This window comes from Dryas octopetala, chromosome 4 (genome assembly GCF_963921425.1).
Source record: "Dryas octopetala chromosome 4, drDryOcto1.1, whole genome shotgun sequence".
NCBI classification, from domain to species: Eukaryota; Viridiplantae; Streptophyta; class Magnoliopsida; order Rosales; family Rosaceae; genus Dryas; species Dryas octopetala.
The window spans coordinates 5,860,589-5,986,481 of NC_141369.1; the positions used below are offsets into that span (position 1 = coordinate 5,860,589).

Sequence of the window (125,893 nt, forward strand, 5' to 3'; positions counted from 1 at the left end):
CATTTGGTTCCAATGACATTTGTGTTGGCTGGCCTTTCTACAAGAGTCCACACTTGGTTTCTCTCAAATTGGTTCAATTCTTCATGCATTGCACTCACCCATTCCTCATGATTAAGTGCTTCTTTGACATTTTTAGGTTCAACAATGGACACATAGCACACATGAACAAGTTCATTTGCCATTTGTTTTCTAGTCCTAACTGGCTGGTCTATAGAACCTAGAATTACATCTTCACCATGGTTACACCTCAGCCATCTTGGTTTTTCAGGAATGTCACTCAGAATTTTGTCATTTTGATTGCTCTTGGACTTATCAAACTCAACAATTTTTGAGTCATCAATAAGTTCACCACTGCCTGACTTGGACTTCATTTTAACCAAATTATCCTCTTTTGGAACAGTTTGAGGGAACAATTCATCCTTATCCTTAGCCATTTCAATAGATGCATCATGATCATCTATTTTCACATTTATGGACTCCATCATCGAACTAGTTCGCAAATTGAAAACTCTAAAAGCTCTACAGTTTGATGAGTAGCCTAAAAACATACCCTCATCACTTTTAGAATCAAATTTTCCCAAATGTTTTCTATCCCTAAGAATGTAACATGCACTCCCAAATACTCTAAAGTGTGTAACCTTGGGTTTCCCACCCTTCCACAGTTCGTAGGGAGTCTTTTTGGTTCCCGGCCTAAGGTAGACTCTATTTATGATGTAACATGTTGTGTTGACCGCCTCAGCCCAGAAATATTTAGCAAGATTTTTGCTATTCAACATCACTCTTGTCATCTCAATCAAAACCCTATTCTTTCTCTCAACAATTCCATTTTCTTGAGGTGTTATAGGAGCTGAGAATTCATGTTTGATACCCATTTGACAACAAAACTCATCGAATTAAGAGTTTTCAAACTCAGTTCCATGGTCTGATCTAATTCTGGATAGGGTTGACAGACTTGACATACCTTCACTTTTCAGCAGTTTCACAATCTTGACAAAATGATGAAAGGTCTCTGACTTGTTCTTAAGAAATGACGCCCAAGTGTGCCTAGAAAAATCATCTACCATGACTAGAATGTATTTCTTTCCACCTATTGACAAAGTTTGGACAGAACCAACTAAATTCAAGTGAACTAGTTCATCCTAGAGGTGCCTATGTCTTTGACCCTTTTGTGTGGTTCTTTGGTTTGTTTCCCCATTTGACATGAACCACAAATAAAAGTTTCGGGCTTTTCTATCTTTGGTAGACCTCTAACAACCTCATGCTTAGACAACTTGTAAAGGTCATGAACACTAATATGTCCAAGTCTTTGATGCCAAAGAGAGTTAGTGTCATCAATAGCTCTATTGCAAGTATTCTCAATCTTTCCAACATTGTCATCAATTACATAGCAATCATCCCTAGACCTAGGGGCATTCAAGATTTCCCTTCCTTGGGAGTCAACAATTCTACATCCACTTTTGGACATACACACTTCACCACCCCATTCATCACATAGTTGACTAATACTAAGCAAATTAGAATTCAACCCATCAACAAACCTTACATTTTTCAATTCGGGTATACCGGGAATGTGTACAACCCTTTTTCCACTCACATAAGACTTCTCTCCTCCTCCAAAAGTCACACTACCACCATCTTAAGGAGCAAGTGAGGTAAAGACCTCCTTATCTCTCGTCATATGTTTGGAACACCCACTATCTAGGTACCAAATATTCCTCTTAGTGGCTAAAAATGCGGTCAAAGTTACTAGACATTTAGTGGAGCTCTTCACAATCTATCTTTGATGTGGACTTAACTTAGTTTTGGGAAGTGGGGTGACAAGTAAGACAATTTTGGTTACCTCTTTGAGTAAATTGTTCACTTGCTCTTGTAGAGAAATACTTCTTTTTGCTTCATTTGATTTCTTTCATCTAAGTTATTTCTTTCCTCTAAGTTTGTTGCAATTTGGTCTAATGTGACCCTTGACATTACAATGATGACAAACCGGGACAAACCTTGTTTTTCTATGTGAAGTAGAGCAATCAATTTGTGTGACACTTGGTGTAGCTTGACTTGACTTAGAATGAGATGCATTTTGACCAATGTCAATGAAACCTAGACCCTTTTTGACACCATAATCAGATTTTGACTTGACAAAGATGATCTTTGTGTTAGATACACTAGGACTATTTTCACTAAAACTCAAACCGGTCTTGTCCCCATGATGCTTCCCTATCCTAAGCATCCTATCAACCTTTTCAGCCCCAATGGTGAGCTCAACAATACTCTCATTTGCATCATTCACTTCTTTTTCAAGTTTCTCATTCAAAGATTTAAAATAGATGTTGCTCTCATTGAGCACTTTGACTTTACTTTCTAGATTTTGTTTCAAGATAGCCACACTTTCTAATTCACTCTCTAATGACTCAATCTTCTCACTCAATTTCAATTTAGCATTCTTTAGTTTCTGATTTTCTTCCTTTATGCTAAGTGTTTCGGTGAAAAGCAAATCATACTTATCACATAATGCAGTGTAGGACTCATCATTATGAGCAAATTCTGAGTCAGACCCACCATCAACTTGTTCAATCTCCTTGATTGATGCAACAAATGCAACTTCATCACTCTCAATGTCGGATGAAGATTCACAATCATTTGAGTCCTCACTCTCACTATCACTCCAAGTGATCTTCATGGCTTTATTCTTACTTGAAGAATAATTATTTCTATTATTTACACATTCAATTGTTATGTGACCTATTCCACCACAAGTGTAACCAAATCAGTGAATGAGATCTAATCTGAGAAGAAGATCTGATCTGATTGATTCAGTGAAGGAACCAAATCATGTGCTGTGCACATGCATGTTTAGAAAAACAGAAAATGGGCTTTAAGAAGCAAAACCTGAAATGACCCATTGAAGTGTCACTGTCATTTAAGTGTTAACCACTGTACGTGAAGAACATTGTCCTTATGACCAGTGAATGACTAATCAAATAGACACAAAACTGACATTTTCATGAAATGCATGAAATGCAGTATACCTTGGGTCTTTTTGCATTGCATCTTCATTCTTGATTTCTTCAATACCACTTATCTTACCCTTAATTCTAGCCTAGAGCTTGTGAGTGAATAATTAAAAATAAATACAATGATTTTTGACAAGGATAAGCCAATATATCAAATCCTATAAACTAACAGTTTCATATATTTTGACATTATTATTGTAACAAAATGTCATTTATGACTCTTCCTCCTTGGCATGATAAGTCCAAGGCATTACCTTCATAAGCATTTGGACAAATGTACTATCTCGATGCTCCTCAAACAAACCCAACTAACTATTGATTAGTATTTCTCTTCGCAAATCCCTCATTCCCTTCATCAAAACAATTCAAACCGACACATTCCTCTTGGGGCTGGGGTCCTCAAATCTGGATAATTCTTTATTTTGATTAGAGAATATTTGGCTCTGAGAATGGCTTTGATGGGATTTGTTGCTTGAGTTTCAACGATACTATTGTAGGTGCTTCATGTATCCCTTGGCAAACTAGGCAATTATTGGATATTAAATTGCTCTTTAGTGTGTGAGGAGGTCTAAGTTGAGCATATTTTTTGGGAAGCAACTATTGTGGTTTACTAGTTGGCTAATAAGAGGCACTCTTTGGATCATGGCCAAGTTTTGGATTCACAATTTTCTTCCTTACTTAGTGTTATGGTTAAAAATGTCTTGGCCACGAGTAAGGCTGGGATTTGATCCATATCATTGATTAATCTGAGCGTAGGGCGTGCCACTAAGTAAGATCGTACTTGGAACAATTACTAAATGATTGAAAGGATAAAAATAAAATAGAAATAAAATGAAATCAGACGTTTGTGCTTGGTTCTTTTATATGTCTGGGCATTCTAGGACTTTAAGTGCTAAAAACTAACGTGTGTGCTTGTTGGTGATACTAATAAAAGTATTTGATGTAACGGATCCTCAATCAAGAAAATAAATCAAATGAAACTTTGATTTGGTTGATACTCATTGGTAATCTTAACCATAAATCTAGCCGTAAGAGGAAGATAATAAATTCAAATAATAAAGAAAAGTGACTAATAATAAATACTTATGATTGTAAAACAAGTATCTCCTTGATTAATACTCAGATCCCAAAGGAGAATTACATTAATTTTCAAAATAAATGCACGGAAGAGTAAATGAAAGTAGTAAATGAGTAAGGACAAACGCTTGTAATAAAAGAAATTAAACTAAAAAGCAAAGAACAAGCTCTATGAGCAGACAAATCAGAAAAATGACTTAAGCCATTGACAGAGAGAATATGCAATTTGCAAAGTGACAGAACCGCCCCCGAATTACACCCTGAAATCCGGAGTGGTCCTATAAGATCCAATACCAAGGAAAATCTTACTGAAAATTTAGCAGAACCTCTCCTGAAATTGGACTAAGTCATACTTATAAAACCTATATAAAGCACTTCTGTAACCAACAACCACCTCTACCACAACTAAAAGGGTTTCAGACCCACCAAAATACAATCTAGTCGTAGGTTCCAAGTATGGTTATCAGAGCCACTATTACAATTAATTCCTTACAACGAATTATAATTTAACATAACAAGGTGGACATGTCGCCTACAAAGTCTAAAATATGGAAATGAAAATTTTGCCTCGACATGCATGGCTCGACCTGCACCACCGCTACTATCTAGGGGGGGGGAAGATTAACAAACAGAGAAAACGAAAGCTAAACTCAGTGAGGGATAAGTTTTGAAAACGAAAAATAAAATAATTTTACCAAAAAAATAAATAACTCTAAAACCTCATATCGCTCCTTGAAATTCCCCAGTTTTTAAACTATTTTCAAATCTCTTCTTAAATGTCATAGAAACTATTTAAACACAAGATATAAAGGTTTAGCAAGTAAGAAGTCGTTCTTCGAAAACTTTCTGAGTAAAAGTATTCTGTAGCACTTTATATTTAAGAATCAAAATTAAACATAAAAAGAAATTTCCTCTTTAAATTTATGAAATAGAAATCATTGGAAAGAAGAATGAAGTTTCACTGTACTCAAACCCGTAACTGTAGACAATGTCCTGACCACATTCCCGCACACAGGCAGGCTCAAACCCTAGCCACAATCTCGTACAGAGAGGTCACTCTACACGAGCAGGCTCGTATCCTGTCCACAATATCGTACGGAGAGGTCACTCCGCACGAACAGGCTCATATCCTGACCACAATCTCGTACGGATAGGTCATTCCAGACGAGCAGGCTCATATCCTGGCCACAATCTCGTGCATTTTACACAGGCAGGCTGGTCTAATCAGTACGCGCATTTACACACCAGTTTTTAAATACTCTTTAAAACCCGTAATTCAAATTGGAAACCAAGAATCCAACTCACAAACCTTATTTCTGAACCAAAACTCAAGATAACAAATATAAATTAAATCATGAAATCATAAAACACTTGCAAAACAAAAGTCCACTCACAAATTTGGGAAATCTAGTTTCGATCCTCCGCTAGATCGTCACGAGCCACGGTCGTCTTGCCTATAAAATAAACAATAATTACAAATAGTCTTGACTCAAAAATATTTAAAGTGTGCGCGTGAAATAATGAACCTAATTATTGCGCCTATCTCTCTTTCAACCCAAAGGTTAATTACTTAAATCACATTAACCCCATAAGCACTTCTTTCACCTTCGAAAACTCCTTGGCTCAAATGAAACTTCGACCACAACTCCAATACACATCCTAAACTTAAAAAGAAACCAATCTGAGGCTTATTTCGATCGGAAAGTTCGTCCTAAAGTATTATCGGTGTCAACAAGGTCTCAATGCTTAGTCCCAAAATAATTTTAGCTCCTCCAACCACATTCAACATACTCAAGATCAATAACTTACTCAACATTTGCCGAAAATAATCCTACAATCCCAAAATGGCAGTGGGGGTTTGAAATCACCGCCCAAAGTGGCTGCTCCAAATCTAAATTTTAACTAAATATATAAAAATTTCTCAAATCTTCTCAAACTTTCAATTCTAAACATCAACGTGGGTTTCCTAGAGATGAAATTGTCGAAAATCACACTAATAATAACCCCCTACCCAAAAACCCAAGGTAAACCCGAATGGCCCTAAACCCCCCACACTCCAACTTCCACAAAAACTCAAATTAAACAACCAAAAACATAATAGGATTAAAGCCCATCAAGAGGGAAAGAAAACCCACTATAAAAATTCAAAGGTTGGGGGTCGGGCTTAGCCGAAATCAGCAAAGAGAGGGGCGGCATTTCAAGTGGTTTCTGGCATGTTTTAGAGTGCAAGGCGAGCTGCTCGGCGAGGAGGAGGGTTGGGTTGTGTTGGTCGGCCAATAGGGAGGTCGTCGGTGAGCATAGGTGGCCAGAAATTTGGCGAGACCGGGTGTTAGTTTCTAGGATTTTGTATTGGTTGTTCCTTGTCAAAATCATTGTATTTATTTTTTAATTATTCACTCACAAGTTTTAGACTAGAATTAAGGATCAAGATCACTTGTGTTGAAGAAATCAAGTCTAAAGCTAAAAGGAAAAAGGCCCTGAGGTATAAGATACTTCATGCATTTCACGAAAAACAGTTTTGTATCTATTTGACTAGTCACTCACTGATCATAAGGACAATTTTTTTCACGTACAGTTTTAACACTTAAATGATTGTGTCACTTCAGTGGGCTATTTCGTGATTTATTTCTTAAAGCTCATTCCACTTAAAGCTCATTTCATGTTTACTAAACATGCATGTGCACAGCACATGAACTGGTTCCTTCATTGAATCAATTTGATCAGGTCATGTGCTTTATCATTTCACGCACTCACACACACCTCAGCACTATTCATCTTCTTTCTCATTTCTGAATTTTGCAAAATAAAGAAATATTGATTTTACAGCTCCACATTCCTATCATCAGCTGTACTAGAATACTTCTCTAGGACAAAAAGAATATGCCTTTTATTTGTCTCTTATGGACAACCATTGATTGGCTTCCATGTGGCACGGGCAGACATAGTGGATGCGTGTGTGTGTTGTACGGGGTATATGGGTGTAATAGTCTAGCTTTTTCTTTGTGGGTTGATGAGCATTTTTCCTTGGGTATTCTTGCTAAGTGTTTTGCTTGGGTTATTAGTGTGAATGCTCATCTTTTCAAGAAATAAAATGGTTTTTTGAAATTGAAAACTAAATGATTTTCTTAACTTGTTTTTCACCCTCTAAAATTTGAATGTGTTTGAGTATATTCTAAAGCTTTACACAAATTCATAAACACTATCATTTAGATTTTAGATGTACGATTCTCTATTAGTCTTTCATGTCTTTTGCTTGAGAAAGTTGATTTTTAAAAAATCCAAATCAACATATCATATTCATACATTGAAGAATCTGTTGTGCTTGGTATGAATCGATGTCATGGGTTGATGAGCTTGGAGTTTGAGCTGCATTCTTCATGTTGACTGATTGCCTTGCTTTTGGAAGTTGCACAAAGGAGTAAGAAGCTGCCACTTAGTTTAGGACTTAGTGATTGAGCTTGTGTGTTGTATGCTCCTTTTGTATTGAACCTCCTATATAGTGGATTGTCCAGTCAGCTGAAAAAGACCTTCAGTTTTTACCCTTTATGGTTTTTCTGGGTGAACATCTTGTGTGCCTTCGTCTCCATTTTGTGTTGTTATGTTTATTGACTCACTCAACTTTTAAACACAAATCTGCATTGAATTTATATACTTGATATTGCTATATGTCATATGGAACTGTTTAGCTAATCACACACCACTGTAGTTGTGAATAACACTGGGATGCCTACTGTGATGGGTCCTCTGATTATATAGGTTGTCACTTGATCCTTTGGTGTGTTTGATTTGTGTTGCTTAAAAAAGTTATATTTTGATTTACAAGTGTCAATCTGTGTCTTCAAATTTTTGTCACTGTGTCGTCAGAGTTTTGTCTGTTTGATTAGTTCCTAAGTCATCACATAAACAAAAATTGGGGTCCGATTACTGACTGTGGTTTTAATCAAGTTAATTAAGTAAATAAATCACCTAATACAAACTTTCACCGGGGTAAAGGCAATAGGTGGGTTTCTAGCTGGTCTCTGTGCACACGGGGCTGGGCAACCAGGGGTCGCTGCTGGGTGGTTTCTGCGCCAGGGAGGGGAGGTCGCGCAGTGGCCTGGTCGACAAGGGGTGGCCGACGGCGAGGCTTGCAGTTGTAGCTAGTGTGTACGCAGGGGTGGGTGCGGAAGAAGGAAGAGAGGGAAAGAAAAAGAGAGAGAGAGAGAGAGAGAGAGAGAGAGTGAGAGAGTGAGTGAGTGAGTGAGTGGACTGATTTAAATTAAAATGTTTTGGGGTTTTAAAATTACCCAATTGTCCTTTCTAGAAATTTCTCCATATTTCCTTCCCCGAAATTCCGATTTAAAAATCGTTTTCGTTCACATGTTTGAGAATTCAAGTTCTATTTAGCCGTCTCAAAATTATTTGCCAAAGTTCCACCTTTATATCGCCTCTCTCAAATACTAGAATCCCCTTTCCAAGACTTAAATGAAATCTGAAAATTAAAACTTGAAATTTTGAATTCAAATTAAATCTTGGGGTCGGGTCGTTACAAACTCAAAGAAATTTTTAGAAATTTCCAAACATTCATATTTGTCTTCAAATTTATTTAGAAAAACTTTTTTTTTTTTAGTTCCACAACTTAACTTTTCTTTGTCCTTCTTTAGTCCACAACAAATAAATTTTTAAATTTCTAGTGAAATTTGACTCGGGTTGTTACATAGTCTAGAGGTCCTTGATTGTCTCATTTAAGGATGTATTAATACCAGGGGTAGCTCAACAACCCTAGCAAAGTCACCTTTGGGTCAGTGGACACGTGTACGCCCCTGAAGAGGGTTAGGTACCTTAGCTTTTCGAGACGCGTGTCGCTACGGCTCTTTTCTAGGGCTGCTCTTTGGTTTGGTTTTTACCGAACCGACCGACTACCGACCGAATTTTTTTGGTTTAGTATACCGATTTTCACAATTCAAAAATCGGAAATCCGAAACCGAAAATATCCGAAAAAAGTTGTTTTGATTTTGGTAAAAACTGAAAAAAGTTGGTAAACCGACCGATTACCGAAAGAAACCGAATCGATTATTACCGAAAAAACCAAAATATATACCAAAAAAACTGAAACAATTACCGAAATTTAGTTATATATGCTTATATAATACTATTATGTTAGTGGTACAATAAATATTAAACTACTAATATCTTAAACAACTATAAAAAAATATAATTGTATAATGTTATCATATTAATATTATCAAAAGTGTGAGTTAAGATATAGAGTCATTCTAAGAAAGTAAATGTTATTATTTTTAGGAAAATAAAAATCTCATCTTTAGGTAAGTAATGCATATATATATATATACACTCATATTTATCGGTATATATACATACTAAATTAATAGGATATGTACTAATACATATTATTAAACTAATTATACTAGTATATATTATTACTAGGGTAAAATACTAGTACTAGATTAAACTACCAATACTACTCGTGCAAATATATATTCATCAAACATTATATTTTATGCATCATATTTGATTAAATTTTAATTTATATTGGTATATAATAATTAGTATTATTATAATTAAACTGAAAATGAACCGAAGATATATCGAAGTAAACCGAAAATGAACCGAAAATATCCAATACCAAAATTACCGAAATCGAACCGAAAACTGAAATTTACCAAAAATTACCGAACCAAAAAATACCGAAACTGAAAAATACCGAAATCGAAGAATACCGAATTTTTTGGTTTTGGTTTGGTAAGCCCCAATACCGATCCGAACCGACCGATGGGCGGCCCTACTCTTTTCTTTTTCTTCACAAATCTCCTCGGCTTGGAATAGCCGAGAGTTTCATTCGCCAACGTAATTTTGTTCGCCCAAGCTATCCTCCTGTAAAACTTTAATTCTGGGCCTTATACTAATGCCAGCGGCATTTTTGAATTTATGCACAAACACTTGGTTCAACGCCTTGGCTGTCGTCTTCGATCTTCATGGTAGTGTGTTTCTTTTATAAGTAAAAAATAAAAAGGTTCGCCATTGTGGAGGAAATATTGAGCAATATTGTACCATAGTGTAAAAAAGTTAAAACTGAAAAATATTTAATAACACAAGAGTAATTAAAATAATTAATTAGCATAAATTTAAAAAAACAAAACAGTTATTGCCATTATTATGGAGGGGTATGGGTTGTCATTTCTTATATTGGTTAAGGTGTGTCAAAGAAGTAGAAGAAAAAAGCATAAGAAAAAAGCATGAAGAAAGAAGCAGAAAGAAAACAATGGGTTGGGAAAATATGAACTGAGGAAGAAGATGACCAGATCGTGGGTGCTAGAAGGACAAAAGGGTGTCAATATATAAATTGTTTAAGGGCATTCTTGGTATTTAGAAAGTTTTATTAAAGCCTCTGCATGCTTTCTTTGACAGCGATTTTGAGAAACAACCCCTTACCTGCTTCTCAAATATGCGGGTGGGTGACAGCAACCTCTTTTCAAAGCTATTTTTTTAATGTTTACTAAACAGAAAACATATCAGAAGTTGTAAAAAAAAAAGTGCTTTTACCTTCTAAATCACAACCCAAACGGGCACTAAAAATTGAATTCAAGTACAAAGTTAAATTCTTATATATTAGACCTATTTCTAATTAACTTCTTTTTTTTATCACCCTATTTTCTAATTTTTTTTTTTTTTTTGCTAAGACCCTATTTTTCTAATTTGACTATTAGAAAAACCCTAATTTTTAGCACCACAAAGATTATGTTCGATTGTTCACTTATAGTTAACATGCCCGAGATTATCATCGAAATCCCCCAAGATTATATTCTTAAAGAGTTTAATATTTAAAAGCTTAGTTTAAAGGAGCATTAATATCATCAAACTGTAATATATGATTGATGGCTGTGAACCAACTGCGAAAAGAGTGCAACGAAAGCAATAGGTCTTCCCTTTATGTCAATTTTATCACCTCCTCCATCTGATGAAATTAATACTTAAGTAATGTTGGCACAAGAAGATTGGATCATATCTCACCAAATTCACGAGAGGATAACTCAATCCTGCTGGCCTCGGATAATTGGTCATTTTCTCTTTATAGCCAATAGCTTTGCTTGAACTCTAACTGTTTATCATGTGAGTTTTCTTCAATCACCGTTTTCTTAATGAAACTTCCATAAAAGTAATTAATTTTAATGAAGTACTTAAAAAGAGTTTAAATTGTTAATAATTTGGTACATAAACAGTCAAAGGGTTTAAATTGTTATTTTGAAAATGATAATATCACATTGCAGAAGATGATTGAGGTCCAATCATATATAAATGGTCAAGATCGTTGATGACAAGTGGTCAAAATTATAAAACTAGCTAGCTAGGTCTCATTCAATGGTACTACAACTTTATCTAAGATTTGATTTATGTAAAGGGACTTCAAGCTGACCTTTGGGCATATGGACAAACAAACATCAATAGAAGCACAAATCATCATCACGTATATAGTCCGATTACAACTCCTCATAAAAGGAGTTGAGATGGCCAATCATACTTTTCAAATGATGTAACATTTACAAGTTACACGTGACCGGGTAAAGGTCAAAGTAAGAATTAATTAATGATCTTAAATGCCATGGGGAGAGAAACATGATGATGAGAGAGAGCATAGAGAGAAAAGAAAAGGAGGAAACAAAGAAGATGACTGGTTCTCAAATTTATTGTAAAACCATAAGTTAGAATTTTCGATTTTTTATATACACTAAAAAATAGGTTATTTCTATGAAGTAAAATTTCGGATTTCACATAAATTTTAATGAAAATTTTGACGAAAATTTTAATTAAAATTTTGATAAATTTTAAATTTAGATACAAATTAGACAAAAACGAAAAAAATTACTATTAAAATAGAAAAATTTTGAATTAAACTTTATCATACGTATATTTAACATATTATTTACTACATTGATAAAAAATATTGAATAAATCAAATTATATAGTAGGTTCTATGTGATAAAATGAATATAATGCGCACTACAGGCAAATACTGTTAAATAAAATTAGTATAATGAATAAATGAAATTAGTATATTATTTATACTCTATAATATATATAATAAACTCTAATACTGTTTATACTTTATAATCTATATATTAAACCTTATATACTCTATAATTTATAATCTATATTATTTAAGATATGATATAAGATATTAGGATTTAGGCCCTTTAGGGTATTTTAATTTTTATAGAAATATATTAGGGTTTAGGGTTTAAAAACAACTAAACGAAACCCCAAAAGAGTCAAACCAAACCCCAAACCCCTTTTTTTCTTTCCAATTGCCCAAACAACCCTAAACCTTTTTTTTTCTTTCCTTCCTTTTTCTCCCGTGACGACTCTCTCTTCCAGACTTGTCTTCTCTCTTCTAGGCTTGTCTTCCCTATCATTTCTCTCTCCTAGTCCCACTGTCATCTCTTCTCTCTCCTCCCTCTCCCTCCCCGATCTCTTGCTCCTTCCTTGATCTCCCTCTCTTCCTCCTCTACCTCCCAGATCTCTTCTCACTCCTCCCTCCCCAATTGACGACGAGGTCTGCTGGCCTCTTCCTCCCCTTTCTTCCTTTGGTCCCTGCCTCGAGCAGAAAATTTCACCGAAATTTGAACGAAAAGTGTTTGGTTTGGTGTTAAAATTTTCATACCCCAAAAAAACAAAATTTTACTCCTTGGTTATTTCTTTGAAATTATCAATTTTTTTAAAAAAGTAAATTATTCTAAATTTCATTGTACATCCCTTAATGATAAACAAACTCACCTAAAAAGTTGAAATGATTAATATGTCTACTTTGTACAAATAAAGTCTACGTTATGTTATGTTATGTTATGTTCAGTATTTTTATCCCCAAGCACTCGGTGGTTTTTTTTTTTTTTAAAAGGTAAATTGCCACTGTGAATTTATAGGGTGTTTTTGTAATTTAAACTTTTCATGATCGAAGTAAGTTGTAACTGAATAGATAATAAACATGATAGAATGAGATATCTTCACCAAATCTAATTTAGGTAATAAAATGAGTCATTTCTTTTCTTCTTTTAAATAATAAAATGAGTCCAAAATAGGAAAGAATAATGAGATATATGACATAGTTTAAAGGCTTTGACATAATTAAGTCCAATTTTCTTTTTCTTTTTTCAATAATTAAGCCCAACTTTCAAATGATGAAACATTTGCAAGTTAAACGTGACCAGGTAAAGAAGGTAAAAAGAAGAATTAATTAAAGAAGTTGATCTTTTAATGAGATCTTAAAAACAAAGAAAGCCAAAAAAAGAAAATGTCAATCATGTGAGTGTCGGGAATATACATCAAAACATATTTTATGGTTTGAGTCGGCAGAAGAGTCCCAAGTAGGTGCTTCTCATCTGTGCACGCATCCAACTTTAGTAGGGCCCACCGTTTCCTCCATAAATCTTAGGCCACTATGCTTGCCGGACTTCATATCTTGTAACTCTTGTTGTTGTGTTGGATATTTGTACACATGAAAAATAAAAAAATATATATAAATAAAGGAATCGCAGATATACACAGATTACACAACACAACTGATTTTTGTCATTTTCAATAAGAAAAATAACATAATTGTAATTCAATGAACAACGGATATGAAAACACAAGCACACCGGATTTTTGTCATTTTCAAAAATTACATTCTAATTATAATTGGGGAAATTAAGAAAAGAATTTCTAACACATACAACTAGCATCCAAGTTCAAATTCAGGCAAATCTGAATATCTGTTTAGCTTTTGTTTTTGGTTAAAGGCTATTTTGCATATTTACCACTTAGACTTTGAATCATGTGCGCAAATACTACTAATGTAGCACCCACTATTAAATTTCATCCAACTTTTAAGATGGAATATATGTAATAGTATATGCTATATTAGTGCAAAGTCTGGGTGGTAAATGTGCAAAATAGCGTTAGGGAAAGATATCTTTGATCTCTGTACTTTCACAAAATTTTCACTTTGATCATGCTCTGTACTTTCTATACAATAATAATTAAGTTCAAATAGTTTACCTCGTTTAAATTGTTGACGGAAAATTTGTAGTAAAAGCACATGATTTACACATGAGTGGTAGTTTGAACATTTTAGTTCACTTAGATGCCTAATTAAGTTTATGCCCGCCAATGGAACATATTTAATTTGGCGTTGAAACTTCTTATTTTCCAAACTGATTGTGTTTGCGGGTATGGGCTTACATAGGCATACAAATAGAGTAAAATGTCCGAAATATCACTCGTGTGCGAAGCACATTTGATTTTTCATCAACAATTTAAACAAAGTTAATAATTTAGACTTAATTGTTACCGTTTATAAATACATGACTGAAATTGCCAAAATTAAAAAAACATGACCATAGTGAAAATTTCATGTAAATACATGTACCAAAAGTATCATTTGGCCTTTATTTTTATTTGTCTTATTTTTAGGTCTGGTAATTTGTCTCTTTACTTAGTGGAGTAGTGAGATACCTTGTATTTTGACATGATGAATATTAATGTAGTTTTTTCTTTATATATATAGTTTTGGAGAATGATCCATGATATCTTATTTTTTACATAAGTTTTGATACAAGTTTTCAATAGGGCCTACTTCATATAAGATTTCAACGATCTGAACTGTCTATTTTTTAGGACTTCATTAAAGGATTATTCTTGCAAAAAATTAGGTAAATCAAAAATCATTTACCTATAAAGATTAAATGGTCAACAATCCAAATGTTTATTTTGTTGACCATTTAATCGTTGTAGATAAATGGTTTCTGATTTACCTGATTTGTTGCCAGGATGATCTTTTAATGGAGATCTAAAAAATAGACGGTTCAGATCGTTAAAATCTTATATGAAGTAGGCCATATTGAAAACTTGTGTAAAAAATTATGTGAAAAATATATCACAAATTCGCTCCCTATATTTTTTCTCTCTGCAATATGTCCGTTTTTTAGTTAAAGAACAAATGTATATATTTTATGGTTTGTTTTTTCACCTTTTGATCTTATTCTTGGTAGAGTTTAATACTTTTGGCTATAAATCGTCAATCAAGACATATTCTTTGGTTTTAGCCCTCATGATTTTGAGTTCTCGTTTCTTAGTTATATTGTAGGTTTTAACTAAAATATAAAGCTTATACCCTAAAATATTGAACCCTGTAAAAAATGGCATAAAATGGTAAAATATCATAAAAATGCCCATGTCCGTTCTTTAATTAGTTAAATAACACACATCATGTAGAGAGAATTTGTGTATATATATAAATATATACACAAATGTTCTATACCTAACTGGTTAGTAAAATAATATAACACTAACCACTTTTTTTGGCCCACTATACAACATATTCTCATAATCATAACCGTTCATTTTGTAGGTCCCAATTCAAAGATCAATCTTGCAAAAAAAAAAAAAAATCAATCAATCAAGTCGAAAATCATTTAGCCATTTGATTATTATCACAATCAATTGAATGTTTTATAAAAAATAAAGAAAAATTTTCGGTTTATTTGAGCACAATTAGCTTATTAATAGTTAATTCAACGATTTTGGATTTAGTTTATTTTTTGTAAGGATGATATTTGAATGATGATCTAAAAAATGAACTTTTCAAATTATTAGATCACGTTGTGTAATGGGTCAAAAAATGTGGTTAGCATTGTATAATCTTACTAACCGGTTAGATCTAGAGCGCTACCCTAAATATATATATATATATATTTTTTCTAATTTATTTTGTTCAACTATTTTATCCTTATTATTATTATTTGTTGTGGTAAAATACATTTTTAGTCCATGTGTTTTAACCTAAACTCACATTTGGTTCTCGTGGTTTAAATTTACGAATTTAGTCATTATATTTTATATTGTTTGCACTCTTAGGACATTTTGCATCTATCATGAAAGTTTTTTTTTTTTTTTTTTTTCAAATCAAAACTAATAACTTGTTTAAATTCACAAATTTTACTCAATAATTATAGATAAAAGGATAAAAAGATGTGTATGTTCAATGTATATTCAAAAGAAAAATATACTTGACAGAAGTATTAAAGTATCAATTCAATTACATTATTCAGGATGGGGACACATTATGTTCCCTCGCTATTCTTTTTAATAAATCTATAGACACAGTCTTTGACTAAAGTTTGGCCACATTATTAGGGAGAGTGTTATATTATACGCACCAAACACTTGTCAATGTTACAACCCAAGTCACAAGGAACAAAAAAAAAAAGATAAATAATATATATAATATAGATTCCTTCTATTATTAATGTATATTTTAATTTATTTATGTTAAGGTATGACCTTGTTGGGGCCCACATGAGTCGTTTTGTGTCAATCCAAACTTGCGATAATGTATATTTTAATTTATTTATGTTGAGGTATGACCTTGTTGGAGCCCACACGAGTCGTTTTGTGTCAATCCAAACTATTCGTAAGGATCATCTTTATTGATAGATCATCTTTGCAAAAAATTAGTCAGATCAAAAATTATTTGTCTATCTAATTTTGATAAAACAAATAGACGGTTTCATCGAAATATTTAGTTCGTCTATTTATTTGATCAAAATTAGATACGCAAATGATTTTCGATTTAGCTAATTTTTTATAATGATGATCTATTAATAAAGATGTAAAAAATGAACAATTCAAATCGACACAAAACGATTCGTGTGGGACCTAATAGAGTATAACTCAACATAAATAAATTAAAATATACCTAAATAGAAGAATATATACAATATATATCTATATGTTTGGCAAAGTGATAATATATTTAAAATCCTTGTATATACAATAGTCTCAGCAAATGATACAATGATAGAGTGGTAGTACTAAAGTAAAATTGTTGTTGTCTTAAAACAGTCCATACATTAATGAAATCACTAATTGCATGACAATTAGTTCATCTCATGAATTTCAGACTGTTTGTATTAGATCATCATGAAAATGACCTTTTTGTCCACTAGACTATTACATATACATAGCGCCACCAACATACTATTCACACTGATCTACTACAATCAGCCTTACCAAACCCAACTCTACGATTGGCCAGATCAAATTCCACCCATTGATTCCTTTGATGAAAATTTCCAATTATGTTACTCGCGGTACCCATCATGTTGGACCGTCCGATTGCGACGCACCGGATTCTGCCCCCGACGTCGATTAAAATTTGTTCTTTCGGTATCACAATCTCTGCTCCTTTATCAAACTCGAACACCATGTCTCCTATCAACCGTTGGATCTCTGTAGTATCGCCGTCAAAACACATGTCAGCCACTCCCGCGTACACGTAGCCCTTCTTGAGCTTTGGACCCACCAATCTCACAATCTCTTCCCTTACCTTATTATAAGCCTCATCCACAAAGTAAGTGAATTCCGACCCGGAGTCAATCATAGTTTGACCCGACCCGCTTGCATCGGGTCGGAACACCGAGGGTAAAATGGTCAACCTCTTACTGCCGATTCTTATCCCCAGCATTACAACAGTGTGGGCAAGAGGGTCCAAATTGGGCATGCGTTGACTTTGACTAAAAGTCAAAAGGTCAACATATCGAAAGCCGACAGAATTGGGATTATGCCCCAAGTAGAATGTCCCAGTTGGCAAAGGCCCGGTTTGAGTGGGTCGGGTGGGTATGCAATATGAGAACTTTGTGATTTTTGCTTGGGAAGCAAAGGACAAGCGTCCAAGATTCATACCCAAAATGCCCTTGGTATCACTAGGGTCCTTGGCACATCCTAGAATCAAAGGAGGGGTACTTACGGAACGAGAAAAAGAGAATTTTTCTCTGACGAGATTGCCCTCGGCCAGGGTCCCGTCGGCATAAAAGTAGGAGTAGTGGCAGAGACGGTTTTGGTCACAAGTGGTGGGGAGGGTAAAATCGGGAACTCGGGGTTTGCAAATAGGGTGAGTACAGGGCAAAACAGAGAAAGTGGAAGACAAAGAAGGATCAAACGACGCCGTAGGAGGTGGCCTCGGGGTCTGCTTCTTGTTGTGGCACTGAATCCATGAGAGTTGGCTTCCAGTGTCCAACACCATCTGTTGGGTCTGTGGTGGGGTCCCTATGGGAAGAGAAACAATCGGAGCCATTGAATACTTGAATGGAAGCTTGTAGTTGTAGGATGGTGATGATGGGGTTGAGGTTTTTGATGATATGGTTCTTGGCCCTCTTGGGTTTTGCTTGGTTTTTGAAACGAGGGAAGAATGGAGAGTTGCAAATGGTGTGTTTGGAGGGCGAGAAAGTTGGGTAGTGAGAGGGAAAGAGAGAGAAAACTCAGTAGTGTTGGTTTGGTGTTGGTTTGTTGAGAGAGAGAGGGGGATGAGGAAGAAGGAGAAGAAGAAGAAGAAGAAGAGGAACATGGTTTTGTGGGAGAGAGACATAATAATGATGCAATTTTAATTTAAGACACAGAGAGACACACAAAAGGCAGAGAAATTGGGTGGGTTGGGTACAGTGGGTGTTATGAGGAGAAGTGGGGTAGTATTTATAGTAGGATTTCAAAAATGTGGAATAGTGAGTGGGGCGGAAAGAGAGAACTACAAAAAAAGAAGAGGAACAAAGAAACGCCAAAAGGGGGAGTGGGAGAGAAGAGAGAGAAAGAAAAGGCATGCATTAGCGCATTACGCGTTTTCTTTATTGAGCAGTTAAGAGTAGGGGTCGTATATACGCCACTGCAGCACTGCTTATGTCATGTAATGAATTGCACTGGTGACTCAGATCTATCAGAGATTTATAACCAGCTCAGTAATTATGGCTTCTGCAGAATCAAATATCAATCACCAACTGGCCAAAGTTTTCAGGGGTTTACAGGTGTCTCACACTCTCACTGAGTCACTGTTCAGGTCTGCCCGAGTTGGATATGAGTTGGGCTTGTTTAGCTTGACCCTAGGTGGACTGGATTAAGCACGGCTTCGACATTTAGGTCCGGATTGGCCTAAAGGCTTATCCTACTTGCATCTTTTTTGTTTTTTGTTTTTTAATAATTTAAAAATAAGGGATCAAACTTAAGTGCAGGATGGACAATTTCACCGCTATTCCAATTGAAATATCCAACAACTGCATCCCTATTTACATCTTAAATGTATGCATGCACATTCATATATATGTTACCCCAAAAATTCACGACAGAGATCGCCCAAAACTCTAACAAGAACACTGAATTCCTTTAAATATGTTTGCATGCATGTTATTATTTCGGCCAAAACCAAAATAAGGTGTAAACAACATATAATTAAAAAGGAAACTAAATCAAAACCTCACCGGTTTAGCCCAAGTAGTAAAGGTGAATAATGTAATAAATTAAAATTAGATTAGGATCATGATTCAATTCCCTCCAATATATATAACAAAAAAACATTTCCACCCTAAAACTTGGTTCGAACTCAAATGAACTTGTGTTGCAAGTTGGGCCTAAGGTATAAGATGATCAAGCCAGATTGAACCGACATATTATTAACGGATCGAACGTGACACAAAGCAGGACCTAACTCGTCTTAAATGGGTCAAACCATTCCGGGTACACCTCTAATAGGAGAGCTGCAAATAAAGGACTCAGTCACATTTATATCTTGTATTATCTAAATAAATGAGGTACTTTTTAATTAAAAAAAATATATCTTGTATTCCTCGACATGTAAAGCAGACACTATTGAGAGGAGTGAGAGATATAACACAAGTGATTTCAGACTTTTCAGTTGTATTTTTCTTTTGCTTACTTTAATTACTTTTAATTCATGCTATTTTAGTGTTTTAGTGCAAACAGTATATAAAGTTTCTATGAGGCAATTCGAGAAGAAAGTCATTATGCGGAAAAGGGTGTCTATTTAATATATAGCAAAAATAAGGAAAAAAAAATATGTGCTTTGACCAATAGAAAATAAATGAGACGATTGGTAGAATAAAATAATATATATGAGCAATTTTTGAGTAGGGTTGACTAAATACACGTAGGCCATGTTTGTTTCACAGGACTGTCTTGGCATGAACTAGCTATAGGGACTGGCATGGACTAAGCTAGCTAAGAATTGCCTTTATATTTGGTGCAATGTAGGACTAACAAATTGGACAGATCTGAGATTTCCTTTAACTAAAATTTCAAGTGGGTGCTTTAGAGAGAGAAGCAGGAATTAAGGTGAGTGTTTCACTGAGATTTAGAGGGTGGCTGGAGCTGCGGAGGCGATCGACGAGGGTGGTTGGGCAAGTCGTCAGAGAGCTAGAGCTGCGGAGGCGATCGACGAGGGTGGCTGGGCAAGCCGTCGAATAGCTGGAGCTGTGGAGGCGATTGACGAGGGTGGCTGGGTTGCGTGCGGGTGGCTGGGCAAGCCGCTAGAGAGCTGGAGCTGCGAAGGCGACTGGTGGCAGTGCGGCTGGCAGTGGAGGGCATCACAGGGAGGAGGTTCGATGATGATGGTGAGGCAAGCCAAGGAGGTTCTTAGCTAAACCTCCACTTTCTCATGGGTTTCACTAAACCCACTTAAGAAGGTTCATTTAAGTTAGAGAAGATTCACTAAGCCCCACTTTTTTTAATCCCAAACTCACCAAACATGGGCTTAAGGTCTTAACTTAGCCAATCCATGTTAAGAAGGTGAAACAAACGTGGCTGTATAGTACAACCACCCAGTACTACGATGATATATGTACTGTTTATTTGAAGGATTATTCATGGATTTGCCCCCTGAAACTATTTTTTTTTTCACTTTATCCCCTGAAAGTTAAATCCTCCCACTTTGCTCCCCGAACTTTACAAATGACTCTCAATAGCCAAGTTTCGTCAACTTCATTCATTAGTTCAGTTTTTATCTTAACTTTGGCTGGACTTTTAACCCATCAAACCTCCACCAAAATCAGCAATCTTATACTCGTTTTGAAGGTGCATCTCCTCTTTACAACCATATAAAGATCACTCAAAACGGAGTTCTAGAACTCCAGATAATGGATGGATTTGAGGGTGTAGATGAGAGTGTAAAGTTCGAGGACCAAAGTGGGAGGATTTTACTTTCAGGGGGCAAAGTTAAAAAAAAAAAGTTAGTTTCAGGGGGCAATCCATGAATAAGCCTTATTTTAATAAACTGTAAACTTCACTTAAAATAAGCACATATGTTAGTATACAAATAGAAGTCCAACAATACACGTGACAATGATTGCTGTATTAAAGAATCCCTCAAATGTGTATATATCTACTTTTTTTAATGAAAAATTGGAAAGAAATTAAATAGATAAATCAGTTCACTCTACACACCTAATGTTAAATCAACCCACTTAGGGCCAATTTGGTATTGCTATGAGAAAAAAAAGCTGTGAAGTAAAGTCAGCTGTAAAGTAAAGCAGTTGAGTGTTTGGTAAGCTATATTTTCAAAAATGCTGTGAGTGCAAAAAAACAGTATCAAAGTGTTTGGTAAATGTTAATGTAAAAGTGTTGTGGCTGTGTATAATTACTAAAATGAACATGATGCTGAAAGTATCTTTCCCTTATTTGTTTGGTAAAAAAAAAATGTCTTTTTACTTGTTTTTTAAATTTTTGGCTACAAATTTGTATTATCATTAATTTTTCTAAGAATAACATATTAAATAAGTATGCCTATTATATTTTTTAGGTATATTATAATTTTAATATAAATAAAATATCATAATTAATAATTACATTATAAAATATAACTAAAAAAGGACAGATTTTTTAATTTAAAATAAAAAAATAAAAATTATAGGCGTTGAAATAGTTACATGAAAAGTATAATCAACCATTACATGCATTACATACCAAAATGACTAATATGACAAAACGTAAAATAAAATAGGGATAATAGATGTGATTTTCAAAAATCAATGAGGGTATAATGGGTAAAATAAAATATTAATTGTTGCTGTGATTTACTGTAGTTTTCAAAAGAAGGTAAAACTCTGTTTTCTGTTTTTGCTGTGGAGAGTTGAGAATTGTAGGGAAAATCAGTTTTTAATTTTTTTACCAAACACCAAAACTGATGTAGGTGATTGAGAATTGTCATCCACAACAGCTTTTAGGTCCTTCATCGCAATCTCAAACAGGGCCTTAATGTTAGAAATGTTAAAAAGATCCACCCTTTTTAAAAAAAAAAATGATAAAGAAGCTCGTGTTCTAAAAAAGGATGCCTTGATAAATAGGCCGAGTTCTCGGCACGTCTTTGTTTTTATTTTTATTTCCGTAATAGAACGATTGCCACTATAGAATAATAACAATGACATTATTACTATTTGACAATGACAATTAGTAACAACATTGTTAATGTTGAATTATGGTGAATGTGACATCAAAAGTTTGAATTTTGTATTTTATATTGGTTTATTAATTTTTCACATGTTTATCTAACAAAAATACAAATGTATATCTATAAGTATTATTTTTATGCGGTCAATCATTGTCTGACAATGTCAATAGTTAGTGTCTGACAGTGACAATATTAAAAAAAAGACGCCGAACGCTCGACTCATTAAAAGTTGACTGACCTATAGTGTTTTTGCAGGTGGGCCACCCTTTGCTTATAAAAAAAATACTCAAACAAATTTAATATTTTTTTCTAAAGTAAAAAAAAAAAAAAAACAAAAATAGCATGATAAACCAATTTAGGTGTTCAATCGGTGATAACCTCATCCACTTTTTAATGAATCTGATATTGGCGCGCATAGGCGTCGAGCCCTGTATGTCTGAAATTATTCGATAGTTTCAATCCTGCAATAAAAATTGTTTGTCAATTTTTATCGTAAAATTGCATAAAAATGAAACTTATATAAATGTCTTTTGTTTTTTTATTATATATACATGTGAAAAATAAATATATCAACACGAAACACACAAAAGTACAAATCATTTAGAATCATATCAACTCTAATTTTGTGAGTTAATATTAGTTAGTTACAATGTGAAAGTGTGTGACAATTTGCGGCTTTGCAAAAAAAGCACGCCGAGTGCTCTGCAAGGGGACCAATCTCGACTATGAAATATATGACCACTGATATAATAATTTGAGTCTGTTTAACATTTGAAAAAAATTGGCGGGCCATTTTAACACTAAACACATTAGGTGAATTATTTTATAAAGATAATAGTGGATCTACTGATCATTAACTGAAAAACTTATTTATCACGAATATATTATTTTATAGAAATAATTACTCATAACTACATCTTTGCTATGGTTTTTAACTTCTAATACCATTATTGTTAATATATAACAATCAGGTTAATTTTATTAACAATCAGGTCACTTTGAGTTGGTATCATTATTGTACCCGCATTTACACTCTATTCAGACTATAGCTCACACAGACTTGCATTCACACACCCACACTCACATCCAAACTCAACCACAGCCACAGCCACACCCAAACTCATCCATCTTCTTCATCGATCTCCGACGAAGATGATTGAGCGCAAAGTTTAAGGTAGCTGGTTTTCCATACGGTTGTGGTTATAAGCTAGCCGGTTTTCCAATCCGAGAGAAAGAGAAGTCTGAGAAGTCGCGAAGAGAGAGAGAAAAGAGCTCGATATGGACGACGTCGCAAGATCGAGAGCTCAGACTTCCTGATCAGCGAGTCGTGCCTCGGCGACAACCCCTACGTCAGTTTGACGCGCGCCGATTACAACAAGGAGTGCAAGATCTGCACGAGCCCCTTCACCGATTACGGCAAAGAGTGCAAGATCTGCACGAGCCCTTTCGTCGATTTATGTTTAGGTTCTTGATTTTTTTGTTTAGTTCAATTTCTGAAACTGCAGTTTTCTGCAGTTTATGGAACTGCATAAAAAACTGCAGTTTATAGTGAACTGAAACTGCAGTTTCTGGAATTACAAGTGAACTTTCTGCAGTTTGTGAACTGAAACTGCAGTTTCTGGAACTGTAAGTGAACTGAAACTGCAGAAACTGCAATTTATTAGAGTTGAAACTGCAGTTTATTGGAGTTGCGGACTTGCAGTTGCAGTTTCAGAAATTGCAGTTTATTTGAGTTGCAACTGCAGTTTCAGAAACTGCAAATGAACTGAAACTGCAGTTTATTTGAGTTGCAAGCTTGCAGTTGCAGTGTAAGTGAAACTGCAGTTTATTGGAGCTGCAGGCTTGCAGTTGCAATTACTAACTATAAGTGAAACTGCAGTTTCTGAAACTGCAAAGTGAACTGAAAGCAGTTTGTGAACTGAAACTGCAGTTTTTTTGGAGTTGCAAGCTTGCAGTTGCAGAACGATGCTTGTGAGTGAAGATGAACAATTGTCGATTTGGTAAAGTTGAAGAAAGAGATCGATTTGGCAAAGAAAAGAAGAAGATCAGTTTTGAGCTGTTTGTGTAGTTGATTTTGTTGTGATGCGTTTCTTTTGGAAGGTGTCCGCATATTATTTTTTGGGCTGGTAGATAGTGTCCGCAAGTTAATAAAAATAAATTGAGTGGTTTTGGTTAATATTTTATTTTGTTAGTACCTTATAATTAATGGACTTTATTTTATATGTCTATTTCTCTAATCACGTGTTACTTTATGTGTCTGTCTTTGTAACTTTACTAAAAATATATATATATTTATTACATGAATGTTTTATTTTTAAAATAAAATATTAGATCATTATTACCTAAATGCCCCTATATTCAGATTTATCAAAGACACTGAATTAGCACACAAGGACAAAATTTTATCCGTGTTGTCTAGGGAATATCACCATTTCGCTAATTCTTGATTAATTAATTATTGTTGTTTTATGGTACTGTGGCCTTATCATATGACTAACTAATCCACAATTGTAAACACTAGAAAATAAAATCCTGCATGGTAGGTGTTGGATCTCAACATATCTTACTCTTAAAATATATGGTATGATGATTCACGGGTTATGCATACATGCATATGTTATAATTGAAGTGGCAGAATGCTTGTAGTAGTGTCCATCCATTGCCACACTAATTGCATATTTAAAGAGAGAGAGAAATATAAAAAGGTCAGGCCTTGGGTTAATAATGATGCACCTACCTAAAAAAAATGTTGCACCCTCCAAAAATTAATAATAAATAATATTATAGTCACCAAATTTGGCCATCAAATAATATATTAATAATATATATAATAAAAAAAATTGAAAGTCAGCTTTGTATCATTAAAATAGAGAGCTACTATTTGCACACATTTTTTTTTCTTTTTGCACACCCCTATTAAAAAAAAAAAAAAAAACTATACAGCCCCTCCCTTCTTTCCCTCTCTTTTTCCTCTCGTTCACACCCCCTTCCCCTGTTTTTTTTTTCTTCTTCTTCTCCAACCCTCCCCCAGCCAACCCCTCTACCCAACCCACCTAGCCCTTCAGCCCCTGAACCGACCCCCCCAGCCCCTGCACCACCAAAACAGCCACCACCACCACAACACCACCAAAACAGCCACCACTACCACATTCTTCTCTTTCTCTCTCCCTCTATCTATCTATCTATCTATCTATCTATCTATCTATCTATCTATCTATCTATCTCTCTCTCTCTCTCTCTCTCTCTCTCTCTCTCTCTCTCTCTCCTCTCGCCCAAGCAAATAGCAAAAAAAAAAAAGGTGGCAGGTGGTTCGGCAGACCAGTGCCGAACCACCTGCAACCTTTTTTTGTTTTTTTGTCTGCTTGGGCGAGAGATGAGAGGAAATGAGAGAGAGAGAGAGAGAGAAAAGGAGAGAGAGAGAGAGCGAGCGAGCGAGAGAGAGAGAGAGCGAGAAAGAGAGAGAGATAGAGAGAAGAAAAAAGAAGTGGTGGTGGTGGTGGTGGCAGCTGTTTTGGCTCAGGTAGGGGGAAGAAGAAGGTGGTGGTGGTGGTGGCTGTGCGCTATTCAGAGAAGATGAGAGAGAGAGAGAGAGAGAGAGAGAGAGAGAGAGAGAGAGAGGGAGGTGCCGGTTGGTGCTACGGGGTGCAAGGTGGTGGTGCGTGTGTGTTGACAGAGAAAGGGAGAGCTTGTGAGAGATGATGGGGGTGTGTGTGCTAGTGTGTGTTGACAGAGAAGGATAGGGTGTGTAATGAAATGAGGGTATTTTGGTAATGGGTTGGGTGTGTGTTGAGAGGTTTTGAATTAGAGGTAAGTGTGTGGGGTGTGTAAGAGAAAAAAAGAGAAAAAGGGTGTGCAAAAAGAAAAAAAGGGTGTGCAAATAGCAGTCCTCTTAAAATAATGTCATATTATTTGGTGAATAAAATTTGATAAGAAAAACTCTATGTGTAGCAGTATTAAACAAACAAAACAATGGAGTTAGGATAACTCGATTTAGCCCATATCTGTAGGCCAGATTTAAAGCCCTATACATATGTGTATGGTGGTTTTACAAAGTGAGGGGTACGTGGGTCCTATTTATAAGAAATCTGGGATTTGCATTTTCTATATGCTTTATTGCTTTTTATTAAATCTCAATCAAAGAATCAGGATAATGAATCTAAATCTAGTACCTGCACATAAGTCTCCCACGCTTCATTATTGTCAAACTTCAATACATTTTTTCACATCATTTCATGCAAATCTATTTGTGTTTATCATGTCATAAATTACACTGTACTGTTTTTTCCACTTCTTTAACTTTGATTCAATTGTGCGGACTTGCTTTTATGTTAGCACCAAGACAACGAGTATTCAAAACCTTCTCCATTTGGGCCAGAGTACCAAATTTGAAACTACCAGCAGTTTTCACAACGATGGCCTGCAGTCACAAATTCTTCAAGAACTGTAAGCAATGCATCTTCCTCAAATTTGGATCATCACCGCCTAGTGTTTTTCTTCCCTTGCTCAACGTTTTGATTGGTATCACCACTGTCAGTCTTAAAAGAAGCAGGACATATGCATGCATATAAGACCAAAAGCATATAGTACATAATGATAAACCACTTTACATTCCTAAATGAAGCAGCCTATATACATTTGCAAATAAGCTTACTACTAAAAAAAATTAATAAATAGTTAAGTTTGATTGGTGATGTCTCAAATACAAATCACAATCACATAAGCAAATAATCATCATGTTGTAAAAGTATGTGGGAGTAGGGTTTGTAGCAGAGAGAGGCAGAGAGAAATATGATCTGTATATTTCATTCATCTTATAAATATCCTTATATAAAGGTAGGGTTTACTAGGGTTTTGTACATTTACTAGTATGCCTCTACAACTAATTATAGGAATAGCCACACTTAATAAAGTATTTACAACACTCCCCCATGAATATTTAATGTCATTAGTGTTGTCTCTGCTATGCGTTTCTAAGTTGCCTCGTCAAAACTTTTCCAGGTAATAAAAACCCTATGGGAATAAAACAACCCTGGTCGAAGGAGAAAAGAGTACAACGCGCGTGAGTGTGAAGTAGTCGCATCAGAACCTCGAAAGTAGGTGAAGTCATCTCTTCTGGATCATAAGCAAATAATATGTCTATGACAATGGGGTGCATTAAAATTGCTACACCAAAACCTTGCCCGGTAAACCTAATGGGAGAAACCCGTGGTCGAAGGGAAAAGATGAACAAATGCACATATATCAAATCAACACATTTTCAGGATGTAGTATGAGTAGGGTGACCTTGCCAAGATGTGCCTCATTAAAACCTTGCCAGGTAACAAAACTCAGTGAGACAAAATAACCCTGGACGAAGGACAAAAGAGTACACGATGGTCAAGTGAGTATGCTTCGGGATACTCCCCCTGAAGACTATATACTAGGTAAATCAGACAATCTACGCAAACCAATACCTCGAACATGCTTCAAGAATGTGGACTTTAGCAGTGACTTGGTGAAGAGGTCTGCATGGTTGTCTTGAGATCGGATCTGCTTGACTTCAATCATCTGATGCTCTTGTTGATGTTGATTGAAGAAGAACTTCGGTGCAATATGCTTGGTGTTGTCTCCTTTGATGAAACTCATCTTCATTTGCTTGATGCAAGCGGCATTATCCTCGTAGATAATCGTTGGTTCATCGGTGATGGAATGCAGCCTACACGTACTTCGAACATGCTTGGAAACTGCTCTTAGCCATATACATTCACGAACTTCCTCGTGAAAAGATAGAATCTCAGCATAATTCAAAGAGGTAGCAACAAGGGTCTGTTTCGTAGACCTCCAAGATATTGTTGTATTCCCAATGGTAAAAACATAATCAGTTTAGGAACGCACCTTGTGCAGGTCTGATAGATAACCTACATCAGCATATTTAACAAGGTGGGCATCGTTCCGAGGATCGAGGGGGTTCGACCCATCCCTTGATGCGTAGGGATAGAACAAGCCCATATCCATTGTATCTCTAAGGTAGCGGAAAATGTCTTTTTATGTCATTTCAGTGGTGGCGTGTTGGCGTGTTGGCGTGTTGGAGCAAAGCTATATCTAGCTAGCAAGTTCACAGCGAATGAGATGTCTGGTCTAGTACATTGAGCCAAGTATAATAATGCGCCTATTGCACTTAGATATGGGACTTCTAGTGTCAATATCTCTTCGTTATCATCTGCGGGACTAAACGGATCCTTCTTAGGATCTTGATTACGGACGATCATGGGCTTACTCGAAGGCTTCGCTTTATTCTCATTAAAGCGCCTTAACATCTTCTGGATGTAATTCGATTGATGGACCCGAATTCCATCTGTACGGTACTCAAGCTCTAGGCCGAGACAAAATTTGTTATCCCAAGATCTTTCATCTCGAATTCCAACTTCAAGTGTTTAGCGATTTCCTTGATCTCTTCAGAAGTACCAATTAGATTCATGTCATCGACATAACAGCTACAATAGCAAACCCGGAACTTGTTTTTTTAATAAACACGCAAGGGCAGAGATCATTATTCACATATCGCATCCCGATCAAATATTCACTTAGACGGTTATACCACATCCGTCCGGATTGTTTCAATTCATAAAGTAAACGCCTCAAACGAATGGAGAGAGTGTTCCGTGGTCTGGAACTATTTGCATCGGGTATCTTAAGTCCTTCGGGAACTTTTATATATATATATGTATCAAGATCCTCATAGAGATAAGCAGTGACTACATCCATAAGCTGCATACTCAGTTTTTCATAAACTATCAAACTGATAAGGTAGCGGAACGTTATGACGTCTATTACGAGAGTATACGTTTCCTCGTAATCAATCCTAGGGCGTTCAGAAAATTCTTGCCCCATTAGACGAGCCATGTATCTCACAATCTCGTTTTTCTCGTTACGCTTCCTTACAAATACCCATTTAAATCTTACATATTTAACATGGGAAGGTGTAGGAAAGACATGCCCAAACACTTTTCTCTTTGTCAAGGAATCTAATTCGACCTGGATTACTTCTTTCCATTTTGGCCAGTCATCATTACGTTGACATTCATCAACAGAGCGAGGTTCGATGTCACCACTAGTTATGATTTTGATAGCTACCGCGAATACAAATATATCATCGATGATAATCTCGTTTCGATTCCAGAGCTCACTTAAGCATGCATAATTTATAGAGATCTCTCTGTTCTCGGGAGTGGGTTCAGATGTTGGAGCGTCCCCCAACGTCGTCTCTTTCAGGATGGACCCATAATCCAAAACTATCTCGTGAGATGGATCGGTTGAGATCGCGATGTCAAGAGGACTCGTTTGTGCTAAATTTATCTTCTTTCGAGGATAAGAGTCCTTCGAACTTAGTGGTCTATCTCTCTTCTAGGCATGGACATATGACTGGTTAGCCGCTATGGTCGTACCTCGCATGAACGAATATCCTTGTAGGCACGTTTGCAGCAGGTATATGTGAACTCGTCACTTTAGCTAGATCAGAGAAAGCGTCTAGCATATTATGGGCTACATTCTGTAGATCTAGAATTCTCCGCACTTTGCTATCACATTGTGCGGTTCAGGATTGAGATGAGACATAGTAGGGACATTCCACGACAATTCGCGTCGTTCTTCAGGAACGGTGACATTCTTATCTCCCCCTAACGGTGGGAAGGCTGTCTCATCAAAGTGACAATCCGCAAATCTAGCAGTAAAGAGATCGCCTGTCAAGGGCTCTAAAAAGTGTATAATGGATGAAGTTTCATAACCGACATATATGCGCATCCTTCGTTGATGACCCATTTTAGTACGTTGTGGATGCGCAACTAGCACGTAAACTGCACACCCAAATATGCGTAAGTACGAAAATAATATTTTGACCCCGTAAGTCCAAAATAATATCTCTAAGGGGTCAAAATATTATTTTGGACTTCCAAATTATTTTTGAAAATCACTTCTTCTTAAAATAAATTATTAAAATCTCAAATAAAATTTAAAAAATTTACAGGGTCTCACATCGGGGGTGAGGGTGGATTGGCTGGATATATATATTTTTTTTTTCAGATATTCTATAACATGAATTGACAATAGTACCCTTTAAGTTAACAGAAAAATTGACAGAAATGGATGGCAGGTGCCTCATTGGCACATATTAATAACTTCAGGTGGTAAATTGGCAAGAAAAAAAGTTTGGGTGGTACGGGAGCACACCCCCTATAGTCCAGGTGGTATTTGGATAAAAAAGCCTTTATTTAATTCATTTTCAATTAAACAGTTAAACAGCGTTTCGTCTAAAACTACAACTTAAATAAACAACTATTAAAGAAGTTGGGTTACGAGCTTACTTGTAGAAGACGGTGCACGGGCAGAACTTTGGTACAACTAGACTAGCAAAACAACGGAATAAAATAATCTAATTAACAAGAATACAAAATTTAATAGAATTTCAGCGGAGTTTCAACATGGGTTGAAAAGGTTACCGAAGGCTAAAAATGGAAATTTTAATTTATGCAGAACTTCGACTCTAGAAGATGGGGCTCGGCTCTATGAACACATAGGCGAAAACGGCTCGTCAATCGAACCTTTAAAACTCCACTTATGATCAAAATAGAAAAATTTTTATTTGATCTCTAGAGACAGAAAGAGAGCAACTAGAGAGAGAAGCTCTAGAATTCGAGAAATTATTGTGTGTGACCGTAACACCATGTGACATGATGATGTGGTGTTACCAATCCACTCAAATTATAACCCGTGTATAATAATTAATTTCTAAAACCCTAAAATCTAGGGAAAACCTTAAAATCTAGGAAAAAAATTCTTAAAATCGTCCACGTGTTATAATTTGAGTGCATTGATAACACCACGTGGTGTTACGGTCATATACAATAATTTTTCCTAGAATTCTAAGAGATGGTGTGAATGAAAGTGATGGTTTTGAGGGTATTTATAGGTGAGCACTGGTGGATTTAATGGTTAGGATTTATTTGAAGTGTGTGGCTAGGATCAATTGGATCTAGATCTATAATTAAAAATAAAATAAATATTGAAATAATAAAAATCAGAATTCTAAAGAATTCTACAACATCCTAGAAAATGGACTTTAGGCTTTGTGGGATGGACTTTCAAAACTTGAAATAGGCTTTAAAAATTTAGTGGAAAGGTGCAGTCCAAAAGAGAGAGACACAGGCTGAGCTTAGGGTCAAAGCGTGTCGTCCAATCACGGTGCGCTACACCAAATTTCCCATTTTTTATCCCATTTTTAAAAATTCGCCAAAAATAGTTCGGGACTCAGAAAAATTTCTCGAAAAATCCTACGGACTCGTCTAAGTGAGTACTAATTATTTAAAGGGTCAAAACACCAATTTTTCCCTTTAATATTTTCCAGAAAATTTGGGAACTCCAAATTAAATTCTAGAAAATTAAAATATTAAAGACTCTTTGGAAATTCATAAGATAATTTTCCGAATTCTGAAAAATACTAGGTTTGAACCGTTGGTCTTCTAAACACAAACAAAACATTTCCCGTGAAGGCGTGTTACTCATAAGACCTCTTGGTCTTGAAGAAAAATAAATTTCCTTCACAAATAAATTATAGATTAACTCTAGAATTTCTGTAAAGTCTCAGAAAAATTCTCAAAATGCTTTTGAAAATTTTCGGACTTAATAGCTTTAGTTGACTATGGGATTTTAGGAGAGTTTAAGTGACTAATAAAGAGAGAGTTTAAGTGACTAATAAAGAGTTTTGGATCAATTTTATTAAGGGGCGAAGAGGTTTTGAAATAACTAAACCTCTAAATAGGGGGTGATGAATAGTTTACTATTTCTTTTTTTAATTGTAATTGTGTAAGGCGGTTGGATGAATCCAGCTCCAGCAGCCCTTTGTGGAAAATGGGTGCGGAGTTGAGAATTGAGATGCGATGGTTTTTTCTACCTGAGCAAGTTGAGGCACTTGAGTTGTGGTAGACTCACTCACCCCAGGTACTTTCTGGCTTTTATCTTTCATTTTGCTTTGCTTCACAAGAACAGACAATCAAGCTTGCTTGGGCTTTTCTTCTCTCTCTCTTTCTATCTCTCTGGTGTAATGCTTTTCTTTCTTAGAATCTAAGCACTGGTTTCAATTTGGATGGTCTATTTTATTGTTTTGTACAATTTCATTTATTGTGAAAAAAAAAAAAAAAACAAAGTGGAATGATGGAGGGCATCAAAGTTTAGACATTACATGAGAGATGCTTGGATAGATAAATGTCCCTGTGCTATTAGCTATTTAGCTGTGTTTGTTTTTTAGTTCTTGATTTTGAGTAGATAGTTAAGCTAACAGTTTTATCCTCAATGGATATGGGTACTCATCTGTTATGCTCAATTATTTGGTACAAGTCTTGTTTGATGGTTTTAAGCTTCAGGAGAAAAAGATCTTGATGTCTTTTGCTCAAAGTTTTTCTTTTCTGATGTTGGGATTGTTCATTAGGAAAAACCATTCTTGGAAAGCATTCTAGGAATATCTTTGTTTCTTGGTTGAGCCGGATTTTGACACTTTAGGCTTACAGGACAGAGTATTGATGGAGATTAGATACTCTGTATATTTTTCTTTAATCTTTACTGTATTTTTATTTGATGTTTACTTTTTTTTTTTGGGTGTGCTTTTGGTTTCCTTCCTTGTCTAGGTTGAGGCCTCCATAAACAGGCCTTAGCATTAATGTTGAAGGTAGACTGGAATTTTAAGTAGAGCAGAAATTTCCTCTTCGTCTTCCACTTCTCTTCCTTCCTAGCTCTTTTCTTTCTCTTTTATTCTTCTCAATCTGATAAGTTTCATGCATTTTGTTGGGTGCATTTCCAAGAATCAATTGGCCCTGTACAAATGGATGGAGTAATAGGCCATTGGTTGGAAGGTAGGATGCAATCACATGGTTCATGAACCATGGACTCATCCAAGGGTGAGTTTTTGGCTTTGGGCTGTATGTTATTTGGCCTATGGATTAAGGGGGTTCAATGACAAAACCATCGGATGAGAAGTAATGCAAATGGCTGATCAGCTATGGACGATTGATGTAGCATGGTGGTTTTGATAAGTGAGAGTTGTGGTCAGGTGTGTTTCAGTGTGGGAATCAGGGGATCATATCTAAGAAAAATAATCAAGTACAATATAGAAATGGCTGGTTGGCCATGCATGGTTGATTAAAGGTAGTAATAAGGCTTCTTCTTTTATGTACTTGTGGCCTAGGAAAATCACAAAGTACAAAGAGTAGTAATAATGAAGCACAACTGGAGATGATTAATGGGATCAAAAGCCAAGAAGCCTTGTGAAATCAGGAATCATACTGAAGTTCGGAGGTCAAGTATGGAAAGAACAAGGACCAAGACAGTGGAAGACAAGAAAGGAAAACTCTAGGTCTAGTGGGAAATTATGAGCATTACGTTCATGCATAACTTCCATACCAAGGTTAGTGCGGTTAATAATATTAGCCCAAGTGTTATTCCTATTGTGACTGAGCCTAGTTGTGGTTGCCTAAAGGAAGTGCTACTCCTTTGTGGATTTGGAGTTATTGAAGCACATATAAAGGGTAGCATATGAAGGCATTGGACGCGCTCTGATCCATCATCAACAAGCAGACTATCTCAGTTTAGTTCTTATTCAGACCAAAAAAAAAAAATAATAATAATAATAATAGAAAGTTTAATTCTTAGTTGTCATTGTTCTCCAATTGCTCCATATTCATAATTTTAATTTGTTACCAATTTATTAAAAGCTCAAGTTTCCTTTCATTGCCTTGTGTTTAATTTTCTAGTTCCTTAGAATTAGTTTTGGCTACTGTTAAATCCTTAATCCTTTAAGGTAAAATTATACTAGAGGGTTTGTTCCTTAATCTCTAGACTATCGTTTGGTTGGAATTATAGATATGTGCATTCATCTGCACTCAGACTTCACAAGTTGAGTGACCTCATTCGGAGATGCTGATGATGTTGGTTTTTTAGTTTTCTTCAATAACAATAATGCAGATTAAACGTTTGCTATAATCTCTTAGCCAAATTTTATCCTTATATTTCTTTTTATATGTATATTTTGAACTGCTCATGTAATAACTCAACAATGAAGAGTAATGTGTTCCAGTGGTCTGTCATAACCAATATAAGAACCAATTATATCTTTAAGTCTTACAGCCATTATACAACCATGCAATTTTTTATTGGGAACCAATGTCCTCAAAGAATCGGTAATTTCCTCATTTTCTAGAAAGGTGCACTATCATGTTTTGTTAACCCTTTTAAACGGATCCTTATTATTGCTTTCATCATTTTAAATATGTACTGTCTACTTATTGAGAATGTAAAAGGAGGAAAGGAGAAATTGAAAAGGAGGTAAATACATTACAAATTGTTATGATGTGCTGTTTGTTGACAGGTCCGAGAAAACTGCATAGTGCATGCGTAGAACAAATATTCATACTCAGTAGCGTCATTGAAGAATTAGAATCCTGAGGCATGGACTCTGAGATGGTAGTGCATGAAGGTGGGTGCCACTGCAAGAACGTAAGATGGCGAGTGCAAGCGCCTACCAGTGTTTTGGCTTGGAGTTGTGACTGTTCAAATTGCTCTATGAGGGGTAACACCCACTTCATTGTCCCTGCTGAAAGATTTGAACTTTTGGGAAATTCCGAACAGTTTCTTACAACTTACAGCTTTGGTACTCATACAGCAAAGCACACATTTTGTAAGGTTTGTGGGATAACTTCGTTTTATTATCCACGATCAAACCCTGATGGGGTTTCCATCACATTTAGGTGTGTTGATCCTGGAACACTAACCCATGTTGAGGTTAAGTACTATGATGGGAAAAATTGGGAAGCCTCACACAAACAAACAGGCATTGCTTCACTTTCAAAGGTGCAGACTCTGCAAACTGAAGGTTGAAGAAATGATTATGTTGTAACTTTTCAATGTTGATGAGCATCAGAACAATATTAGCAGCAAGTAGAAATAATTTTTGTAGTGTGAAATTTGACGTTTGTCATTGTGTTGTTGTTCCAAAATGTGAGCCAAATACTCTACTATTGGTTTAGTAGTATTTATTTCTAGTTTGTTGAAAGAGGATCTAAATTCGAATCATGTCTATTCCAGATCAAAAGTGTGAACCAAAGAGATCGAGGTTTTACAATCCTCTAGAATGCATGACTTGTATGTAATTGGCTTCTTTTGTTTTTTGTTTTTAACCTTTTGTTTTCTTCTTTTTCTTTTTGGTGACCAATTGCAAATACTTTCTGATAATCAATTGTAAATGAATATTGCCTTTATCCTCGGAAATATTAATTTTAAATCCTTGCATTAAATTTCTATTAGTAGATTGGTAGCTTGTTCACCAGCATTCAAACACTCTCATTTTGAAAAAAAAAAAAAAAAAAAAAAAATTGCAAAATTTGTCTCTCGTTTTGAAAATTTTCTGCAAAATTTAGCTCGCACCCAAGAATTTTTATGGATGTTGATGGATTCATTTTATTTTTTTTCATTATTTAGATTTAATTCTCTACTATTGGCCAAAAAAAATATTTAATTCTCCACTATTAGATGTCTTGGTAGAAAATGATAAATTGTTCTACAAACCAACTCTGAGATCAAAATGGAACCAAATTAGTGCGTAAGTGCCTACGTATGCATTCCTCATTCTATTGTTTGCAAAAGAATTTTAAAAATACAATTTCATTCGTACATCACCCATTCACGCGTTAATAGTTATTATAGTGGGTAAACAATAAAGAAAAAGGCTGTTACCAAAAAGAAAAAAAAAATAAAAATCCACCTTCATGAATCATGAGGCCCATGAGTCCATGACCTTAATCTTTCTCTGTGGGCTCTTACATTTTTTAATTGTTTCTCCATCCATACTGCGCAGGTTAATTACTTGGTGAGTTGCAGTCTACAAATAAATTTTAAAAAGAGAAGGAAAAAAGAAAAAAAAACAAAGTTATATAGATTTTTATGCACAAAAGTATTGACAAATTTGTTATCTTTGTTATTAGAGCATCGTCAACAAATTCTTCTAATAGTTTTGAATGCTTCATTTGTTGTTGTGTTTTACTCTAACAAATTCTTCAAAATAGGGACTCAAAACTAGTCAAATTTAAAGAGTGAATTAGGCTCTTCAAATCAAATTTATTATTAATTTAAAATTTTAATATAATCATAATAAAAATCAAATTTTGTTTAAATTTGAAGAGTTTATTAAAGTGAATAATTTTAACGATTTAAATTGCCACCTAGATCAACAAAATGGGATTTGAAAAATCTCTTGAGATGCTTTTATATAGATTTTTTTTTTTTTCTCATTTTAGAGCCCTATTCTATTGCATAAAACTTATTTAAGTCATTGACTTTTGAATTAAAAATCTTGGAATTTGGCTCTAAATATATGCACAGAGGTACTTTCTTTATTAAATTCTAGGGTGCCTTGGAGGAAAAGTCGCGAAACTGGTATAAAGAGTAAATGAACTGAGGGTACCAAAACCCATCCATATCCACATTTTCACAGCCTACACACACACACACACACACAACAGAGTCGGTGACGGTGAGACTCAACTGAATTCACAACCCCATTTGCTCAATTCACAACCCCATTTGCTCAATTCACATCCTTTCATATCATCCCAGAAGAAAGAGAGGTAGAGAAAATGGGTTCAGTAGTGGAATTGCTGCCCAAAGAGTACGGCTATGTGGTGCTTGTGCTTGTTCTCTACACCTTCTTCAATTTCTGGATGGCCTTCCAAGTTGGCAAGGCCAGAAAAAGGTATATTACATATAATGATGTATATTGTTGTTCTAAAATTTTGTTAATTTTATCTGGGTTGGATCTTTGAAATTTTAATTAATTTAAATTAAATTAAATTAAATGAACAGGTACAAGGTGAACTATCCAACCCTGTATGCTTTAGAATCTGAGAACAAAGATGCGAAAGTGTTCAACTGTGTTCAGAGAGGGCACCAGAACTCTCTGGAACTGATGCCCTTGTTCTTCGTGAATCTGATTTTGGGAGGGATTAAGCATCCTTGCATTTCCACTGGCCTTGGACTGCTCTACGTCTTTGCTCGCTATTTCTACTTCACTGGCTACGCCACTGGTGACCCCCAAAAACGACTTAGCATCGGGTTTGTTCCCCCCCCCCCCCCCCCCCCCCCACTTTCATTTTCACCATTATCACAATTAGCAAAGCAAAACTTCCATTTTTTTTTTTTCCCAAGTTTGAAGTTTTCATAAAAACAAAATTTAAGAATAACTAAAAGTTTGATGCATAGTCAATGACCATTTGGTCTGGGAGTTGGGGGTTTTGGATTGGAAATTTTCACAACTTGAACAAGTTTGAGTATTTCAAAGGCATTTTGCTTATTTTTTTGCTTAGAGTTTTGAATATGTAAGTATGGACCATAGAATTTTGTGTAGTTGTATTTCTCTTGTACTTTATTGAAAGAGGTCCAAGTTCAAAGCCTCTTTCCCTGATAAAAATGTGTAGCCATGTATAGTGGTGCTCAAATTTCTTGTTGAACACTATTGGACGGTTATATTTCTTAGACTCTAAGAAATAACTAATCATTTTTAATCATAGTAGAAATGGGTGAGTTTTCAAGGTTTCTTCTTTGGACACTTGATGATTTTTTGTTTTTCCAACAAAGTTCTATTTCTAAAGAGATGAAAAGGTCAATTTTGTTAGTGTTGATAAAAACTTCATGTTTTACCACCAAACTTTATAGCAGTTTTCTGATTATTAATGCATAATTAATTTTTGATTTACTCTTTTGTTTTATGTAATAATAGGAAATATGGGTTCTTGACTTTGATGGGGCTTATTGGGTGCACAATTTCCTTCGCGGTCACTCTTCTTCGCGGATGAACAAAACCCTCTCACGGGGGGTTTTGCCTGAGCTATCTCTCTCGATCATATGCTGCTACTTTTCTGGTCCTACAGTTCCATTTCTTTTCTTTTATTTTTATTTTATTTTTATTTTATTTTACTTTTGGCTCGAAATAAGAAAATGCAAGAGATGATAGGATGGAATGTGTAGCGTTTGTAGGGCTTTGTTGTTTATGTAAACTTTTGTCTCCTCTAAAAGCATTCAAGGTGTTACTTGATAGTTATGTAATTTTCCTGTTCTTGTATTTGTTTTCCTTTTGTCTTTAATTTGTGTTTGGTTGGCAGAATCGTTACCAACAAAGCATCCTACAGGGTACTAGAAAACATAACATGCTTGGAAAGGCCGCTGCCATATATACTGCATGTTAAATAGTATAAGATTTATTGAAGTACTGCATAACTTAGACCCCTTCACTAAAGCCAATATTAATTAGTATAAGATTTTGAACAACAATGACTAATTCTAATGGCCCTTTTTTCACAAGCCTGGCTTTTCGAAAACATGAAAATTGAAACTTCTACAGTTCTACCCAACTATTTGAATATTGAACTTTTTTTTTTTTTCTTTTGCACTTCTTGGTTTTGTAATGGTTAATTAAGAAACTCCAGACTGTCAAGTCCATCATTCTTTTCTTTTTATGAAGATTAAATTTATTTAGTGAAGTAAACAAATACAAGCCTAAAGGCCAAAACAACCCTAAAGCCAGTCAGCTGGACCAACAAACAAGAAGAGAAAATAAACAAAGCCTCAATGAGAGCAACTAAGAAAGGCAGCCGACTGGCACAAACAGGACAAACACATTCCTGAATTACAGACAAACAGGTGTAAGAAGCCTTAAAGGTTTAAGGAGCACAACCTCATTGTGTTTTTTTTTTTTTTGGAAAATTAGGCTTCACCCCTTGGCGTATATATTTCTTTTTGGTTCTAGCCAGCATATTTTTGTTGTTGGATTTAGCCATTTAACTTGGAGAGATTCTTGTGACGACCTCTATGTAAATTAGGGTCAAACTTGGGTTTTGGTTTTTCTGTTTGAACTTTCAACACCGTTAATTATTGAAGATAGAGGAAATTCAACCGCCCATATTCAGAGATGGAGATATACAACAAATAAATTGAACAATCCCGAATTATACATGCAAACAGTTTACAGAAAAGGCTTTTACAATGCATTACAGTGAAACAAAGCCTAAAACAATTTTTATTGTTAGTGCTTCCAGTGTTCCAGAAGCTCTGGCCAAACAGGGCTTTCAGCCCAATGAAGATGACAGGACAAAACAAGTGAATCTGCAAATTTATTAAAAATAAAAATAAATCCACTGCTCACTTCTTCAACAGCAACGCACTGCATTGTGCCATTATCTTTGATGCCCTGGTGATGGAATCAGTCATATAGAAATTCTCAACAGCAGTCCCAAATGGAGTCGTATCCAATTTCTGAGTGGACTCGGGCTTAATCGAAGCTGAAAATGTAGCTGGCTCTCTCTCATCTATGTTCAAAATGTTTGGTGCCACTGTCCTGATTCGGGACTGGATGGCCCCAGGTGTATCATAGGGCAGCCGCACACCTGCCACCTCGGATAGAGCCCGAATTATCTTCCAGTCATCCCTGGCATCACCGACAGTTGGAACTGCAGGCACTGTTTGCTGAGAGCACCCTTCAGTATTTACGTATGTTCCTTCCTTTTCACTGAATGCTGCTGCGGGAAGGATGACATTAGCACGATACACACTCTGGTCCCCATGATGCCCTTGATAAACCACAAAGGCATCATTCGGAACCTTCTCCAAGTTAATATCATCAGCACCCATCAGGTAAACAAATTTTGCAGACTCAATACTGTTTTCAGATTCTGGCACAAGTCCAAGGTCAAGTGCTGCAGCCTGGGCAGCTTTGAGGAGCAGTACATTGAATCCATTCCAATCAGGCCTTACAACTTCTGCATATTTTGCAATGGTTTCGATAGCAGAGAAAATTGCATCCTTGTCTTTTCTCTCAAAAATCCCAGCCCCAACAATGATGGCAGGGTTTTTGGCATTTAAGAGGGCCTGGGAAAAGGGGTGGCGGCGCTCAGCAATTTCTAGAAGTGTTTGAGGGCCTGTGCCAAGATGCTGGTGTGCATAGTTCAAATCAGCTGCAGGGCCAATGTACCCAACCTTTGCTTGATTAGCTAGCACCGTCTTCCGGATTCTAGCATTTACCATAGCAGCTTCTACCCTTGGCTGGTAATATAATATGAAAGCAATGAGTTCAGCAACAAAACCATACTTAAAACACAAATTATCCACCATCAAAGACCCACTAGGCCACTACCCATTCATCCACACAATACTTCAGCATGTCATACAAGCATATAAGAGACATGTGAACATCACTTATGACTGACTGTACTACAAAAACAATTAAGATTAGATTGCTAGAACAATACCTGGGTACCAACCAATAGAAAAGCATCTGCCTTCTCAAGACCAGCAATGCTACTGTTCATAATATAACCAGATCTGAGATCAGCATCACGGTTCGAACCATTTGCTTCACACCACACATTGTTTGAACCCATTCTATTTAGGAAGTCTTTAAGTGCCATCATGGACTCAGCATCAGACAACTGACCAGCAATCCCAACAATTTCCTTTGGATCAACTTGATGAACCATCTCAGCAACCACAGCAAGGGCATCACGCCAGCTCACAGGTTTAAAGCGCCCATCAGCACCACGAATCATAGGGTCATTCAACCTCTGCCTCTTCAAACCATCATAACAAAATCGAGTCTTGTCTGATATCCATTCTTCATTTATGTCCTGCAAAAGGTGGTAAACATATACATTAAAGAAAGGAAAAAAGATACTGTAAAGAGGTGTGTAATAACACCGGAAAATTTAAACTTCAATGTCTATTAATGTATCGTGTTATTGCATGTACTTAAAAATGATAAGATCCAAATTAGGAAGTCGCACATGCATTAATAATAGGGGGCAACTTGATGACTTAAAGGCACCAAGACTGAAGGCAAAGTCAAGAAAGTTGAGACAGTCGAGATGGAGTCAAAACAACCAAGATAGAGTCAAGAAAGTCGAGACCGGGTTGAACATAGCAAGCTGCAGGAGATCAAGATCTACACTAAGAGACTGAACTAGGATATGAAAATAGATTAGTCCATGCTACCAATTTATCTGCTTTAACATGCTAGAAAGCACACAAGTAAGTTTTCACTTATATTTCTGCAAAACAAAATGCCTTACTGTTGAAAAAGAAGAAAATAATAGACCTACTTTTATTCTAATGTATCAGACAGCAAAGCAGTATTTCATACACATGCTATCCGCAATGCAAGGTTTAGGCACAGTACAATATGTTGTCTACCTTCAGTTCCTGCAATAACATAGTGCCCATGGAAGAAGTAACAGCCCAAATTAATGAGGTTAAATTTTGTGCCAAGTAGATTGCTTTCCCTCTGTATGTCCAAGCAATTTTCAACCCAAATTAAAACATTATTAGCTTTTCATCCTTTATTTTTCACCTTCTCTCTCACCTCTCACAACCTTCTCAACAGCTTCCAAACCTCTAAGGACCTCACATCTAGACACGCCCAATCCTCTTGTAGTAACCGGTGTTTTATGGTCAGGTTTCATGTTGCCAAGTACTCAGTTCTTACTGACGAATAAGGGAACCGAGCGTGGTTTGGCTTGTCAATTGGCAGATAAAAAATGAAGGGCTACTATTCAGATGCATTAGTGTTGAGGTGTCCATGTCCACATGGCTTAGTTTTGTTGGAGAACTGGATATGTAAGACCTATTACACCATACCTAAGTTTGCTCCTACAAATACAAATCTGGGATATTTGTCAATATACAGAAGGATAGACTGGATTTCATTAACTGTAGAGGTCCGTACTTGTTTATCATCATAAATAGTGTGATAATATTTTATTTTTAGAAAAAAAAAAAAAACAATATATGTAAGAAAAAGATTCTTATACTTAAAAAGAACATACGACAACAATTTTTCAGCATATAAGTAAAGGGTTGATATCACTCTTTTTTTATTTGTCAAAAACTGATCTCTTCTAGTGCCAAGGTAGCTGCAAGAAAACAGTTACAGAAAATCCCTAATGAATCATTAATAGTTTCTCTTTATTCCAGCATAGAAGATGTCATGGCATAACTATTAAATTTTGTCACAAAAGACATTGCATGGTCATGATTAAGGATATTAAGAAAAGCATCATATTCGTTTCAACAAAGTTTGATACAAAGCTCAATTCTAACAAGTTATTTTATATCATGATAGACCCTGAAAACCTTACATGAGTATCCATAAATGCAAGACCAACCATCCATGTATTGAATTGGGGGAGAAAATGGTCCTAAGGATAATAAACGTTACCTCATTTAATCGTGGAACAATGCGCAGGACCTCTGGACCTCTGCTATCAATTCTAATGTTCGATCCAACAGCATCAGTAACATCAATTGTCTCTGTTCCCTTTAATTCCCAATTTCGAGCTTTAAATGCAAATGGTTTCGAGGTCAAGGCTCCCACAGGACAGATATCTATCACATTGCCTGAAAGTTCACTTGTCATAACTTTTTCAACATACGTCCCAATTTCCTCTCCACTGCCACGGCCTAACATCCCAAGGTCCTGAACTCCAGCAACCTCTGTTGCAAACCTGACACACCTGTTCAATCAAAAGCGCTTTTTACATCAGAAGCTTTCAGGGCTACAAATAAAATACATCAAAAGAGGAAATGCAGCTGTTTGCTGATATATCATATACTTAATGTCTTACAGCTTCCATTAACAATTGTTCAAAATCCAAGAAAAACATAGTTGAAGCAGTGACCACGCAATAAGAAATTAATAAAACAAACAACTCGAACAAGCCCTAGCAGACTTACAAGAATAACTAAAGACTACAGGAACGACAAACAGAAATAAGGTGTAAGAGAAATTGGTACTATTGACTTGTTAATGCAATAAATCATGGATATGTCTCCAACTTAGCTCAAAAGCTTTCTGAAGAGCAGCAACATGAAAACCCACAAGTTAAATAAAAGAGAATCTGAACCATATAAAGATTCCAGTAATTCGGTACTTCAACACATTCAAAGTTTAAGACAAAGCCTCCCTTCCTGTTTCAAATTCCATCTAAGCACATATAGAATACAAAACGAAAACTCGAATATGCTTAAGGCCAATTAGTTCTTTATAGTTTCTAAAAGAGTTACTGTGGAGAAAAAGCTGGGGATAACTCTCCATTGTTTAGTTAGGAAAAATTAGAAGTTAAATAAATTTTCTTAAATCCAGAAAGTCATCAATGCTAAAAAGCATCCCTTTGTATGCTTCTGAAAAGCTACTTACAAAGAGCAGAAGACACCTCTCAAAAGAAACTCACAGAAATATATTAAACCAAGCTCATCATTCTTGGTGCTTATGCTAAAGAGGGTTAGAAATACTGCCCCCTTACTGCTCAAATTTGCATGAATAGGATTGATATACATTATCAATATTCACAAGTGACAACATATCAGCAAAGCAAAAAATCCCCATCAATACAGCATTATGTAGCTACAAGCATCCATGACCTATGCAAGTAACATAATCATCTTACAAAACATAATGGAAGCAATTTAAAGAAAGAAACTTTGTCACATAGATATAATACTTGATTCCAGATGTGAACAATAGGAAACCAATTCATAGCAAATACATCATAATATTCCTCGATTAGAATATCAGTCATCAAATTTGGGTATGCAACAGACAGCATCATTAGCATAGGACAATTCAATGATTAAATTAATAAGATAATCCCATTGATGCATTCTTTCCAGCTCTAATCAAACAACCAAACCAAGCAATAATTTAAATTAAGCAGGTCGCTAAACTTAAACCCTATAACCCTATGATGTACATGAGATAATTTGCAAACAAATGATACCTAGAAGACAGATCATTGTACTACATGGATTTGGAATGACTGTCATAACTCACTGTAGAATGCAATACACACCAGGGATAGCCTTACAACTTTTAAAAATTACGTTCTTTTATAGTTGTTAATGCCACAAGATTTATCATCGATAACAAGACAAGAAAGAAAGTGATATAAGTAAATTTTTAAGCATCAAAACAAACATGTTAGAAAAAAAAAGTGTACCAAAGCATTATCAATCCTGTATTGCAATTCACTATTACTGTAGTGAATTTATATGTAGTGCATAAGAGGTAATGGTGGATTCTGACCTTGTACATTGAATACACCGAGTCATCACAGTCTTCACCAAAGGACCAAGATTCTTATCCACTACTGATCTCTTCACTTCAGTGAAACGACCACGATCAGATCCAAATGCCATAGACTGATCCTGCAGATCACATTCTCCACCCTGATCGCAAATTGGACAATCCAACGGATGATTCATCAGCAAAAACTCCATCACCCCTTCTCGAGCCTTCTTGGCAATTGGAGTATCAGTCTTAATTTTCATGCCTAAGGAGAAAATTGTCACATACATCAACACTTATGTGAAGAAACTGAACTGTGACCAACAAATGCCAAAGCCAGACCAGCATTGGTCAATTAAGAAAAAAAATACAATAGTAAATGGATGACGGGAGCATAACAAAAAAAAAAAAAAAAAATCAGAGCCGCAAAATATAGTATATAGAAAATCCTGGGCTAAAGTAGAATCATAATTAACAAAAAAAACTTGAACAGAATCTAAGGCCAAGAAGAAAAATTTGTGTACATATACAACATTCCAGTAGCCAAATTATGATTACATCAATGAGATTAGAAAATTGACAAAAAAGAAAAGTCAGATAAATTATGAGCTAAATTCCAAGGAATTTGGATTATACTGAACCGTAGAGCCAAACCCAGAAAGAAAATTAAAAAAAAAAAAAAAGATGAGAATTTTCAAAAACAATAAACAGATAATATAAAACTGGAAATGGGGAAAGGAACCCTAACCAGGCATAGCAGGCATTGCGCAAGAGGCGACGGGCTTCGGCGACTTCTCAACCTCGACGAGACACATCCGGCAATTACCGGCAATGGACAATCGGCTGTGGTAGCAAAACCTAGGGATGTCAACGCCGGCAACCTCACAGGCCTGCAACACACTCATGCCCTTGGGGATTTTGACCGGGTAGCCATCGACGAAGACCTCGATGGCGTCGTCGGGGTTCGGGAAGTGGATTCTGGCACCGCCGACCGAAGTTCTGGGCTGGAGATCGGCGGCGGGATCGGGCTGGGCCTGGGCGGCCGCAGATTGGTCCGGGTTGTTGAGCTCCGGCGTGGTTGAGACGGCTCTTTGGAAGGAGAAGATGGGTCTAGGGTTTTGGGAGCTGAGGAGCCTCGCGGCTGCTGCGGGCCTTATAGCCCTCGAAGCAAGCGATCCCAACCCCATTTCTCTCTATCTCTCTCTCTCTCTCTAATAGTAATGCCTCTCTCTCAAGATGGATTTGATTTCAAGGTCTCCTACGAGAATGTGTGTGAGGAGGTAGGAGAAGATCTATGAGCTCTGTGAGCTACAAAGACTGAAGAGAAATGAAAGATGTGGTTGCGTTTCGATCATTGAATTTGGAAATGCTACTCTTCTCACACACACACGACACACGCCAAGTGACGGATGGATCATGGATCAGTGAAAGGCCCATTTATTCCCCCCATCAGTCAACTACAGCCCAAGTAAGACATCATTGCCATCCAAATTTTTGCTTGATTAAAGAGTTGTTAGGCCTACCACAATGCATATGAAAATGTTACCCAAAAACCCATTTTGGGTAACAAATGGGTAACAGCTCCCCACAATGGGCCGGAATTTGTTACCTATATTTCTTTGTGGCCCAATGTGTTATCTATATTTAGATAACAGTGTAATCCATTTTTTTTGTTATCCAAAATTGTGATGGCCCACCATGTAAAGACTTGCAGGAGGAGAGTAATGTGCTGACACCAAAGCTGTAATGTTGGTTCTTCTGGTTGTTGCCAAAGCCAGCACGTGAAGATCAAGCAAGGGGAATGACTAATTGACATGATTGGGCCTTTTTCGAAATTACTTATTAAATAGGGACCGGTCCTTGAATCCAACGGCCCAGATTACATAGCCGTTGGATATCAAGGGCCTAGATCACTCACATTCTATGTTTTTTTTTAAATATTACTAAATTAATTGTAAAATCCATAAAATACTCGAAAATTTTTAAAAAAAATTCAGAAAAAATTTCTAAAAATCTACCACACCCCCAACGGCTATATTCTCAAAGATTATATATATACTACACAAGATCCATGATTTTTCCATCACAAACATCAATCTTTCATACCACATTTACAAAAAAAAAAAAAAAAAATTCTTTATCATGGCTCCTAGAGGATGTTCTTGGGCACAAGGTGAAGATCAAGCCCTAGTGAAGGCTTGGCTAGAGAAGTCTCCCGACGGTTGTCTTGGTGCAAATATAAGAAAAAATGTGCTTTGGAGTGACATTTACGCAATCTTCAAGAGTATCTTGAGGGGTGAAACCGTGCGTTCGATTGGCGGCGCTAAATCACGATGGGTTGATATAGCACGGGATTGCACCAAGTTTTATGCTTCGTTGATGGAGGCGGAGCGAATGCGCTGAAGCAGTGCAAATGATGCCAACGTGGTAAGTTTTTATTTATTTATTATTGGTATGATATTTAATTTTATGATTGTTTATTTATTAAGGAAATTTATTTAATTTTACGATTGATTATATATCAAGACAATTTATTTAATTTGAAGATTGTTTATTTATCAAGGCAATTTTATTTAATTTTAAGATAATTTATTTATCAATGCAATTTATTTAATTTGAAGATTGCTTATTTATCAAGACAATTTTATTTAATTTTACGATTGTTTATTTATCAAGACAATTTATTTAATTTTATTGTTGTAGTTTGCGAACGCACTTGGGAGTTTTGACGGCAAGACTGGATCCAAGTTTGATTTCTTACATGTTTGGGACCTATTAAAAGAAAGTGCAAAGTATGCCGCGGCGAATACCCCGGCCCAGTTGAGTGAACCAGAGACCCTCGCCTCTGACGATTTCGACACTCCCGAGAGTGACAATAATGTATGTCCGACCATCCGAATTAGTGATGACGAACACCCACCACCATTTCAACCAATCGGTCCTTCGCGGCCAAGGCCACCAGGAAGAAACCATTCAAAACGGGCCAAGGCCGCTGAGCCCGTCCAAGCTCAAATGGTTGAGGAAGTGCATGATTTTAATGAAGATGCAAGAATAGCTATACAAATGAGAATTAATAGAGAGGCTGCAAAGAGTGAAAGAGAAGCGGCAAAGGAAGCAAGAGAGAGGATAAGGATCGCAAGGCAGCTAGAATGGGAGGAACAAAATATTATGGGCCAAGACCTTTCCAGGATGAATGAGGCCCAACGGATGTATTGGGAGCAAAAACAAGCTGAAGTCATAGCAATGAGGTAGATGCGCACTAACCAAAGCTCGGAGTACACTCCATCTGGATACTACCCAGATCTTTCTAACCTCAATCAGTCAAATCCGGGGTACCCCCCTAACAATTAGAATTTGACTTTGAATTATGTTTGATCTTTAATGTTATGTGTCGACTTAGGATTATGTTTGCATTTTAAGTATCCATGAACTAGGTTTGTATTTCACGTATTTCAAGTTTGAATTTTTTGTTATATGGCATGTTTGAGTTGGTCACCCAACATTGTATTCCCTCTATTATTGCATAAGATGAATGATAAGACAATTGATAAGACGAATGCATGATACCAATTGCCCTGACGATTGATAAGACAAATGCATACTACCTTTATTCATACAACAATTGATGGGATGAATGCATGATACCATGACGTTTGCATATGACAAGACTACACCATCATGCGGCTTATTTATAAATACTACTATATTTACCAAGTTCCATTCACTCTATTTTCAGGATAATATCTCTATCCATTAACACAAAGATGAATCCTTTGTACGTGCATTCATCCTCCTCCTCATCTTCGAACTCTGATAGTTCATGAGATAGGGAAGAGGATGAGAGAGAGAGGGTGGGGCAATTGATCATGTCCATGGGTCATAATGTCGTCGCTGGACGTCCAATACATGGTGGTACGTCTTCACATCGTCGTTACACACACCGAAATAGGGAAGATGCGCACGAACGTCTCATGGAGGCCTACTTCATTCCAGCACCAATTGAGGACACCTTGACGTTTCAGAGGCGATACCGCATGCACCAACCCCTATTCAATATGATTCTCGAAGATGTTTGCCGCCATGATGAATATTTTCAAGCAAGACCTAACGCCCTCGGTAGAGTGGGTTGTACGCCTCATCAAAAGATTACTGCGGCTCTGCGAGTGATAGCATATGGCATGCCGTTTGATTTGGTCTCAGAGATGCTGACCGTTAGCCAATCCACCATAGGACAATCATTTTCTAAATTCATAAGAGCCATCTCAGATATCTACGGGCCCGAGTATCTCCGGAGGCCTACTGCTACCTATATGAGAAAACTTTTACGGAAAGGGAGTTGGAGAGGATTTCCAGGTATGATTGATAGCTTTGATTGCATGCATTGGGTATGGCAAAATTGCCCTATGGCCGAGCAAGCTCATTATCGTGGGCATTATCATGTCCCTACTATTATACTTGAAGCCGTTGCATCGTATGACACGTGGATATGGCATGCAAATTTTGGTATACATGGGTCGAATAATGACATCACCGTGCTGGACTGTTCCCATCTCTTTGATGAGGTGATTTCCGGTCGGAACCACAGAGTGAGATTCACTGTGAATGGGGTAGATTACACACTCCCATACTATCTTGCCGACAGGATCTACCCTCAATAGTCAACTCTTATTATTTCATTGCACAGTCCTATTCTTCCCCACCACAAGTTGTTTTCCGCTCGACAAGAGGGATACCGAAAGGATGTGGAAAGAGCATTTGGGATTCTAAAAGCCCGGTGGCAGATAATAAAACGCTCAGCTCGTTATTGGCGTCCGATTGACCTAGGGTATATCATAAAGGCATGCATAATATTACACAATATGATCGTGGAGGATGAGCGCCATGGGGATGACTGTACGGATGACCCAATAGACCCAGAAGTGAGCATTAGAAGGGCAGAACAAGAATATGAAGGTGTAGAACCATGTCCGATTGGTGTCGCTCCATCATCATTACCTGAGATGAATGCTCGTCGAACTTTGCTTAGGCCCCGAAATGTCAACGAATCCCTAAAATCCAATTTGATTACGCATATTTGGATCCAAGAAGGGAACCCACCACTTGCACCAACAAATTGAGATCAGAATCATGGTTCATCAATGTTGTTCTCATTATCGTATGTTAGGTTTATCTTCGTATGTTAGGTTAATCTTTGTTGTTTATCTTCGAAGTTTGTTTCCTGTCTTTGTGTTTGCCGTTTAAGTGTGTATTTGTCGGTTGCAGTTTGTGAAATGAAATAAAGACATTGATTGCTCTTAGCTGACTTGACATGACACAACCATCACATGCTTGCAAAATAATTCACTCAACCAATGACAAGACCATACACTTACTCCAAACACTCCATCCCATGCACAACACTGTTGCTTCACATGTGAGATTCGAGTATCTGTGAATCCATCAGGGAATCCAATGGGCAAGTTATCATGCTTTTTTCCCCTATAAATACCAAGGTTTAACTAGTAGGCCAACACATCCACATAACTATCGTTTAAAAATGGCTTCCTCCTCTAAACAAGGTGTCGGTGAGAGCTCTAAGAAAGGCGTCGATGAGAGCTCTAAGCAAGGCGTCTATGAGAACTCCAAGTAAGGCGCTGGTGAGAACTCCAAAAAACAGTGCAATCAAAGCTTGTGTAAGTGCCTCCCTAACTGTGCTGCTCCATTGTGTGATTATTGTTTAATGATGGAGCGTGCAAAAGAACCAGACTGGAGGTTCTGCAAGTGTTCGGGTGATATTTTGGTCCCTTTGTGTGAATTTTGCATGAGATTGGAGCTCAAGGATTTGGCCAATCACCCAAATCTTCGCCACCAATGGTTGAACCACCTGCCAGAGCCCAAACCACCCGTGTCATGCACCTGCGGGAAAAACCCTCCCGTTCAACCATGTGACGAGTGTGAAACCGAACAGAAGATCTCAGATTGGTATAATTACGTGGGTGTCAATTCTTCGTCATCGGACTCCGAATAAGAACTTCGCTTCATTTTCTGTTATGTTGAATGCAGTTGTTGTTGTTGTTTTTTCTTTTAATTATCATGTTGTTCTTGTTGTTTATGATTGTTGAAGTTCCGATGTTGTATGGTTTATATTGTCTAATTTATGAAGTTTCCTTATTTTAAATATATTCAATATTGACCTTATTTTAAAAATCTCATTAAAATAAGACCAATGGTATAATTTTTATAATTATTTCAGTTTTAAATTATAAATTAAACATTACTTAATCAATATTAGCCATATTTTAAATATGTATAAAATATTGTTACCCAAAATGGGTCACAGCACCATTACTGTGAGAAATGGGTAACAACACTATTTGTGACCCAAAATGGGTTTTGGGTCACAAAATTTGGATATCCCCATTGTGGAAGGCCTTAGGCCTTCTACAGACCCAAATTTTGTGACCCAAAACCCATTTTGGGTGACAAATAGTGTTGTTTCCCATTTTTCATTCTAACAATGTTGTGACCCATTTTTTATCACATTGTTTTATTTCTATTTAAAATATGTCTAATATTGACTAAGTGATGTTTAATTTATAATTTAAAACTTAAATAATTATAAAAATTATATCATTGGTTTTATTTTAATAAGATTTTTAAAATAAAATTAATATTGAATATATTTGAAATGATGACGACAATCTTGATACGAATGACGACAAATATTTAAAGGAAACCACACTAAAACAACTAAGGCATAAATTCAATTTAGACACATAACTATATAAGTTATTTCAACGGGGTCCATGAACTTTAAAATATTTCAAATATACACCCGATCTATTTTCTAAATTGAAAAATGAATTTATGTCCATTGATTCGTTGAGAGATCAGTTAAATGACAGCTTGGCTTTTACTGACCGGGATTACTTGGCGACGTGGCGCTATCTTAGCAAACATTTCCCGCCAAATGAGCGACACGGGCCTACAATTTAATAATAATAGAGAGAGAGAGTTTGTGGGCCCACAAACGCATCATCTTTTTCTCGCTCGTTGAACACAAGTGAGAGATTTATATTCAAATTTGGGGGAAAACGTGATGTTTTTTGGAGACTAAATGGTCAGGAGAGCGTTCGACGAGGGGGAAAGAGGTGATGGGTGTGTGGGCCCGTGTCAAGTGGACATGTGTTGCTCATTTGGCGGGAAATGTATGCTGAGTTGGTGTCACGTCGCCAATTAATCCCCGTTAGCAAAAGCCAAGCTGACATTTAACTTATCTCTCAATAAATTGATGGACGGAATTTCATTTTTCAATTTACATAATAAATCAGGTGTATATTTGAAATATTTGAAAGTTCGTGAATCCCATTGAAATAGCATATATAGTTATGTGTCTAAATTGAATTTATGCCAACAACTAAATACTAAAACGAGTACATAAAATTAACAACAACAACTCTCAATAACAAAGGAATGCATCAACGACAATCTTCAGTGGTTCCCACGAGTGGCCTCGGGCGAATCATGTGGGTTCACATAAATATTCTTATATGGCACAGTAAGATATCTCGTTTGGCCTCACAATCGCCACGTGGTTGAATGCCCTTCCCGCAAGTGCATGGAACCGGCCATGGGTCTTTGAGTATTAGGAGTTTTATGTCCCGTTTGATACAATAGTGGCACAATGGTCATTTTCCTTCACCATCGCACATACAGCATTGCATTATTGGGTCGTTTTGAAACCATGTCGTACATACCTCGCAATTTGGATTGTAATTGTTGGGACTGTTGCACTTACACCTCGGGTCACGCATCGAGTCATCGACCGGTTGCTTGGAAGAAGAAACTATTGTGCAATATTATGCATGCCTTCATGATATACCCGAGTTCAATCGAATCCCAAACACGAGCAAGTCATTTTATAATATGCCACCGGGCTTTTAGAATCTCAAATGCCCTCTCCACATCTTTTCGGTATCCCTCTTGTCACATGGCAAACAACTTGTGGTGGTCTAAAATAGGACTATGCAATGCATAATAAGAGTTTCCCATGGAGGGTTGATCTCGTCTGCAAGATAGTATGAGAGTGTGTAGTCTTTCCTATTAACAGTGGATCTCACCATGTGGTTCGCACCGGAAATCTCTGAATCAATGAGATGCGAACAATCTAGCAAGGTGATGTCATTATTCGACCTAGGAAATCCAAAATTTGCATGTCATATTCACATGTTGTACGAGGCAACGGCTTCAAGGATAACAGTTGGGACATGGTAATACCCACGATAATGAGCTTGCTCAGCCATAGGGCAATTTTTCCATACCCAATGCATGCAATCCAAGATACCAAGCATACTTGGAAATCCTCTCCGATTTCCTTTCTATAAAAGTCTTCTCATGTTGATTGTAATAGACCTCCAGAGATACTCGGCCCCGTAGATATCCGTGATGGTTCTTACGAAATTCTGGAATGATTGTCGTATGGTGATTTGGCTAACAATCAGCATCTTTGAGACCAAATCAAATGGCATGCCATATGCCATCACCTGCCAAGCCTCATTCATCTTTTGATGAGGTGTGCAACCCACTCTACCGAGGACGTTAGGTCTTGCATGAAAATATTCATCATGGAGGCAAACATCTTCGAGAATCCTATTGGATAGGGGTTGGTGCATGCGGTATAGCTTGCGGAAAGTCACGATGTCCTTGATTGGCGCTGGAATGAAGTAGCTTGCCATGAGACGTTCTTCTATATTCCAGTGTGTGTAACGGCGATTTGAAGATGTATAGCTGTGCCTTGGATGTCTGGCAATGACCATATGACCCATGGACATGATCAATTGTCTCACCCTCTCATTCTCATCCTTTTCCCTATCCCGACTACTATTAGAGTCCGAAGACGAGGAGGAGGATAAATACACGTACAAAGAATTCATATTTGTGTTAATGGACTAAGATATTATCCTAAAAATAGAGTGAGTGGAACATGATAAATATAGTAGTATTTATAAATAAGACGCATGCATTCGAGATAAGGATTGAATGGTCCACATTCATTTGTTTTATGATGATGTAGTCTTTTCAAGCAGTATGATTGAAAAGTCTTGTACAACAGTAGGCCAGTTGCACTGTAATGCTATCATCATTAGTCTTATCAACTTTTGTATGAATAAAAGTTCAATATTTGTCTTTGTGCAATAATAGAGGGAATCCAATGTTGTGTGACTAACTCAAACATATGATATAACAAGATTAACAAAAAAAAAAATATAGTTTAACAAAAATTTCAAACTTGAAATACTTGAAATATAAAGGTAGTACAATTTAAATGAAATACTTAAAATACAAACCTAGTTCATGGATACTATACATAATCCTAGATCGTTAAAGAGCAAACATAATTCAAGGTCGAATTCTAATTGTTAGAGGGGTACCTCGGGTTTGACTGATTGAAGTTGGAACGAGCTGGGTAGTATCCAGATGGAGTGTACTATGAGCTTTGGTTAGCGCACATCTGCCTCATTGCTATGATTTCAGCTTGTTTTTGCTCCCAATACATCTGTTGGGCCTTGTTCATCCTGGAGAAGTCTTGGCCCATAATATTATATTCTTCTTATCCTCTCTCTTACTTCGTTTACGGTTTCTCTTTCACGCTTTGTAGTCTCTCTGTTATTTCTCATTTGTATAGCTCTCCTTGTATTTTCATTATAATCATGCACTTTCTCAAATCTCAACCATTTGAGCTTGCACGGGCACAACTGCGTTGGCCCGCTTTGAATGGTTTCTTCCTAGTGGCCTTAGCCGCGAGGGACTGATTGGTTGAAATGGTGGTGGGTTTTCGTCATCGTCAATTCGGATGTCGAACATGCATTGTCACTCTTGGGAGTGTTGAAATCGTCGAAGGCGGGGGTCTCTAGTTCACTCAACTGGGCCAGAGTATTCGCCGCGGCATATTTTGCACTTTCCTTTAATAGGTCCTAAACATATAAGAAACCAAACTTAGATCTAGTCTTGCCTTCAAAACTCCCAAGTGTGTCTGCAAACTACCATAATAATATTAAATAAATTGCCTTGATAAATAAACAGTCATAAAATAAAATAAATTGTCTTCGTAAATAAATAATAATAAAATTAAATAAACATAAATTAAACAATAATAAAATTGAATACCAATAATAAATAAATAAAAATTTACCACGTTGGCATCATTTGCACCGCTTGCGCACATTCACTCTACCTCCATCAACGAACCATAAAACTTGGTGCAATCCCGCGCAATATTTTTCATTTGTGATTTAGCATCGCCAATTGAATGCACAGTTTAACCCCTCAAGTTACGCTTGAAAAGTGTGTAAAAGCACGGCTTGTCTTGTATTTGCTCCAAGACAAACGTTGGGAGACTTCTCTAGCCAAGCCTTCACTAGGGCTTGATCTTTGCCTTACGCCCAAGCATTTCCTTTAGGAGTCATGATAAAAAAATTATTTTTTTTTGGCAAATTTGGTATGAAAGATTTGAAAAAATCATGGATGTTATGTGGTATATATATATTTTTTAAGAATATAGCTGTTGGAGGGTGCGGGGGATTTAAAGAAATTTTTTGGATTTTACAATGATTTTTTATTTATTATTTTTTTAAATCAGGCTGGTGCGATCTGTGACATTAATTATCAACGGTCCTCTGATCTGGGTTGTTCAATTCAAAAGGCCGGTCACAAAAAAAAAAAAAAGAACCAACAATCCTTTAATCCAAACCGTTTATCCACCAACGGTCCTTTAATCAAGGCCATTGGTGGCAGTCACAAGCACCTGGGCAAATTTAGTAAACCAACAGCCGACAAGGGGGCCACACTAACACATGCATCAGCTATGCCGATCCCTTCTCTCTCTTCCCTGTTGTGTCACGTGGGTGGGCCTTGCACAATTTGGGTCTCATATGTTTTTGGGTCATACTGTGTCCCAGATCTGGATCACACATTTTGGCTGAGGGGGTTTTGGGTCACACTTTATGGCCCTTTGTGAGGAGTTGTGACTCATTTGTTCCTCAAAATGAGTTTTTGGGTCACATTTTCAGGTGCATAGTGGAGGGCCTTAGGACTAAATCTTGTATGGGGCATGCCCCATCGAAGAGTCTCTCGGGCCTTAATGTTAATATTATCACGCTCAGGGGACTCGTCCATACTCGAGTCACAATCAACACAAGTATTTTATGTGCAAGATCAACTTGACGATGATTGACATGTTGCTATTAAGATACGACCACGTGATTTGTTTGATATGACTACGGTTGATCTATAAGAAACAAACGCAGACCAACCGACGTTCGATCTTGCGATTGATGGAGATATGGCTAAAAATAGAAACAATGTAGAATCAATTGTTGTTGCTGAACGATTGGAGGACCTACATTGATATGTATGGTTGTATTAGGGTGTTTTTCCACTTCTATTTGACCACATAATTATATTAAAAAAATATGCTTCTTATGTCATTGATGTATTATAAGACTTTTTCATTCGGCCTTTTTTTTAGATAACCTCAACGGTACAAGGGGAATTTATTAAATAACCAAACCAAATCTAACAACGAAGGGACTTGGCCAAAACTACAGAAGAAGAAATAAAAATAGACATGACAATTTTTAATGGACAAATTTGACACGTCACCCTAATATATTATTCAATGGCTTAGTTACAATTTAGTACATCAACTTTACAACGTTTTTCAAGTTCATACTTCAAGTTTCAAAAGTTACAAATACATATCTCAACTTTTATTTTGTGTCAAAGTAGTACCTATGTTACCCAGTCCGTTAGTAAGGCCGTTATCTGCTTACGTGGCCCTCCACGTGTCCTCACGTGTTTGGTTTATGCCCAAAATTGTCATGTCAGCCCTGACCCTCTAATTTCCCTCCAATATTTTCTGCCACATGGATTGACAAATTGCCACCTATTATCAAGAAGTGTAATTTCGATTTCGAGGAAATTTTTGATGGAAATTTCGACGGAAATTTTCACAGAAATTTCAATTAAAATTTTGATTTCCAAAAAATTAGACAAAAACGATGGAAATTACTATCAAAATACCGAAATTTTGAATGAAACTTAATTATATGTTTATTTAACATATTATCTACTACATAGATAAAAAAATATTGAATAAACTAAATTATATAGTAGCTGTCATGTGATATAAAGTGAATATAATGCGCGCTGGAGGCAAATACTGTTAGAAAAATGGGTCACTGATTAATAATTATATAAATAACACCTCATACCAGAATCCCTAAACCATATACCCTCGATATACCATATACCCTGTAAGGCTGTAACCCTCCATATACCCTATACCATGTAAGACTATACCCTTTATATACTCTATACCATGTAAGGCTATACCCTCTATATACCCTATAAGGTTATACTCTCTATATACGCATACCCTATAAGGCTTACCCTATATATATCCTATATTATTAAATTTACTTAACCCTACCTCCTAAACCATAAACCATCAAAATAACCACTCCCTAAACCCTAAATTATGTTAAACTTATATACTTACAAACTTATATAAAATTATAAACGTAAATACTTCATAGTGATATTTAGTTTATAAACTTATATAAAATTACTAAACCTATATTATAATTTTTCTAAAAAAAAAAGCATATTATAGTTTATATTGTTTTAAACTTTTAATTAGGTTTTATTACATTTTTAATACCCTAATGTCTAACAAAAAGTATATATTTAAATATGTAATGTATATAGTTTTAGTACAAAGTTTTTAATTAAACTAGTTAATACCCATAAATTATGTAATTATGTTTTTTTTGGTACAAAAATTATATAATTATGTTTATATAGTTGTTTAGTTTATATTGTTTTTTATTATTAAATTTTTTATACTGGATATTCCTAAAACTCTAAAACTCTAAAAAATTATAAAACCTATTACTTCCACAATTCCACCAATTTGTAATACCCAATATGCTGATGGCCAAAACAAAAAAAAAGTAATACCCAATATGTTAATGGCTTGTTGAGTGTTGAAGTCGAAGTGTGGAGTGTTAAAGCCTTTCAGACCCAAAAAAGAAAAAGCTAAAGCCTTGAATAAGAAACTAGAAAGCATATTATATTATATTCAAGTTGTTAACCAAACCCTAAAGTCCTAAACATATCTTTTCACTTTCTTTCTCGACTTTGTGCTGCCGCTCCTCTCTTTCTCTCTCATCTTTGTTTCTCAGTTCTCTTTTTCCCCTCTCTCTCTCTTGCATCTCCATCACCTCACTCTTTTTCGCCGCTGATCTCTGCTCTGGGGTCATGGGGGGAAGCCAACCGGAGGGGGGGGCCTGGGAAATGCAGAGAAGTCGTTAGGGGGGAGCGTTGGGAAATGCAGAGAAGTCACTGGAAAGGGCTCGGAAATGTTGAAAATGGATGGGTTTATCGAAATTTAGGTGAAATTTTGCCGAAAGTTTACCAAAATACACGTACGAGCAGCTTCGAAATTTCGGTCGAAATTTTGAAAATTTAACTGAAAAATTATCGAAAATTCTTGGATATGTTACAAAATTTCGAGAATCCCAAAAAACGAAAATTTCGACGAAATTTCGTCGAAATTTTCGAAATTTCATTCCTTGCCTGTTATCACTTATAAGTAAAAAAAATTAAAAGAATGTCAAAATGATAAAAACACTTTAAACACATCCTAAATTCAAAAATTAATTTTCAACTTGAATATTCAAATTAAAAACTCAATCTCTTCCATCCCACTTTTACCCACATCGATTGTCCAAACCAGATCTAATCCCTAAACCCAAAAAACTCTAAACCTAGAAAATAAAAAACTCAAACCTTAGATCTATAATCGATCTTTGATCTCGTTAGAATGGGTCGGAAATTTCGCGCCAACGGCGACTATGATATTCCCATTTACGGTAAGAAGCAAATCTCTTCTTATGGTATATGATAATATACATGCTTGTGCAGTCATGAACAAGATATTGTTTAGGATGAGTTATTTATCTGGGAATGAAACCTCAACTTTATCTGGGAATGGAACCTTTTGTTTCCATATTTTCTTTTACAAGATGATGTTTTGGATGGGTTATTTATACGAGTTTGTGAAACTTTTGCTAGGTTGTATGTATGGAAATTAATACAGTATGTGGACTTCTTTATGAATATTTGCTATATTAAAACACTAGTACTTTGTTTGGTAGTGTGATGCTTTATTAAGAAACTTATTGAATATTTGTTAGTGGGATATTAAACTAGTTGTTGAGTGTATGGTGGTCCTAGCACATTTTATGCAATTTTGTTGGTTTTGTGGTCCTACGTGTTCCCTATAAATACAAATAATGAAGTTGTTGAAAATGTAAAGGGTAGTGCTCAATACTAAAGTGCATATTTGTGGAGTCAAAGTAGGAATATATCTCACTATTTCTTTTCAATATTGCTTTGTACAGAAGACATGTCATAACCTTTTATATGTCTTTTTGTATGTATTTTGAATAGACATACCAGAGATATTCTCAATACGTTTGCACCATGGTGGGGAATTAACTAATGAAGACTATAGAGGTGGGAATGTCAAATGGGTTGACCAATGTGATAAAGACATCAAGATGTCTTTACAACAAATTGATAAAATGGCTAATAAATTGGCCAAGGTATGGGGTGTTTGTTCTAGGTATTTAGAAATTGGCTTCTCCTTGCCAAAAACATTGTAATCTTTCAATATTTAAGGTAAAATGCATTTTATGCATCACATTTTTGCATGTTTGATGTGTGTTTAAAATGTCTTCAGTCTTTATTTTCATCATTTAAAATGGCATGTGCTAAGCCCATGAGTTTGTGTGTATTGGATTTTGGGCATGTCATATGGTTAACAATTTCAGCCCATTACGTGTGTTAAATGGTGCTGGTATTGGATTAGTCAAATAGTATTATTATTTTTGTAAGCCCATTATTGTTTTAATAAGTCATGTGCAGTACACATGTCCTTCAGTCACATGTTTTAATACATTCTTGTGTGTATTATTTAATAACCACTGCACTCATTGATTCTGGTGCTGATTTAAATGACATCCAAGAGGGTATGATACCCATAAAATATTTTAGTAAAACAACTGAAACCTTAAGTTTAGCAAATTGTTGTAAAATAGAACTAAACTATGAAATCCCTAAAGTACATGTGTGTCAAAACAATGTTTGCTTTAAAACATCTTTTGTTTTATTAAAAAATTTAACAGATCAAGTTATTTTAGGTCTTTCATTCGATCATTGCGTTGTTATATCATTTCACAACAAAAAATGATGGAATCACTACCTACCCTATGGGTGAAAAAATAAAATTTAAATTTTTATCACAACCTGAAGTCAAAAATTATCAGCTTTTTAAAAACATTATATTTCAAAATCATTTAGTCTAATCAATCAAAAGACTAAACACATAAATTATTTAAAAGAGAAAATCAAATTTAAACGAATTGAAGATCAATTAAATAACCCAATTCTTCAACAAAATATTAATGAGTTTGAAAACATAATCCAAAAAGAAGTTTGTTTTGATCTTCCTACTGCCTTCTGGCATAGAAAGAAACATATAGTAAAACTTTCTTATATTAAATAATTTAATGAGAAAAATATCTCAACAAAAGCTCGGCCTATTCAAATGAGTCAAGAAATCATGGAATTCTATAAAAATAAAATTACTGAATTACTGAGCAGTGGAATAATCAAGAAGAGTAAATATCTTTGGTCGTGTCCTCCTTTTTATGTTCAAAAAAATGCTAAATTAGAAAGAGGCACACCAAGATTAGTCATAAATTATAAATCTCTTAATAATGTCTTAGAATGGATAAGATATCCAATTCCAAATAAAAGAAATCTAATCAACAGATTAAGTTATTCAGTAATTTTTTCAAAATTTGACATGAAAAGTGGATTTTGGCAAATTCAAATTCATGAAGATGATAAATATAAAACTGCTTTTGTCACTCCATTTGGTCACTATGAATGGAACGTCATGCCTTTTGGATTAAAAAATGCCCCTAGTGAATTTCAGAATATCATGAATGAAATACTTAATTCTTTCAGTCACTTCTCCATAGTTTACATAAATGATGTCCTTATCTTTTCTAAATTCATATAAGAATATTGGAAACATTTACATTTGTTTCTACACATAGTCAAACTAATGGACTGGTGGTCTCATCCTCAAAAATCAAATTATTTCAAACCAAAATCAGATTTCTTGGATATAATATTCATGAAACCCAAAATAAGTCCAATTAATCGAGTAATCCAATTTGCAGAAAAATTCTCTGATGAAATTATTGATAAGAATCAACTCCAAAAATTTCTTGGATCACTCAATTACGTTTATGATTTCTATAAAATCTCAAAAAACAATGCAAACCTTTGTTTGATAGACTCCAAAGTAATCATCCTCCATGGACACCCGCTCATACTCTTATAGTCGGAGAAATTAAATGATATGTCAAGACTTTACCTTATCTTGGTATTCTAACAGTTAGTTCATTCAAAATAGTCGAAACTGATGCTTCTGAACTTGGTTATGGAGGTATTCTCAAACAACAAACTACATCTAATGATCTTGAAAAAATTGTTCGTTTCCACTCTGGCGTTTGGACTCAAGCACAAACTAATTATAGTACTATTAAAAAAGAAATTTTATCTATAGTATTATGCATTTCAAAATTTCAAGATGATCTTTTAAACAAATTTTTTTTAATCCATTTCGATTGTAAGAGTGCCAAGCATGTTTTAGAAAAAGATGTTCAAAACATTGCATCTAAACAAATTTTTGCATGATGGCAAGCTATACTTAATATTTTTTATTTTGAAATTGAATATATTCAAGGAAGTCAAAATTGTATCCATGATTTTCTAACCCGAGAATTCCTACAGGGCAAAAATGGCAGCTAGAAGGCCTAATAACCCTTCAGCCTCTAGTCACAACTCAGTTCTTAACACAGTTAAACTTGAACCCATTACTCCTTCAAGTCTAATCTCCTTTAGTCACTCTCCAGTCAATGTTTCCAACAAATTTACTACCATTGGTAGTATTCGTCCTAACTACCAATCCGCCTTAGTATCCCAATATGATCCTTACGAGTCAGCCATCCAACCAGTTTCTCAACCCATTATCCATTACCAAGCAGCCCACTTTTGCCTATATCTCAAAAGTCCCTAGCCATTCATTATTCTACATTGAACCCTGTTTTAATCATCTCAAGTTTCCAACTTTGCTTACAAAGGCATATTTTCCACCAATGCTACATTATGTTCCCAGTCACCCTACCAAGTCATTAAAATATTATAGATATATTTTTTTCACAACTGAGTCAATCATAATTAAACCTATCAAGGATATGAATGATTCGAATAAAATCCTTTATCATTCGCTTTATATTCAAAAAATTCTCAGTCAACTTGATTGGGGTCCTCACCTTCATTTTCTCCGGTTTCTTGATGAAGAAGTCATATTTAGTTACTATGATTACATTGATACTTGGTACAAAAATTTTCCTACATCAAACAGAAGATTTTAGCCATTCTTGGTTCATTAACTTTGATAAGAAATTCAGGAAAAAATTTACCTTGTGGTTTCAAAAATGGTAGTCAACCCATGGACCTATTTTTAGTCTTCTACCTAATACTTTGCAAGATTCTGTAAAGTTTTTCTCAACTGTTTATCCAGTCAATAAATATGAAGCTAAAATCTCAACTCTCCTCCATTTTCTTTCAAAATACAAGGTCCCTTGGATTCTCAAGTGGCACTATGAAATCAATTATGACATAGTCACAAGACATTTTTCAATAAAATGGTGAGATAAGTTCAATCATTATCGCATTATCACCCAAGTTAACACTGAGTTTCCTCCAACAAAAACCCATCAACTGAAACCCACTGTTTCACAGTCATCAATTTCTTCCCTCTTAATTGAAGGAAAGTTCAAATCCGAGTTAAAATAACTTGCTAAACAAATCATGCTCCAAGTCACTCAAATGGGTGGAGAAGAAGATGAAGTCAAAAAAGAAAATAGTTCTCCAACCTTCTCTGAAACCTCAACATCCAATGATGATAATAAGAAAGCTATTAGTCAAAAGAAGAAACACCTTTGGTCAGATCCATACTACCAAGATGCTCAAGACCCTTATGACTTGAACAACGACAAATTTCTGTTCACAGATCATAAGCCTAATAGTAAACAAGCACTTTCAAGACAAGTTACTATCCATTAAATAACAACTTTTTACTATTCATCAGTTAGGCGAATTTGGCTTCTTTCAGTCAGGAATCTACTTTTTAAATCACGAATCTGTTTTCGATGCAGACATGAATAAAGCAGTCCATTAGCATTGTCAATCACAGCACCTTTCAGTCATTCATGTTGGGAATTGAATATTTCTAGCTACCTCCAACTTGCAGCTCTCCTCTATAAATACCAACCTCCTCTGTTGGTCGAGGCAGGCTTAATTCCACCACTTCTGAAATTTCTATTCAAATTAGCAAACACTATTGTAAACCTTCAAGCTTTGAGAGATTGTCCTAGTATACTTGAGATATTGTGATATTCTAATATTCTAGCACTTTCAATCTTTGTAACTATGTTTATTTTATTTTGAAGAAATTCAAGTAATTTCAGTAAGTTTTCATTGCATTACTTTCTTGCATTATTTTCATTATTATGATCAATAGTTATATTCTTGATTTTACTATATTTTTAGTACTTTTATTTCAAGTTTTATTTCGTGATTTATTATCAGTACTCTTATATTATTATAATCAATAATTTATAATTTGTGCTTCCCCTTTCCCTTATATATAGGCTCATTCTATTAAGGTATACATCAACTTATTTATGTTGAGATATACCCTATTAGGGCCCACACGAGTCGTTTTGTGTCAATCCAAAACGTTCATTTTTTACATCTCCATTGATAGATCATCCTTGCAAAAAATTAGCTAAATCGGAAATCATTTGCCTATCTAACTTTGATCAAATAAATGGACGAACCAAATATTTTCGATGAAACCGTCCATTTGTTTTATCAAAGTTAGATAGACAAATGATTTCTGATTTGACTAATTTTTTGCAAGGATAATCTATCAATGAACATGATCCTTGCGAACGGTTCGGATCAACACAAAACGACTCGTGTAGGCCCCAACAAGGTCATATTTCAACATAAATAAGTTGAAGTATATCTTAATAGAAGAAGTCTGTATATATATATATACCTCAACATAAATAAATATATCTCAATAGAATATATATACATATATACATTCGCTTGATTGAATTGTGAGTATGAAAGCAACAATGGTACAAAAAGTTAATGTTGATAGATTGACGGTGGGCTTTTTGTTTTTGGCCATAATTGGGGTTGGGCTTTGATGCTAAAAAAATATAAATAACATGTTTTATAGCTTATTAATTTTTGAAATTAAAGTAAAAAATATATTTGAAATCTTTTGAAATTTGCAAGATAAAGGTGGAAGAATTATTGACTTTAATATAATATAATTAAAATCTATCATTTAATAAATTATATATAACTTAATAACTTTTTAAATACCACATAACTTTTATAAACTCTTTAAAAGTTCTAATGTAGATTGTTTAAAAATCTTAATTGAATAACACGACTAAGTTTTTTCTATCTAGATTGACCACGTGGCAATTTGAGTATCACTTTTTATGCTTATGTCCTTAGTTTTGAGGATCTTCTCATCTTTAATTTTTGATGTGGACCAATAAATTTATAATATGTGTCAATATTTTAAAAAAATAATAACAATTATTGATTATGATTATGAGATAAGTTCATTTAAAATAAATGATACATATTATAAGATTATTGGTATAAATGAGAAGTTCCTTAAAACTGAGGGCTAAAGTATTTCCCTAAAAATAATAAAAAATTATCAAACTTTTAAAATATTAAAGAAGATAAAAATTCACACTATTCCAATTCCAAATGTTAGGACTAGGAGTCCCCTCGGGACCAAGGCAGAGACCGAGAGAGAGAGGTAGGTGGTCAGAGACTCAGGGAAGATATTATTGGTCTGCTTGCATTCGACGATGTTCTTCTAGGGTTTCGGTAAGCAAGAGTTGCAAAAGCACCATGGCCACGAAATTCCTTCAACTGCTTTTGCTACTCAGTTTTCAGCTTCGTCTTTCTTTCTCTGGTGAGCTCTCTTTCCTCCATTTCATCCTCTCTATCTACAATTACTTCAATCTCTTTCTGATTTACGCAAGTGTTTCTGGTTGTGATGAATTTTGAATGTTACTCCGTTTGGTTTCTGAGAAAAGCGCTTATATATTACTATGTTATTTTCCCATTTGACTTATATTCCGTTTGCTGTTTTACTCGTTACGCTGTTGTTTGGTTTCTTAGAAAATTTGTCTCACCATTCACATGAAGCATTTGCTTGCAATTTCATACGATTATCCCATTTTCGTGCTAAGAAGGGCAGTTATGAATATTTTCCCTCCAATTTTCTGCTTAAGATAATATGGGCTAGTAGATCGTACTGCTAGACATGGATAACACCCCCTCTCCTCTGCTTCGTGAAGAAAACATGATCCTTATCTGTCTATGACCTTTTACTGATTAGGTGTAACTACTTGAGTCGAGAGATTTGTCTTCAGGCTGTGTTTTTCCATGTCAATAATATGAGCATTCATGGGACATGTGATGTCTTGTGGTTAACCTGTTTCGTACTCTGAATTGTTGTCCAATTTTGTGCATGAATCTTTATCTCTTTTGGGTACCATCATTTGGAACAAAGTCTTTATTTAGAGGCAAGGATACTACCACAGTTTTTGGATTAGAAACTATATATTACCTAAACCTGTTTCACATTGTGCATGACAAGTAGTTGTCAAGCAGCATTTCAAACTTCTCCTTTGGTCCATTGGTTAAAGATCATGTTTATGGGTGTAAGTTATTTAAGGTCTGGTTTTAGCATAGAAGAAATGTTGATCATCCAACTTGATCATTAGGAAAGACTTCGCATATGACTAATTCATAATTATGCAACTTGTCCTTCTTTGTCCTTTCTTGGAATACCTTTGGACAACGGTTTTTTTTGTTTGTCTTGAATTAAAATTGTGTTTTTCTTTTCAAATTTAGGACAAACAAGTATGATGGAGTCGGTGCCTGATCTTCAGAGTTCAATGTACATGACACTTGATGGATATCCTTGTGTACGACTACTCAATCTTTCTGGGGAAATTGGTTGTTCAAGTAAGCTCTTCTACAGTTTTTTATTTTGTGATCATAGTTCATCTCTTTCATTTTACATGCAATAAAAAATCCTTCTAATGAACCTCTGGTGAATTTTTCTTTGTTGTGGTTTTGTCTCGTCGGAAATTTCTGGAGGAAGCTACAGTTCTGGCCAAGAGCAGTAGGGAGACTGGGCAGTGGGGTAGTTTGTTGTTTTCCTAGTGGGGTACGATTTTGGAAGACAAATAGGACTTGCACAAGACTTTCCTAGTGTGGGAAGGAGTTCTAAAGGGTTTTCCTTGTGTACAAGGGAATAGAATTAGCTAATAGGTAGATTACCTAATTCTATTAGGATTAGGAATCCATATTGTAAGTGGTAAGTCTATGCTCTATAAATAGGCTGCTGCAAGTCTCATAAAAAAAAAAATATATAGCTAGAGACTTCTAGGGAAGAAACTCAAAGGGAGACTCGGGTTAGAGACTCAAGGGTGAGTGACTTCAAAGGAAGGGTTTTTCAAGAGGGAAAAACACAAGAGAGCTATTTGTGCAAGAGAGAAGAGAGCGGCTGCGAGTTGGGTAGTCTAGGGTTTCAATAAGTTCTTGTACTCTTATTCTATACATAGTGCAGCTGTGATTCTCTAAGGATCACACGGGGACGTAGGCAAAGTTAGCTGAACCTCGATAACAAATCTTGGTGTTCTTTGTGTTTACTTTTGCTGCCATATTGTGTGTTGTTTGCTATATCTGTTTTAACTCTAGAATACATCAAGGACAAGATCACAGGGGTGTTAATTCACTACAATTGGTATCAGAGCCAGGTTGGCTAATAGGTGTCCGCGATGTCTAGAGGAGGTCGAAGCATGGACTTAGGGGATTTAAGGCATGCTTTGAAGCCATATGATGGCAAGGATGATTTCACAGATTGGCAACGGATGATGAAGAACGTGCTGGTGCAGCAGGATCTGGATGATGCACTTCTTGGTGAGAAGCCGACAACCACGTCAGAAGGAACATGGAACAAGGTTCTCAAGAAGGCCAAGAGTTCAATAGAGATCCACCTCACAAGATCCGTGAGGTCTCACATCACAGAGGCGATGACAGCAAAAGAAGCATGGGACAAGTTAGAGAGTGTTTATATGGGCAAGACGGTGTCCAATAAACTCTTCTTGAAGGATGAACTCTTCGGGCTTCGACTAGAAGAAGGTGGAGATGTAGCGGATCATGTATGCAAATTTCAGCATTGCATAGCTAATCTCGACAAGGTCGAAGAAATTTACAAGGATGATGATAAGGCTATCATCTTGCTGAGATCCCTGCCATCTTCTTTCAAGCACTTCCGAACAACTTTGATGTTTGGAAAGGAGACTCTAAAGCTTGATGACGTGGTGCAAGCGCTCCAGTCATATGCAAAGTTAGATGATTTAACTGAAGGCACTCAGTCATCACAAGGCCTTTACGCTAAGGGCAAGGAGAAGAGTCGAGGGAAGGAAAGGAGGGGCAGATCTAGCAAAAAGGGGAAGTCCAATGATTCCGATGAAGAAGGTGGTTGCTTCGAGTGTGGTTCACTAGACCACTGGAAAAGGGATTGCCAGATATGGCTGGAGAAGAAGAAGAAAAGGGATGAAAACTCAAGTAACGTCGTGGTCGACGATGGGGAGCTTTTGGTGGTATCTTCAGGTAATTCTACTCCACATGCTTGGTATTTGGACTCCGGATGTAGTTTTCATATGTGTGCAAACAAGGAGTGGTTTCATACATATGAGGAATCTAGTAAGGGCAAAGTTTTGTTGGGGGATAACTCTGTGTGCAAGATTCATGGCGTCGGTACAGTCAAGGTGAAGATGCAAGATGGAATTGTTAGGTTGCTTGGGAATGTGCGATATATTCCTACATTGAAAAGAAATCTTATCTCTCTTGGAACTCTAGAGAAGAATGGGTATGCATTCAAGTCTAGAGCAGGGAAGCTCCAAGTCTCAAAAGGATTAAGTGTGATCCTGAAGGGAGTTGTGCAATCTAATAATCTCTACAAGCTTTCTGGGGTTACAGTGATAGGTGGAGCAGCTGCGTCTACCAAAGAGAGCTTGGATGTTGAGCTCATGGAGCATTGTAACAAGGGAGAGCAAGGGCATCATCTCACAAAGGAAGAGTCTCATCAAATAAGTGCTACGGCTAAGGAAGAAGAAGCAACAAATCATGATTGTTGCTTGGTTAGTTATTCATCAAAGATTGACTTCAAGGATGCAGCAAGGGAAGTCAATAAAGATGAGGAAGGTTTGATTGTTGTTAAGGAAGATGCAACCATAAAGGCAATCAAGGTGGTTATGAAGGTAAATCCAGTTCAAGAGAAGGCCAACTCTGAGCTGGTGGAGCATAACACAAGGGTTGAAGAGTTTGGGCAGCAACAACAATCAACAAAGGTTCAAGAACAGGTGGAGAAAAAGAGCACAAGGCAGTCCAAGCCCAAAAGTACCATCAAGCTAACTCATAAGTTTTGGTGGGAAAAGGACAGAGGTTACTATGGTGTTAGTAAGGGAAATCCGGCTACATTCAAGGGGGCTTGTGAGAGTAAGGAATGGGAACGTCGGAGGTGTGCTAGGTTGTCTCTACAAAAGAACTTCAGTTGGAAGTTAGTTCCTAAATCCAAGGAGAACGTTGGCTATGAATGAGTTTATGGAACAAAAGGCGAAGAGAATCTTGAGGCTGCAATTAAGATTCGAAGGTACAAGCTCGGGTTGAGCTTGCTCAATCTTCAAAGTTAGTTGATTGAGGTGGAGCACCTTCTCACTTAAGGTGCATTGAGGCAATAGGTTTTTTGCCAATGTGAAGGGGTTTTGGAGGTTTGTTCGAGGTTACTTCAAGACTAGAGAATATCTCGAAGGTACAACATTCATGGCTTTGGTTCTGACTCGCCAAGGTGGAGATTGTTGTGGTTTTGTCTCGTCGGAAATTTCTGGAGGAAGCTACAGTTCTGGCCAAGAGCAGTAGGGAGACTGGGCAGTGGGGTAGTTTGTTGTTTTCCTAGTGGGGTACGATTTTGGAAGACAAATAGGACTTGCACAAGACTTTCCTAGTGTGGGAAGGAGTTCTAAAGGGTTTTCCTTGTGTACAAGGGAATAGAATTAGCTAATAGGTAGATTACCTAATTCTATTAGGATTAGGAATCCATATTGTAAGTGGTAAGTCTATGCTCTATAAATAGGCTGCTGCAAGTCTCATAAAAAAAAAGAGTGCCACTATTTGCACACCCTTTTTTTCTTTTTGCACACCATTTTTTTGTTTTTTTTCTTCTACACACCCTTTATTCTTTTCTAAAATATACAATTTCTCTTAACACACCCCTTCAATTACCCTAATACCCCTAATTTATCCATTTCACAAAAAAAAAAAAACACACACCCTCCCCAACCTCCTCCTCCTCCTAACCAAAATCAACAAACACACACACCCCATCCCCGACCACGCTGAGAAGCCCACCACCGTCGAAGCCTGCAAGCTCCGCGAAGCCCACCACCGTGCGCAGCTCTGGGTCTCACCCTTTCTCTGTCTCTGTCCGGCCAACCCAGCCACGCCACCCCACAGCACCACCTCCCTGCCACACTCCCTGTTGCATGCCAAAAGTAAAAAAAAAAATTGCAGACCGTTCGGCAGTCATCCGCCGAAACCGGCGGGTTCGTTCGGCAGCCATCCGTCGAAGTCGTTAGTTTCGTTCGGCAGTCATCTGCCGAAGCCATTAGTTTCGTTCGGTGGCTGTCTACCGAACCAACTGCAGCAACAGAGAAAGGGAGGGAAGAGAGAAGGGAGAGAGGAGAGAGAGAGAGAGAGAGAGAGAGAGAGAGAGAGAGAGAGAGAGAGAGAGAGAGAGAGAGAGAGAGAGAGAGAGAGAGAGAAGTCGAGCAGGGGCTGAAAGGCTGGTTGGGCCATCGGACAAAGACAGAGAAGGTGGTGAGACAGAGAAGGTGGCGCGCGGTGGTGGTGCTGCGAGGAAGGTGGTGCTGCGCGCGGTGGTGGTGCGAGGAAAGTGGTGATCGGGCGAGTGGAAAGGAGAAAGGGGCTGCCGGGCTTGGAAGGAAAAAAAAAAAACAGATGGGGTGTGCGAAGAGGAAGGGGTGTGCAAGGGCTGTATAGTCTTTTTTTTTTTGTTTGTTTTTTTTTTAAATAGGGGTGTGCAAAAAGAAAAAATAGGGTGTGCAAATAGCAGCACCCAAAAAAAATATATAGCTAGAGACTTCTAGGGAAGAAACTCAAAGGGAGACTCGGGTTAGAGACTCAAGGGTGAGTGACTTCAAAGGAAGGGTTTTTCAAGAGGGAAAAACACAAGAGAGCTATTTGTGCAAGAGAGAAGAGAGCGGCTGCGAGTTGGGTAGTCTAGGGTTTCAATAAGTTCTTGTACTCTTATTCTATACATAGTGCAGCTGTGATTCTCTAAGGATCACACGGGGACGTAGGCAAAGTTAGCCGAACCTCGATAACAAATCTTGGTGTTCTTTGTGTTTACTTTTGCTGCCATATTGTGTGTTGTTTGCTATATCTGTTTTAACTCTAGAATACATCAAGGACAAGATCACAGGGGTGTTAATTCACTACATTCTTCTCTTTTTATTTTATATTCACAGATCCTGGAAGAGAGAAGGTTGTCGCTCCGATTGTAAGATTACAAAATGCTAGTGAGCTGTCTCAGTTATCAGCAGTTCTGTTGTCAGTGGATGAAATTCAAAGTTTTCTATCCAGGTATATATCTAACCATTTGAAATTCATCTTACCTACTTTACTTAATTTTAGAATTTCATAAGAACTAAATGAATTTTGTTCAAGACACACTATCAAAATGAAAAATGTATGTTCTTAACACACACACACACACACATTGAATTGAAGAAATGATTCTTATGACTGGTTTTCTCAGTAATAGACTAATAGCTCATACAAACAAAAATGTAGTAAGAACTGAACCCTATGATAATTCCATCTTTTTATTGTCAAAGAAAGTTAGGCCAATGAATTGATGTCCTATTTCTTATTTGTATGCCCCATAAACATCTTTATTTTTCAAATCAGAAAATTGTAAAGGATCAGTAAAATAGAAAGCCTTGTGTACCTTCTAGGCATCTGTACTTTTATTCATATGTTCAGTAATGGAAACATTTAGTCCCCCGCCACTTTAATTAAATAGAGATAAGAGAAATTAGCATATAAAAAATCTTTACATTTTTCTAATAGTATATACATGCATATAGAAATATAGCTAGAACTGGAAAAAATTTCTAAATGCTACAAACAAGTCTTTAACATTGGCTGGGTTAGGGCTCGTTTGATAACCTTTTTGTTTGTTGTTCCTTTTCCTTTACTGAAAATTAAAAATTAATAAAGGAGATGGAGACAAGAAATAGAAGAGATATGACAGAGTGAAGGAAAAAAAGAGGGAGAATACATAGAATTAAAACTAAAGACTAAAAGTCATTTAAAACTGTTTCTAGTTTTATTTTAAAAGCAATTATATGTATTATATCTTTCTCGTTACCAATTCTTTAATTGATCTTCTCTTCTTCATCTTCCTTTCTCCTCTCTTCCCTTAATTAAATAAAATTTAGAAAACAGAAAGCAAAAATATTGCCAAGGGGCCCTTAGCTATTTCATGAAGTCATTTCAATAATTCCAGATTCAAATATTATCTAGGGTCACTAATTTACTAGAACAGATGGAAGTAATTTTATTTTATAAAGAATATATTCATCTGTTTCTGTTTAAGTGGTAAAAGAAGGTAGTAATTTTTTTTTCCTGGTGGGTCTACATCTAAATTAATTGGTCTTTTGCTTATTATACCAGCATTGAGTGGCTTATGATGTAGGCCATGGTTCAATATGCATTGCTCTGTTTTTGGACTTGTGGTTATTAGAGTATAAGATTTCTGTTTTTCTATACTGATGCTTCAGTATATAACCTAGGGCTTGGATGCTCTAGGGGCCTAAGCTTTGATAGTTAACTTGAGGATGATGCTTATAGTAATCAATTCGTTGCTTCTTATGTTATTCTTTGAATTCAAAGTTTTCTTACACAAAAGATATCTGTGCCTGTTTCAGGATATTGAATGATTCGAATTTTGCTAGAAATGTTGTTGGCGTCTTGGTTGAATCAGGCCCTGAGTTCCAAAATAAGTTAAAAGGTACAAATGCAGTTATCTACCAGTCGTTCAACTTTTTTAATGTTTTCAGAAATGTTGTTGGCATTTTGGTTGAATCAGGAGAGTTCCAAAATAGGTTAAAGATGTAAAGTTGCAGTCATCTACTTGTCATCTGTCTGTAGTCTGTTCTTTATTTTATTTGTTAGAAAGCTAAGGTGGTTAACCCTCAGCATTCTTATGGGTGTTGCTGACAGTGGCACTTCTCGCTTGTAGGATTCTCTCCAGCTCAAAAGTTCCCACAATCGGAATATGCTCCTTACAGAAGCATCAACTATGAATGGAACCCAATTGTAAGTTTTTTTTTTTTTTTTTCCTTTATGTATGCTGCTCACTGGTAGAATACCTTCTGTTGGAAATATTTTAATGAGTCTATAATTTGATGAGTGATAATGTCTTGCACTGTAGTGCTTGACCTGATTAAATATGCATAATGCTAGTTGACAATCAATTTCAAAATATAAATATACTGCTTAAAGGAAACCATGCACAAACTAACTCTTTGAACATTTATTTATTTTTGTCTACTCAACTTCCAACATTAGAATTGATAATATTAAGATCGTAGGATGTTCATATTTCAATTTTTTTTTCTCTGACAAATTGTGGCATCAACATTTCAAAATTTGCAGGGATCTGGAATAATGTGGAACCGATATAACTTTCCTGTATTCTTAATCTCTCAGAGTAGCGCATTGACCCTGCAGGAGGTAATGCAAGTTCTTAAAAATTTCCTGTAATATATGTAGCCCTGGCCTAATGTTATAATATTTACTATGATATGGGAGGCGGCATCGCAACAGATACAGGTTTTCTTATGGTGGTAGTTTTAAATAAATCATAAGAGGAAGTGAGAAACTTTTGTTTGACCTAGATAATCTTTTAAACCTCCATTAAATCGTAAGGGGAACTATTTTGACCTAGATACATTATCTTTTAAATCTCTATTTTAAAGTAGTGCTTGATCTACACATTTGAAGACCCTACACGAGTCTTTCACCTTATTGGTGCATTTTTTTGCAAGGAATGGGGGGAGATCGTGGATCATGTATTTCTATATTGCCCTTTAACATTACTAATGAGGGTTTAGTCGAGTTGGTCAGGCCCATGGTTTGCTCCCATGTGGTCTGAGGTTTGATTCCTCAAAGGTATCTATCTAGCTATTTGCTAGAGTTTCCTGCCTCCCAAAGATTTAGGGTTTGGTGGGGGGCCCCAGTTTCAAATCCAGGTGCCTGGGGGATTTCTGGATATCAAAAAAAAAAAAAAAAAAAGTATTGCCCTTTAACATTAAATCTGTGGTGGAGGTTGTTTAAGGAAGCTAATGTAAGTTGGATTATCCCAAGAAGTTGTGTTTCTCTGCTATCAAAGAAGCACAAGTGGTTAGGCAAAGGTAAGAAGGCACAAGTTCTATGGGGTGTATGGTGTTAGCCTTACTTTGGGTTATTTGGATGGAGTGATGTATGGGGATATTGAGCAGTATGAAGGGGTGGGAGTGGAGGAACTTTGGGAGACAGTCAGATTTGGCCGTACCTTTGGGCTTCGGTTGCGGGAGAAGTCAAGGAGCTTTCTCTGCCATTTTTTTTTTATCAGATTGGAGAGCAGCTCATTGTTGATGTTTACAATAATGATAGAAGCTGTGTTTTCTATTTTGGAACTGATGATGTATTTTTAGAGGCTAGTTGCTCTACTGATGTGGACTCGTGGTCCTCTATTTGTATTTAGAAGTTTTTGTTTTATTAAAATTGTGCTTCTTTTTTTAAAGGTCTGAAACTTGTAATTAAAATACCAAGCATAGTTTTCACCAAAAAAAATAAAGAACCCAAGCATAGTAAATATTTGTGCCAAACGGCTATGTGTCTTGTTAATTTTCTTCTTAGATTCTTTCTTAGATTGTTCTTAGATTCTTAGATTCATCTTCATAGATTCTTCTTCATCAAGAATCTAAGACACTGCAGCTGAAGTAACTGAAACCCATAGGGAAGCCCAGACTTGGAGTCTCCCACAAAATTACCAACTCTTCCCAGGATATCACTTAGTCCAGCTGACTCCAGTCCAACATAATCCAGCACAATTCTTAATAATAGTCCAGTCCAACACAGTCCAGCGTAACAAACAAAGCCTATTGGAGTGGCAAAGAAGTTAGAAAATTGATGAGAGATTTTATGTGGGAGGGGTCTGATGAAGGCAAACATGACCATCTTTTAAGCTGGGAAGTAGTGTCCAGATGTAAAGAAAAAGGGGGCCTTGGTATTGGGAACTTGGTGTTGAAGAATAAAGCACTTTTGGGGAAATGGCTATGGAGGTTTCCTACGGAACGGGGGTCTTTGTGGCATTTAGTAGTAAGGAGCAAATATGGATATCATGAGAATGGGTGGGATACCAACTCAACACTTAAAGTTTCTGGTAGAAATCCATGGAAGGAGATCTCTAAAGGGATGGGTGACTTTGTGCAGTGTCGTAAATTAGTGGTAGACAATGGGGAAATGATTAGATTATGGGAGGACGTATGGTTGGGAGACCAAGACCTAGCATCCTGATTCCCTAGGCTTTTTAGGTTATCTAGACACAATAAGTTCGCCATTGCTAGGGTCGCTTCCTTTCCTTTCTCACCAGGGAGTTGGGATTTTGGTTTCAAAAGAAACTTTAAGTGATGTGGAGGCAGAAGAGCTTTCAACCTTGTTAGAGTTGATGGAACATTCGCGCCTGTTTGAAGGGAGATCGGATTCAAGGCGACAGAGTCTAGAGAAGACGGGAGAATTCTCTTGTAATTCTTTTTTCAGATTTCTTATAAACTCTGAGGAGATACCTACCTTTGCTCCTGCAAAGTCAATCTGGGGTTCAAAGGTTCCAACCGAGGTGAAGATTTTGGGCTGGTTAGTGGCTCATAAGAGGGTCTACACGTGTGATAGCCTTCAAAGAAAGAGACCCAACTGTTGTTTTTCTCCAAGCTGGTGCATTATGTGCAAGAACGAAGGGGAGACAGCGGATCATTTGTTTATTCATTGCCCAGTAACTATACAATTGTGGCACAATCTGCTTAAAGAAGCTGGAGTGAGTTGGGTGATTTCAGATGGCTGTTTTGGTTTTCTTAGTGAAAAACATATTGGTTTTGGTAGAGGAAAGAGAGCCAAAGTTTTGTGGGGATGCTGTAGATTGGCTTTACTTTGGGTAGTTTGGACAGAAAGGAATAGAAGAATTTTTGATAATCAAATAGTGGTAGGAGTGGAGGAACTCTGGGAAAGGGTGAGGTTTTTGTCCTCTTGTTGGGCCTCAGTCTCATCAGAGTTCAATGACCTATCCCTTTCGTCCACTTTGCTAAATTGGAAAGCAGCTATTAGTTAATTTCTTATTGGTGTTGCTTAGTTTCAGTTTTTGTATAGTTTGTCTATTTTCTTCTCTCAGTGGTAGTCTTGTCTACTGTTGGTGTACTTTTGCTTGCTGTGATTAATAAATTATCTTTTCAAAAAAAAAAAAAAAAAAAAAAAAACCAGTGTTATTTAATGTAAAGTTAGGTTTACATTAGCATGTTCAATGTTGTCAATGATTACAAATTCAATGAACTAAAGTTTTTTTCACAAGGTATTTCAAGATCATACATGTCATTGGTGTGCACTTTATTCACCATGTAACAGATTTGCCACTTATGCACTATTTTATGAAGTTAATTAGTGTAATGGAAGCATTATTAATTAGTTTATTCCCAAAAGTTTCATTCACATTTTCCATGTTTTTAAGCAAATTTCCCTTGCTTCCATTGATTTTTACCAATATTTACATCAATCTCCCCAAATCTGAAGCACCAATATTCCCACTAACATTGAAATTTTCAATCTTGTTTGCACTTTATATCATTTTTACTTTGATGACTTTAACTGGGTTAGATTGAATTTTTGATTGATTAATATATTGTGATGTCACTTATATCCAGGCTGCCATAAAGAATGAGAAGAACAAGAACTCTTATACTGCTAACGTGGCTGAGTTTGATCTGGTGATGCAGGTATAATCTGTTGTTTCAGCATGATTTTTATCTGCCACATTTTTATGATTTTATCCAGTGAGATTTCATTCACTTAATATCATAAAATGACCTGTAATATGCCTGGCCTATTTCAGACAATGAAAGCTGGGACTCATGATTCAGAATCTTGTCTAAAGGAAAATACTTGCCTTCCCCTAGGCGGATACAGGTGAGTTTTCCTGGGATATATTCTCATAATGCAATTTGACAACTCAAGTTATGAACTTATGATCCAGTTGATTTGAAGTTTATATAGTGTTTTGGCAGTGCAATGCTTATGGTAGTAAATGTTTGTTTCAAATGATTCACCTCCCTTCCACATACACCATTAATGTTTTATATGTGCTCTTTTGGTATATAAACTGGTCAATACTGTTGGTACTACAATCAACTTAACTTTGATTTAAAAGATTTTGCTATAGAATTCATGGACATAGAAAGAAATAGGAATTGAGAGAGAAAGAGAGAGATATTGAGAAGAGAGAAGAGATCAAAGAAGTTTAGGTAGAAGGAGAAGTAGCACAAGGATAGAGAAAATTAGGGTAACCTTTTTTTTTTTATAAGAAACAAACTTTCATTAAACAAAAACAAACAGTACAAACAAACCAAGCAGTGAACAAGATGTCCACTAGCCTACAAGCTGCTACTAAAAATAAAGAAAAGACACGAAAAAAACACATAAAACACCCAAAGCACACTACTACCAGCAGAAACAAACCCACACAACCCCAAAACCACCCTATCCAACTGCAGCTTTCCAATCCAACAAAATTAAAGAAACTGAGGACCATAACGACGCCCAAAATCTAACTTTGTCCCAGGAATACTCCACATTATCCCCCTTAAAATCTTCAAAGATTCTTCTATTTCTCTCCCACCAAATTACCCACACCACTGCCATCACACCACAAGACCACAGGACCTTTGCCTTCCTACCCCTCCTCCCAAACACAACATTTTTTTCACACAACAGCACGGATACTGACTGAGGATTATCCCAGCTAATACCAGCAGCTTCAAACAATTAACCCCATAAGCCCAAAGCAAAAGGACAATACAGAAACAGATGGTTTCCAGATTCAGCTTCCGTTCTACAAAGAGCACACCAATGAGGAGACAAACTAGTACGGGGTCTTCTCTTTTGAAGCATATCGCACGTATTTAACTCCCTGAGCAATAATTCATGCCAGAACACGGACTTTGGGAGAGGCATGCGACTTCCAAATGAATTTTGCAGGCTCAAAAACCGCTGAATATCCCTTTTCACATAGATGCTTAAAAAAAGATTTGCAAGAGAGGGATCCAGAAGCCTCCAACTTCCATCTTCTTCTGTCTAGACCTCCATCAACCACTTGGGCATTAACTACCATAAGAGCAGCAAATTCCTCAACCTCTCTTTCACGAAGATTTCTTCTAAATCCAAGATTCCAGCCTACTCCCGATGAATTAAAAACCACCATATTTGCCACCATACAGTTTAGATTCAAAGCCAGCCTACTCAAGCGAACAAACATGGAACATAAAGGCACTTCCGAGATCCAGAAATCCTTCCAAAATCTTATTCTCTCTCCCCCCCCCCCCCCCCTTCCCTCCCTCCCTAAGCTGACAACACTCTAGGAACTCCTCATAACCTTGATAAATGTCCTTCCACGGACAGCGAGAAGATACCATTACCCCTGACCTCGCATCCCAGCCATTATCTTAAATGCCATATCTGCTTCTAATCACCATGTGCCATAAAGAATTGCCTTCAATGGGGAACCGCCACAACCATTTTGCAAGAAGAGCTCTGTTTCGATGGACCAGATTTCCAACACTTAACCCTCCCTTTTCTCTTGATTGCAAAACTAAACCCCACCTAATCAAATGATCTTTCCTCCCTTCTTCTGAATCACCCCAACGAAAATCCCTCATCAGCTTCTCCATCCTTTTAGCTACCTTAGGGTAAACTAACTGATATCTCTTTACTAGAGAGACCTGTTTATACAGGCAACTTAGTAATAAAGTCCCACAAGGATAGGGAAGTCATAAAGTCCATGAAATAATAAAAATAAAAGTTACAATAAGTCTAATTTGTAATCTTACTCATGCACCAATTTACTTTAATTTGTTCCCATCAAGTATTTTTTAAGGACAACTTTGTTTGCAATCTAGAATCTTTTAATGCAGTCCTCAAATTCTCCCAATCAAAGGGCGAGTAATGTTTATCTTATTGCCTTTAGCTTTAAGTACTGTTATGGAGATCACTAGTGGGTTCAGTCAAAGGCAGAATCATGTTATTGTCTTCCGTTATTGTTATTATTGCCTCTAAGTTCCATTAGCTATTTAGTCCTTTGTATACCTGGTAAAAATGAATCCAAGAACAAACAAAATGAATATTTATATCTTTTTTCTTTAAGTTTCTTGATTTTACGTGAAATGTAATTTTTGCATCTTCATTATGAAGGGCAGTGTTTGGTCATCGCTTCCTCCAATCAATTCTTCATCGTCGGAGCAGTCCAAGCCCATTATACTTACAGTGGCGTCAATGGATTCAGCTTCATTTTTTCGTGATAAAAACCTTGGTGCTGACTCCCCAATATCTGTAAGTTGGCTTTTATTTTGTTATAATGTTTATGCTGCCCTAGATGAATGTACTGAATTATGTTTGGAACAATTTTTAGGGGATGATTTCATTGCTGGCAGCGGTTGATGCACTTTCTCATGTGGATGGTCTGGATGACTTTAATAAACAGGTGTGTTATGAGATTGGTAGTCCTTGCATAGAAAATGTCTGTCAGTTTGCTCATATGGCCATTTTGTTTATGAATGCGTTCCTCCAAAATTTAGTTGCAAGACAATTCTAGTAATTTGTAATACTGGGTTGTATTATGCATTTTTTAATGCAGGGTTGTACATCTGTCCCTATTCATATATTGCTCATTTTTCTTGGTTTCTCTTCATATTTCCCAGGCCATATGTTCCAACCTTGGAGATTGTGTTAACATTTTACGCATTTCAGTTAACAATATACACTATATGTTCTATGCTGATTGTTGAAAGATTCACTATCTGTTTGCTCAAGCTGCTTTTGCCCAAATTTAGATTACATACAACCTCGTACGCAGCCACAGTATGCTTCCCTTGTGAACCTTTTTGTAGTTGTGAAATGGATATAAAACTATCTGCAAAACCTTAGCATTTTGTGAAATTTGAAATTTTGTATCTGCAACAGCTTTCTCCTCTTAAATTACAGTTGCTATACAGCCTTTTCTTTATCAGCCCTCTTGATCTTATTTTAGTTTAGGTTTGTCAGGGTTTCAATGTGGCCCATCTTTATTTCAGCTAGGTCCTGTTCAATTTCTAAAAGGCTCTTCCTGCATTTCTCCTGAAGCTTGCTATAAAATCAGTTCTGGCACACAATTTATTGCTGTAGAGACTCTGTTGACCACTTGACCTTGAGAATAAAATCTAAGTCTTAAATGTTGCTCATGGTTTTTTTTAGGCCTATAGTGCTCCTACATTGGTTTTAGTGTCTTAATAAATCATTAAGGGACCAAATGAGTCTGAGGGTAATCTTATGAACTAACAGCTGATCTATTTGTTTGATATATAACTGTTGCCATAACGTATTACTAAGTGCTAGCTCATACAGTCATATTGCATAGTTTTGGTTGAAAAGTTGTCGCATTTAATACTATTAGCAAATAATCTTAGATCTCATTTTGGTCCCAGAGACATAAGTGAAATAAATTTTTTCTTTAGGTACAGATAAGACAAATCAATTTAGTACTATAAGTTTAATTTTATTTTTGACATTAGACATTTATTAAGCACTATGGCATATTTATTTGACTTTTGTTGTCTTCTCTTGTATGTTACTCATATGGCTTGTCGCCTCTTTTTCATTATATTTTATTTTTTTTGTTTTAATTCATTTAGTTTTTTTTTTTTTTGCTAATAATGGTAGTTACTTATTAACAGTACAGAAGAAAAAAATAAGAACAATGCATGTTTAAAAAACAAAGAACAGTGCAGTTTTTATTTTTTTTGTGCATTTGTTTATCTTAAAAAAATTAGTTTTGTTTGTTTGTTTGTTTGTTTTTTATTTTATTTTGGTGTCCTTGTATTGCTGCTGTGCATGTAGAAATGTATTTTTTCTGATCCTAAATTTTGATACAGCTTGTTTTTACTGTTTTCACCGGGGAGAGCTGGGGCTACCTTGGTAGCAGGAGATTTTTGCTTGAGTTTGATCTGCAGTCTGATGCTGTTAGCGGCCTTAATTACTCATTGATTGAGAGGGTATACTTCTGCTCTTGATATTGTTGAATTCATATACTGTAATCTTGAAGGTTTTGTTATTGTAATATTACCTCAATCAGTTCAAGCAAGACCCTTTCATTTGTTTAATGAAAGTTTTGATTCTCATAAAAAATATTACTCAATCAGTTAAAATGTTCACAAGGAGCCACTCATCTTTTTAAACTCACAAGACCCTCCCAACACATAGAATCGTCAAACCCAGTCTGAAGAAGATTTGAGTTTCACATAACCCTCCCTCCCCCTCCCCCCTTTTCTGTTCAGGTATAAATTCTCCTTTATATGTGTCATGTTAAAGATCTCCCTGGTCGCACTCCCATTTGTGCCAAAAGATGCTGGGAGTCATGTTATGCATGCTTGAGTTTTATGTTAAAGTTATATGGTTAGTTGTCTTGTAATTCACTTGGATCGTTCACATTATATATCAGTAGATCGTTTGAGAAGCTAACTATTGGGTAATTGGATACTTGTGTGTAGGTTGTGGAAATTGGATCTGTTGGGAAGGGCCTCAACCAAGGAGTCAAGGACTTTTTTGTTCATACTGCTGGGGTGAGAAATTTGTTCTCTGAAATTCAAATTTTACGCACATCCTTGTAACTTCTGCAACTGTGCCTTACAATTTGTATTTTGATATTCAGACTTTCTGAGAACTGGTCTAGCCATAATCATGTTAAGTTGCATTTGATATGCCCAAGTGCAGAAGTAAAAAAATTCTTTCCCCAAAATGTGCTTGCTTCTTCCATTGCACAGGTCTTTTGCTATATATACTTCTAAAATTCAGTTTCTCCCTTATGACTCAAGGAAAGTTGAATACTCAGTTGATCAACCCCTAGGTAGCATTTGTCTTGCAGTAATGGGTATGAGATTCCTTCCCCCTGTTGAAAGAGGGCCAAAGTGCTTTGGAGCTGCAGATTATTAGCCATTTTTTGGGTTATTTGGATGGAGAGAAATAAAAGAATGTTTGAAGATTATAAAGGGATAGATGTGGAAGAATTGAGGGAGTTGATTTCTTTTTGGTCATCTTTTTGGGCCTCTGTCTCTAGTGTTTTTAGGGGAGTGTCTTTGTCTTCCATTCTACTTGATTGGAAGGCAGCAATTAGTTAGTTTTGGGCTTGATATGTTTAGTCAAGGGTGTGGTGCGAGAGTTTTTTTTCTGATTTTGTTTTGTACCATAGTCGATGGATTCCTTGTCCATTGCTTGTACAGTTATGTGATCTTTTCAATAGAGTTTCTTTCTTCTCAAAAAAAAAAAAAAAAAAAAAAAAGAAGAGAGATTTCTTCCCCCTGTTTGTTAATAGCAAACATGGAAATGGAAGGTGGGTTTCCCATTCCCATAAGTATCCACAACACACAAAATATGGGTTTTGCATTCCCAAAGGAGAATGTGGGTTTCCCATCCCCATGTTCTAGTTTTAACTTTATAATAAATGATAACACCATTTCCATTCCAAATGTGAATGCTGTAACCCATGGAATGATATTGGGGTATGGGGGATTCCTGGAATCCCATTTCGAGTAACAAATGCTAACTTAGTGTTACTGCATTGTCAGTTTGTCACATAACGAATCCTTCGTGATTGACTTGGTCATTGATGCAAAAAATGTCCAAATACCAAATTCGGCCTCTATGAAACCTATTCAAAGCAGAAGTGCTTGGGAAGATACAGTGAAAAAAGATCTTTGTTACTTGTTATCAATAAAGAGCCTTTGCATTCAGTATGGTTAATTTTTCAAGGCATTATTTTTGTAGGTTTCATCTGCCACAAATGAGACATTGGATGCTTTGAGGCGTGCCCAAGATTCAGTCAAGTCTGAAAACATTACAGTCTTGTCTGCAAATGCTTCAAATCCTGGGATACCTCCATCTTCCTTGATGGCTTTCCTGAGAAAGGTTTGTTACAGTACAGTTGAAATCCTTCCGCTTCACAGTTGATTCCTAGTTTTTTGCCTCCTTTCTTTTGTTTCTTGCTCATGTTAGGGCATAGCATGATACAATATTGTGTGGCTGGGCACAGTTGATAGGCACACCTCTCCACTAAAAAGTAGGTTAAAGTCCCCCTCCCCAAATCCTGTAATTGATTAAAAAATTGATGAAATGACCTTGTAGGATTGGAAAGAATTCGGTGACTCTGGTTGTCTGTCCTTATATGTCATTCTTTTATTCTGGTCCTTTAAAACTTTTCTTGGAGTAATTAATTTGCTACACATGTGGGGGTCCAAACATTTTTCTAATTAGTACAAGTAATTTATAAGTTGAGAAAACGTTATTAAATTTCACAAAACTAAAGTTTATAAAATTAAAACAACAAAAAAAGTTTCAACTATTTAGCCACTTTTGATATGGGTTATGTATGTTGATATTACTTTCATGGATGAGATAGTGAACCCATGAAAAGGAAAGAGTGCGGGGGACTTGAGTGTTGTTTCTGTAGAAGAGAGAAATCTCTCTCTTCTGTTTCATGTGGTAGGGAGGATGGCCAGGAAGTAAGCACTCTTAAGCACAAAGATATTAGTCATGAAATTATTATGTAATATATGAATTCACACATACATCAACAAAGGTTCACACACACATAGCAACAAAGCTTCTCATATCTGGTCAACTGTTTTATTAAAGTGCAGACAAATGACGCTGGTCATCCGATCCATCCAAGGCATACGAGAGTTTCACTCAAAATTATGGGCAGACCTTTGGCGGCATAATATTTTAATAATTTATTATATTCCCCACTTTGCACTCTCTCACGAGTCACGACTTTCTCACTTTTCATTTAAGAATTTATTCTTTCTCTTCTTTATTTCAATTGTATGTTTCATTCTTTCTTCATCACTCTCCTTCCTCTATAACTTTGTTACCTCTACAACTCCCTCACCCATATTAAGAAAAAGAAAGAATTGGATGCACAACATGATAACAAAGGCAATCTTGTTACATAGCATATTGTATCAATGCATTGTTTAGCTTCTTTTTTGGAAGGTTTTAATTTTTGTTTCTTTGGTGTGAGAGATTGGTTTGTGGTGTTGTTGGTCCATCTATCTGGTGGTAGGAGGGCACAAGAGGCCTGGGGTATGAGATGGAAGAGACTAGTGGCCCGGGGTTTGGGGACCAACAGATATAGGAAGGAGAGGTGGGTGTTGTTGTTTCTGTTGTGCTTGAAGTATCTGTTGGTACCTGTAATGATTTAAATGTGAGGCTGAGGGGCTATATCTCTAGGAAAGAGAGAAGGTTGAGGAAAGTGTAAGAGACCTTCATGGATGTCTATGACAGCAAGATTTTTATAGGATGGGGTGGCTCTGATTTTGATTTGCTTGCAAGCAAAACTTGACTGACCTACAACAACAGCCTCCATAGCCAGATTGCTTTGTGATGTATAAGAAAGTGAAAGATAGTGGGTTGATCAAGAAACTACGTACAGGAAATGCTAAAAACTTTTTTGAAATAAAAGAGGCTGCATATATTCCACTAGGAAAATCCTTGATTTACATGATTTTCTAGAGACTAAAAAAAGTGGGAAAAAGAATAAATTATCCAAAGTGAGGAGACGTAAGAGAGTGAAATGTTGGAAACTGAGTAAATTATTAAAAAATGATACTGCCCAAGGTATGCGGTAATGCTTATGTGTCAGTATCCATTTTGAGAGGAACTCTCATATGTGTTGGATGTATAGGATGGTCAGCAGCATTCGTCCGCACTTTTAAGAAAATCTAGTTGACCGGATGTGAGAAGAACATGGTTTTTTTCTCTCTCTCTCTCTCTCTCTCTCTCTCTCTCTCTCTCTCATTGTTTTTTGTTTGTTTTTTTTTTTTTTTTCAAATCCCACTCTTCCATTATCTTCTTGAGAAGTAAGAAAAAATAACAGTCATATTAATGTGAAAAATTTCACCATAAGAGTCCGACTTAATATATATATATATATATATATCTATATAATGTTAATGATTTCTATATTTTATTTCACTTGTTTATGATGTAATGTGTGTGTGTTTATATGTATATATATATCAATTGTAGAAATGTTACCAAAATTTTAATTTTATATAAAGTTTATAATCAAATTAATTAATTTAAGCATGTGAACTAATGAAAATTGTTGATAATTAATATTTTGTATAATTATATTTTTAAAATAATCATAATCCAGTTGGATCATACACTAAACACATTTGTACTGTATAGCTCAGCCAATTGCCTTATTAGATACTACCCCAAACACATGATAGTACTGAGTTCAGTCCAGTCCCCTTGGAATTATTGAATGTCTCATTGCATCGCATGTGTAAGTCTCATATTTTTAAATCCACAGAATTTGCAACTCAGAAAATGACTAACTAAATAAAACAGCATTGAATCTGATGTGTCTGCAGCCAATGGATTGTGTGAAGTCTGAACCATACCCTTTTTCTCATTTAAATTGTTTGTTTTGTTTCTTCTCTTTGGATATTATTTGTACTTAAAAAAAAAAAAAAGAACAAAAAAAAAGAAGAGATTTTCCTTGTTTCCAATAGCACGACCATAAAGGTGGAAATTTTTTCTATAACATGCCTGTTATTTAGGTGTAATATATCTTAACATGAAGAAAAAGTCTAGATGACAATGAGTCGAAGAAGATATCCTAACATGTTCAAGAAAATAAAAGTGGTTTTCATTATTGTTTTATTGGAAATCTAGTCAGTAGCTTTTCTGCTCTTGACAGAACTCTCTAACCTCTGGGGTTGTATTAGAAGATTTTGATACTATCTTCACCAACAAGTTCTACCACAGTCACCTTGATGATTTATGTGAGTTTATTTGTATGCTTTTGTTCTTTCTTGACTAATCATCTTAATCTACACGGTGATCCCGAATCATATTTCATTCGTGTTTTCAATGCAGCAAATATAAACTCTTCAGCCATTGTGGCGGCAGCTTCCCTTGTAGCACGCACCCTTTACATTCTTGCGAGTGACAATAAAAATTTAAGCAGTTCAGCTTTAACGTCTATCAAGGTGAATGTTTCACTTGTTGAAGAACTAATGGGCTGCCTATTAGACTGTGAGCCGGGTCTTTCTTGTGAGCTGGTGAAAAGCTATATATCACCAACCAATACCTGCCCAAGCCATTATGTTGGTGTTATCCTTGATGAACCTTCCTCCACACCTTATACTGGATATGTTAGTGATATTTCAAGGTTCGTTTGGAACTTTCTTGCTGAAAGAACTTCATTTCCAAAAGAGAATGCCAGCTCTGTATGTTCTGAAGATTGCAGCAATGAGGGTGAAGTCTGCATTAGAGCAGAAACAGAAGGAAAGGGAGTCTGTGTTGTCTCCACAACCAGGTACCTCACTGGCTAGTAAATAGAATTTGCAGATCTATTATAGTAAGCATGCTTAATTAAATTGTGTAAGAGATTGGTGTGATACTGGATTTTTTTTTTAAAGGAAACAAGACTTTATTTTATTTTTTTTGGCCAAGGAAGGAAACAAGACTTCATTAATCAAACAGAAAATGTACAAAACTGAGGACAAGAAATAAGCTACAAATGTATCCAAGACAGATACAAAGTGCTCTAATTTATAGCAGCACACCGATATGAGAAAATAACAGAAAATGAGCTTTCCCTAAACCTGTTGACACTGATGGCCAAACAGATGCCTGGAACCAAACCCTCTCCCACAAATAATTCACCTTGTCACCCTTTGCATCCTCAAATATCCATCTATTCGTTTTTAGCCAAACGACCCAATAAAAGCCATTACTCCATTTCTTCCCAGCACCAGACCCTTCTTCTTACCTCCAAAAAACTTATGCTTCTCGTAGAATAATGCCACATGTGTAGCTGGAATCACCCAGCACAAATTTGTCTCTCCCTAAACAACCTTAACTAATGAGTGCTCATTGTCCTAGTTGTGGGGTCTGACCTGCCCTCCTGGTCATATTGTTTGGAAGTTCCATCCAAAGACCCCCCTGCCACTGTGTGTGTGTGATGGATATTTTATTCTGTGTAGTTCAGAGTTTGCCTGCCTAGCAGGCACTTTCTTGTTGGGCCTTTTCAGCAGGAGAGAGCTAGATTGCCAATTCATAATGTACAAATTTTGAATGCTTGTGGTTGATCATACAGATATGTTCCGGCATACTCAACCAGGTTGAAATTTGAATCTGGAACTTGGATTGTGCTGCCTCCAAATAACTCTGATCCCATGGGGATGGTGGACGCTGTTTGGACTGAAAGCAACTGGAATGCGATTGGGCTCCGGGTCTACACAACCCAAAATGCTTCTTTTGATAATCTTGTTTTACTTGGGAGCATTGTCATTACAGTCTTGGCTTACGTTGCAATAGTGATTACAAGGGCCTTTGTGACAAAGGCCTTAAAGCGTGATTGATAAAGTTCAACTTGTGTAAATCCTTGATATATTCTTCATTGAAAATGGTGGGACTATAAGGGTTGTCTGATTTATCTGTTCTTTAGGGCTTTTGAATATTTTCAGGGTTGCATTATTTTGAGCTGCATCCCTGCTTACATTTTATAGGGAATCAATTTAGTCGAAGTTTCTACTATTGTACAAATAGAAAGTTTAGAAATTACTGGAGCAAAATGTAGCAATTTTTAAGGCTTTTTATCCACTTGAACTTTGCACCCTATTTCACATCACGACCTTAATTTGCAAAATTTTGCAATATTAAAAATTAGACCCTAGACCTTGGTTATATGTCGGGCTTGTTTGGGTGTGCTTTTTATAGGAAGTGCTTTTGCTTAGTATTGCTTTTATTAAAAGTGCTTTTGTTAGAAATTTATATATTTTTTTGAAAAAAATTTAAGTGCTTTTTAAAAGCGCTTTCAAGTGCTTTTAGAATTTAAAAGTGTTTTTTATTTTTTTTGCCAAATATATGCAAAAACACTTTTAATTATTTGAAAGTGTTTTTAAGTTTTCTAAAAGTATTGCCAAACGAACTTGGAACGTTACATTTTATGTTAAAAATTAGGGCTTTTTGGTCTTTTTCAGTTAATTTTATATTGTTAGACAAAAAAAAATTGCAGCAATGGCAACCCCTCCTCCTCTTCTTCCTCATCTCTCTCTCTCTCTCTCTCTCTCTCTCTCTCTCTCTCTCTCTCTCTCTCTCTCTCTCTCTCTCTCTCTCTCTCTCTCTCTCTCTCTCTCTCTCTCTTTCAACCTAAGGCACAATAAACCAACATCCTGAGTTTTCTCAATCTTTCCGTCTCACTACCCCCGCCTTCTCGCCCTCCAAACACAACATTTGCATCTTTCCATGCTTTATATCAGACTCCAAGCAAAACCCACGACCCAAATCAACAAAAACCTCAACCCCAACATCATCATCAGCATCATAAAACTACAAGCTTCCATTCAAGTATTCTTAAATAATTCACCAACTATGAATCCAGATTCGAAAAAGGTTTCAAAAATTCCTATGGACTCTTCTCGCCTTGTACTAATTTTCTACTACCTCAACTTCAAAATTTGAGTTCTTGAAATTAATTCAAATGAAATCCAATGTTTCCAATTAATTCTCAACAATTCCAAAAATAGAAAATTAGGATTAAATACTAAATATCAATAGTTTTTCAATAAAGCAGTAAGTCACTAATTTTTTTAGTTTAGGTACTAACCTAGAGTAAGACATTTTGGATTAGGTCACAAATCAGTTTGTTATATAGTTGTGACTGTCGAACAATCACAGTTGTGATTAAACTGTGACTGTTTCAAATTTATAAAAATTTAAAATTTTTAAGAGTTTAATATTTTTGATTTAGACTTGGGGGATAAAGTCATATAACTCAAAGACTAAACAGTAAAGTTTAAGCCTTGCAAATATTGAAAAAACAACAAATCAATAAAAAAGTTATGACTGTTAGACAGTCACAGCTTGATATAACCATATTTTTTAAAATTGGTACATAAACTGAAATTTAGTATCTAAAATAAAATGACATAAATATTTTGGTAGTTAAAATGAAAAAACATTATAATTTGGTACCTAAAATCAACGGACCTTTCCAAAAAATCATTAATGACTTAAATTAATTTATAACAAAATCCTTATAACCTAATTAAATTTCTAGAAATCTCCAAAATTTATAATGTCTCCAAATTAATTTAGAAAGAATGTTTTAGTGTACCACAACTCAACTTTTCTTTGTGCTTCTTAAGTCCACAACGAAATTTTTTTTAATTTTTAGTTAAATTTGGGTTAGGTTGTTACACGTGTTGTGTTCGATCATCAGGTAAAATCTTAACTTGGGTACCCGACGTGCTTGAAAGAATTGCATGACCATGACTACATTTTAAGCGAATATCAACCAATATTATTGATTATGGTTTTGAGGTGAGTCTTTTAACCATTTTTCACTGGCTATATGTAGTAAATAAATGCGTACTATTTTTAAACATAGTTAGGTTCCCCCTCAGGAGAAGCTATGAACATATGTGATGTTAAATCCTTACACAGTCATTGTGCAAATACTCCTATGGTTGACGATCTTGACTTCTAGTGGGCATGGCACTAGTTCCTCGGTTGGCATATGCAAGTCTCTTGTCATTTTGTTGTTTTTGTTGGCCTTCTATTTGCACCCTTATCTTTTGTTATCAGACTCACCGTTTGTAATTATTATTATTTTTTTTTTTTAACATTTATCTTTATGAATTAGGTTGGTACCCTCTATAAAATATTTAATATAACCTTTAAAGGCTTGGTGTTTAGTGAGATTATTTTGTAAACTCTTAACCCTAAGGAGTTTGCTTTTATGTAAATATTAAATTGTATAATGATCCAACCTATATATTATCAAAATGGTTAACTCGTTTTAGGGAGCTTGGGGATATAATAATCAAGGTATGAGTATTATATTTATGGAATTCTTAAGGCGGGTGCCATTGTTGCATACCCAGCTTAGGGTGCGACTCACATGCCCTTCAGATAAGGGCAAAATGAGAAATTCACGCCCAAAGCCTTACTTGGGTCAAACACGGGCAAATGACAACGCCTTTCAGTCAAGGACCACAATTGAGCCAACATAGCCCTAAAATCACAAGTTGCAAAAACATCTTACTTACCCCATATTTGTAACTGGCATCAAATCTCTATTTGTGTATGTCCAAGAGGTCCTCAATTGCTAGGCACTCCACAGTTGCATCACAACCTTGTATGTGAACCATTAGGTGAGTCCATACTCTTTTTCCACTTTGATATTCTTCTTTAATAGAATAATATTCCTTGAATAATCATTGTTTGGGTCACTATTTACAATTCTAGAGGGAAAAGGGTTGATGATTGAGTCGAATTGGAGTTAAGGGCAAAGTTAGGAAAATGGGGGGAATCAGAAGGAAGTGGCATGATTTCAAGAAAGGCGTTGGAATTGGATCGTGTGTTTGGTCACAAAATGGGCTCTAGGTCACGTGTCAAGCTAGGGAACTGCCACATGGCACTAGGGTTTGTGGGCGTGCCACTGCCTTTAGTGGAAAGTGGAACTTGACCGCAATGGATGAAAACGGCCTAACCTGGCAATCAGACAATGCCTCGGCCGAGAACAATGGGTCAATCTCGGTTTGGGTTCTTTTCTTGCCTAGTCAGCGCTAGGACTTCACTCACTTATGTTCAATCTAACTCTATGATTAAATGTAAAAGTGGTGACAACAGGACTTAAGGTGATTTGACTTAAATAAAAGCAAAAGACTTTGATATGAAAAGTAAACACAATGTGATGGGGGTGATGTTGGTAGCTGATAGTGGTTCTCACTACAAATCTTGCCATAACTCAAAAACCCATTTGCACACTCTAAAAAGAAAATAACTTTTCAACACTGATAACTGGACTAAAGATAATAAAGAAAAGATAAGCATATCTAAACCATAAAATAAATGAGCTAACATATAAAGGAGAAGAACTGGGAAACCCTTTCAAGTATCATAAATAAGTCTACACGAAAATGGAAATAACTTAAATAAGCTGACAGTCTAGAAATAAATACAAAAGATTTTTGTTTGTTATACTAAAAACTACCTAGTAACAGTGAATTCAAGAAAGTGGTTGAAGATACAAGATAAAGAAAGAGTTTGAATATTCAGATGCAAAGTGAAAGTCACCTCTTTGGGATTTGGGTTTTTATGGGGGTTGATGATGATGCATTTATTCCTTTGCAGCTTGGTATATATACACCTTTCCAAGGTTAGAGTTTAAGTGATCCCTTTCTGGATAGGTTCCACGTGTATGGCATCTTTTTGATTCACCTAACCTTGTACCTCCTTTACATCCATTGTCTCCTTTTTCTGCCACCTTCGTCCTTTTCCAGTTGTAGTCACCAAATACCTTTTCAGTCTCTGTCCCCTGGGTGACGTCACAAGATTCCCTGTGCTTACTCCGGCCAAAGTTACGACATGGTTTATCATGGCTGGGGTGGTTGTATTGGTCGAGATAGTGTTACCTCGGCCAAGAGTTTGCTGTCTTCTTTGACTTGCTGACTTTCCGTTGTAGCTCTTGTCCACGTGGCAGGGCTGAGGAAATGATACGTGGCATTTGAAAGGCTAGTTCCAACGTCGTGCCTAACCATGTAAAGATGGACATGAATTATCTAATTTCCCCGTCACACGAAGGATATGTAACATTTTTTGGATGAAAGTTTGAAAGAAGCCTATAATATTGATGGACAGACCTATATTGACATATTTTTAAAAGTGGTTATCAAGCCTTTTCTCTCACAATAGCATCATCACAACTTCATTCCTCATGCAAATGCAAAGGAACTTGACACGCTTCAATTAAAGTAGCAAGAGGATAAATGTGCACATTAGTATGCCTCAAAAGAGATGAGGCAGTAGTGGAATTAACCTTCACCTTATGCCAAACTAGATGAAGGCCATGATAAAATCCCCAAAGCTAAGCTGCTAGCGCATCACTTTATACCCAAATTAATAGCAAAACCCTTAAGCCAGTAGCCATTATTAGGAAAAATTTGAGCAAAAGGACTCCAACTTAGGTGTCGGAGTCACATCAGGACTCCCGCTTCAAAAGTGCATCCGTTAAGACTAAAACTTCGCTTAAGCCTCAAATGAGACTATTCCGTCAATTTAATCTAAACGTCTGTTAGTTTTAAGGGTAAAATAGTCACTCCACTCACCATTAAAAAACAATTATAAAAATTATAAAATTAATTGTTAAAAAAAAAAAAAATGCAGACCCCTCTCCCTCCCCTACCCGACCTTCCTCACTACCACCATTTGTCATTGTCACGCCCCAAAACCCGGGTACGTAATAAAGGCACCCATCTTGAGAATACCTGAGACTACAACAACCAATCCCCCGGTGTTATAATCCCAAGTTTTCACAAAATAGGTTAAGCCTTTTGGTTTAGTAAAATGGGTTGGATTAGAGTGCTTGAGTTTGCAGCGGAAAATTAATTCAAAAATAATTAATTCATAATTAAACCAACCCTCGGAGTTACTATTTTTTAGAGTAACTTCAAAGAAACTGTTTATATAGACTCGATAATTCAAAAGTAGACAACCCAAGGACTCAGTGTATATACAGGATATGACCAAGAGTATATAAAGATAGTAAAAGGTCACCAAAGACCTGCCCAAGGAAATATACTGACTAAACAGGAACACAGGAGTTGACAAGCTCGAGACCGCACCACCACCCCCTTAATCGAGGCCGTCAAAGTCCACACGCGCAGCACCTAAGAGGGATAAAAACAACAATGTAGGGGTGAGCATCACATACGTTCATTGCTCCCCATCAGGGAACTCCCTGCTAGGTTTGAAAAATAGTTTGAAATAATTTAAAATCAAATGCACAACACAAACCAGTTATCAAGTTTTGTAAAACTAGTAACATGCTCATACAGTTTTCAAAATACAGTTTTCCGGGTCCAAGTTCAGAATCATACCTGTTGACCAGCCGTTAGGGCTAACTACCCTCTCACAAAAACATAACAAAGTCCTGCAGTCATTTGACCGAGACAGGGTAGCAAAAGTGGCCATTTCATGGTTATACCGCCTAGACTGGCCTCCCAAGAAGGACAATCGACCAGTCCGTCTGTACAACCCCTCATGAGGTTTTGGGGATTGAAACCTAGGGTCTACCGTAAGGGACCTTTCACTCTCAAGTCAAACACAATAATAATCTCACGAGAATATGCATAACAGTCATCATTCTCATTATCATAAAACCAAGCAGATATGCCATTAAAAAACATGCATCTTTATCACACAGTATTTATTATATAGTACATGAGGAAATCCACTAGTCAGAGTGTGTTGTCCCCCTACCTAGCGTCCAAAGCTTTTGCCTGTTCTCGAGTACAAATCACAATTTGCCACGTCGCAACGATCTCTTTTAGGTAACTGGAGTTCCTAGTTTGACAACAACTGGTGTTAAAAACGGTCTTCACGTAAATCGATGACCTTGTCTGTTAAGACCAAGTATAATTCAGAGGTTTGGCACTAGCGTAACTGCTAGGCTTCTCTAAATTCTTAATCCGACATGACCTTGCACCCCGAGGCAAACAGTCATGTCAAACCGTGTGGTTTCTATATCTATTTTAATTTATTGTCGAGGAGGTTGATCAGGTATGAACCTACAACGTGACTAGGTCAGTGCATAGGGAAACTGAGGGAGCTCTGGCTCAGTACCCAATGCCTGTATGTTCATGGACTGACCTTAGTCATCACATTATTTGGTTACCACTGATATGACCTCAATATTTATTAAGTTCATTTGATAACAACAGTTTAAACGACGTTCCGTCTATAACCACAACTTAAATAACAGCAGATTAAATAAGCTGGGTTGAGGGTATACCTGTTGAAGACTTCTTACGGGTAAAGTCTCGGTACTACTAGACTTGCTAAGTAATAAGATTAAAAGAGCCTAATGAACAAGAGATTAATTTAACAAAATTTTAGCAAAAGTTCGACAGGGATCAAGAAATTACATATGGAGCTTAGAAATGATTTTTTTAAAACTTCACCAAAACATAGCCTTCACACTACTAGAATTGAAGAGCTCGTTGCCACGATCGCGTAGGCGAAATCGGATCGTCGATCGAAGCTTCAGAACTCAAGATAAACTCAAAATAAGATTGAAGAAGAGAGAAAAGAGGAGAGAGGAGAGAGAAGATCTCTTGGGAAGCGTGCGGCTGAATTTGTGAGGGATCAGCCGGGAGGTGCGCCACTATTTATAAGGAGAGAGAGTGAGTCAACTCGGTTGACTCATTCGAGTTGACCGGGTTGACTCTAGTCAACCGTCACAACTTGGACCAATGAGAAAGTGACACGTGGCGTGTGCACTGACACTTGGTTGCACATGCAGCCATCAGATCTTGCTGCCATGCAGCGAAGGACGCTCTAGATCGTGCCACGTGGCGCGATCTGGTGATTTCCTATTTTATTTTATTTTTCCTATATTTCTCAACTTCAAAAATTAATTAAAAATAGCTTGGGACTCAGAAAAATACCCCAAAAAATACTACGGAATCGTATTGACTAGTACTAATTAACTATGAGGTCAAATTACCAATTTTCCCTTAGAAAAATTTCGGAAGTTTCAAGCTCCACAAACTAAGATAAAATGCTTTAAAGAAAAAGAAAATTTGATAAATTCATAAAATAATCTCCCGGACTCGGAATAATACGAGACTTGCACCGTTAGGTTTGTGAGTGAAAGCACTACCTTTTAAAGGTCTAACTTGGGTCAAAACCCTAGTCAAAGTTGGTCAAACAATTGAAGCTCAAGGTGAAAAAAATTAGATTTTCTAACAAATAAATTCTATAAAAATTTTAGAAAATAAGAAAAAATCCCAAAATAAATTTGGAAATTTCCGGGTCTCACAGTCGTGCCCTCTGAAAGCTCCCTAAAGCCCCCTTCATTAAAGCCTCAAACCTCCACTCAAAGCCTCCGACCAATCTCATACGTCCGATGGTAACCTTGTCGTCGTATGCGGCATCGTTGAAGCCAAGTTCGTCCTCGACAAGAACCGAAAAAGCCTTAAGACCCAGATCGGAGGTGGCGCCATTCGGTTTGAGATTGGTTGTTGGGTTTGGCGTCGTATGGTCTGAGATTGGTCGTTGGGTCTGGGCGCTGGTTGCAGAGCCTCAAGCCTAGACTAAACTCGTTGGGTCTGACACCATACGCGCTCAACAAGGAAGAGAGAGAGAGAGAGAGAGAGAGACAGAGAGAGAGAGAGATGTAGGGTCGCCACCGATGCGAGCAATGAAATAGGGTGGGGGTGGGGAGGGAAGGTCTTCTCCTCCCTTTTTTTTTTTTTTTTTTTTCTATTAGTTTGTTTTAATTTTTTTTCTTTTATTAGTTTGTTTTTTTTTCTTCTTTTAGTTTTATTTATTTTTATAACTATTTTAATAGTGAAAAATGTCAATTTTTCCCTTAAAAATTGATCACGTGCATGCCACATGATCAATTTTTAACAGAAAAGATAACATATTTGACGAAATTGCTTTATTTGACGCTTAAGTAAAATAGTAAGCCTAACGGATGCACTTTTGAAGCGAAAGTCCTAATCTGGCTTTGATACCTAAGTTAGAGTCCTTTTGCTCAAATTTTCCCCCATTATTATTCCTAAAAACACCCAAGCTCCAGTAACACTCTTAATACCTTTTTGTAGCCATCAATGTTCAGCTTCATCCAACCATCCACCAAACGAAGCTAAACTACAAAATGAAAATTGAACCTAGAGGGCTTGACGCCACCTCTCAAGTTAGCCTTTAGCCACTCACTAGTACGGGAAATTGGCATAAAAAATAAAAATAAATAAAAAAATTGAATAAATTATAATTTACACCCATGAGGTTTGGGGTGTTTTATAACTTACACCCTATCGTTTCAATTTTTTCAATTTAGAACTAAACGTTTTGATTTACTTACAATGGACTACTGTGGTCTATCTGACTATCTAATTAGAAGCTAATTGATGACATGGCAATTGCGAGTCCCACATTTTTATTGACTTGTAAGGCCAAACGACCTCTCAGGCTGCCCCATAAGAAATGCTTCAACTATTTGATATGGATTTTTTTTGTTTTTGAATGACCTGTCAAAATTCATATCAAACTTGATGTACTGAAAATGAACATGCAGAGAGGTCATTCGGCCTTATAGGTTGACAAAAATATGGGATACCAAGTTATCAATTAACGTATAATTTGACAGTCAGAAATATGGTAGTAGTCAATTGTAAGTAAATCAAAACGTTATGTACTAAATTGAAAAAATTGAAACTATATGGTGCAAGTTGTGAATCACCCCAAACTTCAGTGGTGTAAATTATAATTTGCTCAAAAATTATTTTATTCCTCCATTTCTAATTATAAATATAATCATTTTCTATCATTTGATAAAGAAAAAAAAAATGCAACTTTTAGTTATTTTAACCAATAAGAACATACGAGAAAACCATAAAAATTGCTATAAGGAGTATTGTGTCACACCTCAAACTCTGGGTATGTGACAAAGGCATCTATCTTGAATGCCCCAAGAGACTAATGTCACTCAATCAAGCATTACTCCTCCAAGATACCCAAGATAGGTTAAGCCATTTTTATTAATGGGACCGGGTTGGATCAGAGATAATAAATAGCGAAAAACATGTGAAGTAAAAATAAAACTTCTTTATAAAACCAACCTCCAAGGTTACGGTAGTTCATTGCAACCTTGAAGAATTACATAAATTTAAAATACATAGCAAGCATAAAATAAAAGTTTCAAAACTATGCAAACGTATAATCAAAGTAAATAACTTAAAACCATCTCCAAAAAATAGAGGTAAAATCATTCAAGACATATTCGATACGATAAAACAATTAAATGACGTCAACAAATAAATCCAGATTATTGACAAGTCTCAAGATGCTACTCTGCTTGACCCTCGTCAAAATTAGTCTTTTTACCATGCTCGTACCTATAAAAACATCAAATAAACAAGAAACACAAAAACAATGTAGGAGGTAAGCATCTCATACGATCATAACTTCCCTCAAGGGACCCTACTAGATTTGAAAACCACAAAACCTTTCCTAGTGAAAAATATAGTGAAAATCATTTTCCGTCGGATTCTTAAATCGTCTAAAACAAATTCTTCAAACATTTCCTTTGAAATCATTTACAAAACATTTATGACTCGGCTATACATCAATAATGATTATAAACATGCAAATTCACAATAATCATTCATAGTGAGAATACAAAAAGCCCAGCGGCACGGATTTGAGAACTATACCATTTGCCAATTCATCGGTTATAAGTCTTGGCTTCGCACAAGCACACGTCACACGTCACACGTATTAGCTTGGCTAGACACCCCATAACTTTGACTGATCACTTCTAGAAGGTTCAGAGACTTGCATCCAGGGTCATGTGTGAACAACGAAACCACTCACAGATCATAGCATGTTATAATAATTTAAAACAAAAATACACACAAAGTCCATAGTCAGGAATGTAGGATAAATCCGGCCCCCTACCTGGAATCCAATGCTCTTCACATATTCTCTTGCATAGCCTATGCATTCTCATCTGTCTCGAATCTATCGTCTTCTTGTCACGTCACAAAGAAATCTTTCGGTAACTGGTGTTCCTAGTGTCCGACGATATGACAACTTAGTCAAAAGTTAAGTTCAACACAATCTCTTGGCCAAAAAAAAAAAAAGTTCAATACAATCTCGTTATGACCCATCCTTTTAGATCACACATCCCTAAAGACTCTAGTCCTAAGTGGACTAAACTCTACTCTTTAGGGTTTTTAAGTTTTAAGTTAATTTTAAAGTCAAACCACTTGACTAATTGCCTTGGTTTAAAGCAATTTCACAAATTAATTTAGGTTAGAATAAATCAAACTTAAGTATTATCCAAGTATTTAATTAATTAGTATTTCTCCAAAATATTCCACTAATTAATCAAGCTTGAATAATAGCTTAAATCTAATTTAATCTCTACAAGTAAATAACATTTAATTAAAACTCCAAATTAAGGTTACAACTAATCATGCTTAATTAACCAAATAAATTAAGCAATTAAATCTCTAAAATAAATCTAGGCATGCTTAATTAATAAATAAATCCTACTTAATTAATCTAAGCATGCAACCTAATATTAAAGTCTATGAAAAATAAATAAAGTAGAAAAATAAATAAAAGACTTATCAGGTTGTAGACCTCCAAAACTAGACTCCTCCTCCTAGGCAAGCTCTCTAAAAGAAAACTTTTAAACTATGAGAATTTTCTTCCTTTTTGGTATATCTCTTCTTAGAGAGACTCCCAAAGAATCAAGGAGTGAGTATCTCAAACTTCACTTGGTGATGCAAGTGAAAAATGAGGTACAATGGTCTCTATTTATAGGCACAAGGAGGTGGGAAGTTTCTCTAATTCTCTAATGTGGGATAGGATGCTCAAAAGTGTGAAAAAAAACACAAAAAATTCAAACTGGGTCAACACAAAACGGTGGGTGACCCATTTTTAGAGATAAATCGGGTCCAGGCGATCCACTTAGAGACACGCGGGTCAAGACTGACCCAGTGCTATAGTTACCGGCTTTATTAAAATGGACGACTCAGATCTTCTTGGTTTAAGGAGGTGCAATGGCCCAGATTAGATAATGCAAGAACGATCAATTGCAACACGTTGCACGTTGTTCCCGTGAGCTCGCCTGCTACCGCCTAGTCAACGCCGCGTCAGCGTACAGTCAGCTGGTTTGGGCCACTCACAGTGCGCCATCTGTCAGTCCCAGTCAGCAACACAATTGATGTTCCTATTTTTTCCTAATTTCTCCAATTTCGGAAATTCACCAAAAATATCAAGACTCCAAATAATTCCATGAAAAATCCTACGGACTCGTATCGATGAGTACTAATTTCTTATAGCCTCAAAATAATTAAATCACTTCCAAAAAAATTATGAAAAATTTCTCCTCTCATATAAAATGCATGGCTAGAATATTGATTTTTCGACATATTATTTTACGAAGTTTTGCTATAACTGTTGGTATAATATAATATAATATAATATTATTTATTTATATTTAAGATTCAAAACTAATTTATTTGATTTTAAATATTCTGTTAGTTTAATTGAACAGTTACAACTTTTCACTAAAGGTAACTTCTTATGGGCCTAATACAACAGTCATGACTCTTTAAAAGAGGTATGTAGATTTCTATTAATAGAAATCTCATCAGACTGAAGAAAAAACATTCTACACTTATCTTTTATTCTGACTTTCATCAATATATATGGTAAATGATTTCCGATTTACCTAATTTTTTGCAAGGATTTTCTTTTATTTTAATGAAACCAAAAAAAATAAACGATTCAGATCGTTCAAATATTATATGGACTTGATCCTATTGAAAACTTGAGTCGAAACTTATGTCAAAAATAGAATGACATGGATCCTTCTCCAAATATGACATATAGAAGAGTGCTCTAAAGCTAACTAGTTAGCAAGTTAATACGAAGCTAACCATGTTTTTGAGCCCACCACATAACTAATCTCATAATCCGAACCATCAATTATTTAGGCCCTACTTCAAAGATCATTATTTCAAAAAATCAACTAAATAGAAAATCATGTAGTCATCTAATTGAAATTAAATAAATAGACGATCAGTATTTTCGATAAATAGGATGATTCTTTATATACCAACTCAAATGAATAAGGGGGTTATGGCTTTTAGTGTTCCAGTAAGCAATTCCTTTTCTAATCGATTTCTTGTGCTTTTGGTTAAACTCTTTGTTTGGCACAAAACAATATAATACCACCAACCCCTTAATTAAAAACTGAGGATATATTCTATTCAGATGGGGTTAGAACATTCATCATGAATGTAATGGAGGTTGATTATTATTGTTTGTATATAAATTCACATGGATTTAACAACCAATCATGGATCGACACGTGGCTAGTTAGATCCAACTTCAGGCTTTGACTTTTCAATGGTCAAACTCAGACCTCCACGTCACTATATCAGCTCGGCAACATTTTCATTACCAGCTCGGATCGGTTCATCCCGGCGGACCTCCCACGTCCGATTCGACCCGATCTGAAGATCTCCTAAGAATTGAGTGTTCATCTTTTCTTGGTTATCCCAGTTCGGTTCGGCTCGGCTCGGCTCTTGGCGATCATCTTCTCGGACAACGGGCTACAGTCGAGCGACGACTGTCACATCATACGTCGAGCCTATCTGGATCAGTTCACCCATGCCCGATCCGAACGTGGATATGTTTCATACTTGCGTATACATATCTATGATCGGCTCGGCTCGGATCCCACCGCCATTCTAGAAGATTGGAGTCAGGACGAACCGCCTTACCCGAATATCTCTGGCATGACTCTCTGACAGATGGGACATCCTGGCTCACAGCCATAACTATTAGGGCATCCCATTTGATCTTCCATCCTTGCATTCAATGTAGCATTGAATATAAAGGAGGTGGGTAGCTGTGCATGCTACTATTCATGGCCGAACGCGTGACCACCTCTCAACCATTCACTCTCATGCAGGTAACTTACCCTTCACCACTTCCTTTGCCTATATAAGCTAACTTATGCGCACAAAAATGGCAGATCTACATACATAACTTCACCCACAAAAAGCCTATAAAAATACACCACTTGTTGAGAATAAACCCAGAAGATCTTATCGTGTTCTTCCTCATTCTCGTAAGTTCATCACCTGTTCTTCCTTGCTCTTACACAAACATCTCCAAATACACATCACTGACTTCATCATCGGAGCATATTTGGCTGGTACCACACCGGTCTTTCTCCTTTGATCTTGTGTTCGTGCAGGAAGATCTCGAATCAACATCCACTTCATCATCCAGCAGGGCTTCCAATCAGCCAGACCATCCTCTCTAAGTTGTTGCATCTATCTTACGGAAATTTGCATCAACAATTATAAATAGAGAAAATGTGGGATAGTGGATAGATTGGAAGTGGGGTAATGTAATTACCACATATCCTTGACTTTTGAATCTATTAGTAAAATTAAGTAAACTAATGAGGGTAAAGAGGACATTTTTTATATCCAAGTCACAAAGAAGAAGAAAACAAAGCTTGTTTCTTAACTTATCCCAGTTCAACCAGCATATATTCACTTTTTAAGTTTTTATGCCCTAGTACTTAATCTTTTCATCTCTTTCCATCTACCCATCTGTCATTTTATACATAAATAAAAAGTAGAACCCAAATCACAAACCCACTGATTTTTCTTTCAGTACGTTGTTTTGGGTTGTATTTCATCTCTCATCATTGCATTGCTTACATATACATATTCACACATGCATTCCCTCCTCCTCAGTCACAAACATTGTGAGACCCTCCTACCTCTCTTTCTGTCTCTCTCTCTCTGATCTGATGGGTAATTTTGGCATTATCAGCAAAATAGTACTTATGGTGGTCTCTCTTATGCACCATGTACATGGAGATAGTCATGATCCTTATCAGCATTCTAGCAAGGAAGGAAGAGTACTTGGAAGTAGTAAAGGACCACCATCATGTGATGTTTTCCAAGGGAGGTGGGTGTATGATGTATCATATCCTCTCTATTATCATTCATCGTCAGACTGCGACTTCGTAGAGAGAGAGAGTTCGATTGCCTTATGAATGGTCGTCCAGACACATCTCATCTCAAATTTCGATGGCAGCCCAATGAATGCAACTTAACAAGGTACTTAATTACTCTCTTCTATATATTTCAAGTTTCAAAAATAGTGGTCATCACAATTTGTTTTGGTAAAATGTATTATATATATGTCTAGTTCCTCACCACTCAACACCATTTGAGTTAGAGCTTATATATGGACATGGAGGATCTAGTATTTACAATGCCTACTAATGCGACACTTGACATATCACATCATGAGATCAAATTAAATAATTTTTTGTTTAAACATTCTATAATCGTAATATTTCTTATTGCTTAATTTTCTCTTTATTGATGTATGTTTCTTGTATAGTCATCATTACCATTCAGCAATGCTAGATATACCATATTTTTTTGTATCATATCAATACCAACTAAGTCATGTTCTATTTTTAAAAATGATCGACTACCATTATTTGTATCAAAATGGTTAAGATTCAAACTTTTGTTCTGGCAATTAAATGTAATTTAATTAAAAAATATATTAGGAAGGAAGACACATTTAGGGGCCCCAAGTTTTGTTGGGTTCTCACATCCAAGCTGAACTCTTTAACATAGAGATAGGGTTGTCGATGGGTTGCCTTCATTCATACATTTTTTCCTCAAAATTAAAGCTAGCATCTTGATATATGCTCCAATTACAACAAGCAATTAAAAAAGTTTTTCTCAAGTGGTCCTTCATGATATATATGATTGAATCAAGTCTGATGGATGTAGGTTCAACGGTGGAGATTTCTTGGAAAGATTTAGAGGGAAGAGTATCATGTTTGTTGGGGACTCTTTGGGTTTGAACCAATGGCAGTCACTCACTTGCATGCTTCACAAAGCCAAGCCACTGGACCAGTATACACTGACTGGGATTGGAGGGCTATCCATATTCACATTCCCAGTGAGAATCGTCATTATTTAATTTATCTTCAATTAATTTAACCTTCTTAATTTTATTCCCTTCTTTAATTTAATGCATTTTTGGCTGCAGCGCCTAGCCACACACTATGATTATTTTCACAAATTGTTAATAAAGAAAATGAGTGTGATGACATGAAATTAAAAAAATATTCACCTTAAAAACTAAAATGTTGCATATATATGACTCCTTGATGTTGATAGGGTCTTTCCAAGATTTGTACCTAATGATGAGTTTCTTTGAACAACCGAAAATGCATGATGACAATTATGTTTGATAAGTCTACCTGCAGCTCTTTTTTAAAATCAAAGATTAGTTAAGCTTAGTGCAAGTGAATGATGACAATTTTGTTTTAATTATAGGTGTACCAGCTATTTTAAATCAAAGATTAATTATTCAAGCTTGATGCATGTGAATGATGAAAATTATAATTTTAATAGTGTTGTAAAAGTATGTTGAGATTAGGGTTTGTGGAAAAGAGGAGGCAGAGAGAATATATCAGTCACTTTCATTCATGTTATAAGTATCCTTATATAGAGGTAGGGTTTACTAGGTTTTAAATATTTACTAGTATGCCCCTACCACTAATTACAGGAATAGCCACTTAATTATAACAATATATTTACAATACTCCCCCTTGGATATTCCATGTCATTAGTGTTGTCTCTGTTATGCGCTTCTAAGTTGCCTCGTTAAAACCTTGCCAAGTAATAAAAACCCTGTGGGAACAAAAACAACCCTGGTCGAAGGAAAAAGAGTGTAACGCGCGTGAGTGTGGAGTAGTCGCATCAGGACCTCGAAAGTAGGTGAAGTCATATCTTCTGGATCATAAATAGATAGTATGTTTATGGGAGCGGGGTGCATTAGAGTTGCTACACCAAAACCTTGCCCGGTAAACCCAATGGGAAAAACCCGTGGTCGAAGGGAAAAGATGAGCAAATGCATATATATCAGATCAACACATCTTCAGGATGTAGTATGAGTAGGGTGACCATGCCAAGATGTGCCTCATTAAAACCTTGCCAGGTAACAGAACCCAGTGGGACAAAATAACCCTGGACGAAGGACAAAAGAGTACACTATGGTCAAGCGAGTATGCTTCGGGATACTCCCCCTGATGTTGACTCCCCCTGAAGACTACATACTAGGTAAATCAGCCAATCTACGCAAACCAATACCTCGAACATGCATCAAGAACGTGGACTTTGGCAGTGACTTGGTGAAGAGGTCTGCATGGTTGTCTTGAGATCGGATCTGCTTGACTTCAATCATCTAATGCTCTTGTTGCTGTTGATTGAAGAAGAACTTCGGTGCAATATGTTTGGTGTTGTCTCCTTTGATGAAACCTGTCTTCATCTGCTCGATGCAAGCGGCATTATCCTCATAGATAATAGTTGGTTCATCAGTGGTGGAATTCAGCCCACACGTACTTCGAACATGTTTGGAAACTGCTCTCAGCCATATACATTCACGAACTGCTTCGTGAAGGGCTATAATCTCAGCATGATTCGAAGAGGTAGCAACAAGGGTCTGTTTCGTTGACTTCCAAGATATTGCTGTATTCTCAATGGTAAAGACATAACTAGTTTGAGAACGCGCCTTGTGCGGGTCTGATAGATACCCTGCGTCAGCATATTCAACAAGGCGGGCATCGTTCCGAGGATCGAGGGGGTTCGATCCATTCCTTGATGCATAGGGATAGAATAAGTCCATATCCGTCGTACCTCTAAGGTAGCGAAAAATGTCTTTTATGCCATTCCAGTGGCGGCGTGTTGGCGCAGAGCTATATCTAGCTAACAAGTTCACAGCGAATGAGATGTCCGGTCTAGTACATTGAGCCAAGTACAATAATGCGCCTATTGCACTTAGATATGGGACTTCTGGTGCCAATATCTCTTCGTTATCATCTGCGGGACGAAACGGATCCTTCTTAGGATCTAGACTACGGACGATCATGGGCGTGCTAGAAGGCTTCGCTTTATCCTCATTAAAGCGCCTTAACATCTTCTGTATGTAATTCGATTGATGGACCAAAATTCCATCTGCACGGTGCTCGAGCTCCAGGCCGAGACAAAAGTTCGTTATCCCAAGATCTTTCATCTCGAATTCCAACTTCAGGTGTTTAGCGGTTTCCTTGATCTCTTCAGGAGTACCAATTAGATTCATGTTATCGACATAAACAGCTACAATAGCGAAACCAGAATTTGTTTTCTTAATAAACACGCAAGGGCATAGATCATTATTCACATATCTCATCCCGATCAAATACTCACTTAGACGGTTATACCACATCCGTCCGGATTGTTTCAATCTATACAGTGAACGCCTCAAACGAATGGAGAGCGTGTTCCGTGGTCTAGAACTATTTGCATCGGGTATCTTAAGTCCTTTGGGAACTTTCATATATATCTCTGTATCAAGATCCCCATAGAGATAAGCAGTGACCACATCCATAAGCTGCATACTCAGTTTTTCGGAAACTACCAAACTGATAAGGTAGCGAAACGTTATCACGTCCATTACGAGAGAATACGTTTCCTCGTAATCAATCCCAGGGCGTTGAGAAAATCCTTGCGCCACTAGACGAGCCTTGTATCTTACAATCTCGTTTTTCTCATTACGCTTCCTTACAAATACCCATTTAAATTCTACAGGTTTAACATGGGAAGGTGTAGGAACAACAGGCCCAAACACCTTTCTCTTTGTCAAGGAATCTAATTCGACCTGGATTGCTTCTTTCCATTTTGGCCAGTCGTCTCGACGTTGACATTCATCAACGGAGCGAGGTTCGATGTCATCGCTAGTTATGATTTCGGTAGCTACCGCGAATACAAATATATCATCGATGATAATCTCGTTTCGATTCCAGAGCTCACTTAAGCATGCATAAGTTATAGAGATCTCTCTGTTCTCGGGAGTGGGTTCAGATGTTGGAGCGTCTCCCAACACCGTCTCTTCCAGGACGGACCCATAATCCGGAACTATTTCGTGAGATGGATCGGTTGAGATTGCGATGTCAAGAGGACTCGTTTGTGCCAAATTTATCCTCTTTCGGGGAAAAGAGTCCTTCGAACCTAGGGGTCTACCTCGCTTCTGGGCAGGGACATATGACCGGTTAGCCGCTATGGCCGTACCTCGTCCATCTGGGACGACACGTCCTTCGGGGACAGATATCCTTGCAGGCACGTTTGCAGCAGTTATATGTGATCTCGTCACTTTAGCTAGATCAGAGAAAGCGTCTGGCATATTATGAGCTACACTCTGTAGATCTAGAATTCTCCGCACTTCACTATCACATTGTGCGGTTCGGGGATCGAGATGAGACATAGTGGGGACATTCCACGTCAATTCACGTCGTTCTTCAGGAACGGTGACGTTCATATCTCCCCCTAACGGCGAGAAGACTGTCTCATCAAAGTGACAATCCGCAAATCTGACGGTAAAGAGATCGCCTGTCAAGGGCTCTAAAAAACGTATAATAGATAGGGATTCATAACCGACATATATGCCCATCCTTCGTTGAGGACCCATTTTGGTACGTTGTGGCGGCGCAACTGGCACGTAAACTGCACACCCAAATATGCGTAAGTACGAAACGTCAGGTTCGTACCCAGTCACCAACTGTAACGCGGAATAAGGTTGGGTAGCAGTGGGCCTCAACCGGACCAACATGGCTGCATGCAAGATTGCATAGCCCCACGCTGAAATTGGAAGCTTGGTGCGCATAACCAAGGTTCGTGCGATCATTTGTAATCTTTTAATAACGCTTCTGCGAAACCATTCTGGGTGTGAACATGGGGAACTGGATGTTCAACATCAATCCTAAGGGACATGCAATAATCATCGAAAGTTTTCGATGTAAACTCTCCGGCATTATCAAGTCTTATGGACTTTATGGGATAATCCGGGTGGTGAGCCCTCAATTTAATGATCTGGGCGAGGAGTTTAGCAAAGGCAGCATTTCTTGTGGACAATAGTGTAACATGTGACCACCTTGTCGATGCATCAACCAAAACCATGAAATATTTAAATGGTCCGCATGGTGGTTGGATAGATCCACAAATATCCCCTTGTATCCTTTGCAGGAAAAGGGCTGAGTCTTTACTAGTCTTTGCATATGATGGTCTAGTATTCAACTTTCCGAGCGAGCAGGCTTGGCATAGTGTGTCACTAAACACAAGATCCTTATTAGTAAGGGGATGCCCGTGTGATGAATTGAGGATACGGCGCATCATACTTTGACCTGGGTGTCCCAACCAGTCATGTCATAGCAAGAAACTGCTCAAATTGGTTAACTTTTGGTTAACTATGTGATTTGCCTCAATCGATCTAATGGTGGTCATATAGAGACCGCTCGATAGACATTTCAATTTCTCCAATGTACGCTTCTGGCCATACAAATTGGAGGTTATGCAAAGATATTCCACTCCATTTTCCTCAGTGGTTTCAACGTGATAACCATTGGCTCGAATATCCTTAAAACTCAACAACGTTCTTCTGGAACATGGAGAATATAAGGCCTCATTAATGGTAAATTCGGTACCATTGGACAACATAAAATGGGCTTTGCCATGACCCTCTATCAGGTTGGATTGACCTGATATGGTTGTCACAGAGGTATGAGTAGGCAATAAGTTTGAAAAATACTTCTGATCTTGGAGTATGGTGTGCGTAGTAGCACTGTTAGCCAGACAACAAACTTCCCCACAAAACATGCCTATTCATAAATTTAATTCAATGGATCACATGTAAGAAAATAACTTAATTGAATTAAATAATATTCGAGCATAACCAAATTTTTCAAAAAATAAATAATCCAAGTCATAAATCACCAAAATAATCCAAATAAAAAAAACATTATTCAGAAAATAAATACGGCACAAGCGCCGATCATATCCATGTCATTGAGTTTCTAATCCTCGAAGTGTCTAGTAGCAGTCTGGAAATCAGTGACCTCTAAGGTGGTATCCATAGGAAATGATCCATCAACGAGATTGGTCTCTCGAGTTCCGCGACTGGCGTGATACTCATCTACAGCTTGCGCTGATGCACGACAGGTACGAGACCAGTGATCAGTTCCTCCACATCGGTAACAGAGATTATTCTGATTCTGATTCTGATTTTGGTTCTGATTCTGGTGGCGACGGGCCGAACCAGTGTTCCTTTCATTTCGAGTTTTTGGGACCGAGGGACCGCGGTTCCTACCACGTGGGCCTTGGCCACTAGAATTTGAGTTCCGTGGGCCATGACCGCGTGGGTCATGGCCTTGTTGTCCTTGGTCATACAGGCCATTCCTCTGAGAACCTTTCCTTCCATATCTCGGGCGGTCGGACTTTGTGCCTTTCCCATGACCTCGGTATCCTCTTTCGCTATTTGAATCGCGGTGAGCAACAGCGTTTGCTTCAGGCAATGGTGCTGCTTTAGTACCGACAGGTCGGGCTTGATCATTTCTCATTAATAAGTTGTTCTTTTCAGCGAGCAACAGAGTGGTGATCAATGCCGAGAACTTTGTAAAATTCCTCTCCCTGTATTGTTGCTGCAGGACTAAACATGAGGCAGGGAAGGTGGAGAAAGTCTTCTCCAATAGGTCAGCTTCGGTAAGCTCCTCCCCACAAAATTTGAGGAGTGACCGGATCCGGCAGATTTCTGAATTATACTCATTTACAGATTTGAAATCCTGGAAACGGATGTTCTGCCAGTCATGTCTTGCTTCAGGCAAGAAAATGGCCTTCTGATGGTTAAACCGCTCTTCCAGAGCAACCCAAAGAGCTCGTGGATCTTCTTCAGCGAGGTACTCAACTTGGAGTGCTTCTTCCATATGCTTCCTAATGAAGATCATGGCACTTGCCTTAAGGGACTCTGCAACAACATTGTCTGCATTGATTGTCGACCTCATCTTCTTGGCAGTCAAATGAAGCTTAACATCTTGAGTCCACTTTAGATAGTTTCTTCCGGAAACTTCCAAAGCGACGAAATCAAGCTTGTTGAGATTTGACATTCATTAGTTGAAAGGAACAAATAATCATAATTAGTGCTTCGGGCAATAATATCCATAAACAATAAATAAGAACTTCAAGTTCTATAACATGGTATAGACATGTAAAATCTACTGGTTTTATCATCTATGGTGAATTTTATAAAGGAAACTTCAGGTTCTTTATATGGCATTATTGAAGCTACAGGTTCAATATTTATGTATGAACTACTGGTTCATTAATTACCTGCAATTTCTACACATATACTCTAGTGCAAAAATTTAAACAAGTAAAATATTCATATACCCAAGAAGAACACAAAAATATCACAAAATTGTTTGAACAAAATTTGTTTGAATATTTAAATTATTAAAATATTTGTGGGGGTGACGTGGCAGCTTGATGGCTGCCTGCGTGGCAGATAGGTGGCTGCCTGCGTGGCAGCATGGTGGCTGCCTTGGTCGCTGGCTGCGTGGCAGCTAGGTGGCTGCTGCCTGCATGGCAGCAAGGCGGGTGCAAAGCTGCTGCTGGCAGCTTGCGGCGCTACTGCTGGCAGCGAGAGGCTGTGCCGCTGCTGGCAGCGCGTTGGCAACGGCCTGTCGCGCTGCTGCTGGCAGCATGTCGCGCTGCTGCTGGCAGCGGCCTGCGCTGCTGTTGGTAGCGTGTTGGCGCTGCTGCTTGCAGCATGTCGCGCTGCTGCTGGCAGCATGGCAGCGAGTTCTCGCAGCGGCGCGAGGCAGCGAGGCAGTGAGGGTGAGAGGGCTGGCGGCTGCTGGCCACACAAAAAATATTTCTCTTTTTATTTTAATCATTCAATCCAAGAAGACATGTATAAAATATGTAAACCCAAATAAATCAATCACATAAATTTAGGGTTCATGCCTCATGGAGATTTTTTTCAATCAATTAAAGGTTTTAAAACATAAACATAAAATTGTTTTATAAAACCTACTTGGTTGAAGAACAGATTGAAGGATGATCCTCTTTCGTTTAGCGATCCATAATCCAAAGAGCTTCTCGTGCTGATAACGTGTTGTAAAAGTATGTAGAGATTATGGTTTGTGGAAAAGAGGAGGCAGAGAGAATATATCAGTCACTTTCATTCATGTTATAAGTATCCTTATATAGAGGTAGGGTTTACTAGGTTTTAAATATTTACTAGTATGCCCCTACCACTAATTACAGGAATAGCCACTTAATTATAACAATATATTTACAACAAATAGGTCCACATTTAATTAACACTTAATTTAATTAATATGCTCACTAATTGTTTCACAATTAATAATTGGCAGGCATACAATGTTAAGATCATGTTCTATAGGAATGCATTTCTGGTTGATACAATAGCCACAATTGCTGGGAGAGTACGTACTTAAACTTGACTCTATGGAAAGTGGGAAGCTGTGGAAGGAAATGGACCTCTTGATCTTCAACACGTGGCATTGGTGGCTCCACACTGGAAGGAAGCAGCCGTAAGATCTCGACTTTATTGTGTAGTATTAGCTAATTAAGAAAATTGATCAGACCCAAAAAACAAAACAAAAGCAATATCCCATTAATTGGATATTATGAATTATCATATTAATTAAGCATTGTATTTAATGAAGGTAAATGTGTTGCAGTTGGGAACTAATTCAAGACGGGAACATTACCTACAACGGCATGGATCGCTTGGTTGCATATGAGAAAGGGCTCAACACATGGGCTAGATGGGTTGACACCAATTTGGACCCAACAAAAACAAGAGTCATCTTTCAAGGGGTTTCCCCAGATCATAACAAGTAAGACTTCTAGTCCCTTTTATATAAACATTCATCATGAGAATGTGACAAACTTAAAATCTTGATAGATTATGTTCTTAGATTATTAATTTAAATCATTGATCAAGTGAGTTAATAATTTTTGTTTTTGACTAAATTCTTAATTCTTAGCTGAATGTAGAAATTACTTCTTGGACAGAGTAGTCACAATGTGATCCCTTCTTACTGAAAGTGAGGTGTAACACATACTTTTAGATTTTTCTGTAACACATTTTCTCAAATATATGAACCGATTCTATAATGTTCCCTCTCAGTGGAAGTGAATGGGGGGAGGCAACTGCAAAGAACTGTGAGGGCCAAACCCAACCAATGGTTGGGCCTCAGTATCCAGCAGGTTCACACCCGGCAGAGCTGGTTGTACAAAGAGTGCTGCATTCTATTTCAAACCCTGCAGTTTACTTGCTGAATGTCACAGCCCTTTCAGAGCTCAGAAAAGATGCACATCCGTCGGTCTTCGGTCACGGCGGTCACCGGGACATGGACTGCAGCCACTGGTGCCTGGCTGGAGTTCCTGATACTAGGAATGAACTCCTCTATGCAACTCTCATACAAAACTAAACAAAGTAATTTTCTATTTTCCTACAAATTAATTATATGAATTTACAAAAGGACTAAAGAGTGTAATTAATTGCAATTCCTAATTTTCATTAGTTTTACAAAGTGGCTCTTGGGAGCTCCATCATATGGATCATCCAAGTCTTATGCAGATTTTTTTTTTCCCCAATTTAATTAATTAATTTTTTTTGGTTACAAACGGGGCTTAACGCCCAAAGAATCTAAACCACAGCGCGCTCTCGACTAATACCAATCGAATCCTCCCACAAAGGAGACACCACATGATGAGAACCCCATACAATTAATAGTTTAATTTACTTATTGTTATGTCTTTCCTTTACTTCAATTTCCAAGTAGGATTTATCATTGTCACGTGTTGGCTTTTTATTGGTTGTGTTGACTCACTATTAGACTGGTGTATTTGCTATATTAGGCTGTAATCAGAATTGCTGAGTTATGAATGAAAACATTAGTCTATTTTTCTCTGTTTTTCCTCTTTCTTTAGCTTAGGGCCTCATTAAGTGGTATCAGAGCTCCCGATCATGGGGTCGGAGCTACCTGTGCCGCCGGATCTCTCTCCTCTCGAGCTCGCTTTCCGAGCTCATCAAGATCGCACTACATCGGAACTTCAGGAGTTGCGTGAGATCGTCGTCCGTTTGTCTTCCAAACAGGATGAATTCCGTTCAGATTTTCTCGAGGAGCTCCGCCAAGTACATCGCGGTCCCAAATCCCCGATGGATGGGCCACTTCCACTCTTCGGTTCCTTCTCCGGCCCTGTTTCGCCTCATGGGTCTGCTCCTCTGGATCTAGTTCCGCACTCGACCTCAACCCACCATCACCGTCCACTGTCCTTTTCAGCTGTATCGGTGACGACCCTCCCACCTCTCCCCTCGCCCTTGCCGGCTTTTCACAGCCCCACCACAACCCCCACTTACACACCAACCCACCCATACATCCCGTCCCCTTTTCCCTACCCAAATCATGGTCATCTGTACCCATACTCTCCGCCCAACTCTTCTCCCCTCCCACACCCCCCAAATCCGTCTCACTATTCTACTGGGCCCCATCACCATTCACACCCCGACTCTTTCCAACCTTGGATGCGCCATGTGCGTTTGGAATTGGATCGTTTGCTGGGGAGGAACCAATTGATTGGCTAACCCGGGCTGAACAGTTTTTTGACCATTATCAAGTTCCGAATGATCGGAAAGTAGGCATTGCAGTTATGCATTTGGTGGGTGACGCAGCAGCGTGGTGGCGTTGGTATCGACCTCGCTTTCCACATGAATGGCCTCGGTTCTCTGAGATGTTGCTCAAACGGTTTGGGCTTCATGATTCATTGGATTGTCAGGCGCGGTTAACTCGATTATGCCAAGAAGGCACGGTTGCCGAATATCAATCTGAATTCACCAAACTGGCTTGTCGAGCAACCGATATTTCAGACGAGCTTCTGGTTGCTTGTTTTGTGGGTGGTTTGCAAGAAGACATACGTGTTGATGTTCGAGCGCAGCGGCCCCGTTCATTAATGGCTGCCTTTGACCTTGCTCGGGTGTATGAGGAACGACATACCGGTCGGCGTTTACTGTCTCGCGTATCTAATTCTCAGTCACGCCCCACTTTTGCTCCTCCCTCCACTAGATTGACGTTACCTGCACCACCCCTGCATTCCCGACCTCCTCCACTTTACACTCAAAAGGCTCCAACGCCTCCTATTTCAAGTGGTCGTCGATTATCACGAGCTGAGTATATGGACAAGCGTGAGAAGAACCTTTGTTTCTTTTGTGATGCTCCGTATACAGTGGGTCATCGCTGCAAGCGCGGTCAACCAAGCCAGGTTCTTCTACTAGACGGAATTGAGGATTACACTGTGGATTCCCCAGAGTCCCCGGTGGAGCTTGAAGCACCAGTAACCGATATAGTGGATGAGGTTGAGCCCAAGATCAAATTACATGTTATCAACGATGCTAGCAAGCCAGAAACAATGCGTCTCTTTGGTTTCATTGGTAAGAAACAAGTACATGTGTTGATAGATTCTGGAGCTACTCATAACTTCATACATCCCACACTTGTTAAGCATGTGCACCAGCCAGTAAATACTGAGGTTTCTTTATGTGTTACTGTTGCAAGTGGTTCTTCTATGCGCACAAGGGGTCATATTCCTGAGTTGTTGCTGCATTTACAGGGATTTGAATGTTCTACAGATTTTTACGTCCTTCCTGTTACTGGTTGTGAGGTTTTGTTAGGCACTAGTTGGTTAAAAACTTTGGGAACAATAGCTTGGAATTTTGAGAAGTTGACAATGCAGTTCTCCACAAGCCAGGGTACATATTCCTTGCAGGGTTTGTTGCCTATTGGAGCCTCTTGGGTTAGTTGCCAAGCAATGTCTCATCTATTGGTTGGGGAGAAACAAGCTTTTTTGGCTCAGTTGCAACCCATGACACAGGAGCCAATTCCATTATCTATTCCCTTTGTAGTTCGTCAATTACTGGCTGAATATGAAGATATCTTTGAACATCCTACTTCCCTGCCCCCTACACGTATACATGATCATCGAATACCCTTACTTCCTGGAACTTCGCCTATTAACGTGCGGCCCTATCGATACCCTTATTTTCAGAAGAGTGAAATTGAGAAGATTGTCAAAGAACTTTTAGCAGGAGGGGTTATCAGGCCAAGTGTAAGCCCTTATTCATATCCGGTGTTGTTGGTTAAAAAAAAAGATGGCACTTGGAGGATGTGTGTGGATTATCGGGCTTTAAATTCGGCAACAGTGAAAGATAGGTTTCCCATTCCGGTCATAGATGAATTGTTAGATGAGCTTCATGGTGCTACAGTGTTTTCAAAATTGGATCTTCGGTCTGGGTACCATCAGATTAGAATGCATTCTGAGGACATAGAAAAAACAGCCTTTCGTACACACGATGGGCACTTTGAATTTCTGGTTATGCCATTTGGTTTAACCAATGCTCCTTCCACTTTTCAGTCACTTATGAACGACATATTCCGTACTTATCTTCGAAAATTTGTTCTTGTGTTTTTTGATGACATCTTGGTTTATAGCTCTTCTATGCAGGAGCATCTCAGCCATTTAACTATTGTCTTGAACACCATGAGGCAGCATGAGCTTAAAGTCAAGCAAAGTAAATGTGTTTTTGCTGCCACTTCAGTAGAGTATTTGGGGCATCTAATTTCTGGCCAAGGAGTTGCAGTCGACCCCACCAAAATTGAAAGCATTGTCAATTGGCCAAGGCCTACCACTTTAAAAGGCTTACGGGGATTTCTTGGTCTCACGGGGTACTATAGGAAGTTTGTGCGACATTATGGACTCATTGCGCAGCCACTAACAAATATGTTAAAGAAAAATGGGTTCAATTGGTCTCCAGCTTCAGAATTAGCATTTGAGCAGCTCAAAACTGCCCTCTCCACCACTCCGGTGTTAGCCATGCCGGACTTTACAAAGGAGTTCTCTGTTGAGTGTGATGCATCGGGTGTAGGAATTGGTGCTATACTGTCACAAGGAGGCCATCCTATAGCATTTTTGAGTAAACCATTATCGCAGCGTCATCAAGCTCTCGCGGTGTATGATAAAGAGATGCTTGCTGTTGTGTATGCAGTGCAAAAATGGCGTCCATACCTATTGGGTCATCATTTCCGCATTCTCACTGATCATAGGACAATTCAACACTTCTTGAACCAACGAATCACCACACCAGATCAGCAAAAATGGCTTGTGAAGTTGCTGGGATATGATTATTCAGTCCATTATAGACCTGGCTCTCACAATAAAGGCCCAGATGCTTTGTCTCGTCAATCAGAACTAATGGCCATCACCGGGCAGTCTAGTCCTCTTTGTGATGCTATCAACTTGATCCAACAAGATACACTCACTGATCCTTTGAGCTTGGATACCATTCAGTCACTTCGAACAGGACAACCAGTTAAGAAAGGATTTTCCTTACGGAATGACAGCTTGTTACTTTACAAAGAGAGGATTTTTGTGCCTTCCTCTTCAAGTTGGAGGAATAAATTGTTATTAGAATTTCATGGAGGAACTACTGGAGGTCATTCTGGTTATCTTCGAACTTACAAACGTTTAACTCGCAGTTTCATGTGGCCTGGTATCAAACGTGATGTGAAGACATTTGTGGCTGAGTGTGATACATGTCAACGTCACAATTATGAGGCTATTCTTCCACCTGGTTTATCACAACCTTTGCCCATTCCAGAAGGAGCTTGGCTGGATATTTCAATGGATTTCATAGAAGGTTTACCGAATTCAGCTGGGAAGAATGTAATTTTGGTGGTGGTTGATCGTCTCACCAAGTATGGTCATTTTTTACCTCTCTCGCATCCGTATTCCGCCAAACAAGTGGCTTCTCTATTCATTCGGGAGGTGTTTCGTCTCCATGGCATGCCGAAAACAATTGTAATAACCTACACAAGAGGGAGGAGAAGCAAAACGATGGAATAGTAAAGATTGATATTTTTTTATTAGAGTTAGACACACTTCACTATACGTATTCGTTAAATTAATCTTCATTAATAACCTAATTTGTCATAGGAATTAGAAAGCATATTTTAGGAAATCTAACATTAGTTAAACATTTTCAAACATTTTCTTCGTACTATATCGTCATTTTCAACAAATTTCAAAGTGATCGACTACAAAAAATAAAATTTGAATTAATAGTTTAGAGCTAGCTCCCTTGATCTATAAAAGGTTAATTAAAAATAGAAAGACTTAGAATCCAGTCCATTTTATGAGCCTTTCTTAGACTAATACCGGTAGTGATTTAGGATTTTTAATTAAGTTCTTTTATTTTTCTTATTTGACGGCTTTATGTTAATTCGGAGTTAAAACCTAACATGCAGCCTCTACAAAACCCACTCTACATCCTAGGAAGGGAAATACTCTTTAAATAGGGGTAAATATCCTTCAAATCGGGGAAGGATTTTATTATGAATTAAAATAATTTTTTTATAAATTAAAAAGATTTTATTATGAATTAAAATAATTTTCTTATAAATTTTAAAACACCTTCGGTTTTTATCTAAAAATTGTTTTTCTAAAGAAACTAAGTATAATTATCTCTTAAAAGTATTTCTAAATTTTTGTAAACCAAAAAAAGTAACAGAAGAGTGCGGATTTAGTCAATTATATACAATCATTTGGGAAGTTGGCATCTTGACAGAGACATCCATTTGGCAGCTGCATGTATGTATAGGTTCGATCTAATCGAAATACACAAAATGGTCCTCTACGCCTAAACCACAAATATCTTTGCCACTTGCAAGGGCCATTAATGCTCTAAAATCTAATTACTAAATCTCTAATGGTGGTGTAATTAGAAATTAAGGCTAATATAATTAATTCCCTATTAATGTTAAGCTGTTTCAATGTTCTATTACATTTCTTAATTATAGGAATGAGAAATGTTTTTTTATCAGACAGTCTAGCAATATAATACACGTATAGTCATATTATAAATTTAAACTATACATTAAGACAAGAATCAATTTAATTAATGATTCAAATTCACAATTTGACACAAAAATATTTTATATTTTTTTTCTAATATTTTTGATAAAATAAGAATCTACATTATTAGCAGTCCAAATTGATGATATTCCATTTGGTTAATTATTGATCTCTTAAGCCCTTGATAAATCAATTAAGAAATAGTATAGATGGCAGCCCAATTCATACAAATCACCAAGGTATTATTAATTACTACTCAACTTCTTAACCCAATCTCATTTTTGCTCATATATACACACAAAAGTATTTCGGCTTTTTAATTTTCACTTATAGTCCAAGAACTTTGAACCTGATGTGAATTCGATCAGTATTAGAACTCTAATTAATTTGTTTTAATTTAATATTATAGGTTCAGTGGTAGAAGCTTTTTAAGAAGATTTAGAGGGAAGCGCATTCTGTTTGTGGGGGACTCATTGAGCTTAAATCAATGGCAGTCCCTCACATGCATGCTTCACAAGTCAGTTCCAGAAGCCAAATATACCTTAGCCAGGAGTGGAGGCCTCTCCATATTCAAGTTTCCAGTAAGGCCTCATCTCCATATATATTCTTGTTTCCACACTTGGATTATTCTTACTTCAATTTTCCATATTTTTCTCCGTCGAGTAGTATTTAAGGAGTGTTCGAGCATTACTCATGGGGGGCTCGAGCATTTCATAAGGTATTTTTCTAAAATTTTTAAAAAGTGGTGAAAGTCTTTAATATGCAAAACAAACAAAAAAAGTTATTTTTAAAACATAAATAATAATTTATACAGGTAAGTGGCAGCATTTGGGTAGCGTCAGTTTTATCTATGTTGTGCACATTTTGATGACACCATTGTCATTCCCAATATTTGCAAACATTATAATGGGAATGAATGCTGCATTTCCTAATAAGTTTCTTAAATCTCTTTAAATGGGGATGAGTATGAGATTTCTGGAATTTCATTATGCAAGATAAACAAGTGTAATCTCATTATGCAAAATAAATGTTATCAAGTGTAATTAATCGCACAAATTGTAGGCATATGATGTTTCGATCATGTTGTCGCGCAATGCGTTTCTAGTAGATATCGTGCGAGGGAGAAGTGGGGCACGTGTTCTAATGCTGAACTCAATCAAGAGTGGAAATTTTTGGAGAACTTTCGATGTCTTGGTGTTCAATACATGGCATTGGTGGCTTCATACGGGAAGAAAGCAACCGTATATTATTAGATTAATCTTGTCTTTTAGCTTTGTGAAGTTGCATGCTAGAAATTAAGTGAACACATGTAGTTTTAATTAAATACAAGTACATATATGCATATATGTTTTTGGTGGCATGAAATTGCAGGTGGGATTTTGTTGGGGATGGGAAGCAGACACACAAAGACATGGATCGCATGGTAGCATATGAGATAGCTTTGAGGACATGGGCTAGATGGGTGGACTCCACTGTGGATCCTGCTTAGACTAAAGTCTTCTTTCAGGGTATTTCTCCAGATCATATGTAGTAAGTAATTGGGCCTCCTATGGACCTCTTTTTTTTTTTTTTTTTTTTCCCTTCTACTTTTTGGAATTTTTCACAAACTAACCCGTTTAAATAGACCATTAAAAAGCTAACCTTTTTTGGGAAATTAGGAGAAAACTAGTAGTATTGAACTATGTCAATAACATGGCATAGTAAAGATCAAGTTGAAATGTGAGTTGAGATATAAGATCTTGATCCATATGTTGAACCATCAATTTACTTACATTATAATACATTTATAATCATTAATATCGAAAAGACTAAAATCTTAAACCTTAAATAATACCCTTCAAAGTTATACACGTATTATAATTTGAGTAGATTGGTAACACCACGTCAGTATGCCACGTGGTGTTACAATTAATCACACAATAATTTTTCCACCAAGTGTTATAGATGTAACTTCGACAATTAATACTCCATAACTCCCTACCCATTAACATATGTCTCTCACACAAAATGTTCTAGCTTTTGACAAACCATTTGATATAGTATTGTTGCCAGACTATCAATGTTGATTATTACTCATATAAATTTGTATTTTAAGTTGCCCCAAACCCTAGCCGTCACCCTAAAACGCTCTCTTCTCTCTCCTCACTCCTATTTCTCTCAGCTAAGTATTTGCAAGGGTAGGGGTGGTGGCTCATGTGTTCCTCAAGGCTCACCGCTCCTACCCCCGCCTCTTCCTTCTCCTTTTCTTCTTCGCTTATGAGATACTCTCCTCCCTCTTTGTGAGAGCTTTTTTATCTCTCTGTGTGAGAGTTTTTTCATCTCAATAAAGGAGAGCTTTTCCGATCACTTTTGTTTGGTCCTGCTGGTTACTACTGCCTGATCCCCACCTTGGGCTATTGTCAGACTCGATTTAGAGATGTTAGTTGGATTGTGGACCCAAACGCGACTAGTTCGCTAATTTCTATGGTGCTTTGCTGGCTCCGTTTGGCAACTGTAGTGTATGCTCGATGCTGACGTTACGAGATCCGGCTCTTATTCCGTTGTAAGCGTTTAGCTTTTTGGCTCTATTGTTGTAGGGCTTCTTACCATAACCTTGTATTCTCTATGCCTTTTTGACTGTTTTAATGCAATGTTATTGTTTTCTAAAACAAAACAAAAATTTGTATTTTAAATACTAGATTGAACAAAATAACATAACCCACATACCTTGCACATGAATGTACGATTAATAGTCATATATATTAGGCACACATTTCCCCTAACATTGTTATTATGTATGCTTTATTTGCCCCAATGACTAGTCCAAGAGAATGGGATGATGATGCAAAGTCAAACACCTGTTGGGGACAAATAAAACCAGTGTTGGGGGCACATTATCCTGGAGGTTCACATCCAGCACAAGTTATTTTAGAGAAGGTATTGAGCAAAATGTCAAAGGCAATCCATTTGCTTAACATAACGACATTATCACAACTAAGAAAAGATGGTCACCCTTCATTATATGGCCTTGGCGGCCACCGTGGCATGGATTGCACTCACTGGTGTCTTACTGGTGTTCCAGATGTTTGGAATCAAATTTTATTTGCAGCACTCTTTCAAAGCTGAGTCATCACTAATCTTTTCTTTTTTACGGTGAATAAATTATCGATACCTTTTTTCTCTCTTAATAATGATATTTTCCACTTGGCATTAGCATTAGCATGCAATTTGTAATATAATTGAATACCTTCATTTATTAGTTCTTTAAAAAATAAAAAAGAATGTCAACATTTATTGTTGCAACTACGAATTCAAGTTCGTAAGAAGATTTGAATTCTTGGTTTGTTTGTTCATATATTACTTTTGAATTTGTAATATATGGTTAAAATTAAAACATGTAAAAATAAGTATATGAGATAATCTAAATACATGTAGCAAAGTAGGAACTCCTTATTGTTGTGTTGCATACATATATATGATAATTTTGGATCTATGGTTTGACTGTATTTATTATACTGAATTCTAAAGGTTATGAATAAGACAATGAAGCAATATTAAGGGACCCCAAAAAAAAACACGAGAAGCAATATCAGGGGACTATGAATTATATCAATTATCAATTGGTCTACTGATATTAGTTCCTAATTAATTTACATGAACAAATTTAACATAAAATGAAAAACGAGTTCCTAAGTTACGGAAAATTAGAGCTTAGCATATGTGTTTGTAAGGTTTTAGGCTTCTCCACCTATAACCAATTGGTTTTGGGTTAGATGCTTAGAATTCAATCATGATATCAGAGCTAGGTTATATGCGTGAAATGCCCAACGGTCACACGTGCTCCCACGTCACCCAATACAATTTGTCCACGTGTTGGATGCTCAAATTCTAGGCATCTAACCCGGCCAAAACCAATTCGCTATGGGTGGAGATCGAGACCCAAGACCTTATAAGCACATGTGTTAAGCTCTAATTTTCCGATGTGGGATATTGCTCCACATTACTCTCAACACGCCCCCGCACGTATGGCGTCACTTAAGCTAAACACGTGGACAACTCATACTCATATTGGATGACGTGGAGCACGTGTGGCCGATTGGTCTAACACACGTGGGTGAACCTGCTTTGATACCATGATAGAATTTGAGCATCCAACCCAAAACCAATGGCAATAGAAGGAGTAGCCTAAGACCCTTATAAGCCACTAGGCAAAGTTATACTTTTCTAATGTGGGACAACACTCTACATTCTCACACACACGACCCTAGTTGAAAACTTATTATAATTAAGCCACTAGGATTGGAATCCCAATATTGATGCCTTATTTGAATCTTCTAGGTAGACTCGACTTCTGGAGGTAAACTAGCTGGTTTACAAACATTTGCAGCAAGTCAGGGCCTGCCTGCTTGTTTTGTTATGGTTTTGCATATTTTTGGATTGTAGCGGATCCGTCACTACAAGAAAAAAAGGTTTGGGCGACGAACCTAGTTCCTCTCCCAAAGTCGAATTTCGTCTCCCAAAAGTTTGGGCGACGAACTGAGTTCGTCGAGGGTTTGGCCGCCCAATGCACGACGCCCAAGAGTTTGGGCGACAAACCAGTACATTTCGTCGCCCAAAGACACCTTGGGCAACGGCGTTTTTTCGTCTCCTGAAGCATATAATTCCTCGCCCAAAGCAAGTTTAGGCGACGAAATTATTCGTCACCCAAAGCATGTTTTGGGCGACGAATAATCAGATTCGTCACCCAAAGAATGTTTGGGCGACGAAATTGTCCGTCGCCTAAACCTGCTTTCGGGGAGGAATAATTGATTTCCTCGCCCAAATAAGGTTTAGGCGACGAAATTGTTCGTCGCCTAAACATTATTTGGGCGAGGAATACTTAAGTTCGTCGCCCAAAGCATGTTTAGGTGACGAATAATTTTGTTGCCCAAACATATATTTTTTAAAAAAAAAATTGTTTTTTTATTTAGATTATATATTTGAATTTAATAATTTTAAAAAAAATCTTTATTCAAAACTATATAAAACAAAATTAATAAATTTATATATCAAAATATCCATACAAAATAGTAATAATCCTAATGGTCAATCTATTCTAAACTAGTAGCATCATCATCATTCATATCTGACGGAGGTTGATGAGAAGATGGTGGCGGGACAAACCCAGGTATCGCCTTGGTCAATGCAGCATACAACGCCTCCTTCTCCGCTCTCTCAGCTCGTAAGTCCTCCTGCAACTTCTTCACTTGAGCGGACAACCCTGCAACGACTGCAGATGGCTGAGAAGAAGATGAAGACGAAGACGAGGATCGAACATCACGAATCCTCCCATATCTCATGCCGCGTATATCCTTACCGGGCCTAACACCCAATGAGTCTATCATAATACGAAGTCCGACATCGGGATCGGGTACTGGAATCGACTCCAACGGAGTACACGGAGGGTGCTGCTCGGCCAAGCTCTCCAAATATATTCTCGAGTTGGCCACCATCTCATCCTTCAAAATGTTATATATACAAGTAACCAATTAGAAAAATAAATATAAAAAATTGTGAAAAAAATTAAAATATAAAAAACTAACATGTTTTGCCTTGGCCGCATCACAACCGGGATGAACATAGATATCCCCGAAAGTGTCTATCTCCGGGAATTGCGACCCACGCTGAAAAAGAAAATAATTTTGTCAAAGACCCAACCAATATTAAAGAATATATATGTATTAAATTAAATAATGACGTACCCGACGTCGCGACTCCACTCGATATGAGATGGGTGTCGGACCACTATGATGGTTAAACGGCTTCCCTTTCCGTTTTCTGGCGTTGGCGACCGACTTCTTCTGTTAAATATTAAGCAAATTATAAATGTGTTAGTATATGTATACAATAATAGAATAACAAAACAATAATCAATTTTTTAAAGTCTTAAAATGATAAAACGTACCAAAAACGACGGACTCATGAAATGCTCGTACAAAAAACGTCACTGGTCAGACCGCTCTACCAACTCCATAGGGGGGTTCGCCAATGCCTCAACTGCCGACGAAAATCCCTTGAAATGCACGTGTAGTTCGTGCTTCCACTGCCTGTAGGACTTGATGAGTAAATCTGTCATGTACGTGACGGTGAGGGGATCATCCATTCGAATGTCAAAGTTAACCTGAAAAAAATATTAGATTGTTATGAATGATCAAATTTATCGTTTTGAATTAATTATTGAGTTATATACTCACTGAGATGGAGCGGATCACTTTGTGTTCAATCTCTGCCGGCAATTTTTTCCAAGTGGTTGCAACCATGGCGCACTCGGCACAAATAATAGCCCCCACATCGTGCGAGAACAAACTGTCAACGTTAGGATCTAACGGTCGTCGGCCGTTTTGCACACACATGACTGGAATCCGCGCCCCAGTACTGCGCACGATCTGAGAGGACTTCAACCCACTACATGGTCCCCTCGTCGCGGTGGATGACGTCACAGTAGATGAAGCTGAAGCGGTGACCTGACTAGAGCGATGAGATCGACCGGCCCTCCGTGGCATAGAGGGGCTCCCAGTACTCGAGGATGGCTGAACTACATCATTGGGAGCTGACTCCATCGCCTTCCACCTTATGACTAAATTATATTTCTCAAACTAATTAATCTACATTTTGTAATTAAACTAAATTTTATATTTAAAAACTAACAAACTAACTAATCTACATACAAACTACCTAATAAATTTTATAATTAAAAAACATATAAAACTAACTAATTTTATATGAAAACTAATTTGTTATCTAACAAAAAAAAATATCAGCAAACTAATTTTCCTAAGAACAATGATCAGAATTAAACTAATTTATTCAACACTAATAAACAAATTTAAGAACAAAAAATTAAAAACACCAACCAAATAACATTAAAGGAGCGATTGAGTCTTAAGTCTGACCTGAAAAATTTCCCTGGGTATTACTATTCCCCTGGCCACCTGCACTTGTTCCCTCTGAAAAAAAACTAAAGCTAATGAGTAGAAAACACAGAAAACAAAAAAACAAAAAACACCCAAATTATAAAAAAAAAAAAAAAAAAAAAAAAAAAAAAAAAAAAAAAAAACCCCACCAAAAACCCACAATCAGTGGGTTTGCTGCAGTTGGGTTCGGTGGGGTTGCTAGTTGGGGTAGGGGTTGCTAGTGGGGATAGGAATGGGAATCGAGGGAGGTGGCAGGGAGAGGGGAAGGAGAGAGAAAGAAGAAGCCGGGGAGGGTTTCGGGGAGAGAGAAAGAGGAAGGGGTGGGTTTCGGGGGTTTCGAGGAGAGAGAAAGAAGAGGGGGTGAGAGAGTTTTCTGTGGGCGACCGGTGGGGATGGGCAAAGCGGCGACGAGGGGAGGCGAAGCGACGGCGGGGATCGGGGTTTTTGTGGGGATGGGCGGGGATGGGCGGATCGGCGGGGATGGGAGGGCCGGGGGCTGGGGCTGGGCGGGGCTGGGGCTGGGAGAGAAAACAGAGAGATGAGAGAAAACAGAGAAAGGAAAGAAAAGAAGAAGAAGAAGAAAAGAAAGCAGGTTTAAAAATTCGAGAATCTTAGGCGACGAAGCATTTTCGTCGCCCAAAACGTTCTTGGGCGACGAACTAATAATCTCCTCGCCTAAGAACAACTTGGGCGACGAACATAGATTCGTCACCCAAAAATTAAAATATATGGCGGGCTTAATACCGCCCAATTTTTTAACTTTTAGGCGACGAAGTCGAAATTTCGTCGCCCAAAAGAGTCTTGGGCGACGACTTTCCCAATTCGTCGCCTAAAAGCTGTCCGAATAATTAATTTTAAATAACTAAGTATGTTGTTAATTTTACATAATCAATTATGTTGTTAATTTTGTATAATCAATTTATTAATTTTATCAATCCGAACCGTTCATTTATTAGTCCCTCACTAAAAGATCATCCCTACAAAAAATCGGTCAAATCGGAATTCATCTAGCCGTTCGATTATCATTATTAAAATCATGATTGTTCATAAGTTCGATCTCCGATACATAACTTCTAAAACTTTGATTGAGCTAATTTTTTGCATAAATGATCTTTGAGTAGGAAACTAATAAATGAACAGTTCGGATCATTGAAAACATGATCAATATATGAGACTATATATATAAATGAACGGTTTATATATTTGAAGAATAAAATTTCATTAACTCTTTCATTGAAATCTTGTCATTTCAATAATTGTGAAGACCATAACGTGATTACAACGATCAGAGCCGTTCATCATCTATGTTCATACTCAAAGATCATCTGTGCAAAAAATCAGTCCAATTGGAGTTCATCTACCCGTTCGATTATTATTATAAGAACCACGATCGTTCATGGCCCAAAACGCCAAACCTAACTTCTACATCTTCGATTGAGATAATTTTTTGCATGGATAATCTTTGAGTGGGGCACTAAGAAATGATCGGTTCGGATCGTTCAAACCACAATAGAAAAGTGAGCTTCTACATACATATACACTTGAAGAGTATAATTCTATTAGCTTTTTTGTTGAAACTTTGTCGATTTAACAATTGTGAAGACTACAATGTGATTTCAACGATCTGAGCCGTTCATTTTATTCGTTTATACTCAAAGATCATCTCTGTTAAAAATCGGTCAAATCGGAATTCATCCACTCGTTCGATTAGTATTAGAAAATTCACAATCGTTCATAAGTTCGAGCACCGTTATCTAACTTTTACACATCTCCGATTTAGTTAATTTTTTGCATGGATGATCTTAGAGTGGGGAACTAAAAAATAAACAGTTCGGATCGTTGGAAATACGATCGCATCTTATACGATTACATACATAAAATTGTACACAAAAAAGGCAATGAGATTTTTTGCGACGAACTGAACATTTCGTCGCCTCAGATAACTTTGGGCGACGAATAGTAATATTCCTCACCTTAAGTAACCTAGAGCGACGAACTATTTCCTCGTCCAAAGTCATTTTAGGCGAGAAATTTAAATTTTGTCGCCCATAGATATCTTAGGCGACGAAAATATTCGTCGCCCAAAACCTCTTTGAGAGACGAAATTTTACATTCCTCGCCTAAAGTAACTTTGAGTGAGGAAATAGTTCGTCGCCCAAACCTTTCTTAGTAGGCAATGATCGTTCGTACATTTTACTATGATACTTAACTTTTACATCTCTAATTAAGCTAATTTTTTGCATAGATGATCTTTGAGTGAGAAACTAATAAATGAACAATTCGGATCTTTGAAAACACGATCAATATTTTATATTCTATATATAAAAGAACGGTTAATACATTTGAAGAATAAAATTCTATTAACTCTTTCATTGAAACCTTGTCGTTTCGATAATTATGAAAAGCACAACGAGATTACAACGATCAAAGCCGTTCATCATCTATGTTGATACTCAAAGATCATCCCTGCAAAAAATCAGTCAAATCAGAGTTCATATACCCATTCAATTATTATTATAAGAATCACGATCGTTTATACACCCTAAACGTCAAACCTAACTTCTACATCTTCGATTGAGATAATTTTTTGCATGGATGATCTTTGAGTGGGGTACTAAGAAATGATCGGTTCGGATCGTTAAAAACACAATAGAAAAGTGAGCTTCTACATACAAATACACTTGAAAAGTATAATTCTATTAGCTTTTTCGGTAAAACTTTGTCAATTCAACAATTGTGAAGACTACAATGTGATTTCAACAATCGGATCCGTTCATTTTATTCGTTTATACTAAAAGATCATCTCTGCAAAAAATCGACCAAATCGGAATTGATTTACTCGATCGATTAGTATTAGAAAATTCACGATCGTTCATAAATTCGAGCACCGTTACGTAACTTTTACATCTCCGATTGAGTTAATTTTTTGCAATGATGATCATTGAGTGAGGAATTAAAAATTGAACGGTTTGGATTAATGGAAACACGATCACATTATATGAATATAACCTACATAAAATTGTACAAAAAAAAAAAGGCAATGAGACTTTGGGCGAGGAATATGTATGTTCCTCGCTTATAGATTGGGCGACGAATACGTAAGTTCCTCGCCCAAAGTCACTTTGGGCGACGAATCAAAACCTTCCTCGCCTAAAACGACTTTGAGCGACGAACTGTTTCGTCACCCAAGATGATTTTAGGCGAGGAAGGTTTCAGTTCGTCGCCCAAATTGACTTTGGGCGAGGAACTTACGTATTCGTCGCCCAATCTATGGATCAAGTATCGTTTTTGTTCATGTTTTAGGCGACGACATATTTTCGTCGCCCAAAGTATCTTTAAGCAAGGAAAATTAAATTCGTCGCCCAAAG

The 125,893-nt window shown here is 36.9% G+C and overlaps 8 protein-coding genes and 2 pseudogenes across 9 annotated transcripts; 6 read left to right on the top strand and 4 right to left on the bottom strand.

Moving 5' to 3' along the window:
- Nucleotides 1–16,849: 16,849 nt before the first annotated feature.
- On the bottom strand, nt 16,850–18,568 carry LOC147286318 (Eukaryotic aspartyl protease family protein). The gene has a single exon (XM_086240591.1). The coding sequence runs from the start codon at nt 18,481–18,483 to the stop codon at nt 17,101–17,103; it is 1,383 nt and encodes a 460-aa protein (XP_086096717.1). The 5' UTR covers nt 18,484–18,568; the 3' UTR covers nt 16,850–17,100.
- Nucleotides 18,569–32,125: 13,557 nt separating this feature from the next.
- Nucleotides 32,126–35,549, top strand: LOC147286319 (carbon-sulfur lyase). Its single transcript, XM_086241513.1, has 2 exons — nt 32,126–32,316; nt 34,736–35,549. The coding sequence occupies exon 2, from the start codon at nt 34,816–34,818 to the stop codon at nt 35,242–35,244; it is 429 nt and encodes a 142-aa protein (XP_086097639.1). The 5' UTR covers nt 32,126–32,316; nt 34,736–34,815; the 3' UTR covers nt 35,245–35,549.
- A 1,275-nt stretch (nt 35,550–36,824) lies between these two features.
- On the top strand, nt 36,825–38,479 carry LOC147286320 (microsomal glutathione s-transferase). The gene is made up of 3 exons (XM_086241539.1): nt 36,825–37,114; nt 37,225–37,473; nt 38,138–38,479. The coding sequence occupies exons 1-3, from the start codon at nt 36,999–37,001 to the stop codon at nt 38,211–38,213; spliced, it is 441 nt and encodes a 146-aa protein (XP_086097665.1). The 5' UTR covers nt 36,825–36,998; the 3' UTR covers nt 38,214–38,479.
- An 868-nt stretch (nt 38,480–39,347) lies between these two features.
- On the bottom strand, nt 39,348–45,810 carry EMB1467 (NADH-ubiquinone dehydrogenase). The gene is made up of 5 exons (XM_086242105.1): nt 45,216–45,810; nt 44,486–44,732; nt 42,623–42,917; nt 40,662–41,036; nt 39,348–40,455 (listed from the first exon to the last, which is right to left on the bottom strand). Exons 1-5 carry the CDS (start codon nt 45,652–45,654, stop codon nt 39,556–39,558), a joined length of 2,256 nt encoding a protein of 751 aa, XP_086098231.1. The 5' UTR covers nt 45,655–45,810; the 3' UTR covers nt 39,348–39,555.
- Nucleotides 45,811–48,339: 2,529 nt separating this feature from the next.
- LOC147286322 (uncharacterized) lies at nt 48,340–49,125 on the top strand. Its single transcript, XM_086240740.1, has one exon. The coding sequence runs from the start codon at nt 48,340–48,342 to the stop codon at nt 49,123–49,125; it is 786 nt and encodes a 261-aa protein (XP_086096866.1).
- Nucleotides 49,126–52,458: 3,333 nt separating this feature from the next.
- On the bottom strand, nt 52,459–53,379 carry LOC147286323 (uncharacterized). Its single transcript, XM_086240741.1, has 2 exons — nt 52,859–53,379; nt 52,459–52,639 (listed from the first exon to the last, which is right to left on the bottom strand). Exons 1-2 carry the CDS (start codon nt 53,377–53,379, stop codon nt 52,459–52,461), a joined length of 702 nt encoding a protein of 233 aa, XP_086096867.1.
- Nucleotides 53,380–64,469: 11,090 nt separating this feature from the next.
- Nucleotides 64,470–86,806, top strand: LOC147286324 (Zn-dependent exopeptidases superfamily protein). The gene is made up of 16 exons (XM_086241383.1): nt 64,470–64,667; nt 65,615–65,728; nt 70,321–70,435; nt 71,785–71,867; nt 72,099–72,175; nt 72,515–72,592; nt 75,811–75,882; nt 75,999–76,072; nt 78,355–78,487; nt 78,567–78,638; nt 80,065–80,184; nt 80,680–80,751; nt 81,953–82,093; nt 84,897–84,981; nt 85,076–85,517; nt 86,301–86,806. The coding sequence occupies exons 1-16, from the start codon at nt 64,604–64,606 to the stop codon at nt 86,563–86,565; spliced, it is 2,007 nt and encodes a 668-aa protein (XP_086097509.1). The 5' UTR covers nt 64,470–64,603; the 3' UTR covers nt 86,566–86,806.
- Nucleotides 86,807–100,565: 13,759 nt separating this feature from the next.
- On the top strand, nt 100,566–110,133 carry LOC147286325 (protein trichome birefringence-like 43; annotated as a pseudogene).
- Nucleotides 106,674–107,759, bottom strand: LOC147286326 (uncharacterized). The gene has a single exon (XM_086239444.1). It carries the CDS (start codon nt 107,757–107,759, stop codon nt 106,674–106,676), a length of 1,086 nt encoding a protein of 361 aa, XP_086095570.1.
- A 5,704-nt stretch (nt 110,134–115,837) lies between the features above and the next one.
- Nucleotides 115,838–118,698, top strand: LOC147286327 (protein trichome birefringence-like 43; annotated as a pseudogene). Its single transcript, XR_015121715.1, has 5 exons — nt 115,838–115,896; nt 116,003–116,174; nt 116,656–116,834; nt 116,965–117,123; nt 118,395–118,698. The product of XR_015121715.1 is annotated as a protein trichome birefringence-like 43 (transcript).
- The last annotated feature ends 7,195 nt before the right edge of the window (nt 118,699–125,893 follow it).

What these genes read in the sequence shown, in the direction of transcription:
- LOC147286320 (XM_086241539.1), top strand. Translation starts at nt 36,999, where the DNA reads ATGGGTTCAGTAGTGGAATTGCTGCCCAAAGAGTACGGCTATGTGGTG. An exon ending in GTTGGCAAGGCCAGAAAAAG is followed by an intron (nt 37,115 to 37,224) that starts GTATATTACATA and finishes TTAAATGAACAG; the next exon opens with GTACAAGGTGAACTATCCAA. An exon ending in CAAAAACGACTTAGCATCGG is followed by an intron (nt 37,474 to 38,137) that starts GTTTGTTCCCCC and finishes ATGTAATAATAG; the next exon opens with GAAATATGGGTTCTTGACTT.
- LOC147286319 (XM_086241513.1), top strand. Translation starts at nt 34,816, where the DNA reads ATGGACTCTGAGATGGTAGTGCATGAAGGTGGGTGCCACTGCAAGAAC.
- LOC147286323 (XM_086240741.1), bottom strand. Translation starts at nt 53,379, where the DNA reads ATGAATTCTTTGTACGTGTATTTATCCTCCTCCTCGTCTTCGGACTCT. An exon ending in GGGGCCGAGTATCTCTGGAG is followed by an intron (nt 52,640 to 52,858) that starts GTCTATTACAAT and finishes TGGATTTCCTAG; the next exon opens with GTCGAATAATGACATCACCT.
- LOC147286326 (XM_086239444.1), bottom strand. Translation starts at nt 107,759, where the DNA reads ATGTCAAATCTCAACAAGCTTGATTTCGTCGCTTTGGAAGTTTCCGGA.
- LOC147286324 (XM_086241383.1), top strand. Translation starts at nt 64,604, where the DNA reads ATGGCCACGAAATTCCTTCAACTGCTTTTGCTACTCAGTTTTCAGCTT. An exon ending in GCTTCGTCTTTCTTTCTCTG is followed by an intron (nt 64,668 to 65,614) that starts GTGAGCTCTCTT and finishes TTTCAAATTTAG; the next exon opens with GACAAACAAGTATGATGGAG. An exon ending in GCGCATTGACCCTGCAGGAG is followed by an intron (nt 72,593 to 75,810) that starts GTAATGCAAGTT and finishes ACTTATATCCAG; the next exon opens with GCTGCCATAAAGAATGAGAA.
- EMB1467 (XM_086242105.1), bottom strand. Translation starts at nt 45,654, where the DNA reads ATGGGGTTGGGATCGCTTGCTTCGAGGGCTATAAGGCCCGCAGCAGCC. An exon ending in CGCAATGCCTGCTATGCCTG is followed by an intron (nt 44,733 to 45,215) that starts GTTAGGGTTCCT and finishes TTTTCTCCTTAG; the next exon opens with GCATGAAAATTAAGACTGAT. An exon ending in TTGTTCCACGATTAAATGAG is followed by an intron (nt 41,037 to 42,622) that starts GTAACGTTTATT and finishes CACCTTTTGCAG; the next exon opens with GACATAAATGAAGAATGGAT.
- LOC147286322 (XM_086240740.1), top strand. Translation starts at nt 48,340, where the DNA reads ATGGGTCATAATGTCGTCGCTGGACGTCCAATACATGGTGGTACGTCT.
- LOC147286318 (XM_086240591.1), bottom strand. Translation starts at nt 18,483, where the DNA reads ATGTCTCTCTCCCACAAAACCATGTTCCTCTTCTTCTTCTTCTTCTTC.